The 144,179-nt window shown below is 42.0% G+C and overlaps 2 protein-coding genes and 1 long non-coding RNA gene across 9 annotated transcripts in view; 2 read left to right on the top strand and 1 right to left on the bottom strand.

Annotated features, from left to right (window-relative positions):
* The window catches only part of ZC3H12D (zinc finger CCCH-type containing 12D), a 13,424-nt gene extending 11,887 nt beyond the window's left edge, over positions 1-1,537 (top strand). The window contains exon 5 of the mRNA XM_055136744.1: positions 861-1,537. Coding sequence (XP_054992719.1) covers positions 861-1,537 — 677 coding nt within the window. The remainder of the gene's footprint in view (positions 1-860) is intronic.
* Positions 1,538-27,463: 25,926 nt separating this feature from the next.
* On the bottom strand, positions 27,464-109,714 carry TAB2 (TGF-beta activated kinase 1 (MAP3K7) binding protein 2). 7 transcript variants are annotated; one of them, XM_055135205.1, is made up of 10 exons: positions 109,358-109,714; positions 86,387-86,535; positions 75,556-75,608; positions 73,132-73,246; positions 67,952-68,142; positions 58,618-60,112; positions 35,916-36,076; positions 35,651-35,744; positions 34,451-34,531; positions 27,464-29,491 (listed from the first exon to the last, which is right to left on the bottom strand). In XM_055135205.1, the coding sequence occupies exons 5-10, from the start codon at positions 68,051-68,053 to the stop codon at positions 29,349-29,351; spliced, it is 2,076 nt and encodes a 691-aa protein (XP_054991180.1). In that variant the 5' UTR covers positions 68,054-68,142; positions 73,132-73,246; positions 75,556-75,608; positions 86,387-86,535; positions 109,358-109,714; the 3' UTR covers positions 27,464-29,348. The 7 variants fall into 7 exon arrangements, with proteins under 7 accessions (XP_054991180.1, XP_054991181.1, XP_054991179.1 ...); XM_055135206.1 differs by having other exon boundaries at positions 73,128-73,230; XM_055135204.1 differs by having other exon boundaries at positions 73,132-73,230.
* A 96-nt stretch (positions 109,715-109,810) lies between these two features.
* Positions 109,811-125,104, top strand: LOC129404226 (uncharacterized). The gene is made up of 4 exons (XR_008629774.1): positions 109,811-110,032; positions 114,110-114,226; positions 115,177-115,622; positions 124,423-125,104. It is a non-coding gene; the product is annotated as an uncharacterized LOC129404226 (long non-coding RNA).
* Positions 125,105-144,179: the final 19,075 nt, after the last annotated feature.

Raw genomic sequence — 144,179 nt, 5'->3', positions numbered from 1 at the left:
CTATCCATGACAGTGAAGGATTCTGAGCCCGAGAGAGCTCAGTACAGCGGAGGCGTCCCAGAGTTGATCCCTGGCATCACATACGGTCTGCTGAACTCTGCCAGGAGTGATCCCTGATTACAGAGCCAGGAGTTAATTCGGAGCTCCCCCCACCCCCCGCCCCGACACACATGCACACACACACACACACACACACACACACACACACACACACACACACACACACACACGCAGCAAGCAAAACAGAAGGGAAGCTTCTATCTCAGACCCTGTGAGAAAAGTGCTTTTGGTTTCTACTTTGACAACGTTTCATTTCCTTCAGGTCCAGTCTGGGCGGTTTTCCGGGTCTGGGGTGTTCGAGTAAAGCCTCAGCGGATATTCAGGGCCAGCTCCACTCTGGTGGTGGCCCCCGCCTCCTTTCCGAGGTGCCGGAGTTTGGCGAGGTTATCTGGTTACCTCCCTTAGCATAGCCTGTGAGGAGAGGGCTCAGGGATGTGGCCAGCGGTGGAAACTGAGGCAGCACTGGACGCGCGATAAGCGATAAGCGTCCGGAGCAGCGTGCTCCCGGTCCTCGCTGTAGCGTGGTGCTGTCCCTTAGTCCCTTGGAAAAGCAAGGCTGAAGACGCGGTGCCAGGGAGCCCCCGCCGGCACCCACCCGCTGTGGCCGGGCAACGCTGGACTCACTGCGAGCGCCCCGCACCAGGGCTGCTGCCCCGGGTCCATCCATCCCCCCTGCGCCCCAGGACACCCCACCACGCCTTGCCCAATCCTGATAGTTAGTCTGGGTGTGGGGGGGCGGGCGGGCAGAGACCGGTGGCCGCAGGCAGAGCGCTCACCCCGCGCCCTCTCCCCCGCCGCAGGTAAGAAATGCACCTACGGCATCAAGTGCAAGTTCTACCACCCCGAGAGGCCGCAGCGCGCGCAGCTGGCGGTGGCGGACGAGCTGCGCGCGCAAACGCGGGCCTGGCGGGGTGCGGGCGCCGAGGAGGCGCGGCCCAGGGGCGCCCCCAGCCTGCCCCCCGGCCTACCCCCCGGCCTGCCCCCACCCCGGGGTGCGCCCGACGTGGCGGCCCTCGAGAGCCGCCTCTCCCGAGCTCTGGCCTTCAGCGACGACCCGCCGCCCCGTCCAGGTCCCGGCTGCGGGCTCGACGCCCGGTGCCCCGACGGCGCGCTAGTTGCGCGCTCCACCGTCCCCCGCCTCTGCAGCAGCTCCCGCCCGTCCCTCCCGCTGCAGCCCGGGGCTGGGGGCAGCAAGGTCGACGCAGCCCCCCAGCGCAGGCCGCCGGCCCGTCCGTGGGCTCCGTCGGAGGGCGCAGATGGATTCCCGGACAAGGCGGCCTGGACCGAAGCGAGCTGCGGGGACGGTGCCCTCGAGGTGGACGCACGCGCCCAGGCGCGCGCTGCGCTCTGCAGAGTCTTCCCGCCGCAGCAGGTGGACCGAGCCATGGCTCTGTCCCCCGCCCTCAGCGACGTCCCCAGCCTTGTCGTCCTCATCCAGCGACTCCCAAGGGCTGGCCCGCCCGCGGGCGAGCCCTGAGCAGCCTGGTCTTCCGGGAACCAAGTGCCAACCTTGCCACCCGGCGCCCGTCGTGACGCCACTTTTCTTTGAGGACCATCAGGGAAGCCGGGTTCCTCACTCTCTGGGGTGTCCGTGGAGCACGTGCCGACTCTCACGACGCTCAGGAGACCCGCCCGCGCGGGATGAACGCGGCTGTTTCAAGACGGCGAGACGTTTCATGCAGGAACAACCCGGTACTGTCGTGGTCACCTGCACTTGGGGGCCACGCGGGAGCAGAACAGGAGCTCTCGGAGCACCCCCGCACAATCAGGCAAAGAACGAATCTCGCCCTACCTGCAGAATCCACTGCACCTTGGGGTCACCAATGTCCTGGGACCAGGGACCAGAGTTTGCCAAGTGGCCTGGAATTTCATTGCATCACATGGAGCTTTCACTAGGCGCTTGGAGGGCTTGTTGCCTGGCAACCTCAGGAAGGGAACCCCGGGTTTCAGCCTTCACCCGTGGGCTCTACTTACTGTTTTGAAAGTGTGTGGCTGTGCTGGCGGTGTGGCAGGTGGTGAACTGTCCCCAGGGACTGTGACCTTCACCTCCTCTCATCGTGTGCCACCCGCCGGTATCACAGCCCACACACCTAGACACGCAGCACACAAATGTGAAGCACAAATCACACCACGTACAAGTATTGCAACCACACACTGTGTATGCATCCTCGTGCAAGTATCACAACACCTCGTATACAGTTCATGCATATGTGCCTATCACACCGTGTACACTGTGCCTCTGCTGTGGAAGATGGTTGTCACTGGCTGCCACTACTCTCTCCGGCCACCTTCGGGGTGGGGGGACAGACACTGCCACAGAGCTGCCCGAGCATGGACCCTGCCACCCGTGTGAGTGGGGTGGGGGGGTCCCGGCCCCAACCTTTTTCACTCTGAGTCCAGCCCGTGAGTCTTGGCTGACATGTTCCTGAGGGGCTGCGGTGGTTCTGCCTTTGGGGAGAGTCCCACAGACTGGTCAGCACTGTGGGGGCTTCTTTTTCTTTTTAATTTTTTTCCTTTTTGGGTCACACCCGGCAATGCACAGGGGTTACTCCTGGTTCTGCACTCAGGAATTACTCCTGGCGGTACTCAGGGGACCATATGGGATGCTGGGAATCGAACCCGGGTGGGCCACGTGCAAGGCAAATGCCCTACCCGCTGTGCTATTGCTCCAGCCCCTATTTTTAATTTTTATATTAAGTGACCTTTAAGCTGTTCATGATTGGACTTCAGTGATACAATTTTCCAACACCCATCCCTCCACCTGTGTACATTTCCCACCACCAGTGACCCCCGTTTCCCTCAGCTACCCCCATGCCCCCAGGCTGCCTCTATAGCAGACACCTCTCTCTGTCTCTCTGTCTCTGTCTCTGTCTCTCCCTCTCTCCTTTTGGGCATTATGGTTTGCAACACAGATACTACGAGGTTATCATGTTTGTGCCTTTAGCTACTTTCAGCACATCCAGAGTGATCATTTCCAACTATCACTGCCATAATGGTCCCTTCTCTATCCCGACTGGCGTCTCCCTGAGCACTTGAGGCAGGCTTCCAACTGTGGACCAATCCTCTTGGCCCATATTTCTACTGTCCTTGGGTATTAGTCACATATTATTTTTTAAAGGTCTGTGGCGGCCTCTTCGTGTGTTAAGTGCTGCGTGTGTTATTAGCACAGCGGGGGGACGGCAAACCCTCTCCAGCCCTCCGAATCCTGCTCGTGCAGTCACTGGGGGCTCGGAGATGGGGGCTTCCTAGGGATCCCGGTTTCCCTTTGAACCAGATGGGTTTTTTCCTTTAGTTTTTTTTTTTTGGGGGGGGTCTCATCCTGGGCGTTTAGGACCTACTTTTGGCTACCTGGGTGGTGCTGGGGACGGCACTTGAACTTTATAGTTGCAAAACATGTGCCCAGTACTTTGAGTGACCCTTCCCTAGCCTTGGACCAGTTTCTTAGCAAGGCTTCGGCTCTCTCTCTCTCTCTCTCTCTCTCTCTCTCTCTCTCTCTCTCTCTCTCTCTCTCTCTTTCTCTCTCTCTCTGTCCCTCTCCTCTCTCCCTCCCTAACTGTTTTTTGTTTTGGGGGTCACACCTGACTGTGTCCAGTGCTTTCTGCTGGCTTTGTGCTCAGGGATCACTCTTTTTTTTTGGGGGGGTCACACCCAGCAATGCTCAGGGATTACTCCTGGCTCTGCACTCAGGAATTAACTCCTGGCGGTGCTCAGGGGACCATATGGGATGCTGGCAAACACCTTACCCGCTGTGCTATCGCTCCAACCACTCAATTATCTTTTCTAAAGAGCAAACGGACACCTCCCCCCCCCCACAATTGTACCTTATTATTTGGGGACCTCCGTTCTAAAGAATGCCATCACATTCTTATTCTAGGTAAATTGCTTCTTCCTGGTTTCTGTTTGTCTTTAACCAGACAAGCCTTATGTTAGAGCTGCTTTTGTCTGTCAAAGCCGTTGGTGTGGGTGAGCTGCGTGGCTTCCCAGGTATAAGTGTTTAATCCTTTTGAGGACCAGTTTGAGTTTCAGTAAGCTGTAAAGCTATTTTAATTGGTTCGCTGTGGTTAAAACAGGCACACACACGTTTGAGTGGAAAAACAGAGTTTCAAGCATAATGCCCTTTGGAATCTTTTCCAGAGTCGTGGTATGTCTTGGTGACATAAAACCTGGGCCAGTGAAGGAGGCCCCAGGTCCTCTTGCTGTGACCGCACGCCACAAATAAACTCTCCCCGCTCCCGTGTCCAGCTGCAGGTCATTTCCTTGCCAGCTCTCCCTTCGCATCAGGTTGATTCCCATTTTGTTTGTTGCGTTTTGATTTTTGCATTACAGCCTGCCGGAGAACTCAGAGGGGGTGATGAGGAGCCAGCTGTGCCTCACTGGTGTGGGGACAGCTCCTGGCCACTCAGGGAAAATATCCCTCTCCAGGGGACAAGCACAGGGGTGTTGTAGCAGGAAATTCACTGGGATCACAGAAATCCAGCTTCCTACAAGAGGATGCTTGGAGCCAGGTGTACAGTTTGTGGGGTCCTGTGTGCCATAAACACACAGTCCCCCCTGGTTCAAAAGGGACCAAGAAATTTAAAGTGGTGACAACAGAGCTTTCTGCCAAACGCAGGGTCCTCAGTGTGACCCCCCCCCTGCGTGACCGCGGGGGTCCACAAAGTCCCCTAACGTGACCCTTGCCTGCAGATGTCAGAGGTGGGGGTGGTGGAGTTCGGGAATCGGGGCCCTGGTTTGTCCTCTCAGCGGGCACGAGTCTCCTGCCAGCTCTCCCGCAGGACACTCCCCTTCCAGCGGGGCAAGACCCAGCCTGGAGATGCGGGGTCCGCTCTCCTGCAGGGCATGCAGAGGGTCACACTGGGACGTGAGCTCCCCGCTGAAGACCCCGGGCTGGCTGCGGGGCTCAGGGAGGGGGAGAAATAAAGGGGGCAGAGAAATACTCACGAGGGCGTTTAGTTTTGGAGCCGAGCTGGGGTCTCGCAGGGGAAGTAGCCGCTGTCCACCCTGTTTCGGCTCGGGCGGGAGAGCCCTGAGTCTGCGCATGCTCACAGTGCTCTGCAGGTAGCGGACAGTGCTGTGCTCAAAGGGCCATCGCCCACGTATGGATGACCCTGGCAGGGAGCGGGCGTGGGCACTGAAGGGCGAGCCTGACCATTCAGGGAGCCCTGTTGGGGACCAAGTGGCTCTTGAGAGTGTCATGGGGACCTGGTTCCCTTTGACTCCGGAACAGAGGTCCTGGGTGAGCTCTGGGTCTGGCCGTTCTTGGAAATCTGGGAACTTGGCCCCGTCCAGTCCGGGCAGCTGAAAATGAGGGACTGACCCAGTTGGCAAGTTTCCCTCTGTTGAGTCTGCCAAGTGGGGGCAACCACGTCACCTCTCTGTCCTCGGGAGGAGTGACAGGCCTCTACAGGGGCTGGGTGGGGGCCAGAGAGATAGGACAGAGGGCGTGGTGCTTGCCTGGCAGGCAGCAGACTCGGATTTGATCCCTGACACTTCCCTATGGTCTGATGAGTCACACGGGAGCAATCCCTGAGCACAGAGCCAGGAGGGAGTCCCGAGCATTGCTGGGTGTGGTCCCCAAAGCCAACTCAACCCCACCCAAGCCAAAAGGGGCGGGGCAAATGAGCAGAAAGGTAAGTGGGCACCATGCCCAGGAGACAACTGACTGCCACACACGGACACTGGTGACTGACTCCCAGTCTCACACTCTGTCTGACAATGATAGACACCACCGGTGACATTGATGGACGGCCAGTGATTGACATTAGTTGACCGTCAACAAAGGATCCCGGTGTCTGACTGGCAGTCAGTGACTATCAGTACTGACACGTGCTCACTGGGTGCTCACTGGGTTCGAAGTGGCTCAGCCTGAGGCTGTTGGGAGTGACCCCTCAGTAGCAAATGGACCCACTTGCCTGAAAGCTGCCTCTTTCAGAATGAAGCTGACTTGGACTGAGTGAAAGCCCTCAAAAGTCACCTCACCAAGACCCTTCTGAAAGAAGCAGATACAGTAGGATCCCCCCATCTCCCCTACACACACACACACACACACACACACACACACACACACACACACACGGGTGGGGACCGCTGGGTTGAGGATCTTCCCCTTGCAGCAGTGATTTTGCGTCCGACCCCTTTCTTGGACAGTTTCTAGTTCCCATTTTTTCAAAAAAACTTGTTTCACCCCAAAGCACCTTGTCAGCAGCCTCAGGGCTCCACATGTTATTTGATTTTAATTTATTTGCCCCCTAATCCTCCTGCATCTCTTATTCCACTCCCCAAGTCTCTCCCGCCTTCCGAGCCATCCTCCTCACGCTTCCCCAGGTCTACCAGATGTCTGTGAGCCGCCCTCCTGCGCATGCTGCTGCCTGCTGGGGCTGAATGGAGCTTCCCTGTAGCTCTCTTCACACTGTCTTCAGTCCCAGGGGGAAGCTGGACCTCCCCAACAAAACTGCACACATGTGGGGGACTGGGAGTCTGCCTGTAACCTTCTCTCTCCACCAGACGTGAGGCAGTTAGAAGCCTCACAAAATCTTCCCGCATCCCAGTCAGTGCTAAGATCATTTGCTCCCCGTGGCAAGCCTGAGACTTGGGATGAGGGGAGCTCTTTCCAGTTTTTCAGTGGGTCGAGGCAGCACAGAAAACGTTATCCAGTGCCCACTGGGTCTTATAGCTTCTGTTCAGTTATCACTTGCTGTGTCAAGGAGGCACATTTGGAAACAGGCACGATGGCAACTTGCCCATCTGGACGAAAGCAAAACATTCATTGACCGGAAATCTTGAGTGAAGGATTGAGTTAAATGAAATATGGCAAAGGCATTGAATGAAAAACGGTAGGCCACTATAATGATGTTGTAAGAGTATTAATATATAATTATTATAGTAATAATTATAGAATTAATATATGGCATGTTAGTAGTTATGTTAATATAGACGTTGTTAAGCATATTTGGGGCACTTATGTCTCTCTTGTTGAGGTGCTGAGGCAGAGTCTGAGGAATTATTATTGATTCCTAAGGGGCGGCCTCTAAAGCACCATCACAGCCAGGGTCAGAGGCCTCTGCGACCTGTGCAGACTGTAGGATGGAAGGCACCTCGGCCTCCTCCTGCCAGCCTGTCGGGAGAGGCTGTGTGGCTGCCATTACTGGGTTGAATTGACCTTGTAGTTCCTGTCAGAGGAATTCTGGAAGGAAATTTAGAGTGGGCCCCCCTCCCCCTTTTTTTCCTTTTAAAATTTAGTTCGTTAGTTTTGGGGCCACACCTGGCAGTGCTCAGGGGTTCCTCCTGGCTCTACACTCAGGAATCACTCCTGGCGGTGCTCGGGGATGCTGGGGATCGAACCTGGTGTGGCTGCATGCAAGGCAAGTGCCCTCCCTGTTGTACTGTCACTCCAGCCCTTGAGGGGGCCTCTTTTTTTTTTTAATAAAAATTTTATTTTATTAAATCACCATGTGGAAGATTACAATGCTTTCAGGCTTAGGTCTCAGTTATACAATGCTGAAACAACCATCCCTTCACCAGCACCCATATACCACCACCAAAAAAAAAAAAAAACCCACACACACCTCCCATCCCACCCCCCACCCGCCGCCTTGTAACTGATAAGTTTCATTTTACTTTCTGTTTACTTTGGTTAAATTCAATATTTCAACACAAACCTCACTATTGTTGTTAGGAGTACCCCACTAGATTCAGACCTACTGTGAAGACAAATGAGGTCGCGCGGCCGCACTAGCAGCCGCGCGGTTTTGAATTTCAGGACTTTAACAACTAAGTCCAGGGAGATTTCTTCCAGATATTGGATCATTGCAGACTTGAAAATCCAATCTGTGGTCGTCATAATATGGCGGACACTGCGCCCTTCATCCCCGGAGAGAAAGAGGTGAGAGAGAGAAATACCTTTCCCCTCCAGGGCGGGCACGGGGCCGAGGCTTAGTTCTCAGGCTGGAGACATTCTGCGAGGAGTTGCCCATGCCGAAAGAGGTTTTGCTGGGTCTGGATTCACACTCGTGCAGCTGCGGAGAGGCTGCACATGCGTGCGGCCCCCGGGATCACATCTCGGTGGTCGAGGGGCCTCTTTTTCTGAGACTTCTCCAGGGCTCAGGGGAAGCTCATGGCCCCAAAGCCACTTCCAGGAAGAGGTATAAGGAGATTTTTACCCTCTTCTTTTTGTTTTAACAGTCAATAATAAATTAGATGTTTATTACTGAAAATGCATTAAATCCTTTAGCAAGCTAGGAATAACCATACCTTTCTTTCTTTAAATGCTAATATAATTAGTATTTAATAAGACTTGTTCACTTCAGTGAAAAGAAGCAAAGTTAATAAACCTAAAAGTAGGTTAATCTTCTATCTCATTTAAATTAAAAAAAAATTTCAATTTTCTCCTCCTCCTCCTCCTCCTCCTCCTCCTCCTCCTCCTCCTCCTCCTCCTCCTCCTCCTCCTCCTCCCTCCTCCATCCTTCTCCTCCCTCCTCCTCTTCATGGTTGGGTCTCAGGCATACAGTTTCAACACCAACCCCTTTTGCCAGTGTCCACTAACCTCCACCAACATCCCCCACCCCCACCCCGTTTGCTTCCCACCCACCAGTCTTTCTCTAGGCATTATTATCGAAGGGCTTCAGGCCCTACGTGTGTGGAGAATTCTGGGAGAGCTTCTTCAGAAATGAAGGCATAGCTCCACGAACTCCTAAAAGGACAATTATAATTCTCTCAATTCATTAAGGTGTTCTCTTCAGACTCGTGGCTGCATGGGTCCCTCCACTGACCAGTAGGTGGCGCTGTTGCACGCAAAATGTATTGACTTGCGCTCCCCGCCTTCCCGTCGGCCTTCCTACAGCACCGGGGCTTTCCTGGGGCCTACCGGTGCTCAGCCTGAGGTCACTAACCCCTAACCAGAGCCAGTTGGAGTTGATTAGAAGACTGAAGGAAAGCTTAACGACACCAGCACTCTGGCAGTTATTTTGCAATAAAATGTCTACTAATGATTGGGGCGTGTGCCTTGCACCCAGGTTCGATTCCTAGCATCCCATATGGTCCCCCTAGCACCTCGGGGTTACTCCTGTCTCATGCACTCAGGAATTACTAAGTGACCCTCCCACCAAAAAAAAAAAAAGTCTTGGGGCTGGAGCAATAGCACAGCTGGTAGGGTATTTGCCTTGCACTTGGCCAACCCGGGTTCGATTCCCAGCATCCCATATGGTCCCCTGAGCACCGCCAGGAGTAATTCCTGAGTGTACAGCAGGAGTAACCTGTGTGCATCGCCAGGTGTGACCCCAAAAAGCAAAAAAAAAAAAGTCTAGTAATATGAGCTGCCAGAAACACACACGCATTTTTTGCCTTGTTTACTTTTCATTAAATAAAAAATCAAATCAATGTGAATGACAAAGTTATAAAGTTATTAATGATTGAGTTTGAGGTCAATAATCTCACCAGTGTCCATTTCCCTCCACCAATATCCCAGTTTCCCTCGCGCTCCCAGCCTGCCTCTGTGGCACTCACTTTTTTCCCTTGAAGGCTGTGTTTTATGGGACTGCTACCGAAAGGGTATTGTGCACATCATTTTACCTCCTTTCAGCACCCAGTCCTTGCCAGAGTGACCACTTCCCCTCCATCAGACAAAATATATCTTATTGTTGCCTTTTAAAATTTGTAATGATCTATCTTGAACATACGGAAAATTTTATGGAATAAGTGTAATAAAAGATCTCCACTGAAATGCAATATTTTGCCATGCTTGCTTATGTGATCTATCTGAAAAAAAAATGGAACATTTCAATTTTATGATTTTATCGTCCTCCCTTCTCTGCCCACTGTGTTGCATGTGGTGTTAAGAACCCTGTGCATATTCAGGTGCTTGTTGGGAATCGCTTCCTTTCCCTGTCCCATAAATGCTTTGTAGCATCCTTCTGGTCTTGTTTGCTTGGGTCATCCCTGGAGACGCTCTGGGACTAAGCCTGGTTTTGTGTTCAGGGATCACTCCTGGTGGTGCTTGGGACACCGGGGATCAAACCAGATTTGGCTGTGTCCAAGGCTGGTGCTTCAAACCCTGTACTGTGCTCCAGCCCCATAGCATCCATCCCTAAGCTTCGAAACGTCACATACATGTTCCTTGTTTTCTGTATATTATTTTACAAGCTGTCTTAAAAAACTTCAGTAGTTATTTTTTATTTTGCACATTTTTTAATGCTGATATATTAAAAGCTTAAAAACTTTATTTGAACTACTGTATTGTTGTACATAGTCAGTTGAATTTCTACAATAACCAGTTAAAAAATATTAGCTATTTCATGCCTGGGAAGTAAGCCTGGGGTGAAAACACCTACTTGCTTTGCATACAGCTGGCCCTGGCTTGCTCATGGCACGGCTCATGCCCCTCGAGCACTGCCAGGGGTGGTCTTTGACTGAGGAGTCAGGATGAGCCCTGAACAGAATAGAAAATATTATCAAATAATTAAATTATTTAATAATTTAAATAATAACCATAAAACATAAGCGCCATAAAACATGGCACTTCAAGGGGAAAAAGTGAGTGCCACAGAGGCAGGCTGGGAAATAATGATTTAATAAATTATTAAATAAAGATAAAAATATTAAAAATAAAATAAAAAACATTCAGAAATAAAGAAAGTATTAGCTTTTCCAGTCTCTTAAATTACAGATATGGGCAAAATAAATAATGCACTTTTGGGGGGGCCACAGCCAGCAATGCTTACGGGATACTTCTGGATTGTTGCTCCGACATCAGCCCTGGGGGTATTGAAGGTGGAAGGAGACATCAGGAAGTGTATGAAGCAAGGCCAGTGGACACCCACAGCACAGAGCCTGTACTTTGTCCTCCAGATAGAGAACTGCACTGTTTTTATTTATTTGAAGCTACACCCCTTGGTATGTACTCAGGGCTTACTCTTGGCCCTGTGCTCAGAGGTCACTCCTGCTAGGGTTCGAGGGAATATACAACAATCAGATCAAACCCTGGTCGGGTGCATGCAAACCTTTAACCTCTGCACTCTTTATCTGGACTGAGAATTGCTCTTCTTTGAAGAAACAGCTCCTGGTATGCTAAAGAGCACGATGAGATGACACCAGGAGGCCTCATGCGTACAGAACCATCTGCTCAGTGCTGGGCTTGGTCAGACCCATCAAGACAAGGAGGTAAGTGGGTAGAGCTGAGAGAATCAGGGGGCCAGGTCCTGACACCCACCCGCCCACTTACTTGGAAATGTGCATATGCATCCCTGGCTGTGAGGGTATGGGGGACCAAGGACCTGGATCACCAGGATAGGTTTGTGTGACATCATCAGAACACTGAAGACCAGACCCCAGACTGGGCCGATAACACTGGGGTGCCCCAGATGGAGAAGGTGAAGTTTTCCCGCCTCCTCCAGATGGAATCCCGGCGACACTGAGCTTCTACTAACATGGCTCCATTATGTGGGGACCAGGACTGTTTCTCCAAACCACATGGGGGCACTGGAACTGGGAAGTTCCATCCCAGCGTCCAGCCCGCCCCTGACCCTGGAAGGCACGCCCTCAACCCGCCCCCGGCGCCGTCTTGCTGCACTCAGCAGTGAAGAATCCTGGCCAGAAGGCACCACGCACCGAAGAATGCTCCGGACCCCAGGTCAGGCCAATAACACCGGGCTGCCAGGTGGAGAAGGTGCAGTCTCCCCGCCTCCTCCAATTGGAGGCCCCGCGACATTGAGCTTCTACTAACATGGCTCCGGTATGTGGGGACCAGGACTATTTCTCCAAACCGTGCGGCCACTTACGCGGCCATGCGACATTTTCAGATATACAAAAAAAAGTTCAGGAATGGCTCCTTTGCCCCTGAACGGCCATGATCCCAGAGGCACACAAACCAATCTCTGAACGCAGTGGCTGCTGGCAGAAATGCTCCTGGACTATGAACTAGGCTACGGCCCTGTGCAGCCCCGGGAGGGGAAGGTTTTTTTTTCGCTCTGCCTTTTCCCCTTTGCGGCAGCATGGCGACCACCACCTTTCAGAATCAATTGGACTGAGAAGTAGGAACTTGCAGTGATGAGGCGCACGGGAAATCTCACGATGTGGGGGTGCAGAACCGGCCCTGCTCCCCACCCAAATGGGACCCCGAGTGGCCACCCACAAACAGGTCCTCCGCTCCTGAATGGCCATGATCCCAAAGGCACGCAAACCAATCTCAGAACACAGCGGCTGCTGGCAGAAATACCTCTGGACTTAATTACTAAAATACCAGAATTCCAAAACCGTGCAGCTGCAACAGCAACATCACATGCTCTTCATTATCAGCAATAGAAAACAAAAGATCTAATGATGACTTTTTGGCAGGTCTGATTGTTGGGGGGAAATTCCAAATAATAACAGTGGGTTTTCTTTCGAAAATTGAATGTAATCAAAGTAAAGAGAGAGCAAAGTGAAAATCATCTGCCACACAGACAGGGTGTGGGGTGGGACGTGGGGGTGTATACTAGGGTTCTTGGTGGTGAAAAATGTGCACTGGTGAAGGGATGGGTGTTTGATCATTGTATGACTGAGACTTAAACCTGAAAGCTTTGTAACTGTCCTCATGGTGATTCAATTTATAAAAAGAACACTGAAGACCAGTGAAGGTGAGGGCAGAGGGTTCGAGGATGAGTCCTGAGTGATCCCAAAGTCAAGTGCAGGAATGTGGGATTGAGCCTACCCAGGAGGAAGGGGGAACCATGGAAGAGTTGCCCTGACCTTAGGAAGGGAGGCAGACCTGTGAAATTCAAGGATGGACTGGCTGCCATGGAAACCACCATACACGTGGTCAGCTGAGATGAGTTCCAGCATCCCTGCCAGTTGTGTCCAGCCTGGACACATTTGTCACATCCCTGCCTAGAGACCTTCCCCCTGCTCCAGATGAAGTTTCTTAGGTCTGTGCTGAAGGCTGAGTCTGCACAGTTTCTCCTCCTGCCTCTCCTTCCCAGTGCTCAGACCTGCCTGGGAGTTAGCAGGCTCCCCCCACCTTCCCACACCCTTCCCTTATTTCCTGCCTCTAATCTGGCATCCCAGTCTCCAGTCTGCCTCTAAGAGGGTGTGAGCCCAAGGACAGTAGACACAAGGGCCAGAAATATTGCTCCATAGTTGGAAGCCTGCCTCATGGGCTGGGGGAGAAGTAGGCTGGAATAAAGAAGGGATCAGTAAGTCAAAGATGGTTGGAGAGATTGTTTGGGATGGGAGATGTGTGCTGAAAGTAGATAAAGAACCAAATGTGGTAGCCTCTCAGTATCTGTATTTCAAACTATAATGCCCCAAAGTAGAGAGAGAGTATAGGGGAAATTGTCTGCCATAAAGGCAGGAGGAGGGTTGGGATTAGCGGGGGTATACTGGGGACACTAGTAGTGGAGAATGTGCACTGGTGGAGGGATGGGTGATCTACCATTGTATGACTGAAACTCAAATATGGAAGCTTTGTAGCTATCTCACAGTGGTTCAATAATATATATGCATATATATATATAATATAAATATAGGAGAAAAAAACAAGAGGGTGTGAGTTCATAGAAATGCTTCTTGAGACTGACTGTCATGCACATAATTTGCCTCCGGGCACCATCTTAGCACACCAACAGCCCTGGCCCAGACACATAGCAGCAAGTCTCGGAAGACACCACAGAGCCGGACATCTTTCTGGGCCCCATACTGAGCCAATATCACCGGGGCACCCTAGATGGAGCAGTAGGCAGTCTCCCGCCTACTCCAGATGGAATCCTAGTGACCAAGAGCTTCCACAAGCAAGGCTCAGGTATGTGGGTTCAGGACTAAGTCTCCAGGCTGCATGGTGGCAGAGGACCCGGGCTGTCCCTCTCCGGGTCCCCACCCACCCAGAAGACTGGCTGTCTGTCGTGCCCACAATTTGCTTCCGGACGTCATCTTAGTGCACCAACAGCCCTGGCCCAGAGATTCCCAGTTGAATCCCAAAATGGATTAGTGCCATACAGAGATGTCTCTGGAACCCAACCATTTACACTCTAGGATTCCAGAAGAGCTCTCATGATATTCAAAATGAGCAATGGAAAATAAATTATCTAACGTCTGCCCCTGGCAGGTAGACTTGAATAGTGGTGGGAAAATTTGAGCAAAACATAATGCCCAAGATTAGAGAGAGAGTATTGGGGAAATTGTCTGCCATAGAGGCAGGGTGAGGACTGGGATGTGTGTGTGTGTGGGGGGGTGGGGGAATACTTGGGACATTGGTGGTAGAAAATGTGCACTGCACTGGTGGAGGGATGGGTATTCGATCATTGTATGGCTGAATCTAAAACATGAGATTCATGAGATCTATCTCACAGTGATACAATAAAATAAAAAAAAATAATGTGGAGTTCATGCCCAATTCAATCAGCTTAGTCAATGGCTGAACAAATAGCAGTACTCCTACATTATTTAAAAAAAAAAAAGAAAGAAATGCTTCTTGGTCTGAAAAGCTCTCTTGTTAGTCTGGGAGGAGTATCAGAGTGTTTTAGAGTGCCTGCCTTGCAAGTATGTGGTTCTAAGTTCAAATCCCTGGGTTAGCACTTGTGCCAAGCACCATTTCAGCAGGGCTGGAGCGATCGTATAACAGGTAGGATGCTGACCTTGCATGCATCCAACCTGGGTTTGATGCCTGACACCCCATATGGTCTCTCAAGCCTGCCAGGAGTGATTTCTGAGTGCAGAGTCAGGAGTAACTCATGAACGCCACAGGGTATGGCCTAAAAGCTCAAAAACAAAGTAACAAACAAACAAACAAAAATCCCCCACGCTCTGCTCCTGTGGGGTTGCTCTCTGTGGATCCCTGGCACTGCAAACAATTTCCAACTGTGTCTCAGCCAGGTGTGCGTCAGAACTGTGAAAAAGGGCATGACACTTGGCAAGCCCCACAACTGGGAAGAAAAAAAAAAAGATGTACAAATGCCATGGCCATTAAGTGCAACCTTGGTGAACCCTACAGAAATCCAAATTGGACCCGTGTGCGGAAGAACGAGTGAGACTCAGATGCATACTGCAAGCATCCCAGGAGCGCAGATCTCAGCCAGTGCCCTGCCTTGTCTTGTGTGTGTGTGTGTGTGTGTGTGTGTGTGTGAGCGCAGATCTCAGCCAGTGCCCTGCCTTGTCTTGTGTGTGTGTGTGTGTGTGTGTGTGTGTGTGTGTGTGTGAGCGTCTCAAACCTCCCTGGTCCCCTCTCCTGCCCAACCACCACAGGCAGGTGGAGTACAACGCCCCCCCACTCCTCGACCACAGAAACATTAACAGCAACAAGAAAACTGAAAGCAAAGCCACCCAAGCAGCCGAACCTTCTACTATTGGACAACTTTCTCAAGGGGGTATGTCAACACAGCAGAATAAAAATCAGCTTTCAGAACCAAATCAGCTTTGCTCTGTGAAAAAGCAGCACACAGGCGCGCTTTGCTCCTCTTGTTACAGGCTCCTGAAGAATTCAGATGGGAGCCCAGCGTACAGCACCTGGCTGGCTGTCCCCCAGGTCCCGCATGCATGGCTCTTGCTGCTTGGGCGATGGTAACTACCGTGCAGGTTTGGTCTTCTCCACCCCCACCCAGTGCTTGGGGACTAGAAGTCTGAAAAATCTTACTCAAGTTGAAATATAGTTAGCTTGGAAGTTGTTCTTAAATATAGTTAACTTGGAAGTAAATGTTCATTGTTGGGAGCTGTTGTTTTTCCTGAAGCAGAACCGATGGGCTCACGTGACTTGTCAGACTCATCGAAGGTGCATTGAAAGGTGACAGACGGTGACCTGGTCGCATCACTTCCAAGTGGAGGAGGTGGCTTATTTGTCTGACTTCACCTCCCGTGGGGCGTGGCCTATGTACCTGACCCCACCTCCTGTGGGCATGGCTTATTTACCTGACTCCACCTCCTCCTGGGGTCCTGGTGAATTTCTTCTGAACCCTTTTCTGTTCTTTTCTTTTTCTTTAACTTTATTTAAATCCCATGATTTACAAAGTTTTTCCTGTCACGGTATCACTGTCATCCCGTTGCTTATCGATTTGCTTGAGTGGGCACCAGTAACATCTCCATTGGGAGACTTGTTGTTACTGTTTTTGGCATATCGAATGCACCACGGGTAGCTTCCCAGGCTCTGCCGTGTGGGTGGGATACTCTCGGTAGCTTGCTGGGCTCTCCGAGAGGGATGGAGGAATCGAACCCTTGTTGGCTGCATCCAAGACAAATGCCCTACCCGCTGTGCTATATATTGTAAGTATAGCCAGCATATTTTAAAAGATATCTTCAGTCTATTTATGTTTTGAGTTATTCTTCAGCTAAGCATATGTAATTGTTGTATGTACTAAATAAATTACCAAATCTAAGGGAAAAAACCTCAATGGGTTTATTTTTCTTTGGGGTCCAAGGAGAGCCTCCCTAGTAGTGCTCAGGGGGCCCAGGGCCCTGACCTGACAATACCAAGTCCAGTGGCGTAGCCCTGAGAGTTCAGCAGCCACTGCTACTTGGGCCTGGGGCGCTGGAGAGAAACGGGGGCCCTCCCCAGTGGTACTGGAGAGTGGCAAGGGGAAGAAAGCGTGGGCACGCAGTGCTGGGCACTCGACTCAGGGCTTAGCACCCCCTGCAGCCCTCTAAGTTGCCTGCCATGTCCCACAAAAGCATCTTTGTTTTGCTTTAGGAATACAGTCAGCAATGCTCAGGGGTCACTCATGTGGTACTGAGGACCAAATCTTAGGTCTACAGCACATACGGCAAGTGCCGTAGCTATACTATCTCTCCAACACCTTCACGAGCTATACTTTCTAGAGTGTAACAAAATTCTTATTCGGCACTGACTCAGAAATTTAATTTCTGTACTTGCGTTGAGTGGCAACATGCTTAAAAATGGTGCATTTTCAGATATATTACTAAGAGAAGCATTTTCTCACCCTGGATGCATTAAAGGAAAATCTAGACACATACCAAATTTCTAAATGTCACAAAAGGACTGATCAGAAACTTTATCTATAGTTAGTTTTACAAAATTAGCTTGCTTTCAAAAGGATAAGTTTTGAGAAAACAGGGTTCTAGCTACCTTTTTCCAGTCTTCTGATGGGATACAATCTTCATCTTCTTCAAATTGTTCTTCTATTTCTATTCCTCATACAGCTCTTTTGGGCCCTCAAAATTCTAACACCAATCCCACCACCAGTATGACCCTCTCTCCACTATTGTCCTCAGCAGGCTGGGGCCCACCTCCCCCCAAGTCTGCTACCTTGATCGGCACAAAATAAATTACTTTATATTCCTTGAAACGGTAAGTGGAATTACCAAAAAGTAGTTCCACAAAAGAAAGTTTGTGAAAATTGTTGTATCTCACGACAGTGTAATTCGTCATTGTCTGAGGGTTTACTGAGCTGTTCGTTGCTAGTTGAACCTTCTGAGTTATTGTTTTTGCTTGTGGAGCTTTGTTGGCTTCTAGACTTCTTGCCCATGTAATTTGCTGTGCTCCGACTGGGCTGTCACTGTTGTGGAATTTGGAGGTGTCACACAGGTGGCTGCATGCTCCAGGAGCTGCAGGATCGGTGTAGGTAGGAGTTGTGTTGGCTTGGTGTCTTTTCAGAGGTTAGTTGTGGAGCAGTGAAGTTAGGTTGTTTTCGTAGCAGTAGCTGAGGTGGGTGTGCAGTTACCCGGTTTCAGCAGGGCAGAGGCTCCTCCACCCTCTCCTGAGGGCGCCCCAGATTTTTCAGCCCGAAGATGGGTGAACCCCCGAGTTTCATGAGCTTTGCTTGCGTCTCTTCTCAGTTGTGAAGCTGTGAAGCTACACTGTTTACGTGGCAGTGGCTGTTGGGCCTGTGATTCTGAAGGCTGGCGCTGTCTCTAGGAATCAATCCAAACTTTCATTCTCTGCCCCAGAAGGTCCTTTTGAGTTGTCGGAGCATCAACCCTGTAAGAAAGTATATTCTGAAAGAAAAAAAGCTTTTAAATTCCCCCTTTTATGCTTTCAGCATAAAAATGTGGATTTTTTTTGGTCTTTTTGGGTCATACCTAACTATTCTCAGGGGTTACTCCTGCCTCGATACTCAGGAATTACTCCTGGTGGTGCTTGGAGGACCATATGGGATGCTGGGAATCGAACCTGGGTCAGCCACGTGCAAGGCAACCCCCGCCCCCAACCTGCTGTACTATAACTCCAAACCCCTAAAATGTGTTCTTGAGAGTCAGAGAGACAGCTCAGGGCTCAGAAGTGAGTGCTTTGCATGTGAAATTACTTGAGTTCCATCTCTGAGCACTGTTGGGTGCCACCCAGGAGCCCCCTGCCTGCCTGAACATCTGGTACCTCCCCGGTGAGGCGGTGGCCAGTGGGTCTCGGAGCTTTCCTCCGGCCCATCTGACTGAAAACAGGGCCATCGGACTGAGCTGAGAGGCCCCAGGAGGGAAACTAGTGCAGTGGTTCCCACTAGTGTGCAAGAGGCAAGGAGGCACCCTGTGTGCTGCCTTGTTAAAGGGGACTCTGATTTTCAAAAATTTTATTTTAGTAAAGTTGTTCACAATCACTTATTACATTCAATATTCCACCACCATGACACCTTCTCACCACCAAATTTCGAATTTTTCTACCCCGACCCCCAAAGCCTGCCTCCAAAGCAGGACCTAAATAATTTATTTTGCATTGCTTGTTATGAATAATCCATTAAAAATGATCCAAAAAATTTCCTTAGAGGAAAGTGTGTGAAGATTATTGTATCTCACCCTGGAGCCACGAAGTCCTTGCGTAAGAGATTACTAACATGTTGTTAAAGGTGGAGCCTTGAGTGCTAATATATACATATGCATTTTATTGAGATTGGCTGCCTTCTACTTTACACCCCATCAAATATGGTGTGCTACTCTCGATACATCAGTGGCGTTGCGACTTATAAGACATCTTATAAGATGTCTTGCGGCTGCATTTGTGGCTGGGCCAAAGGGGACTCAAAGAAAGACTGAGGCCAGAGATGTCAGTGGGCTGGGGCACATGCTCCCTGCTTCTATCTTGGCACTGCTTGAGCACTGCCAGGAGTGGTCCCCAAGGACCTCTGGATGTGTGTCCAACTCTAACAACAACAATAACAACAACAACAACAATAATAATCTGTGAGAAAGAAACAGAAAGTGACACTAGAGTTGGAGAATTGGGAACCATCGAATCTAAATAAACTTGCAGTGTCCCACATGTTCATAATAGGAGGAGCAGCCCCGTTTTATTGGGGAGGGAGTTGTCGACCAAGTTGTGTAGAGTTCCCTTCCCTTCCCACACCCAGCTAAGAGCAGTTCTGGGGTGCTGAGAAGCTATCATTTTTTTTTCCCTAGCAGCGTCCCCGACCGCCGAGGTTGTGTGCTGTTTCACAGACGCAGAGTGACAGGGAGCAGCGCTGAGTAATGTGACTCATGCTGGAAAAATTTTCTGAATCTGTGCAGGTGCCACAGAGAGAGCCACGGCGCCCGCTGTCCAAGCCCTTGGGCCTCAGGCAGTCAATGTGAGGTCATGTGAGCCTTAGGATGCCACCAGGCCTGGGTCACGGCTGTGTCCCCAGAACCCAGAAGAGTGCTTGGTGACTAAAAAAAAATCTTTTAAAAATAAATTACAAGACACAGCAGAGAGTCCTGGAAGACGCTACACTGACGGAGATCTCTCCGCACCCCATACTGAGCCAATTTCACCGGGGCACCCCAGATGGAGCCGGTGCAGTCTCCCCGCCTATCCAGATGGAATCCTGGCCACCAAGAACTTCCACAAGCAAGGCCCAGTTATGCAGGTGCCAGGACTAAGTCTCCAGGCCACACGGAGGCAGAGGAGTCGGGCGGTCCCTCCCTGGCTCCCAGCCTGCTTGGTAGCCTGGCTGTCACACCCACAATCTGCCTCCGGGCCCCATCTTAGCGCACCGATGGCCCTGGTCCACAGATTCCTAATTGAATCCCAAAATGGATCAGTGCCCTACAGAGATGTCTCTGGAACCCAACCGTTTACAATCTAGAACTCCAGAAGTGCCTCGACGCAAAAGCTCTCATGATATTCAAGATGAGCAATGGAAAATAAATCATCTTGAGTCTGTCCCTGGCAGGCAAGCTTGAATGGTGGTGGGAAACTCTGAGCAAAACACAATGCCCCAGGGTAGAGAGAGAGTATTGGGGAAATTGTCTGCCATAGAGGCAGGGTGAGGACTGGGATGGGGGCGGGGTGGGGGCGGTGGATACTGGGGACATTGGTGGTGGAAAATGTGCACTGGTGGAGGGATGGGTATTTGATCATTTTATGGCTGAATCCCAAACATGAAAGCTTTGTAACTGTATCTCATGGTGATTCAATTAAAAAATTAAATAAATTAGAAATAAAATTTCTGACAGCTTAACTGTAATATGTAGAACCTTCTGCTAGTTTCGACTTGTCACGTAATCCAAGAGGGAGGTAACAAGAGCGACACCATTTCTATGTGCGAATTACTAAGAAACTTATTTTAATGGCAAGCTTTCAACACCAGCCCTTCTGAAGGGAAGTAGCTACCTGAAGCAGAGAGTGCGAAAAGTCCAGCGGGCCAGAGGCCAGAGCCTGGCTGCCTGTCCCAAAGCTGGCGTCCCCTTTATAGCGCCATCTCCTGGTAGCTGCATGGAAGGGGAAGCCCAGAGTGACAGCGCACCTCTAGAATGAACTGTTCAGAACACCCAAAGCGGGGCACTGGTGTGCTGGGGCGCCTCCTGCAGGGCGCACTGATGTCTGTATCGAAGCACGCATCAAAGATGCACGAAGAAGAAAACCGTCTCACAGAGGCCCTCCGGGCTGGGGGTCAAACACATCACCATGATTCTCCAAGAGGATGGCACTGCCAGTCCTTGGCTTTGAGTTGACAACTTTCGACCTGATAATTACCAAAAGACCATCTAATTCAGAGGTTACCAAACCTGGCTTACTGACCCCTCATCAGGAAGAAAACAAAACAAAGCAAAATAAAGCCAATAACGAAAACACTCAGCACTCTCTTAGAAATCTACCTTCTTTAAGCAACAAAAAGTGCCCCCCTGGGGCTGGAGCAATAGCACACCAGGTAGGGCATTTGCCTTGCACATGGCCAACCCGGGTTCGATTCCCAACATCCTATATGGTCCCCCAAGCACTGCCAGGAGTAATTCCTGAGTGCAGAGCCAGGAGTAACCCCTGTGCATTGCCGGGTGTGACCCCTCCCCAAAAAATAAAGGGCCCCCTCATCACAATAGCACCGGGGGCTACTCCCAGGGGGCAGAGCAGTCCATTTGGGAGACCTAACCGGTAATTTGTTTTATTTCTACTTTCCCCCTTCACCTGCCTTGGAGGGCTTGGATGTTTCCCATAATAAGAGGAAAGTAGGCTGGACAGATAGTACAACAGAGAGGGCGCTTGCCTTGCATGTAGCTGAGTCACATTCCACCCCAAGCATCCCAGATGGCCCCTGGAGTCCCATCAGGAGGGATCCTGGAGTGCAGAGTCAGGACCAAGCCTTGAACACCGATTCTCCCTTCCCCATCCAAACAAAACAGAATGGGGTGGGGGGGGGTGTGAGATAGTTAAACATATTCAATATTTCCATTCCTCAAGTTTCTAAAACACATTTGCTATTTTAATTTATATCAAGAGCATTTTAATTTATATCAAGAGTCTCCTGCCCCACGCCTGGCTGTCTTCACTGGGCCCCTTGGAGGTGGGTGGGTTGAGTTTCCCTCCCCACCCCGAGCAGAGCCCCTGCAGCCAAAGACCTCAGGAACCCAGCCACAGCCATGCTCAAGGCCCCTCTCCACATGCTTGGACGAGACTCATGCATGAAGGAACCGGCAGAGGAACCCAGGTGTGTGGGACTCAGGACTGAGATCTCCAAGCCTGCTCAGATCGGGTCTGGGCCTCCTCCACCCAGATCTCCCATTTTCCAGTAGCTTGGCAGTCACACCCACAAACTGCCCCGGCGCCGTGTAATCCCATCAATGGCCAAGATCCAGAGACTATAAAACAAAGCTCCCGGAAGCATGTGGCCACGCGATCGTATTGTCTAGTTCTCCCTCTTGGAGAACTCAGCAAGCTACTGAGTATCCTGTTCTCATGGCAGAGCCTGGCAAGCTCTTCGTGATGTATTTGATATGCCAAAAACAGACCCAGAAAGCGCCTCCAATGTGGCACCATTGCGAAGGCTGAGTAAAGAGAGGCTAGGACGAATGGAGACGTTACAAGGCCCGCTTGAGCAAATGTATGAATAATGGGATGACAGTGATACAGTGATCAAGAGCATCTAAATTGCACCTTCCCTCCAGTGAGATGTATCCATTGCGTGCATCAGTATGAGTTTTGACAAGTGGGCCTGCCCAGGTAATGTGGCCACCATCACAGTACCCTCAATCTCCACTTCTTTTTTTTCTTTTTGGGTCACACCTGGTGATGCACAGGGGTTACTCCTGGCTTATGCACTCAGGAATTACCCCTGGCCGTGCTCAGGGGACCATATGGGATGCTGGGATTTGAACCCGGGTCAGCCGCGTGCAAGGCAAACGCCCTATCCGCTGTGCTATCTCTCCAGCCCCTCAGTCTCCACTTCTGCCACTGAACGTTCTATTGCCTTTCCACATTTCCATGGGTATGAAATCAGACCCAAGGAATGCCTAGGTCCAACTTCTTTCCCTCAGCACCAGGTACTTGAGGTTCATTGACAGCTTATCAGCCTTTGTTCCCTTGAAGTGCCAAGAGACATTACAATGTGTGGATCACAACCCACTTATCCCTTCACCTTGTGATGGACATGTGGCTTGTTTCAGTTTGGCCACTCTGAATCCAACTGCTATCAATATCCAAAGCCAGTTCTCCAGGAAACCTGCATTTTCATTTATCTGGAGAGAATTTCCTAGACTTTTTTCATGACTTTTGTTTTGGCTACATCTGGCAGTGTCAGGGCTAACTCCTGCCTCAGTGCTCAAGGGATCATTCGTGGTGGTGCTTGGGGGACCATCTGTGGTACTGGGGATCGAATCCAGGCTGGTGTGTGCAAAGCAAGCGTCTGCCCACTGTACTCTTGCTCTGGTCCTCAGGTTCCTTTTTTGTGGACCTAATCAAGAGCACTCTCTGCTGAGGACTGGAGAATGGCTCTGCTGGCATTGTCCATCTTCCCTTTCCATCTTAACAGGCGTGTCCAGCTCTGGCTCTCCTGGGTCTCCTCCAGAGCATGACTGTCTTCTTCTGGAACATGCTGATCACCTCCAGCCTCCCCTCGAAACGGAAGAGTATTATTATTATCATTATTTAAATTTCCATATAAGTTTATCTTTTATGGAGATCTAAGGGTATTATATAGCACCACCTCAGAGTTGACTCGCTGTTGAATTCTGGCCCAGGGTCTGGTTCCTGCATGACCTGGGTGAGTCAGAAACCCTCTGTGCCTCCATTTCTGGCCTGTAAAAATGGGGCTAGATCACTGACTCCTGGGGCTGACTATGGCGGATCATGTGACTTCATGCTGGGGAGACTCTGTGAAGCACCCACTCAGGAATCCCGTGCAGAACCTATTTCAGAAGCCTCACAGTGGCCATTGAGCTGCCCAGGAGATGCATCTTGGGAATTGATGCTGATTGGGAGGCTCTGCCTGTCTCTGGCCAGGTGGGTGTGGTCCAGGCCGAGTAGGTGAAAGCTCCGGGTATGGATGCCACAGGCCCTGTGCTTCACTGATCGTTTTTCTTTTCTATTTGGGGGCCACACCCAATTCTCAGGGGTCACTCCCAGTGGTGCTTGAGGAGCCCGCTGCAGTGCTGGACAATGAACCTGGGTTGAGAGCATCAAGGCAAGAGCCGCACCCTTTGCTCTATCTCTGGTTCCACTGATCAGTTTTCACAACAGGAGTAAAACATGCAGGCTGCGTTCTCGGGGACCCATATCCTGCCCTCTGACCCCTCGGACCCACAGGACTGATTCACAGTTGACTCTAAGGCTGTGAAGCAATCTCCCGTCTCTCCATGAGTCACATACAACCTACAGAGAAATCCTGACACCTCTCGAGTTTAGGCTGGACTGCTGAGGTGGAGAAAGGCAGGCCCGGATAATTGAAAAGACGCAGAACGCTGCTGCGAAAGCAGCATCAGCTCAGCAGCTATGGAGTCAACGCGTGGGTGGGCTGAAGACACGAGCTCGGAAGGACAGACCCGTGGGGCTTGGGAAGCTCCTCTGAACGCAAAGTCCTGAGCCTGAGAGCCAAGGTGGGAACTGCCACTGTGCCCCAACACCTAACCGGACCACAGACATGAGAGTGCCCAAGAAGAGGCATGGAGCCCCGTTGCTCAGTGGTTGGGGATGCTGAAGGTCATGCACGGGTCCTGTGGCCATTCTCCAACAGTGGGGCTCCGGGGGAGGAGCCTAGACCGTAGCCGGGAGAGAAAGACACCACGTCTAGAGGATAGGAATCAGCCATTGCATTCCTTGAGGATGAGAGTCAAGTTCCTTTCCTGTACGGGTGTGTAGAAAACTCAGATTTGTTACAGTGATCAAATGCTGTGACGTGGAGCAGAAAGCCTTATACAAGTTGGAAGATCCTCTAGGATTTCTGCCCTAAATCAAATGGAGAAGTCCGAGCACAGTGACTCAGGAAAAGACAAACAAAAACCCTACAAACAACAGTTGGGTTTTTTTTTTTGCTTTTTGGGTCACACCCGGCAATGCACAGGGGTTGCTCCTGGCACATGCACTCAGGAATTACTCCTGGCGGTGCTCGGGGGACCATATGGGATGCTGGGAATCGAACCCAGGTCAGCCACTTGCAAGGCAAACGCCCTACCCGCTGTGCTATTGCTCCAGCCCCAACAGTTGGGTTTTTAAATGAGGCCTGCTTATTCTTATACCTGTCTGTGAGTGTGTGCGCGCACTTCTCAGGCGATGTGGAGCCAGGGAGTTGAACTGTACACTGGGAATGACCATGCGCCACGGAGGTGGTGATAACGATAACAGATGGTGAAGACGGGTGCAGCTGGTCAGCTATGAAAACTGCCGCCGCCATTGAATAGCAGTCAGCTTGCCTTGGGATACCTCACGACCATAACCGAACTCGGCTCTTCTCTCCGGTATGAGATAACACACACGTTTCCCTACACACAGGCTTCACTGGTCTTGTCAGGCTCAGCAGAGCTTCCTGGCCTGGACAAGTGAATGAAGTGTTCTAAGAATGCTCGTATTGTATTGTTAAAAGAACCTGGGTGAGGTGTTTGTGAAATAATCCTATTAAAAACCAAAAGATGTCAAGCCAAGACACACAAGAAAATCCAGCCTAGCTTCAAGGCACCCATCCTGCGGCAGTTCCTGGTTCTCTCCCATCCAAGTACTCACGAGGCCCGACCCTGCTCAGCTTCCGAGAGGAGACGAGAACGGGCATGTTCAGGCTGGAACAGCTGTAAACAATTCCTGGTTCGCTCACTTAATTCATGGACACACTCCCACTCTCTGCTATTATTGCTTTCTTTGGTCCCTATCTCTTTGGGAAATGGGAGGAAAGGTTGTTACACATTTGCATTTTCTTCTTTCCTCTTGACTAGTTTTCTCAGGAAAATATCTTCCCATAGTCCCTATTTCAATTAGCTGAAAAATAAAATTAATTTCCACATGTAAGAACTAGAAGTCAAACACTATCCAAGAAAATGAACATTCTAAGCTTTGAGAACTGGAAATAGGACCAGAGCCATAGCACAGAGGTTGAGGCATTGGCTGTGCATGCAGCTGGCCCAAGTTTGACCTCCAGCTCCCAGTGTGGTCCCCAGTGCAGACAGGAGTTAAGACCTGGGGGCTGGAGCAATAGCACAGTGGAGAGGGTGTTTGCCTTGCACGCGGCCAACCCACGTTCGATCCCCGGCATCCCATATGGTCCCCTGAGCACCGCCAGGAGTAATTCCTGAGTGCAGAACCAGGAGTAACCCCTGATCATTGCTGGGTAAGACCCAAAAAGAAAAAAAAAAGACCATACTAGCTCTCTGACCCCCAAATTATAAAACACCGGGACATTTTTCCCTGAGTACTTTGTGTTTCTAGAGCGAGCAGATACCATTGGGCTACACTAGCACACGACAGGGACAAATGGGGATGTTCCTGGCGCATCAAAGAGCAATCAAAGATCAATAGGATGACAAGTGACAGGTGACTTTTTTTCTATAATGATAATGGACAGAGGGAAGTTTGCTGCTTGTTTCTCTGAATTCATCTAGGGATATCAAGGTTGATCAGAATTCGTCATTTCAACCCTGTAATTTTTTTTTCTGAGTACCTTTGGGTGTGGCCCCTCAAAAGGGATTAAACCAGGGGTCTCAATTTCAACTGCCCATTTCTTTCTTTTTTGGGGGCCCCCACAAGGTGATGCTTAGGGTTCCTCCCAACCCTGTCCTCAGGAGTTACTCCTGACAGTGCCCGGGGAACCATAAGGGATGCTGGGGATTGAAGCCAGGTTGGCCCGCACAGCAGAGCCTGGCAAGCTCCCCATGGCGTATTCGGTATGCCCAAAACAGTTAACAACAAGTTCTTTGTCCCCCTAATGTAGAATACTCATTCTTCTCTAATGCACATGTGACATTCTCCAAGACAGATCCTATGCTGGAACATACCTCCACAAAGACGATAGAAATTATATCAACTATTTTCTCAAATGTGAGGCACTGAAAACTGAAGTTAACCACAAACAGAAATGGAGAAATAACTCAAACACCGTTGTTTTTCAGGGTCAGAGAGGAAAATCAAAAGATTCCTGGAAATAAATGGGAATGAGGAAGCTGCTTACCAGAACACGTGGGATGCAGCAAAAGCTGTACTGAAAGGAAAATTCATAGCGATGCAAACATGCATGAGGAAGGAAGGGCCCTCAGATAACCTAGCAGCCCAACTTAAGACACTGGAAAATGACCAACAAAAGGAGCCCGAAGCAGGCAGAAGGAAGGAAATAACAGAACTCAAGAACAGAAATTAATGAACTGGAGTGGAAAAAAAACCAAAAAAACCCTGAAAGTTCAATGAAACCAAGAGCTGATTCTTTGAAAAACTAAACGGTATTGCTAAGCCACCAGCGAGCGGGAGCCCTCTCAGCAGACTCCAGCACGGCGCAGAGCAGAGGGCAGGCACTTGGCGACTACTCAGACTGATGAGCTAAGGAATCCGCACCTCAGACAATGGGGCAAAGGGGAAAAAACAAAACACAATAAAACATCAAAATAAATAAAAGGAGAAAGTATTTTTGAAAAACAGAAATCCTCATTTTCTGGCTTTCTATTTAAATGTAGCTTAGGGAAATTTATAAAAAAATAGTAGAAGAAAAGTAGTTGGATGTAACACTGTGAAAAAAATATAAAAGAACAAGTTTCCTCTGATCTCAATTATCTACTATATGAGCTATTAGGATATAAATAATCTCCTGTCCCACAAATTTTAAAATAAGTCACAAAATCCAAATTAGAATATAAGTTTTTTAATTTTTATAAATAACTTATCTGTTACAAAGATAGTTTACCCAGCTAAAATCACAAAACCATCAACTCAAGATATCCAAATTACGTTTTATTAATAAAACAAGTAAAAACTGATTTATCAATCTTCACATAGAACTGCAGATGAAGCTGAAAAACAAGGCCTATTTTTAAAACAAAATGCATCGAATGTAAGGGCTTTGGGTCTAATGTCTAACTAGGATTGTCATATTTCTTCTCATATACAAAATACAAAGCCAGAAGTCAAGGCTTTGATATTCATCTAAATCACCTGTAATAATCCCTGTTTATTTAAAAAATATCCATTTGCAAACATTTACAGTGGGTGACAGTCTACATTCTCTTCCATCTTTTGCTACATGTCAGCACTTCCCTTTGCCCCTTTCTAGGCACTGAGTTTCATAATTTTGTCTTTTAAAAATGCACAAGGTTATTATTTTTCTTGATTTCATTTAGTTATATACATTCCTGATCATCTGAATATTTAATTTTCTTATAAAAATATATCATCAAAATATAGAGATGCTTGAGGTTGCTTCAGTGTTCAAGTTTTCTTGCATTTCTTTTTCCCCCAGCTTTTCTTCAGTTGTCCTAAATATGACTAGCCTCGTTTTATAAACACAAATGATACTGCCACCAAGTCAGGTTTGAGACAGACAGATTGCCCCAACAGTGCAGCATTTAAACTGCTGTCCAAAAAAAGGGCTGCAGGTCCTGCTGCTGTTGCTGGTTTGGAAACTGCACCTTCCCCGCAGTAACCTTTGGTGACAGTTCTGTGGGACAGCAGGCAGACGAGGCAAGCCCGAGCTGCTCTGTCTGCGAGTCACAGCTACCTGATGCTTGAACCTCGCCTGTTGAAAACACTGTTTTCTGTCACCCACTGCTTAAGTCAGTATATAGTGTGACCTATAGACACAGGGCTGGAAATCTCTCTGCAATCTCATGAAGCATCTGTATGTCTTCACATAACCTTGGCACTCATGAGGGCAAAGTACAGAGTAAGTAGATGAAAGTTATTTGTGCATAGTTTCATTAATGCTTCTTTTTTTTTTTTTCATTTTAAGGCATTGCTTCTCGCAGATAAGGCTTAAAAAGGCACATGACCGTGCTTAAATCACTAAAAGGAAAAAGAAAATTAGTTAACAAAAAGACTATTACACTATACATATAGAAATATAAGAAAATAATAAAGAAGAGAAATCACTTAAGCAGACTTGAGAGATCTGTACAGGAGGAAAAGCGCTGGGCTGTTTCACTGCGTGTGTGTACAGACAATGGTGCTGCTCTCCTTGGCTTGAGACCCTAGATGCTGGCTTCACAGAATGGAGACATTTTCAGGGAAGACAAAGACAAGGTCAAGAGTACCACAGACGTGTGACGTTCTTCCCCTACCCATTGGCACTATGCGGCAGCAAACACTTTTTAAATAGTTAAACCTTGTTCCTTTTCTTCATGTTCGTAGTGTTTCACCGAAAGCTTAAAAAAAAAAAAAAGCCATCATTTTATTCCTTCCTCCTGTCAAAATTCAGTAGTGACACGAGGGGAAAAAGGTATTGGGAACACCTCAATAGATGAGTTATCCGCAACGGGTTACTGGTAACACTGTACACGGTCAGGCAGCGGGCAACCGCGTCTCTCAGCAGATTACCTTTCACATGATGAATTTCAACTGCCCAGGACATTAGACTGAGGTAATACTAGCTCTGCGGTTGAAACTTAGCATTAGTACACCACCATCTTGTCACGCCTTCAATCTGACAAAATCCTGTGTAGCAGTGAAACTTTCCCCTTGATGACAGACTAGATGTGGAACTTCAGATGGGCCTTCGAGAAGACAGAGGGCCTCTGGCTCAGAAATGCCTTGGCATCTCACACTGTTCACATCGGATTAAGGCTGGATGGTTCAAGAAAGTACAGGCAGTGCAGTTCCACTGAGCCCCCTCATCATCTTCCGTGTCCTGAGTCTTTGGTGTTTTGATGGCGGACCTTTGATCTGTAAGGAGGAAGCAGAAACATTTTTTGAAGAAAAATTACAGTCATAAATTGTTGTCAACTGGAATACTATTTGTGCCTAACAGCATGGGACATCTTGCCAATGATCACATGAAGCATCTAACTGAAACCAACACACATGCTTGGTCCCCATCAAACGATCAAGCTGGAACTTCTCAGAAACCTAAAGCAATGGGCCCGGAGCGTTAACTCCACGGACTAGAGTGCAGGTGTTCATGAGGAGGCCTGGATTCAAACCCTGGCACTACTCCTAAGCAGCTTCTGAGCCCTGCTGGGTGTGGCCCCAACCCTTCCCCCCACCCCCTCACCCCATCTCTTTAAATGGGAAAGAGCATAATTATCTACAAAAGCAGGAAAAAAGAGATCATCAATTCACAAGGTAACAAAAGCACCTAACTCTGGGACAAGGTATCCCACTACGATATACCACTGACTAATCTTACTACTATTTTAGAAGACAAATTAAAGAGGCTGGAGAGATAGCGCAGAGTGAGGGTAAGGTGCCTCCCTGGCATGCGGCCAACCTGGGTTTGATTCCTGGCATCCCATATGGTCCCTTGAGCACTGCCACGAGTAATTCCTCAGTGCAGAGCCAGGAAAAACTCAAAAATGACAAATTATCATATGTAATAAATAAAAACATAGGAAGCTAATTCTGTAAGCAAACTTAAAAATATTAAATGCTCTCTGGTACTCTGTACCTTTTTAGTAGCATTTTATTTCTTGATCTGTCTCAAAGAACAGCTTATCAGAAAATTTCCAATAGTTACTGGATGAAACTTTTAGCTATTGCTAACTGTTGACACATGCATGAGCAACTTGAGATTATCTACATAGCAATTTCCTTAAATTAAAAAAATAAGTATATAGTTAAGCCTTTATTTAAGTAAAAGAATAAAAATATTTAAGGTCTGGCAATCTTAGTATAGTACATTCACAATACTTTACATTAAGTATAATTAGAAAAAAAATCTGGCTTTTTGTTCGAGTGGGCACCAGTAACGTCTCTCATTGAGAGACTTATCGTTACTGTTTTTGGCATATCCAGTACGCACGGGGAGCCCTCTGCCGTGCGGACTCCATACTCTCGATAGCTTGCTGGGCTCTCTGAGAAGGGCGGAGGAATCAAACACAGATCGGCTGCATGAAAGGTGAAAGCCCAACCACTGTGCTATCGCTCCAGCCCTCCATACTTGGGAAACTTTTAATAGAATAGTTGTTTTAATCGTAAAATCCATCCTACTTATTAGAATTTTAGTCTTAATGTAGACAATAAAAAATATTCCCACTTTTGGTACATTTTCAGTAAAACACTATTCTTTAAATTAAATTTCAAAGCTGTTTTTTAGAAGGGGAAACCATTCCATTTATATTACTACTTCTATTTATTATTAAATGCCAGCATCTTCATTACTTTAGTAACATCTAAAGTAGTTAATAGGGAACTTACAATTTCTAGAAAAGAAAAATCTGCAATGTTTTTCTTATATCTGTACAATTTTATTTGGTACTCGGGGAGTCATATATATATATATATTTTTAATTTTTTGAATTTTATTGAATCACCATGAGATAGTTACAGGCTTTCATGTTTGGGTTACAATCTCACAATGATCAAATATCCATCCCTCCACCTGGGCACATTCCCCACCACCAATATCCCGGGTATACCCCCCTTTCCCACCCTCCCCCTGCCTCCATGGCAGACAATATTCCCCATACTCTCTCTCTACTTTTGGGCATTATAGCTTGCAACACAGACACTGAGAGGTCATCATGTTTGGTCCATTATCTACTTTCGGCATGCATCTCCCATCCCAACTGGTTCCTCCAGCCATCATTCTCTTAGTGATCCCTTCTCTATTCCATCTGCCTTCTCTCCTCCGCTCATGAAGCAGTCTTCCAGCTATGGGGCAATCCTCCTGGCCCTTGTATCTGCTGTCCTTGGGTGTCAGCCTCATGTAATGCTACCCTACACTCCACAAATGAGTGCAGTCCCTCTATGTCTGTCCTTCTTTTTCTGACTCATTTCACTTAGCATGATACTCTCCATGTTTATCCATTTATAAGCAAATTTCATGACTTCATCTCTCCTAACAGCTGCATAGTATTCCATTGTATAGATGTACCAAAGTTTCTTGTTTAACCAGTCATCTGTTTTAGGGCACTCGGGTTGTTTTCATATTTTGGCTATTGTGAACAAGGCTGCAATGAATATATAGGTACAAATGTCGTTTCTACTGTGCTCTTTTGCATCCTTGGGATATATTCCTAGAAGTGGTATTGCGGGGTCATATGGAAGCTCAATTTCTAGTTTTTGAAGGACTGTTCATTTTGTTTTCCTGAAAGGCTGGACCAGCCGGCATTCCCACCAACAGTGAAGGAGCGTCCCTCTTCCCCCACATCCATGCCAGCACTGGTTGCTTTGGTTCTTTTGAATGTGTGCCAGTCTCTGTGGTGTGAGATGATATCTCATTGCTGTTTTGATTTGCATCGGGGAGTCATATTTTTATTAGACCTGATTTCACCAGAATTGATGAAATAGGAAAGGAGACTGCAAAGTACAATTCGTGATTTCCATATTTAATTTTTAGCTGCAGTGTGGGGCTGGAACACGCGCCTTACATGCGGTAAGCCTGGGTTTTGATCCCTTGCATCGCTCGTGCGATGCCTAGAGAACCACTGGGGGTGGCCCCAGTTTAAAACCTGGACCGTGAGGCTGATGAAAGGGGCCTGGGGTGGTGCAGGGGTGAGGCTGTGAGTCTGGTCCCAGCACTGTCCCCAGGGCCGGAGCAGTGTGCAATGTCTGGGGCACTACAGCCAAGTGTGTGCACACACTGCAACCAAAACGTGTGATCCCCAGCAAGCACCCCGGCCAAGTGTGTGCAACCCCTAGCTTCTGAATATCAAAATAGGGGAGGAAAGGGGGAAAAAGAGATCTAAGTAAATCTCTGCAAACTGAAACTAATAGCTCCCCAGGTTTTAGCCTCAGCACAAACACGATCATTTCTCTGAAAGTCACTATGCAAGCTCTATCTTTTGTGAAAAGACTTTCACTATACTTTTGGTGTGAGGATTTAACCTCATAGACATAAATACTCATAGACATAAAGAATATTCTCCGTATCACTGAGTTACAATCCTTGACTCTAAAAAAAGTTTTAAACAATACATCAACACATTTACTTTCTGGTCATCCTGGAAAATTTTTTTTTTTTGGCTTTATGGGTCACACCTGGCAATACACAGGGGTTACTCCTGGTTCTGCACTCAGGAATTCCCCCTGGTGGTGCTCAGAGGACCATATGGGATACTGGGAATCGAACCCAGGTCGGCCACGTGCAAGGCAAACGCCCTACCCGCTGTACTATTGCTCCAGCCCCATCCTGGAAAATTTAAAACAAATATAAAAAGAGAAAACAGTAATCAAATTTCTCAAGTACTTATTCTGCTTCAACAATGATCACAGTCAACCTTATCAACATTCCACCTTCCGCCTACGCCTAAAGATGGGATTATGCTGCAACTGAACAGGAATCTTTCTATAAGAAAATTCTAGGTTTTGAAAGATAGTAAAAATGATTAGGGCAGTTTACTCAGTTGAAAATACTGCCGCTTCGCTCATTTTAATTACGCTTATGTTACACCCAAATAGCACGAGCATCTTAAACACTTGCTTACTTGTCAATTCCCCTACTCTCTTTCACTTCTCTGTAATAACAGTTCATTTTATTTCAGCAAAATGTTTAAAAGCACTTAAAATATACAGCTGTGCCTTATTAAATTATACTTGATGACAGAATAAAGAGTAGGAAAGAACAATATACTGAATCACTGTCACTGTCATCTCATTGTTCACCGATTTGCTTGAGTGGGCATCAGTAATGTCTCTACTGTGAGACTTGTTACTGTTTTTGGCATAAGGAAATGCCACAGGTAGCTTGCCAGGCTCTGCTGTGCGGGCAGGAGACTTTCGGTAGCTTGCTGGGCTCTCAGAGAGGGGTGGAGAAATTGAACCCAGGTTGGCCGCGCGCAAGGCAAAATATACTGAATAAAAACATAAAAATTCTTCAAACGTATCAAAGAATCAAAAGAGTAACATGTTCTTTCTTATTCCCGTTTCTGCATCTATGTTAATGACTAGAGTAAAAAAGTCACAAATATAGTTTCATCTCCAAGTTTGTCTACCATTTAGTCTGTGATAATCAATGATATAAATGATATGTACAATTTTCAAAAACCATTTAATTCTAATTCAAAGGTTTCGATGCTCTAAACAACACAACTGAATAGATACCCGTGAAAAATAAACTTCTCTACTATGTCTGTATTTCTGAACTGGTCTAAATTTTTAAACAAGATTTTAACTCTTTTTTCTTAAGCTTTTTTTTCCCTTTCTTCTTGAGTATATATTGAAACTTAATGATGAATATTTTCCTTTTAATTTTTGGGGCGGGGGTGGGTGGGAAGGGCGTATTGGCCACACTAGGCAGTGTTCAGGAGGCCAGATGTGGTGCTAAAGACCTGGATATTCAAACTATAGTCAGCTGCACGCAAGGCAAGCCCCTTACATCTGGAACTCTCCCCTGCCTCTATACTTATTTTTTTTGTTTTTTGAGCCACACCCAATGGTGCTCTGGGTTTACCCCTTGGTTCTGTGCTCAGGGATTACTGTAGGGTTGACTGTGCTCAAGGCAAGTTCCTTGTCTGTTGTACTACCTTTCTAGTCCTACTTTTAAAGAATTAAGAACATTACATTGTTTTGCATTCCTCTCAATCCCAAGCATGTAAGTGAAAATAGACAAAGTATCTTCTTAATGAATCAACCAAGAATGCCAAACTCTCCAGCATTTTTAGAGTGGAAGGTTTTGCTAAAAATAATATTTAAACTCTTGCTTTTCAAAATATAACAGTGTTCACACTTAATGGTTACACTAACCTTTGGGTTTTGGTGGCACAGGACCTACAAATCCAATATTGTCATAAAAGTTATGAATAGCGCTGGGATTAAAATGTGGTCCTGAAATATATAAAAAGTAAATATATCAATGTTTATAGCTCAAAAATATCCGTTTATTTTTTAAGAAAGCAAGTATTTTGTTTCTAAAAAACATTACAGTATACATAGGAAAAATGCTTTTATTTAATACCTCTAATCTTAAATTGTATGTAAGAAATTCCAAATAGCTAAGATTATACTCAGAACAAAGGTCTAAGCGGTAAATTGGGAAAGAAGTAAAATTAATGCTAGTAAGACAGTAACAGAATTAGAACTAGATCCTTGTGCCAGGAGACAAGTTAAAACAACTCAAAATTTAACAATTTAAAATATAATTGAAAAAACGATCAAAACTGCTCTTAAGTACTAAATAGCTTGGAACTAAGTATAGAAACTTTGCACCGTGTATATGATGATCCAGAGTTTAAACAAAACAAATTTCAAGGATTACAGTTTCTGGACCAGTACTAATTTTCTTTTTCTAAGATTAAATTAAATGATAACATTTTCTATGAGTATTTTAAGAGAAAAAGCTTGCTAAAATTTTAAAAGAAAGCAAATCATTTTTTTCTTTTAATGGATTTTGGCATACATTCCAAAGTGTGATTAAAGACTTTATTTGGTTTTTCCTTCCCTCTCCTGTCTTTTTTGTTTTAAGTGTTTCCACTATTTTCCTAATCCTGGAATCAGGTAATGATAAAATTCCCTTTTAGCCATCTATGGAAACTAAGTATTGTAAACTTTCATTGATTTTTTTTTTCACATAGTAGGCAATTATTTTTCATCACTAATGGTTTAAGTAAAAAAAAAATCAAATGTATACACTACCAATACTTAAAAATCAATATTAACAATACAACCAGACACACTGACTGTTTTCCCCAACACATAGCTATCTCAAAGTTATAACATGTATCAAACTACATTCTTCAACTAAATAATTTCTTAAAAAAACAAACAAACAAAAAACAAGGGACTGAGAAAAAGAAAACTCCAATTTTTTTTTGCATTATATCCAAACTCAAACAAACTCAAATCTGATACAGTAATATAAATGATTTAAAAGATTATTTGTAGTCATAGGAAAATAATTGGAAAACTAATAAAATAAATTTGAACTGAGTATGCACTAAACTTTACCTCGGGCTTGAAAAAGATCAATTTCTTTGGTTAAGCAGTCAATGTCAATCTGGAGTTGTCTATTGCAACTTCTTAACTGTTGCATTTCTTCAAGCTGAAAAATAATGACATGTGAGAAAAATCTACATTGAATTCTTATGCATTAGTTAGGAAGACAAAGCTAAGAATGTATAAAGAAAGAACACTTTTAAGTTTTATGTACATGAAAGTGGCATATTCTCATGTTCAAATAACAGAGGTTACAAGAATTACACACAAGACTTACTGAAGGTATTTGGGATATGGAATTTGATCTCTTTAGACGTCTTCGAGTTAGATTATTTTCCATTTCATTGACCTCAGATTTTAGTTTATCCAGCTTTTTCTTTTGAATCTCAAGTTCTCTTTGAAGTCGTTCCATTCTGGCCTTCTGGTGTACCAAGAGAGCTGCAATACATATCAGTAAACATGAGCACCCACCCACTTCAGTCAATTCACCTTTAAGCAGCCTTTCCAAAACAAAACAGGTTTTCTGTGACAAACAAGAGTTTTCCAAGAATTCCAAAGATAAATTGAAACAAAATACTGTGAGTTTAACTTTTTAAAATTACAAAGACTTTAAAAATTATTTTCATCACTTAAGTAGAAAAGTGTCTCTCAATTAATTTTCCTTAGGGTCTGGACAATCCACTTTAAGGCTGAAGTGAGTTGTGTGTGTGCGCATGTGTGAGATATGCTAAGTAGTGCTGGGGGGGGGGGGGTCCTGACAATTACCCACAGTGATGCTCAGCTAACTGGGGTGGTGGCTCAAAGACAGAGTCAGAAGATGCAGTGCTACTTGTGTCCTATGGTGGTGGGGCCAACCAGGGTGACCCAGATGTGGGGCAATACCTGGCAATGTTCAGGAAGCCATTATTTATGATGCCAAGGATTGCACCCGGATCAGGCATGTTAGGCATAGCATCCTAACAGCTGCTCTGTTTCTTGGTTCCTAACAACAGCATTAACAACTTCAATACAGTCCATTTAAAAAAAACCACCTTTTCATTTATTAATGTTTAAAAATTTTCATTGAATCACCATAAAATACACAGTTACACCCAAAAGGAGAGAGAACAAAAGGGAATGCCCTGCCTCAGAGGCTGGGTGGGGTGGTGGGGGATGGGGTGGGGGTGGTGGGAGGGATACTGGGAACATTGGTGGAAGAGAATGGGCACAGGCGGAGGGACGTAAATGATCACTGTATGAGTGAAATACAAACACTAAAGTTCATAAGTTTGTAACTGTACCTCATGGTGCACCAATAATAAAAAATTAATAAAAAAGATACATACAAAATTGACCTAGTTAATTAACATGCATACTACTATTTAGTTGATTTCTGAAAGGGACAAGTCCTTTTACTCCTGGAAGTCTCACAGGCTTAGACTGTACATAAGGAATTACAACATGAACAGTGTATAAGTACTATAGAAAGGAACGAGGGCAAGGCCATCTTGATACATATTGGAAATATAAAAGATTTATTTTCAGTCCACAGAATGTTAACATCAAACTGTTCAAAGTGAAAACGATGCTTTTTGTAAAATTATTTTACTGTTTTTCTGGGGGGGGGGGAGGTTGAACTTCCCACGTCAGTGTTTGGGGGGATGCGCTGGTCAGTGCTTAGGGTGCTGGGAACTGATCCAGGGCCTGTATCACGAAAAGAATACACTCCTGCCTTCTGACTCATGCTGCAGAAAGGACGACTGAATGACTGGAAACCGTGTGGGAAACAATACAGCTAAAAGATTGGTATATGTTCTAATGGTTCATTATTAGAAGGGTAAGTCAATTTTTAGGATACCGGAATAAATTTACTTCTCCACAAAAGCAGTTTGATATGTTATTGGGAGAAAGCAGGAAGATTTGGAACAGTACAATAAACATCCTCCAAATGGAAAAAAAAAAAAGGAACAGCATTAAGATCAACAAAACAGCTTCATTAACTACACTAAAATGTTTAATGAATCTAAAATAATACAGAGAAAAGGTCATACCATACTTAGCAATGAGCAGGGCATTCAAGTGCCTTAAAGTCCCAACAAAAATCGAACACAGTGTAATTCACAGATGCCTCTTTGCTTCCTTTCCTATTAGAAGAGATCCTTGGGTACACAAGCCATGCTGATTCTGATGCACACCAACATCCAGCTAGCCCTTTCCGATCTCTGAATTAGGTGAATGGAGGTGTTTGGGAGCTCAGGCAGTTTCCAGCTGAAAACTCGCTGCATCTTTCCATATCCCTATCTAACACTCTAAAAAAAAATTTTGGGGGGAGGGGGTTTCTGGGCCACACCCGACACTGCTCGGAGCTTACTCCTGATTCTGCACTCAGGGATCACTCCTGGTAGAGCTTGAAGGACCCCAAACCTGGGAGTCAAACCTGGGTCAGCCATGTGCAAAGTAAGCTCCCTACCCACCTACCTACCTTTTCACTGTGCTATCCTCTAGCTCATATTTGTTTAGTGCATCTTTGATTTTGCTTTTGGGCAACATGTGGCCGTGCTCAGAGCTTACTCCAAGTGCCCAAGCTGCTGTACTATCTCTGGTCCCTGTCAGTTTTTTTTTTTTTTTTTAAATGATCTGAATTGCACTTCTATGCTATTATAAAATATGAGTATTCTGCAGTGGAGTTTATTTGTTCTCCAAAAAGATGAAGACAATGGAGTTATTTAGTTTGTTTTTGGGCCACACCCAGTGCTGCTCAAAGTTTACTTCTGGTTCTAAGTTAAGGAATCAATCCTGGCGGTATTCAGGGGACCCTATCCAGTGCTGAGCTCTGGTCAGTGGAGTTCAGCTCAATGTCTTCCTCACTGTACTACTTTTCTGGTCCTTGAACTGTTCTTATATTTAAGTGGATATCCACCCGAGCCCGCTCCCCCCCAACCCCCGCCGCAACCTAAGAAAGAAATGATGGATGAAGGAAGAAGGAAGAAGTGAAGGGCAAGGCAAAAGAAAACTGGTAGTAATCTTCATGTTTAAACTTCAACCACCTACCATGACTCATTCATTTCAAACTTGTTCAAACCAATGATCAGTCTTATTTAAAAGCAGGATTGAAAAAAAAAAACACTGGAGATTTTCCCCTTTAGAATGGTTTACTCTAAATATACTAAAATATACTAACTTAGTGGTCCTAAAGACTAAATGATGCCTCATTTGAAATTAGGAAAATATAATTTGGTGACATTATTCAATATAACTTACAAAGAAAGGATATAAGAACAGATTTTCTAGGAAACCAGCATAGTCCACAGGTTGAGTGTGTCACAGTTGTCCTTTATACCCAAAGGACAGAGATAAAACCACTATGAAAATTAATATAGCAAGTACTTATCTCTATGTAATTTCAAAATCTAAGAACTATTAGTTATGTTAGCCCGAGGCTGGTGATTTCCTTGAGGTGCTCAGCAAAAGAAATGCACACTGCCATTACACTACCAGGAGCTACACTTTGTTTAATGTGGATTTTTTTTTTTTTTTTAAATTTCAGTGGTTTTGGGTTTTTTTGTCTTTGGGGTTACACCTGGAGTTGCTAAGAAATCACACCCAACAATGCGTGGAGGACCATATCTCCATCCCTTCTATCTTAAGGAGAACTTTTTGGTAACAGGAAAAGCTCAACAGAAAAAGTACGACCAAAAAAATAAAATGACCTATCCAGGAATCAAGAGCCTAAAAGGGGCCCCTCGAACTTAAAGGTTTTCTACCTAATAGCCTGGAAAAAACGGACAAATTCTGTTTAACATGAATAAAGTCAATACAAGAAACAGAAATATATTGAAATATGATATCAGAAATGAAAAGAAATTTAGAAAAGTAGCATAAGTAATATCTAAAAATGAAAAACAGCCACTGAGGGCATGGGGGGACGGAGGCTGGGGCTTAAAGTGTTAGCACCACATACGGTCCTCCAAGCATTGTTGGGTGTGATTTCTGAGCAACTCCAGGTGTGACCCCAAAGCTAAAAATCCAAAAACCACTGAAATAAAAAAAAAACCACATTAAACAGTATATTTGACAGCTTGTAAAGAAATAAACTCAATAAAATGAGTAACGTAAATTTAATTAAAATAAATCCTTTAACTCAAGGACATGGTAAAGAGAAGGGAATTTAGTAGAATTCAAGAGATACATGTGAAAAATTTTCCAAAATTGAGGATGAAAAACGGACTCAGAAATGAAAAAAATTTTATATATACTTTTTGGGGGTATGCACCCTGTGGTGCTAGGGTTTTGCACTCAGGGCCTCTCACCCCTCGCAGGGTTCAGGGAACCATATGGGGTGCTGGGAACTGATCCCAGGTCGGCTGCACGCAAGGCAAGTGCCCTGACTGCTGCACTATCTTCTGGCTCTATAAAATAAATACTATTTTACTAAATAATCAGTTTGTATGAAAAGACATTTTCAAAATAAGTTTAGTGGAATTTACCAATCACCGGTCACTGACACAGGAAATAATAGTTTTGTTTCTGGTAAGAGAGACTAGTAAGAAAGGAGTAAGTAAAATAACACAAGCAAAGCCCTCAGATTAGTAGTTAACTTTCCTAATAGGGATTTAGCAATGGACCTTGACTAGAATGTCAGTCCCTAGACTGGAACGTATGTTGAGATGCATTCACTGAAAAATAAATTAGAATATTCTCTCATGGTTTTTAATATGCTAGAGAGTTATTTGCTAACTTCCTTCCACTTAATTTTTAAAATTAAGAACTTCTCTCTTAGGTTGCAACAGTAGAAGATGGTCTTCAATCATCATCATCATCATCATCATCATCAAATTTCTTGAGTGGTCTCAGTAACATTTCCATTTGTCCAAGCCCTGAGATTTTAGAAGCCTCTCTCTACTCGTCCTTCCAACGATGCTGTAGAGGAGGCTCTTTCAGGGTCAGGGGAATGAGACCCAGCTTGTTACTGGTTTTGGCATATTAATACACCATGGGAACCTTGCTGAGGCCCTTCCATGTGGGCAGGAAACTCCTAGTAGTTTGCCAGGTTCTCCCAGTGGGAGAAGTAGGCTATAAGTCTCCAGGAGCTGGCTGTTAAGTCTCTGGATGTGGGCCGTTGACAGCTCAAGTGCAGTCCCTGGGTGTGACCGCCTAGCTACTGGGAGATGGGAAATCTGGGTGGAGGAGGCCCAGTCCCGATCCGAGCAGCCTTGGAGGTCTCAGCCCCGGGTCCCACACACCTGGGTTCCTCTGCCGGTTCCTTCATGCGTGAGGCTCATCTGAACGTGTGGAGAGGGGCCTTGAGCATGGCTGTGGCTAGGCTCTGGAGGTCTTCGGCCGCTGGGAGCTCTGCTCGGGGAGGGGAGGGAAGCTGGAGCCCATCCCCTCCGAGGAGGCCCCGGGGAAGACAGCCAGGCACTCGGGCAAGAGACTCTCTGTCTTGCCCTGGGTGATAGTACCTGGTGACAGGTCTTCAATAATATGCAAAAATAGATTAAAAAAGAATTTAGGAGAAATGCAAAAATGCAGCCACAGTTGCTGAATTGCTGTGAGAATGTTTTTGAAACTAAAGCAAAATATTGTGAATTCACTTAGACTTTGAGATATTTATTTCCAGTGAAAACAAAATCTGAGAGCAGAGTTATTATGTCTATGTTTCTCTATGTTTCTTAGAAATGACAAAACTAGTTAGTAGACTGGCTGAATTTTTGTGTATCTAGTTCACATTTTATTTGTGGTTTAGGATTTTGAGACATGAATGCAAGAAAGATGAATTACAAAGAAAATAAAGGTGTCAAAATAACCGTAAGAAATTCACTATGAAATTCAGCTGAATTTCTTCTCTCCAGCTGTGGGTTCTGTTTGCATCTTAATCTTCTCTGTACAAAACATTACACAATACTACCAATTAAGGCATCTTTTCAGATTCATTATAAAGATGGGTAATCTGAGGGTTTACGCCATCACTAAATGAAAAGGGGTGGGGTATCGATGGGGGGGGGGCTGTCACCTGAATGATAACAAGAAAAGTTTTAACAAAGGCCGCAATGGTGGAGTGAAGCCAGAGAATTTTACCTCTGTATGGGCAAAGGCTGTGAGTGAGAAAAAAAATCCCCTAGAATGGTTTTTTAATGTTTATTTCTTTGCTTTGGCATGTGAAGAAATTATTCTCTGTTTTGTTTCTGGGCCGTAACTGGTGGTGCTCAGGGCTTACATCTGGCTCTGTACTCAGGATCACTCCTGGCAGGTCTGGGGGGCCATAGGGTGTGCTGGGGACTGAATCCAGTTGGCTGCCTGCAAGGCGAGAACCTTGCCCACTGTGCCTTCACTCCGGACCCAAAGAAGAATCTATTATAAATTATACGAACCACAATAAATTAGGCTCATGCACAATCCAGCAGTATACGCTTACACAGGAAGAGGCATGATTCACTAGTCTTAAGTGGGAAAATCCCCTGCATGCTTATCATTTATTTACATTATAAATTAATGAGGACTTACAAAGCCAAAGCATAAAGAAGCAATTTAAATAAAGATAACTGGCTGAACACTGTGTATTACATTATCTTCTTCCTGAAGCCTCATAAAAATGACTGTTTTTTTGGGTTACGCCTGACTCTGTACTCAGGGATCACTCTTGAGGGACAATACGTGCTGTCTGGAGTCAGAGCCAGGTGGGCCCATGCAAGGCAAGCACCTTCCCCGCAGTACTATTGCTCTAGCTCCTAAGTGACAGTATTGAAATGGCTACAATCCAACAACAATGAAACAGGAAAAAGGCAATTAACAGACAAGAGATTTCAATACATTTCTGAAAGACAAAGTTAATAAAAAGGCACAAACCTATGAAGGAGGGCGAAGAAAACCTACCACTGCCACACAGACCAGAGGGCACTGCAAACAGAGGCAACTAATTTGCCCTGCAGAACCTAAGTGGCTTGAAAATAATGGTAACAGGAAGCAGAAGTAAAGAATGGGGCCATATGTGGCACTCTCAGGGTTCACTCCTGGTGGTGCTTAAGGCACCAAACGCAGTGTTGTAGTTGAAATGGGGTTGACTGCATGCAAGGCAAGTGCCTAATCCCCCTGCACTCTTTTTTTCAGCCCCGTAAGGCCCTTCCAAGCATGTATAGGGTCTAGAAAAATAGTGCAGGAAGGGGCTGGAGCGATAGCACAGCAGGTAGGGCACTTGCCTTGCACGCAGCCGACCCAGGTTTGGTTCCCGGCATCCTATATGGTCCCTGAGCACTGCCAGGAGTAATTCCTGAGTGCATGAGCCAGGAGTAACCAACCCCTGTGCATTGCTGGGTGTGACCCCCCCCAAAAAAAGAAAAAAAAAGTCCTGGGAGTCTCAAGTTAATACCTAACCACAAGGATGGTGGAGGCCAGGGTCGAGTCTGGTACTGGCTAGCTCCTTCACAAAGGAATCCGTCAAGGGAAAAATCACTTTCTCTCTTTCTGGGGAGGGGTTAGGGCCATACCTAGTGGTGTCTGGGGATACTCCCAACTCTTTTTAGGGTTCTGGGGGATCAAACTGGGGTTGGCTGCATTACACATATATGACTTAACCCGTATATGAACTCTCAGGCCTTCTAAGAGTTTGGGGAAGCCTTCAGACCAAACAGGACTCAAAAATCAAAGATTAACAAACACCTGAGGAACACCTGACAAGTGAAAGAGCTCACAGGTAAACAGAGAAAGACTAAACCCAGAGTTACTGGAAATAATTCAGGGGAATTTAAAATTCTAATTAACATCATTAAGAAACTCAGACAATAAGATGTCAACAAACAACCTGTGATTTTAAAGCAATCAGAGAAAGAATTACTTATAAAGAATGGCCTCTCTAGCTCCTGATCAGGCCGCTTAACGGCCATGATCCCAGAGACTCAGAAACAAATCTCGGAACCCAGTGGCTTTTGGCAGAAATGTGTCAGGTATGGACCCGCAGTGACGAGACACACAGGACCTCACAGGATGGGGGTGGAGCTGGCCCTTTCTTCCCCCGACCCACGGCCTCTCTGGCTCCTGATCAGGCTGTTTAATGGCTGTGATCCCAGAGACTCAGAAACGAATCTTAGAACCCAGCGGCTTTGGGCAGAAATCTCTGCAGATTTAATTAGTAAAATTTCAGAATTCCAAAATCATATGTTATTCATAATCGGTAATAGAAAGCAAATTGTCTAATGTTGCCTTTTCAGGAGATAAGTGTTGGGGTAAAATCTCAAATAATAATGGTGGGTCTGGTGTCCAAATATCAAATGTAATCAAAGTAGAGAGAGAGTAATGTGGAAACCATGTGCCACACAGGTATGGGGAGGGTGTGGGATGGGAGTATACTGTGGTTCTGGTGGTGGAAAATGTACACTGGTGAAGGGACGGGTGTTTCATCATTGTAGGACCGAGACTTAAACCCAAAGCTTTGTAACTGCTCTCATGGTGATTCATTAAATTTATTAAAAAAAAATTACTTATAAAAAAATATCACTGCTTGAAGGCTGGCTGGCCTTGTGAAGTTGTACTTCTACAACATTATCCAGGTGACCCTTCTCGATTCTAAAGTCTCAGAACTGCTACTAACCTGTCTTCCTCTAATTCAGAGAATAAAGGCCCATTTCCTCCGAAGTGTCACCTACGACTCGAAGAAGCCTTCAAAAGGGAGATGTGTGCTGAAAGTAGACTATGGACCAAGCACAATGGCTGTTTAGTACCTGTATTGCAAACCATAACACCCAAAAGGAGAGAAAGAGTAAAAGGGACTGTGCCTGCCACAGAGGCGGCTCGGAGGGCGTGGCGGGAGGGATACTGGGAACATTGGTGGTGGAGAATGGGCACTGATGGAGGGATGGGTACTCGATCCTTGTATGGTTGAAACATAATCATGAAAGTTTTTAATTCTGTTAAAAAAATCACTGCTGAATGAAAAAATTTATAATGAAGGAAATAATTTTTAAAATCTTTTATTATACATTTAAACTTGGTCTAGAATGAAGAGCTGAGTAAGAGAAATTACAAGGAGAAATACAGAAGCTGGGAATTTCTTCATTAAAAGGAACTTTCAGAACTTAAAGGAGAAACTAGGGTGTTTTTAGCCACACCTGGCTGTGCTCAAGGCTTACTCCTGACTGCACTGAGAGATCTCTCCTGGTGGGGCTCAGGGCTGCTGGGATTGAAGCCTGGTCAGCCCTATGCAAGGCAAATGCCCTTTTTGCTCTCTCTCTCTCTCTAGTCCTGAGAAATTAGTTCTTAAACTAAAGGTTCTGGGACTGGAGGGACAGTACAGCAAACTGGGGCACAGCCTAAGATCCCCGAGTGACCTGATCTCAGAATCAGGAGTAAGCCCTGAGCACTGCTCGATGGGGTTCCAAAACAAACAGCAAGAACAAAATGGAAGGCCCTACTGAATGTGAAGTTAAGTCCCAGAATTCTCTCTACATACAGAAGCATTGTATAGATTATAGATACAGAAAATGTAAACATGTATGTATACAAACAAGCAAGGAACTAACCCTTAATAAAGCACGGATTGTGTGGCAGCTTGTGACATTTGCATTGGAATAGTTTATTCAGTCAAAAAATACATTAAACTTTTATGGCTCTGGTATCTAAGGCCACCTGAATGGCAATGGAGTGTAAGTTAATTTTTGTACTACCTATTCAAAGAGCATTAAATAAATTTAATACCATGAATGACGTGTGAAAGAAAAAAAGGAGCTTACATATTTTTGAGAGCTTACATACTATTATTACTATATATTTATAAATAATTATAAAGAAGAAATTTTTTTTTGGTTAGGTGAGTCCAATTCACAGTTGAACATCTTAAATAATCATTTCAGAACTTTTCAAGCTCTCCACTAAACTTCAACATCTCTGAAGGCAATAATGAAAATTAATTTTGTACCACTTAGTATCTAATACTATGAAATTTCATGACTTTCAGTCATGAAAGTCACAGGCATTTGACACACATGCATTAAATGCAAAATGACATAAATTGGACTTTAAAAGGATATAGCAGAGCAAAACACGAATTTTAAAGTCCAAGAAACAGAAACACTGATGAAACAAAAACTTTATTTTTGAGCTGACTTTATTTTTGCCTTTTGAACTGGCAGTGCTCAGCAACTGCTCCTGTGTCTGTGTTCAGGGATCATTCTGGTTGGCACCTTGGGGCACAGTCCAGTGTGTGTGTGTGTGTCTCTCTCCCCCCAAGCCCCACCTTCAATTTACACTCAAGTCAGTTTGGAATGTCTAGGGTTTTCCCCCATGTTTGCCCTCTGCTTTGGCTTTTGTGCCTTCCCCAGTGGTGTACAGGGCTTGCTCCTGACTCTGCTAAGGAATCACTCCTGGTGGGGCTTGGGGAACTATGTGGTAGCAGGGATTGGACCCAGATCAGTCATCCACAAAGCAAGGGCCTGCACTCTCTGGCCTGGAAGGCAATTTACCAGGTTTGGAAATAAGGCAAGTCTTTAAGTTACTGTGACTGCACAGACCTCTTTAAAAAAAAATTTTTTTTAAATTTTATTGAATCATTATGTGGAAAATTACAATGCTTTCGGGTTTAAGTCTCAGTTATACAATGCTGAAACAACCATCCCTTCACCAGTGCCCATATTCCACCACCAAAAAAAAAAAAAACCCAAAACACCAAAAACCCAGTATACCTCCTATCCTGCCCCCCCCAACTGATAAATTTCACTTTACTTTCTCTTTACTTTGGTTACATTCAATATTTCAACAAAAACCTCACTATTATTGCTAGCAGTCAGATCTCTTTTTTTATACTCTACTTCTGTCACTGTCATCCCATTGCTCACTGATTTGCTCGAGCGGGCACCAGTAACGTCTCCTTTGTGAGACTTGTTACTGTTTTTGGCATATCAAGTATGCCACGGGTAGCTTGCTAGGCTCTGCCGTGCGGGCAAGACACTCTCGGTAGCTTGCCGGGCTCTCCGAGAGGGATGGAAAAATCGAACTCCGGTCGGCCAGTGTGCAAGGCAAATGCCCTACCTGCTGTGCTATACTCTACTGCTAGCAAGAAATAATGATGTGTTAATGACTTAAAATCTATCAATTGACACCTTTAGTTGTCTAATCTTATCTACCCTTATCCTCTAAACCACAGACCAAAGCCAAAAACCAACACTTTACCACCAAGAAAACAAAAACCCATTCGGTACTTTTAAAAAATTCTCTTTCAGGCAAATTAGTATTTTATGATCTTTTAGCAAAGTATGATAGTTTTTGTTGAAACTTATTTAGAAAGATGTGAGGAGAGAGAAAGGGAGAAGTGTGTGCCCAAGAGAGGATACAGGCTTCTCCAGAGTGGAACTAGTCAAGAAACAGAGACAAGAGCGAGATACGTGTTCAAGGGAGAACACGAGCGTGAAGAGCAAATTAATATTTTAATGGTAAAGGTAATGTATGCATGCAACTCCCTCTTGTGGTTGATAAAATAACTATTATGGAATCTAAGTAGGGAGCTTAAACTTTAAGAGGCATTCCAGAAATTTATTCTAGCAATTTCAGAACAGTCTGTTGGAATATAGCTCTAAATATTTTAGGCCTGACTTTGGTTTGTCCTTTCTCCCTTGCTATAAAGACTTTAGCTTTATCTGGTAATAATCTCAAAATTATTCTAGACTACATTGGTATGTCCTGCTCCCCTTTCTACTAGGAGCTTAGGTATATCAGTCACGCCCATAAAGGTGCTCCCGAGTCACTCCCATTCCATAATCACTTCTATGCTCTCTTCCCCAACTAGTTAATCAGCTTTTCCCCTAATCAGACTCTCTTAATTTGTAAGGTCAGACCTTGCTAGGACAGTGGACTTGTATTATAAGTTAATATTGCCTTGTTCCTCTCCTCATGTCTTTTGAATAGTTTACTTTAAAACAATGTCCTTTTTGTATGGACAAAGAAAGACTTTTTTTAATTTTAATTTTTTTATTAATGAATCACCGTGGGGGTACAGATACAGGTTTTCATATTCTTGTGCTTTGTTTCAGTCATATACCGCTTGAGTATCCATCCCTCTACCAGTGCCCATTCTCCACTGATGACCCATCATCCCTCCCACCCCATTCCCCTCCCCACCCCGCCTCTTTGGCAGAGCATTCCCCTCTGTTCCCTCTCTCCCTTTGGGCATTGTGGTTAGTAACAGAGGAAAGAAAGACAGTTGTTAATATGCTTTGGTAACATGGGATATAATTGGCTTCGAATATTATTCACTCCCGGGCATCCGCTTTCTCGACTTAAGCCTCAGCTGCCCTTAGTTCCTAGCACCCCCAAAAGCAGGGTCCCGATAAGGGACGGGACGGATCCAGGGCAAGCGGTGAGTTATGTGCTACCCTGGCATCGAGATGGGCCTGGCCAAAGTGCCTATATGTTAAGAGCTTGGTCATGGACATGTCATATCATGATCCAAAAGCAACGACGAGACTAGGACCTTGCTAGGGATAGGAAAGACTAATCTGGCCTGAGCACTGTAGTTTGAGATCGAGATGACCTCAGGAGAGCAATTCTATAAGCTTAATGCATCTCTTGCTCCATACAAAATGATTAATATTATGAATGCTTATATGTTAGTTGGACAAGGAGAGGAGAAACACACCCATGGGATTTTGCCCTTGGGTGGTTCGTCTTACTGAAAGAGAATTTGTCCTAGAAGAAGCATCCCCTGAGGGAAAGAACCTTACCCCTATTGATTGTGACCACACCTACATGTAAGCCCCAACCCCTCATTCTTGGGGATGGGCTGTAAGAGTGGGCTGGGGCGGGGCCTGTCCCAGAGCCAGATCTGGAGAAGCCAGATCGAGATCCAGATCCAGAGCGAGAAGGAGAATGAAGTAGCATGGGAGAGGAAGAAGCAGGAGGAGAATCAGAGGAGAATGGAGATGGGAATGGAATAAACTGCAATTGAGACCAACCAGCCTGGCTCTGTTCCTTCCTTTGCCTGCCTCGTCATCGCCATCAACCTCCCCGGGGTGGGGGAAGCGGCTAGAGACTACCAAATTCGGGCGGCGGGAGAGATAGAGCACCGCTGCCCTGTGCCCCAGGTGCGGTGTGCCCCTCTTTTTTTGTGTGTGTTTACACAACAGTCTTTACCCAATTATTGTCAGTTTTCAGTGAATAACAGAAAGCAATTAGCCAACTTTACATTAGAAAAACACATTTGAAGTTCCAGATGATGCAAGTCATACCGATTCTTCGTTTTCTACAATGTAAATAACATACAGCTTTTCCATGAGTTAAAAAAATGGAGTAGATGCATATTAAAATATTTTTGTTGTTGGAAAATATATCATGTATATATTTTTAATTCTTTTTATTTTAATGAATCACCATGAAATATCATGTTTTATTAATGGATACAGAAACTTAGGCTTAAATAGAGACATTTTGCCACTAAAATAGTTATTTCTAGTATCCTTTAAGATTTTTTGTATATCATGACTAAGTTATTTTTTTGAGCTCCCAAGGTGTTGGAGGCCAGTGACCCTTCAGGTCCGCCACATGAACGGAGGCATTATGGCTCTACCACTGAACCCACATCCTTGGTCCTCATGATGATTTCATAAGCCTGAATTACTATACCTAAGAAGGTAAAATGTCAGCGTCTAAAACAAGGTTTTTCTGTTTACCGTTCACAATCAGTGTCTTACAAACCTTGTGTGATTAAAGTCACCTATTTGGTGATCAAGACACAAAAGATTTACATGCCAATTACTACTATTATTCTGGCTTGGGGACAACACCTGGCGGTGCTCCGGGATTTCTCCTGGTGGGCTCAGGGAGGTCACGTGTGGTGCTGGGAATTGAACCCGGGTCAGCCGTGTGCAAGACAAGTGCCTTCCCCACTATACTAATGCTTCAGCCCTATCATGATGATGTTTAAAGACAGTTTAAAATCAGGTATTCCAACAGTGTTGTAACTGACCCGTTAATATGGGCAACAGATATAATAGATATGTGAGAGGTCTCTGCTGGTAACACTTCACTGACATTCACTTATATCTACGATCCTGTACTTAATCTTGTGTTATTAATAAAGGCATTGTCTAAAATTTTTTGCTTAAGAGAAAAAGAAAACTGGTTGAGGGACACTGAAAGAGACTCAAATAACATTGGATAAAATATTATAGGTACCGGGGATGTTTACAGCTTAGAACAAGTTATGCTTTAAAAGGGGGCATGTCAGCTACTTGAAGAGATGCCACGAGAGAACTGTTCAGTATAAAGAAATCACTAAGGAAGTGTTACTTTTTTCCCTAAATCTTGAAATGAAGAACTTTCTAAGTATGACAAAACACAGAAAGGTGTGTGGGCTGGAGGAAAGACTGGTGAGTTTAAATATAAGAAAGTTAAAAAATTTGTACACAAAACAAAATTTACCGACCAAATTCAAGTTAGAAAAACCAGATGGGGATCTTACAAAAATAAGTCCAGTGGTCAAAGAACTCCACCACCTGAGTATATGCTCTGCATGTAAGAGGCCGGGGTTTCAGATACATTACCATCAGGGCTGGCACAAACAAACAAACAAACAAACAAACAAACACCAAACCAAACAAACCCCACCAAAAGCTTCGCTCACAAAATGAGAAACACAAATAGCTTACCTTTATCTACCAAACTGACAAAGATGTACCCCCCATACCCCAATCAACCCCCCATGCCCCAATCATCTACATATGGGTGGGGGGAAAAAAGGAAAAAAAAAGAGCATTTATAAAATATTGCTTACATTGTTACCCATCTGTAAACGTGGGGGTCCAAACTGGTAGAATCTGCTTAAGAATCTCAAAACTGAAACTGATAATGTATGTTGTGTCAGGTAATTCCTCCCTTAAAATATTTCTGACTCTTTGCCTTTCAGGTATATGGTAGAATTGTACCTTTCCATTTCTTGATTGAGGTGTGACTCTGTGACCTAGTTTAGCTAATAAGCAACATGCATCAAGGTAAAAGCTTAAGAGTTGGTGCTGGTTGGTATACTTCCACTGAGTTGCTGGGATAATCATGGATACACAAAAATGAGGTCTTTCATCTGGGTCTATGAATGACAATATAGAACCGAGCCTACCACCTTATCTGTTATGGCAAAGTAGTATGAACTAGATATTAAAAACATTATTTGATGGGGCTGGAGTGATAGCACAGCGGGTAGGGCGTTTGTCTTGCACGCGGCCGACCCGGGTTCGATTCCCAGCATCCCATATGGTCCCCTGAGAACCGCCAGGGGTAATTCCTGAGTGCAGAGCCAGGAATAACCCTCGTGCATCGCTGGGTGTGACCCCAAAAGCAAAACAAACAAACAAACAAACAAACAAACAAACAAAAACCCCCCAAAACCCAGAAAACATTATTTGTTTGCCTGTTTACTAGGCTACTAAGGGCTGGGGGAATGTTGGAGTGCGGAGTCAGTGTGTAATATTTTTGTTCTGTGGTGCTGGGGATGGAAGTCAGGACCTAATGACTTAAGCAAGACATGAGCTCTACCTAGCCCCTAGAACTTTGTTGTTTTGTAGATAACTAGTCTAGCATAGTCAAAGCTAGATGATACATCTACCAATAGTAATACATGTTCTCTGGAATAGCAATCTCTTAGTAATCTAGCAGCCCACATATTTGCACACAAACACACAATGTACTTATTAAAGGTCAGCAACTCCTTTAAGAAAGGACTGGTCATATTGTAATCCATACAGCCATTGGAAAAAAAACAAAACAAAACAACCACCCAGATCTGTACTTGCTGACAGTGAATACCTTCAAAGGAAAAAAGACAAAAACAATGATAAAGTCAAAAAGCACAGCACTACGTTCCATTTGTATTAAAAAAGAAGTATATATCTGAAATTGTGCTTGATACACAATTTCATTTGCTAGAAAGAATCTAATAAAATGAACTCTGGACTCTTGTCTAACAAAGCTACTTGTCTGGTTGGTGACTTTTTTATTACATACTTTTTCAAATCATTTTCTTGTGTGTGTTGGGGATTAACTCTATAAAAGAGTAATCTTTCTCTAAGGAGAAGAGAAACAGAAACTAGCCCAGCAAAATTTAAAAAATATGTTTCAAAGGACACTATCAAAAAGTGAAAAAACTCAGAATGGGAGAAAAAATAAAGTGTCACCTAAGGGATTTAAATCCAAAATATACAAGGAATTCCTATAACACAGTAATAAAAGACAAAAGAATCCTATTCTTAAAAGAAGTAAAAATAAGTAAAAGGGGATGAGGGATGGCTGCTACCCATCCCCGTATCACTGCAACGGCAATAAAACTAAATAGTCAAAAGACACACATAGGCATTTCTCCAAAGAAAATATGCAAATGGAAAACAATCAAGTGAAATGATCCTTGATATCATTAGTCATCAGAGGAATGCAAATAAAATCACAATGCAATATTTCAGAGCCATCAGGATGATGAGAATCAGTCTGTCTGGGGCCTTTTGGGAATGGGAAGCAGATTTCTCCTCCCTTCAGAGTCCCGGCAGCGAACCTGCAAGTCACCTGCCACCTTGGCAGGTCCACACCCACAACTCAGACCCTCAGAGGGTCTGAGTTTTGAGTCAGACCCCCAGACCCCACTGTGCACTGCATGTTCCAGGCCCACGTCCACACCCTGCGTCCATAACTGCTGGCACTCGCTTGTACCCTGAACTGCCTTGTACCCTGAACTGCATAAGCGGCCATGTGACAGCTCTAATCGTTGCACATCAAACTGTAAATACTTTTATCTCCTGTCACTGGGTAAGGACTAGCAGGGAAGCAAAGCCCAATCTCTGACTCACAGTGAGTCTCTCAGAGCAAGGTAATCAATGGGGAAGCTGTGAGAGCCCACAAAGCCCAGTGAAGATAATATAGCACGAAAGGCTCGGTCACACTACCGAGCAACTCAGCACCTTGCAGAGAAACACGGTCTTCAGAGAACCATGCTGAGGATGTTTAACTCAAAGAAAGGAAGGTACAGCCAGTCCGGCAACGCACAAGCGTGAGAGCAGAAACAAAAATACAATCAGCCATGTGCAAGACAAGCATCTTATCTGCTGTACTCTCACTCTGGCCCCACAATTAGCATTTTTATTACATCTCATTACAGAAAAGCATTATAATATGGTGGGAAATACTGATGAAAAAAATTAACAAGAACAGAGAAAACATAAAGTCCAAGAAGTTATTTTTATTTTTATTTTTTTTGCTTTTTGGGTCACACCCGGCAATGCTCAGGGGTTAACTCCTGGCTCTGCACTCAGAAATTACTCCTGGCAGTGCTCAGGGGACCATATGGGATGCTGGGATTCAAACCCAGGTTGGCCACGTGCAAGGCAAACGCCCTACTCACTGTGCTATCGCTCCAGCCCCTGCTGTTTTATTTTAGACTCACAGACCTATTGCCTTCTTAAATACTAATGCCTAACAATAGATGTGATCATAAATACAACTGGAAAAATAAGTACTGAACTATTAAAAATGTCTGTCTACATAGAAAGATTGCACTCATATGTGGAATATAATGTAACTGAGAAGTACAAGTTGGCAACGATGCAACTTCTGGCAGATATCTCTCTGGACTTAGTTACTAAAATACTAAATTACAGAAACCCAAAACTGAGAGGCTGCTAAGTGTGGTCACTCGACCTCATACCTCTTCATCCTCAGTAATGGAAAACAAATTATCTAATGCTTCCTTTTCAGCAGGTCTGACTTTAGGGGAGAGACTCTCCAAACAATAATAGTGAATTTTGTTGAAATACTGTATGCAATCAAAGTGAAAGTAAAGTGAAATTTATTAGTTATACAGGCGGAGGGGGCTAAGGATGGGGGGCTAGGGGCGTGGGGGGGCGGGGTGGAGCTATACTGGGATTCTTGGTGGTGGAATATGAGCACTGGTGAAGGGATGGGTATTCGAGCATTGTATAACTGAGATTTAAACCTGAAAACTTTGTAACTTTCCACATGGTGACTCAATAAAAAATTAAAAAAAAAAAAAAAAGGAAAGGGGAAGTATAACATGAATAAAAGTGTTGTAGTAGTTGGTCTCTCATTCTGGGCAACTCAGAGAAGGGAACACCAAGTAAAATGTGGTCGGAGGTCATGTGGGGAAAGGGTGGTGCGGGCCGAATATAGACTAGAGACTGAACACAATGGCCACTCAACACCTTTATTGCAAACCACAACACCTAATCAGAGAGAGAGAACAAAAGGGAATACCCTGCCATAGTGGCAGTTTGGGTGGGGGGAGACGGGACTGGGGAGGGTGGGAGGGATGTTGGGTTTACTGGTGGTGGAGAATGGGCATTGGTGAAGGGATGGGTTATCAAACTTTGTATGGGGGAAACATGAGCACAAAAATGTATAAATCTGTAACTGTACCCTCACGTTGACTCACTAATTAAAAATAAACTATTAAAAAATAAAAATAAAAATGTCTGTCTTTAATTTATGCTTAAAAACAGAGCAATTAAACAGCTACATCAATACCATATATGGACTTTTGCAGAGATAATAAAGAGAACTCAACTTTTATATTAGTTGGCAATTAAGTTTGGTGAATGCTTCTGGTTACTGTAACAAAATACCTGCCCCCTCAATCAGGAAAATTGGTTTGAAATGACAAGTGTTTCATTCTCCTTATTAATTCTCCTACACAAGTGGCCAATATTAAAAAAAATAGACTTCTATGAATGAGAGAAGACATGAGAAATTCTCAAGAGTATAGTGAACAATATAGTGTTGTTACTTTTCATACGTTTGGTTTATTTGACCAGTAACCTTATACCTTATGCAGATAAAATAAGAATCCTTCATGGCTGCATTCTTTAAATAGACATTTCCCCCTAACCTATTCCCCGCCCCCCTCTACCCACGTAACACCTACACCCACACCCACACCCACAATCTGATACCCTTTTTGTCTCTGATGCCTGTAATTCATTTTGCTTGATCACTCCTAGCATGTGCCTTGACTGCTGTTTAATTTCTGTTGCCCAATGCCTGTAATTCTTTAAGGATTCAATATTTCTTTTAGAGATGAGGGTAGACTGGTGCTAAGATGAGTAGGGTCCTGGTAGATGCTCATTCATTTACCACTTTTTATCTTTTTGCTTTTTGGGGCCCACGCCTTATGGTGCTGGGTGGATGGTGGTAGGGATCATGCAGTGCTGGGGACTGAGTCTCACTCAATGGCATGCAAGGCAAACACCTGAATGCCTGTATTTTCCCTCTGCCCAATTTACCTCTTTCATTCTTCTCATTATTCTATGACAGAAAACATACAAAACATACCTAACATACCTTTTATAAGTAGATTCCCATTTTAAAAAACTTTTAAGTTAAATATTAAATAAAATCTAAATAAAAAATAACACATTTTTGCCACCAAATGTATGTATTTAATATTTGCAAGAAATATTTTCCTATGATTCTAATATCTGGCTCAATTCTCCTTCTCTATTGTTTTTAGTTTCCCCAGTGGTGTAATTTTACACTAGGAGGCAGATAGTTATTTTCTCTCTCTCTCTTTTTTCACTTATACTACACAAATTAAGAGATCAGAAAAAGGTTCTTGCTTTAAGATCAGTATTAGTGAGGCCACTTTATTCAGTACTAAAATGGGTGTTGTGTATAAAGCACCACACACATATTAGTTAGCATAATGAAACGTGTTTTTCAGAAAGGAAACAATTTCATTTGACTAAAACAAGTCAAGGAAACACCAGACAGCCTGGATTCAGAGAGAGAGCACTTATATGTGTGAGGCCTTAGATTTAATCCCTCGCACTGCCATGGACAATGCTGAACAGGGGCCAGAGTGACACAGTGGGTAGGGTACGTGCCTCACATGTGCCCAACCTAAGTTCAATCCTGGCACTCCATACGGTCTCCTGAGCACTGCCGAGTTTGATCCTGGGCATCTGATATGGTCTACTGAGCACCACCAGGAGTGATTCCTGAAAGCAGAGCCACGAGTAACTCGAGCATTACCAGGTGTGACACCCCAACCTCCCCCCGTCAAAAAAATAGAAACAAAACCACTAAATGACAAAAAACAAAACAGAACCAAACAACAAACCACCAAACAAACAAAACCCCTAAAAATCCAGGAACACTGTATCAAAATTTTGAATAACACCTAAACCTGGGTCAACACCAGTTCAATTTCACAATAAAGGGAAGAAAAGAACATGAAATGTTGCAGAATAGTACTCTCCGCAATCTAAGTGTGCAACACAGTAATACAGACGAGGGTACTAGCACTGTATATTACAAAATTCCCATGTACATATGTTTAGAGACCATGTCATGGTTGCCATAAAGCCTGAAAACTGTCAGGGGAGAGAGGTCATCTGAGTGGAAACTGGAAAACTGCTTTTTGGTAAGAATGTTCACTTAATTTATGGCATTTAACAAAAACACACCTTTAGGGTGTCTTTAAGAAAGTGTTTCCTACACCTTCCACTTTTTGTTTCAAATTATTTCTTATAGCTATATTTTTTTATTTCTTTCGTTTTGTGATCTCTAAGCTATAAAACTTCTCACTAGGCACATATGATTTCCACGGTGGAGTATTAGGGCACATTTTACAGTGCTAGAAGATAAAGTTGAAACACTTTCCCAGAAGGCTCAAGTCTCCAAAGAAATGAGTGTCATGGTTAGAATGTGGGCTCCTGGGGCCAAGTGAAGAGCTAGTACAGCTGGCCCAGGTTCCGACCCTGGCACTACACGTGGTCCCCTGAGCACCCACAGGAGTGATCCCTGAACACAGCCAGTAGGAAGTCCTGAACACAGCTGGGTGTGGCGCCAAACCAAGAGCATAAAAAGGAAAAAGGAACGTGGGTTTTGTTGTTAGAACTGACCTACCATCTGTACGTGGGCAGTGGAATTAACCTACTCGCTCCTAGTACCGAATGATACAGTGCACACTTTATCACTGGTCATGAGAAATAAACTGGCAGTTAGAATTTTGCCCAGCACATAGTATACCTTCTGCAGTCATAAGTTATTATTTATTTAACATTAGATCATGCATTCTTCCCCTAATGAATGCAAATGGGAAGGAGAGAAAAAAATGCTAGTGGAAGGGCAAGAGCAAGGGCCTTGGGTCAGACAAAGGACAGTGTGATTGAAGACGTGTTTGGGGTGGGGAGTTATACCACAATTAGTGGTACTCAGAAGCTACTCACTCTGTGCTCAGTGAACCTGGGGGTGCCCAGGGGGACCAACCAGAGTCAGCCGAAGCACCTGACAGCAAGGCCTTCCTTAACCTCCTGTGTTATTTCTCTGGCCCTGAAAAAGTGATTTTTTTAAGCCAAGACTCAAGGAATACCAAGATGTTAGTGGAGTGGAACAGAGTAAATGAGGCTATGATGGAGAGATGGGAGGGGCAGCAGCTCATGGAAAGCACGGCAGCTTCCCCTTGAATCAAGGAGACGTTCACCATATGTAGAGGAGTGACAGGACCTTGGGCAATGCTGGCAGTGCCTGGGGACCCGGGGCCTCACACATGCGAGGCAAGTGCTCTCTCACAGACCTACCTTGGCCCAGTCTTATGTTTTTGTAACTATCTTTCTGGCGGCTGAGTAAAAAGACTATTAGGAGGTAAATGTGAACGTGACAGAATAGAGCAATATTCCACTGAGAATTGGTAACTCAGACCATAGAGATGACAATGGGGATAGTAAGAAGAGATATTCTTGATAACATTTAAAAGTTAGCATTGATAATATTCAGTCAAATTAGACAACAGCATATAAAAGGAAGCAATCAAAGGCATTCATGAAATTTCTTGTCTTATCATTGAAAAAGGAACTCACTGGGTCACAAATAGTACAGTGGGAAGGGTGCTTGCTTTGCACCCAGCAGACCCAGGTTTGATCCTCAGCACCCCATATGGTCCTGAGTCCACCAGGAGTGATCCCTGAGTACAGAGCTAGGAATAAGCCCTGAGCATCACCAGATACGGCTCAAACTGCTCCCCCAATACAATAACATCAACAACAATTATCCCAAAACAAAATAACAAAAGAAAAAAGTTATCATTAACTGAGATGGGAAGGAAGATTGATCTGAGGAACAGTAAGTTGGGGGGAACTTTCTAAAGCTGTTTCAGACACAATTAACCTGATGTACCAATTAAACACTAACCTGTGGTGATGCTGAAACAAGCAAAAACCCAGAGGAGGACTGGTTTTTACCCTTCAGAGGCTACTAGAGCAAGTCTGGGCTGAGCCCTGGACACTTTTTAATCTAACTGACCTAATCAGTTTTATTTATTCTTACTAAATGTTTATTTTTAATAAATCTTTATCAGCAAAAATTTAATGTTAAAGATTTTTTTAAAAAATTTGTGGGTGTGAGGGGCTGGAGTGATAGCACAGCGGGTAGGGCGTTTGCCTTGCACGCGGCCGACCCGGGTTCAAATCCCAGCATCCCATATGGTCCCCTGAGCACCGCCAGGGGTGATTCCTGAGTGCATGAGCCAGGAGTGACCCCTGTGCATCGCCGGGTGTGACCCAAAAAGGAAAAAAAAAAAAAAAAAAATTTGTGGGTGTGGGCTACACCCAGCTGTGCTCAGGGGTTGCATCTAGCATGCTCAGGGGATATTTATATGTGGGATCAAATCTGGGTTGGCAAGAGCCTTACCTGCCATACTATTTCTCCAGCCTCTATTTGCAAAAATTTTACAGGGAAATTCAGTATCACCACAGATTAAAATGACTGGGAAATGTTATGAAATTAGGAAAACAAATTAGCAAACAAACCACAGCTGATTATTCTAAAAATCTGGTGACTCATTCAAACTCCAATTTATGTAAAAAAAAAAAAATTCAGAACTTACATGAATCATCAGAGCTTAAGAAAGCGTTACTCATGGCAACATTTGAAAGGTGAGCTAGTTACGGCCAATACCCTCTTTTGGAGTGAAATCGAATACATGCCCATGTACCAAACACAGAAAATGACTGCACATTCACTGCTATTACCTTGTGTGTAGGCAGCATCGTCAGATCCCATACTCAACTTCCGTCCTTCACTTATTCTATCCACGTGTGCTAAAGCAGGGTCCGTGAGGTGCTGAATGTTCTCTGTTTCTACATAATGGTCAGGATGGTTTAGAATATTTGTAAGTTCAAAGGTAGGGGATACCACCCCTGGTGAGACTGCAGGAGGTTTATTGGGAGAAACTGTAATTTTGAAAGTATATTTTGTATTGGGTTGAGTAACCACGACTCGAGGAGAAGTTGCAGAGTTATTGCCGATGGCTCGACTTTTGGGAGGGTGGTGATGAATGAAGGCAGGACCCATGCTCACTTGCCCAGACATGTTCCTGGAGGCAGCAGATGCACCAGAGTTTGTGGAAATGAAGAGGGTGGGCTGGTTCCTCATGATCTGCTCATCTCCCGTGGCATTAGCGGAAATATAGACTTTAGGTTGACTACGGGACATCACCTCATCAGTATTTGGGGGACTGGCAGCTATGTAAACAGTGGGCTGGTTTCTATTTAAGGTCTGGCTATTGACTGAAGAGGAGGTGCTGGGGGTCCGAGTTCCAGAAGAACGCAATTTTGAAGAACTGTTTCTTTGTGGGGGTTCAAGTTTGATTTCGATCTGGTTTTTCCGAGGTCCTGTTGAAATATTCTGAATGTTATATTGGCTATGGGCAGAAGACTGTGAGCTACCAGATGAATGAACTGTTGGTGGCTGTGGAGTAGTAGGCGAACTGATAGGCATGTAGACATGGGAGGTCTGGTGGCCTTGCTGATTTGGCTGCTGGGTTGAGGTATGTGACAGAGGATTAGATGTAGGATAAGTAGTCCAGGGACCAGGCTGTGAAGGTTGATAGACTTGTTGAGGGTTCATGGGATTAAACTGAGAAACCCAGCCAGAATGTTGCTGTGTCTGTCGAGTTGTACCACTAGGAGTTGTAATGTAAGGCCTAATATAGATAGAATTTCCCTGTGGACTATTAAGTACAGGTGGAGGTACACCATGTATGTGCAAAGATGTAGGAGTATTACGACCAGTCTGGATATTTGGGGCTAGGGTTACCATAATGGGATTAAATCTGGGAGTCTGAGAAAGGTTAGATGTTCCTTTGCTGCCTAAGTGAAATCCAAGATGTGGTGTTGAATTTGAAGCACCAGATGTACTGGATATTCCAAAAACATTAAAGCCTTGAGGAACTTGAGCTGGTGCTGTCTGTGGTTCCTGCTGGAACAGTTCATTACTGGACTGACCACCTTGAAGCTGTCCATCACTAATACTGTGCATCAGAGTCCTACTTCCATTCATTCTATTTCCTTCTCTTCCATGGTGGTAAACATTCTGCGACTGTAAGTCCAAGTTGAGAGAAGTCATGTGATTGCGTAGACCAGAAATTCCAGAATCATCCGAAAAATTCAAGTCTCCTTCACCGTAAAGATACCTTGTACTCTCTTGAGAGAGAACTGCACAGCAGGCATCCAGGTTATTATTATTCTATACAAAATAAAGATAGATTGATGTCAGTAGTCAGAAGATAATTCTCAATCACTTCCAATTAGTGATTAGCACATGATTAAAAAAACAAGATATAGTTGAAACTTTTTGAGAGCTATTTTTGTGCAAATGGTTCGATTAAAAAACCTTATGACTAATGTAAAAAATCCATTCTCTAAAACTAGTTATATCTAAAAGTGATCCAAAGACATTGTCCTGTAAACAATGATTACATTTTGAGACTAATTTTGAAAAGACAACTTTAAAAAGTGCGTACCTATTAAGTACAGTTGCAACTGGTATATGCTTACCTACACGGTACATTTATGTTTGTTTGGGGTTCACATCCAGCAGTGCTTAGGGCTTACTTACTCCTGGCTCTGGGCTTAGGGATGTTTCCTGATGGGGGTTGGGGGATGGTATGAGGTCTGGGCCATGTGTAAGGCAAGCACCATACCACTATACTATCACTCTGGCCTCTGTAGTACGTTATTTTTGAGCAGCGGAACCCATAGGAATTTAGTGTTAATTCTGACACGGTAAAACTATTTAGCACATCCAAGTGTTAGGCAACTTTTCAAAACCAAAGACCTTAAAAAATTATATTTGAGGTATAACAAAAGTTTGTTATTCTTGTTGCTTGCTTTTGGGTCATATCATAGGGAGTACTCAGTTTACTCCTGGCACTCTATCTGCTGTAATCTCTCTAGCCCTAAAAAGTTTGAAAATTCTTCTATCTATTCTTATCGCTATCTTTGAAGGTCCTATCTCTGCTTTTATATAAGATGTTTGATTTCTGCATGCTCAGGGGTTGCTCCTGACACTGCACCCAGACTGGCCCTGTACAAGGCAAGCTGTACTAGTGCCCCAGCCCCGTCTTTATGTAAAGTTTTTATATCAAGGCTAATCAAGTTTCCCCATCAAACTTTTTATATCAAGTTCTGTATCTTTGCTTTTGGGTAATGCCATATGTAACAATCACTGAAAAATGAAAATGACAAAAGCAACCTAAACCAACCAGATTGCTTGAACCTGACCAATTAACCACTACTCATAAATCACTAATTAAAAAAATGTACTGAGCCCTTACATATGCACAACACCGAGACTAGAACTCACCTATATATAAACCCAAACTATTCTTAAAGAAGACTGCAACTCAATTAGAATTTTTGAAAAGGTAGTTTGAATAAAGCACATGAGCATTTGTCAAATAATAAGTAGATGTCAAATATTAAGTAGTAGTGAAATCCAACAGGTTACTGTAGAACTGTGTTCATGAAGGCGATAAAATCTGAAGGATTCTCTAGAATATACATATAGGACAACTTGGTTTAAGGAAAAATTCCTGGTTAGGGAAATAGCATAAATAAAGCAAACACAATGTGATATTAACAATATGATCTAAACATGGTGTCCGAGGCAGACAAGACTAGAAATATTCTGTATTGAAAATGTTGTGAACTTATTTGAAAAACATATTAAATCTATTGATATTTTATATAAAAGTCAGCAAGGGCTTTCTGACAAGAAGAAAACTTAGAATATAAGAAATAACTATGAAAGTGGAAACAAATTATGAAAGGCTACATACCATTACTTGACACAGTTTGGCTATAAATCAGAAAGAAAAGTCTTACACATAAAAAGAGTAAGTTAAAGTGCTTATACACAGTTTGATGAACTGAATCTTATTCAAAGAATACAAAACTGAAAAGATGATCTTTTTTTTGTATGTGTGGGTAGTGGTGGGGTGGTGGGGTGGGAACAGAGCACACCAGGCAATGCTCAGCTCAGGAGTTACTCCCGGTTCTGCACCTCTGCACTCAGGAACTACTCCTACTAGGGGACCATACGGGATGCTGGAGATCAATCTTGGGTTGGTCATGTGCAAGGCAAGCACACTACCCATTGTACTATCTCTCCGGGATCAGAAAAGGCAATCTTGAAGTATTGTTAAGAAATGACAATGGATACAGTCCGAATAGGTAATATAAAAAAGGTTTGCAAGTTGGATTTGTTTGACCATTCTTTCCTCCTCTGTAAAGTTCAAACCTCGCATATTATAAAAAGCCTATACACAATGGAATGAATGTTGTTTCCAAATAAAACTTTAAATTCATCATAATCTTTATCAACTAATTGCTCTGTATTATGGTAATACGACTTTATCTTTCATCAAACCTAGCTGGGTACTTCTTTGCTTTGAGCCAACTTGACAGCTATTCCTAGTAAATTACTCCTCTACATTTTTTAAAGGTCTTATCTTCCTATCTCCTTGGCCAAACTAAATTATATATTCCTTATCAAACTTAATTTTGTACTTTCCCCTTTTCAAGCTGGTACACATACTTATAAACTCTTTTTCTTGGGCTCCCAAACATTCCTTCAACCCTTCATAATCTCTGTTTAACATCAACCAATATGCCGAGAGATTACTCTCTCAAGACATCACTTTTTATCAGTGATAAAACATAATCTGAGAGACACTCTAATACTACAAATAGGAGTTTTAAAAGATACCTTTTTTTGAAATTAGAAATTCTTTTTCACTGATGTGTCACTCATTTACAGGACTATAGAATCAGACCTCTGTACCTGTTGTGTATGGCAGTCATTACTCCCACCACCAAAAAGACCCTTCTGATAATTTCTTACCAACTCTGCCCCTTCTCTTGTAACTTGCCTAGTTTTCAGTGAGTCTAGAAGTTAGTTTTGTTGTTTCTTGCTAGTTTACTTGAGTAATTTTTTAAGTATCAATGAATTGATCCAATCAATACTCGTCCTTTACTTCATATTTATTTCATTTAGCAAAGAAGTTCAAATTCCATTCATTTTATCCTTAAAGACATGACTCCACCTTTTTCAACGTCTAAGCCAATATTTTCCACTGAGTATACCAGTGTGTTTTGGCTATTATGAAAATTGCTATGTACACAGGGGTGCAAATATCCTTCTGAGTTCCTATTTTCTTAGCTTCTGAATAAATGCCTACAAGTGGTATTTCTGGGACAGAGAGAATTTCCATTTTTATTTTCTAAAGTAATTTCATACCACTTTCCATAGAGGTTGTACCGATTTACATTCCCATAAGCAGTGTAACAAAATTCTTTTTTCTCTACACCCTCTAATTTTCAATCCTTTTAATACTGGAAACACTCATTTCCAATGCTTTTGATATAGGTGAAATTTACCGATGTGAGGTAGTGTCTCACTGTGGCTTTCATTTGCAGAGAGTTATTCCTCAGGAAAGTGTTCAGAGCACCTTTGTGTCTACTCCCAGAAATACTTAGCATTACCTCTTTCAAAAGACACTATAGCCATGTATCATTTTCTAGTAGAATATTTCATTTGGATTGGCAATATAGGGGATAGTGACACCCTGCAGTGTCACTATCCCCTATATTGCATTGAGCTAGTAGATATACTTATAGATGTAGGCACTAAAATGATTATCTGTTAAGGTATTTGTAGAATCATTTCTTATTGCATTACACAAGGAGACACAAGAGTGTCTGCCTATCTCTGTGTGATCTAAGAGCAGGTGGACTATGATGCTGTCAATTTGATTCAACTAGTGATTTTCCTCCAGACACCAAGAATTACTGCATAGAGAATTTTGTTAAAGATTGTAATATGGTGGCATTGATACCCCGATTATAAGATTAACTGCTTATATATAATAAATGCAAAAATCAGATGAGCCGGTAATGTAATGCGATTCAGATACGACTGTTGGACTAGAGCTATTACAGACTGGATTCCACAGGACATCAGAAGACCTCGTGGCTGCCCTCCAACTAGATGGTCAGATTTCTTCGTCAAATCTCTGAATGAACGATTTGAGGCTCTTTCTATTCCTGGAGCAAGCAGGTATCATTGGGCTACACTAGCTCGAGACAGGGACAAATGGAGATGTTACTGGCGCCCGCTTGAGCAAATCAAAGATCAATGGGACTACAAGTGATACATAATAAAGATTAATCTTCTTAGGTATTATGTACTTTCTTCAAAATACCTGTTCTTTTATAACTATTCAGTTACTTTGCACAAAAGTGGCAGGTTAAATCCTGTCTTATAGCTGGTTTTTATAATTATCAAATGGTGTTGATTTTAATATGTTTCAACTGAGAGTAGTCATCATATCTTACCTTTAGGGCCATATGGTTCTAATGATGTTAATGTTTATGCTTTTGGTATAAAAACTGCTACACCACCATCACCAAAGTGCCCAAGCCCCTCTGCATGGTTTTCATGTCACTTCCTGTTGGTGCTTCCTTAAAGCATTTTAAATTTTGTGTGCTGGGATTTAAATCCAGAACCTCACACATGCAAGGCAAACATTCTACCTCTGGTTCTACAAATCATCTTTAGTCTTCACTTTCTCAGATCTTGAATTAGATATTTCTCTAAGAAGCCCTGGTTCCTTTTCCAGGAAACTGTATTAGTCTCCTGTAAGTATATCAAAAGAGGCAGAATGAGTTTTTGCAAAGTTGAGAATTACTCATTTTAAGCTTCAATCTCTCTAAAACTGAAAAGACTCTGAATCTTATTTTCAGTTCCTCTTTCAACTTTCCTCAAACTTCCTATAGAAACAGATTTAAAAAAAACAAAAAAACAAAAGCATTCTCAGATAGTATAATCATCTTTCTCAAACTCTGATTTATTTACTCTTTCAAGTGACTCTTTACTAATAGAAAGAATACTATTAGTATTAATAATCACTCTCTTAAGTAACTCCCAGTCCGTGCACACACATTCAATATAGACTGGGAGGTTTCTTAACAGAAATATGGAAAAGGACTGAGTAGGTCATCTGAGAAGGTCTCAACTAAGGACAGAATACACAAATACTGAATAAATAGTATTTGAGATTTAAAACAGTGAAAAGTTTGGTTAAAAATGGCTAGTAAACACTTTCAAACTGCTCTGAGATTTAATTACAAAGAGAAATAAATCTTAAGGGTATAACTAAATTTTTTGATACATGAAGAATTCACAAGCTCAAGGAAAATATGTGAGTCATTTCAAATGAGGTATCTGAATAGTAAATAAAATCAAGAAGAGACCAGATGACAGATACTGCCGTTATTTTTCTAAGAAGTGAGAATACTTTTCTAGAAGCATTTACAAGAACATGTAAATGAAGAGGCAGTGTGATGTGACCTTTAACTGTCAATTTCATAATTTATGTACCACATTTTTTCTTTTAGCTAAGTTTTGAAATAGTATATACTTCTATTGAAAAAGGATAAAGGAGTTAGTTCTCAAAAAAGAAAGGGAGAGCTACCCCAAAAGAGGCTTCACCAAGAGATATTGAATTAACAGTAAGAGTTTCATTTACTTTTTATTTTTTTGCTTTTTGGGTCACACCCAGCGATGCTCAGGGGTCACTCCTGGCTTTGCACTCAGAAATTAGCCCTGGCCGTGCTCAGGGGACCATATGGGATGCTGGGAATCGAACCCCGATCAGCCGTGTGCAAAGCAAACACCCTAACCGTTGTGCTATCACTCCAGCCCCAAGAACTGCCTTAGCTCTTTTTTTTTTTTTGCTTTTTGGGTCACACCCGGCGATGCTCAGGGATTATTCCTGGCTCTGCACTCAGGAATCACTCCTGGCAGTGCTCAGGGGACCATATGGGATGCCGGGGATCGAACCCAGGTCGGCCTCATGCAAGGCAAATGCCTTCCCCGATGTGCTATCGCTCCGGCCAAGTTTCATTTACTTTTACACTTTAAAAATGTAAAACCCACTAAGAACTGGGTATGTGACTCAGTGCTAACATACATGACTTGCATCTTGCATGCAGGAGACCTGGATTCAATCCCCAGTACACACATGCACCTGTGCGTGTATGTGGCCATGTACACACACATACACATATACACACACACACGCACATGCACATACGCACGCACGCGTGCGCATCATGCAAATTTGTGAAGAACTTAATTGTATCCTTAAAGGAGGTATCCCTATTCCCTTCTTGCTTGTATTTCCATAATCTCAAAATCTATGTATAATACATAACATGCTTAAGATTGCAATTCTGTATCTGTATACATGTTGAAATGATTACATTAAATGCTGTAATCACCTATCACCCTATGTAGTTATAAAATATTTTTTCCTTGTGAGACTCTTAAGATCTGTATTTTCAGTGACTTCCAAGTATAAAGTGTTAAGTATAGTAACCTCATTGTATGTTACAGATATGATTTACTTATTTTAAAGCTGCAAGCTTGTACTTTTTAATTGCTTTCTCTCATTTCACCTACTTCCCTATTCTTTCCCACTTTTTGTCATATCAGCTGAAAAGCATATTACTTAGATGCCTACTTTAATTACCAACCCAGTTTACAGAGAGTGGTCTCTTTAGGAGTAATATGCAAGCAAAACAGTTTTTTAACTGTCACTAGGTACTGGGAAGCATGCTGTAGAAGATTGCTTTTTGTAAAACCAGAATGACATAGTCAAGGCACTATTACTTTAATACCAAAAGAAAATAACCAAAATAACAAAAACAACCAAAAGAAACTGAATATAATTTATTTTTTGATGGTTTTTGCAACAGCAAAATTATGCTTTATGATGATGATGATGATGATGATAATGATGATGATGATGTCCGCCCCCTCCCCTCCCAGTAGTGTCTGGGGGCTCAGGGACCACTTCCTCTGATACTTGGTAATGGGGGCCTGATTTAGTGCTGTTAACATGGTGGTAAGTATTGTGCAGGCTCAATGGCCTGGAGGGACCTGTTTGGGGAGCTTGATGGGGTGGGAAATGGCATATGCAATGCTGGGGAACAAACTCAGGCCTTTTGCATGCCAGGCATGAGCTGGAAATTTCTGAGCAATCTCTCTGTCAAAAGCTGTAATTTTATTTTTCTCCAATATTTAATGAAGCATACCTGACAAAAATTGTACACACCATTACAAAACTCAACTTTTAAAAATGTATACAATGTGGTGATCACCCCCTAGTAAGTATTTTTTTTTTCCCTGTGGGTAAGAATACTTTGTATCTTCTACTCTAACAAATTTCCAGCATACAATACAGTGTTACTAAGTCAAAACGTATGCCCTTAAAAACTATATTGCAGAAAGAGCCAGGCATGTTTTGGTCACCGTGGGATGACTACAGCAGCATGGGGTGTGAGGAGGAAGAACTGGGTAAAAGATAGCAGGCTGCAGGGAAAGGCCACAAGCCAAATCATACTTGGATGTCCTGGTCAACATATACGAGCTGTATTCTGAAGGGCACTGGGCATAGCCAGGTTTGAAGCAAGCAAATACATGACAAACTGCATTGAGAAAACCCACTCATCAAGAGTAGACATATCTGAACCCAAACGTCCTTTTCTGTCTTTTAATAAGGCCTACAGTTTTTTGATGAAGATTTCTAGGTTGAAGTGGCATAAATATTACTAAATACAAAAGCATAGCACTGGCCACTATACTTTGGTTACCCACTTAAGACCAGAACCCAAGTTTCCTGATTTCTTATTTAACGATTTTCTACTTTTATATGAAGAACTGAAATTCTGAAACGTTCTTCTGGCAAAATATGAAGAAGTAAAGCAAGGTATAAGTATGGACCATATATCCATGTTTTATACTGATAATAAAAAAAAAATCATCCTAGTACATAACGGGTTACAAAGAACCTAGCTAATCTGTCAAAGGTTACAAGACTCTCAGATACCAGAGATTATCTCTTTTCATCACAGCACATTAATGCCAACAAGATAATTTGAAAGGGTTTTCTTCCAAAGTTTGAAAAAACCACCACCCAGGTTTATATTAATAACTTCAGAAATCACATTGAACACTGACCTGTAACATGCACCTGGATACAACAACTTCAGGTACTTCAGGAAATTTTTGTCGCAGGTCATGTAAAACCTGAAAATCAATTTGGTGGCTTCCTTGGGCCATTCGTATATTGCCTGATCAAGACTATTTATGCAGTAGGCAATTCTAGGCCTTAGTGGAAATAGTACTCATCTCTTCTGTCCAAGCATTTTCTGTGAAAGAAAGAAAAAAAAATTTAATGAGAACTGATTACAGAATGAGTATTTTTTTTTGGATTTGAAATTTTGATACAAATGGGTAAGTGCTTTAATACCTAACAATATAAACTGAAAATATTTAGTCCAGTAATGCTTTCATATAGGAAATTCCTTTTTCTCCTTTGTATCTTCCAATAGGTAAATGTTTAGACTAATTTCTACATATGCTTTATAAAATGAGTTCTAGGAGAAAAGAGGACAAATATTGGAGATTACAAACGATAGTTAAAAATAAGGTATGCTACATTACTGATCACTATGAGAAAGTCACCCTGACTGAAGCTCATTTTTCTACTTCTTTCCTCTTTTGGGTTACAACTCCTAGAAAGGGGCCAGAGAGGCAGTATAATTTGAGAGGCACTTGTCTTGCATGCCGCTGGCTCGCTCAAACCCCAGGCGCTGGATGGATATGCAAACCCTGGCCCCTCCCTCCAAACACACCCACACCACCAGGCACAGACAGAGCCAGGAGTTAGCCCTGAGCACCTCCACATACACCTGGCAAATAAAACTCCTTGAAAGTGTTGCTGTTTTTACGGTCTTATTGTCTCACTCCTTAATCTCTTACAACTATCCCCATCAGATTTTCTGCACTGAAATTACATTTGGTTTTTGTTTGTTTGTTTGTTTGTTTGTTTGTTTGTTTGGTTTTGTTTTTGGATCATACCTAGCTATGCTCAGGGATCACTCCTAGCCAGGCTTGGGGGATCATACGGGGTGCTGAGGCTTGAACTGGGTTGGCTGTGCTCAAGGTAAGCGCCCTAGCTGCTGTACTCTCTCTGGCCCCTGAAGGAACGTTTTCCATGCCTCAAAGCTATCAAAAATTTTCATGTCATTGAAATATTCATCCCTTCTCAGACTTCATCTGACGAGCTGAGTCTGTGTGTATGAGTTAGTCAGCCTCCCTCATTCTTCCACAGGTTGGTGCTGTCCCAGACCTTGGAGCACCGGGCACTGGTGCTTCACACTTGGCCGTGGCTTGACTAACACAATTTGCTGGGGTCAACATGGTAAGCAATTTTTTCACCTGGCTTCTGAAGACAACACTCCTCTGGTTTCCCCCCACCCACTGGCACCCCGTTAGTTTTGCCAGATCCTCTTCCTTGCATGGATTCTGAGCCACTGGTGGGCTATGGAGTTTGGGTCTCGAGTGGAGTCCTTTTCAATATCGCACATTCCTCTTCAAACACACTTAGGACACAGAGGCTTTTGGAAATCTGTATCTTGAATCTCATTCTCTCCCAAGTTCCAGACTAATCAACAGGTGCTTGTTATCTCCCCCTGGTTACCTAAAAATTGTCCAAAACGGAACTCTTTATTTCCCCCCAACAGTTTTGCAGTCTTTTTTCCATCTCAGAAAATGATGTCCTTGTTCACCCAGGTGATCCTCTCTCACATCCAAATCATCATGTCTTACTGATTTTATTTATAAAAATACCCTGAGTCTGACCACTTCCCCTCACGTTCCTGCTCTCCCCCACGTCAGCAGCACACCCCACCAGACTGCCCCAGTGGCTCCTCACTGGCCCACTCACTGCTCCCAGGATATCTGACTCCTAAGAGGAAAGTGACCTTCGTGAAAAATAAATCACAACAAGGAGCCCCCTACTCAAAATTCTACATAACAAGGCCCCTGGATGACTACCACTCTTTGAATTTTATACTCAAACTGATCTATTTGGTTTCCTCAGTTCTGGTGATTTCACAGAAAAGCCAATCACATTTCTCCTTAGGATTCTGGACTTGCTGCTCCTGAAATGCTTGTTCCTGTAGAGTATTTTGCATTACACTCCCTCTTAAGATCACTGACCAAATGTCACTTAGACACAGCTTCCCAGACCAATCTCATTTATTTTATGATGCCAAACATCTGTCTATCCCCAACCCAATACAGTACTTTCTTTCTTCACAGCCTTTATTAGTAGCATTTATCAATGCCTAAGATACAATTTTGTGTCTATCTCAAAGTACACTGCTGTATCATCAGATTGAGGTCAAAGATGAGATGAAATGCAGATGCACTGTATAGTTTCTTCATATTAAGCTGTTTCCAGCATACATTTCAAAGTGTGTAAATTGTGGAAAAAATCAATTTATATTCAAGTGAGCAAGCAAATTCTCAGTCTAATACAGGACTACCTTTTATTACTTAATAGACAAATTATAACGACAACTTTTAGCTTATTGCATCACTAAAACACACAGAAGTCTCTGGATCTCTGAAGAACTCTTATCACACTATTAGTTTTCTAATAAAAACTACCAAAAATGGGAACACTGTTCAACTCTCCAACTGTATTCAGGAGCTCCACTTCTAGTCATGGCAAAATAGTTTCTAGTGAATTCAACTCTCACAAATAACTAGAAGCATTCGACAAAATACAAATGACAATTACTTACTGGCAGAAACTGTAATGAAGAGTGTATATTGAGGGCCGGAATAAAAAGGTATTTATAACATGAACAGAGAAGCAAACAACATGGGATAAATTACTGTTTTTTAAAAAGACTCTTAGCAAGAAGGGTCCCTGCATGTTTTTTGAGCTAAAATCCCTCCAGAAAACCAGCAGTCTTACTTGTTTATACAACCAAGAGACAGACTTCAGCACAACCACAACAGCTGAAAACCTGGTGACTAAGTCCCGAGAGAAAAGATGCCCCAATATTTGCATAAATTTTGCACATATCTCTGATTCCCAAACTACAGTCACAAGTCACTTTACAATGGAGACACCGTCTAAGAAATGTGCTATTAGGTGGTCTTGTTGTCACTGTGCAAATGTCATGGACTATACGTAAACAAACCTAGATGGTAGAGCACTTAAAGGTGTCATATATAATGTCCAGCACACAATCCAAAATGATCTCAAATAAGAGGAAAAAAACCAAGCCACACTTAATATAGAAGACAACAAAGACAGCCCAAGTTGCAGATGATGGCAAGTTAGAATTAACACATAAGGATTTATTTTTGCTTTTTGGTCATACCAGGAAGTGAGCTGCTCAGGAGATTGAATTTGGACCTGCCAGGTGTCCTACATCACCCTACACAAAATGAGCAGATATTTCTGGATGAAGGAAAGAGGAAGGAGGTCAAGAAGAATGAAGGGAAGAAAAGATATAGGAAGGAAGCAAGCAAGCAAGTTGGAGGAGAGACACATGCAAGTTAAAGATCTGAGCAATAGGGCTGAAGAGAGTTTAGGAAGGCACTTGTCTTGCATGCAGCAGACCTTGGTTTGATCCTGGCACCAAGTAAGGCGCCCTGAGCACCAGGAATAGCCCCTAAGCACTGCTGTGACTCCCAAACCACTCCTTCCATCCACACCAAAAACGTGAAAAATAAAGTGTTTGAAATAAAAAGTTTACTGGATGGACTCAGTTATGAGTTGGGAATGACCAAGCGTCAGTAAACTTGAAAAAAAATAGAATAAATGAGTCCAACCAAAAGATGATGGGGGGGGAAATGTCTGGAGCAGGGAGAAGAGAGACAAAATATTCAGGGCCCTGTAGCAAAGGATTAAAATGTATAACATGTCTGGAATTAGAAATTCAGAAGGAAAAGGAATGAGTAGAAAATGGTACTGGAAAAATCACAAAGAAAAATTAAAGTTTAAAAATTACTAAGACGTATCACATATAGGAAAATAACTTGAATAAAAGTGATTTCTCATTAGAAAAATGCAGGCCAGAAGATAAATGACATACATATAAGCAATCAGTGGAACGAATAAGTAACCAACTCACATTTTGTATCCAGCAAGAGTAAATGTTAAAGATAAAGCAAAGGAACTATTTTTTAAAATACAGCCTTTGTGGATTAAAGTTTTACATTAAAAACATAGCTGAAACAACCAGGAATTGACTTAACTTCAAAAGAAAGCAAGAAATACCTCGTAACTTAGTCTCTAAGATAATTTTTAATAATACGGGTAAGTACATTTTTTTATGGTAAGAGGCAAAATAACTTGAGAAAGTAATAATCAAGCCATACTTCATAGAAATATATTTCTAGCACTAGGTGAACAGTTTTGCTCCTTAACTGTCATCAGTTGAAATGATCTGTGCATATTCATTTCTTAAGGTTTTTAAAACAGTAGACTGTGTATATTTTACAGATATATATATTTGGACATGTCACAATAAAAATTGTGACAATTCAGAGTACTAAGTATCCGTTAAAGGCTAACTCAAACTTTAGGCTTTATGCTAGATACCAAGTCTTTCATGCTCACCATCTTTTGTCATGCTGTATTTTTCCAGGATTCTAGGATTTTAACACCGCTGTTTAAATGCACTAACTAGTTTCTCCAAACTAAACAACAACAACAACAACAACAAACAACAACAAAGCAACTACATTTATAGGTCTGATCAAAATCTGGGCATTTATGGCTAAACCAGTTAAGAGTACGTAAAACTGATCACCATCTACCATGCACACTTTTTTTTTTTTTTGGCTTTAGGTCACACCTGGCAACACTCAGGGGTTCCTCCTGGCGGTGCTCAGGGGACCATAAGGGATGCTGAGAATTGAACCCAGGTTGGCCGAGTGCAAGCCCTACCCCTCTGTACTATTGCTCCAGCCCCCCCCCACACACACACTTTTAAGGAGTACTAACTAGCAGGTAGAGCGCTGGAGCTACAGTGTCACAGACAATGCCCTTCCTGTGCAGGTCACAGAAATTCCCGGATTAGAGGCGCTCAAGGCAGACCAGAATTTAGAGAACTATTCTAATGTCGCCACTAGTTTATCTTGTCTTCCTTTTTCTGCTACCAAATCTACTGCTGGCCATTTTCCTAACTTTCATCACAATCACCACCCCCCATCTTCTAAATTCATCATATCATTCAAAAACAGAGACTGGAAGGAAGCAAAGTACTTAAGAAAAATTGCCGATAGCAAAAGGTAAGAAAAAACAGGGCCCAAATCATGTATTGACTTACAGGCCATTAGAATTTGGAGGTCTTTATCTTCAGAGCAACAGAAGCCACTCGAGTATTTAAGCTCAGGGCAGGGAAGGTGACATAATCAGGTAATCATGCCTGTATAAAACAATGGCTAGAGTATGAAGAAGAAGGCAAAAGAATACATGAAAAACTCAGTTAGAAACTACTAATGCAGTCTAGCCAGGAAATGGTAATACTTTATCCTGTAATTGTAGAGATAGAAATGAAGAAAGAATTAAGGTGTATTTAGGAAGTAAAAATTAGCGATCTGGAGATGGATTAGAAATAGGTTGAAGAAAGTGGTGTTAAAGTTAATTTCTTATCTGCTCAGCTGGACAATAATCCCATCTACAGACTCAGAACAATGGATAAGATCCAAGGGTACAAAGGGGTAGATTATTGGTTTAACGTCACAAGTCTAGTTTAACTTTAAAACATCAAATGAACTATCATAGACGGAATAAGAATATGTGTCTGGAGCTTTCAGGAGTGCTCTGAGTGCAGCAGATAAGGATTTCTGATGCTTAGTCTAGTCAAAATTTCAGTGTAGGTGACAGCTGCACTATAAGAACAATTAAATATATCTTATATGTAGTCATTATTATTATTATTATTATTTTTTGTTTTTTTTGGGGGGTCACACCCGGCGATGCACAGGGGTTACTCCTGGCTCATGCACTCAGGAATTACTCCTGGCGGGGCTTGGGGAACCATATGGGATGCTGGGAATCGAACCCGGGTCGGCCGCGTGCAAGGCAAATGTCCTACCCGCTGTGCTATTGCTCCAGCCCCTATGTAGTCATTATTAACTCTTGTTTCTAAAGGATCTAAAAGTAAGCAATGTGTTTGCATGTATTCAGAAAATATTCTAACTTTTAAATAGTACTTAAATAATATACCCTATAATAAAAACAAAATTTAAAGAAGAAAACAAATGCATAGCGTAAAAAGACATATAGTACTACAAAGTTTATCAGGAAAACCAGCAATTTCCTGGCTTCATGGCTCTCCCTTCACAATGGGAGTTTACAGAAATAACACAGTGAACATTAAGCTTCCTCCAAATACTACACAAAATGATTTGAGGGTTATTTTTTCAATTTTATAGACTATGGATTTTCTACAGATATCTATACAAAATGAAGATTGATCTTAGTAATTCAGGTCTTATTTTTTACATACACATGAATATATACATACTGCGTTCCTCCACTCGAATGCCTTTGCGCCCAATTATGTACCTCACAATTCTTTATTAAATATCCTATGTACTACCCTTTCTCCCCACTGAGGAATGAATTATATATCCAAGTCTCATCCCATACCAGTGTTTCTGTGAAGTGTATTTGTCTCTTTTTTTATCCTTAATTTTTTAAAAATCGAGGTGTAATTGACAAAATGGGTTCTTTTTTTTTTTTTTTTTTGCTTTTTGGGTCACACCCAGCGATGCTCAGGGGTTACTCCTGGCTTTGCACTCAGGAATTACTCCTGGGGGTGCTTGGGGGACCATATGGGATGCCGGGGATCGAACCCGGGTGGGCCGCGTGCAAGGCAAACGCCCTACCCACTGTGCTATCGCTCCGGCCCCCCAAAATGGGTTCTTAATGAAAAAACTGAACAGTGATCAGATGACCATAACCCATCTTATCAAATCCAATAAAATGATACAGCTTTACAATTCAAAGCATGGGAAGATGGACTGGCTTGGGAGAAAGGAGGGGAACAAAGAACACCATTGCTCTCCATTGAGGCAACAGATTCAGATGAAAAGAGACACCGTGAGAAATAGACGGTGGGGCGGGAGGCAGCATAGCATGTAAGGAGCTGCCTGGCAAACAGCCAAGCAGGTTGATGCCCAGCACTGCATACAGTTGCCCAAGCACTGCCAGGAGTAATTCCTGAGAGCAGAGCCAGAGTAAGTCCCCAGCAGTCACTTGTGGCCCTGAACACCCCCCTCCAACAAAACCCCCCCAAACCCACAAAATAAATGATGGAACAAAGTTAAATTCCTAAACTTTTAAAATTAAAGGAAAAAAAAAACTGGTAGTACATCTTACACAAATATCTGACTTACATTTACATAACCTATAAATATGACAGAGTACTTGACCTTACAACTAACATTTTATAAAAAACAAGTAATCAATGAGTAGCCTTTTTTTTTTGAGACTGCCTAAAACTTTGTGAAGAAACTTTCCTATGTAGAATTTAAAGAAAGAGTCAGTTATAAATTTTTTTGGTGGAAAGAACATGTTATTAAGTAAAAGCAGATTAACACTAAATATCTTAATTCTGTAGTAGAGGGCACTGTCTCAAATGAGATATAATAAATGAGATGAGATATACTGTATTATTAAGTGTAACAGTATTTGATATAGGAGTGTATGAGTAAGTACACACTTACAATATAATGTTACTTACTTGCAGTGTCTTCTTGGGTTAATCATTTAACTTCTGTGTGCCCGTTTTCTCATCTACAAAATGGTAATGATAGAGTACTACCTCAGATGGCTACATTTAAATAATAAGATAATAGCATATAAGAGCACACAAGCACAACTTAGGCAAAAATAAATGTTATCCATTAATACTATAATTTCTCCTTTGATAAGGAACAAAGAACTTTTAAGTATTAGTGATAAAACAGTGTATGTTAACTGCATTGCACTGTATAATGGCCTGTAGCAAAAAATACAAACACTGGTAGTAAAAATTATTTGTTTGAAATATAATTTTCACAAAATACAAAAGAGTAAAATCTTAGCAAAGATGGCTGCATGCCACCCTGAATACAGAAATCCTGAAGGCACTGACTGAGGCCTTCCTTTTCTGTGTGTGTATAGGAGACAATTAACTGTGCAACTGGAGACTGACAAAACTGCCTCCCAGACCAAATAATATTTGGGTCAACTACACAAGCTGTGTAAACTGTGCTAGAGGTGTTCAAAGGGCTCTCTGAACTGAAGGAGGCTGCAAAGTACAGGTGCTTATTAAGTAAGAAGTTCAAGTTTAAAGCAGTCAAATAGCAGGCTGAGTCTAAAGATCCTGCAACCACCTGTCTGGCTATAAGACCAGAGGAACAGGAACAACGGAGCAGGAGGGAGTCACCATCACCTGCTCATCAAGTGAGAAAGGACAGTGAAGGCTGCAAGTAAACAATGGCCTTCATTATTGAAGACTCTGAGATATACTAACATAAAAGTTTTAATGTTATTGTCAAATGACCACCCTACCCAAAGTATTACATAGATTTGATACAATACCCATTAAAATGCTAATGATGCCTTGGAACAAAATCTACTGAAATTTGTATGGAACCATAAAACTCCCCAAGCAAAAGAAGATGGGAGGTATTGCATTTCCCAATTCTGAATTACACTACAAAGCTATAATAATCAAATCTGCATGGGGCTGGAATAAAGACAGATCTGTAAGCTGAAGGAACTGAACTGAGAGCCCTCAGTGAAGCCCCTGAATTTATGGGCAGCTAGTTTGTGACAAAAGAGCTAAATATATGAAGTGGAGCAAATAAAATCTCTTCAACAAATGGTGCTGGGAAAACTGGATAGTCATATGTTAAAAAAAAAAAAAAGGATTTAGAACCATACCTTACACTATTCACTCACGAAAGTAAACTCTAAGTGGTTTAGTGACCATAAGACTGGAACAGAATCCATAAAATCCTGGAAACTGACTACAGAGGTGTCTTCAATTGAGATGATCAGGAGGCAAAGACAACAAAATAAACAAATGGGATCACATAAAATGAAAAGGCTTCTGTGTAAAAAAAAAAATCTGTAATAAAAAGATCCCAATCGAATGGGAGAAAATATTTGCACACAATACAGCAGATAAAGGGCTGATATCTAAGATCTATAAAGCACTCACAAAACTCAACAACAAAATTCAACAATTCCATTCAAAAATGGGGGGAGGAGATGAACACTTCCAAAGAACACATACAGATAGCCAATATGAATATAAAAAAGTGCTCATCCTCATTTATGATTATGGAAATGCAAATCAAAACAAGTATGAGATATTATTTCATGCCGGTAAGAACAGAACGTATAAAAAAGTCTGGCAACAGCTGGGGTTGTGGTTAAAAAGGAACACTCATCCACTTTTGGTCATGGAAATTATTTGGTTCAGCCTCTACGGCAAGCAATATGGAGATCCCTGAAAACAAAGATCAAACAAACAAACAAACAAACAAACAGGAACAGAACTCCCATATAACCCAGCTGGACTTATATCCCCCAAATACAAAAACCATGAATTTGATAGGATATATGTAAATTTGTGCTCACTGCAGCACTGAGGACTATATGCCAAGTATGGAAACAATTCAGAAGTCCAACTACAGATGAATGGATCAAGCAGTTGCTGTGTATATACATAAGAGAATACTATGCAGCTCTAAGAGTAAAATCATGCCACTTGCTGAGACATGGGTGGAATTAGATGATATGCTAAGTAAAGTCAGTCAGAAGGAAAGGGACACAGAATGATGCCTCTCATGTACGTGGGGCTGAAATATACACTGCAGGTAACAACAAAGTGTTGAAGGCAACACAAGAGAACTGATCCACACAATGGATGAAAGGAAAGGGTGTTGGGATTCTTGTGTACGGAAGTGGTATACTGATGATGGTGTGGGGTTGGAGTTATGTACAAGGGATGCTGTAGTCAACAGTAAATTACAGAACCTAAATAAAAAAGTGAAAAAACATTAAACTAGACCTATTTTATATCTGCTAGTTCCCAGATGCCTGAATTTTACCAGAACAAATTTAAATTGCTTGAGCAAAGAAAAACATAGTTCAGGCTGAATGTCAAAGAGAAACAGGATGAACTATACAAAACTAAAGTTCACTTTTCAAGAGCATTAAGCTTCACCTTTAGTATATGGACAAAAAGATAAAGTTTTAACATTTTAACACATAACCTGCTATACTCAAATTTGGTTTCCACTAAAGTAGGTATTTTTTTCAGCCTTCTGTGAAACAATGGAATCTTAAGATGAACATATGTAGCTTGCATGTGGAGGGCATGGAATAGAACGCATGCACACACAAACAAGCAAACATACACACACACAATGAATAGGACCCTAAGAAATTATCTTGTAAAAATATAAAATTGAGGAGATATAAATTACAGAAATAGGGAATAATGAGAGCTTTAAATGACTTTTCCTGTCATTTTACCTTGAGAAATTATTACGGAAACCATAGCAGAAACAAATGTAAATATGAACACACCTCAAACATCTACCTCAGCTCAGGGCTGCTACATCGTCTGTCACTCCTGCATACACTAATGCACTAATGTGGTATTAATTTGCCTTCTGAAAAATGGCTTCACGAAAAACAAAACCTGCCAGATGTAAGCTTATTTTCCTAGCCAAACTTCAGAATTGTTTCTTTCAAGGCAGAATATTTACATGAAATTGTGTAAGTTATATATTTAACCTTTTGAAAAATGACTATAAGGGCATTTTAGTCTCTCATTACTAAAAAATAAATAGTCCAGGACTGGAGAAATAGTACAGTGGTTAAGGTGCATGCTTGCCTTGCACACTGCCAACCTGCATTCAATCCCCAGCACCCCATATGGTCCCATGGGCACGGCCAGGAGTGATTCCTGAGTACAGACAAGAGTAAATTCTGAGGAGTGCTGACTCTGGACCCCCAAACAAACAGAAAAAAGAATTCCAGGGTCTAGAGATATAGTACAAAGGAGTACAATGGGTTAAGGCACTTGCTTTGCATGAGGCACACCGCAGAAAAACCCTGGCATTGCCCCTGAGGTCCAAGCAGGAAGTAGCCCTACACTGTCCTATGTGGCCCAACCCTTTCCCCAACCTCACAAATAAATTTAAGTGCTGAATTTCAAATTCTACTTTTTCTTTTTTTCATAACCTGTGGCTTTTGTGTGTACATGACATTTTATGCATGCATAAATAGCTTGGTATTTTTAGAAATAAATATATTGTAATTTTTTGAAGTAAAAACATTTTGTTTGGAGGTCTTCAGGACGGAGAAGGAGGGAAAGTGGGAGAGAGTAATGCGCTCAAGAGTGAGCCTGGGCTTCTCCAAAGGCAGAGAGAGCCCTACACATACCCCAGCATTGTAATGAAAGCATGAGAGTACCCATCTCAAAAGGGGAGATGTGCCCATATATTATAATTTAACGTAATTGTCTCTCACCCCAGTGACTATTAATAATAATTTCTCTAGGAATGCCTAAGAGGAAAGCAGAATACTTCATTATCTCATAGGCTGTAAAAGGACAACAGTTTATCTCCTATTATAATTTGTCTTTTTGATGGGTTGGCCGACTCTATCAGACTGTACAGTGAATTATTCTTAGAAATATCTGTAACATAATAAGTAGTTAGATAGCTGAAGGATGCTATAATCTCAAATACTAAAATTATAGCACATTTTGAAATCCTTTGGCCTCAGTTCTAAATTTCAAAACTAAATTTCAGAATTAAACTAAAACTAAATTGTATCACCCGTCTAATCAGATATGCTACTTTAATTTTTTTATGTCATTGATATGTCATACAAGTAACTCATTATATGAGTTAGATAATAGTTGGTACACTCCCTATTTGGTAAACATTAAGGACAATTAAAATTATTCTCAATAGCAAATTATTGAAATTGGATTTCTTAGAGCATTATGTTAGAATTCACAAAAGCAGAGTCTCCCAATTATTTGGTCTATCACTCTTTAGGGAAAAAAAAGTTATTAACCTCCCAGCCACTGTTCTTCAAGTGAACAGAAAGTGTCAACCCCCTCCAACTGCCCTCCCAACCTTATTTGCGTCTCAGGCAACAACTGCATCCAGGATAGTTTCAGTGGCCCACTTTGGGAAAAAAATATGCAACTTTGGGAAATACTTTGGGAAATATTTTGGGAATCAATGGGGGAAGGCAAGTTCCTGCTCAAAAATAATATCAAAACCTTCTCTCTCTCTTTTTTTCCCCTCTTTTTGGGTCACACCCAGCGATGCTCAGGGGTTACTCCTGGCTCTGCACTCAGAATTACTCCTGGTGGTGCTTGGGGGGACCATATGGGATGCCGAGGATTGAACCCAGGTCAGCCATGTGCAAGGCACAGGCCCTACCCATTGTACTATCGCTGCGGCCCCTCAAATTATTTTCTTATAGCTAAAATGCAAAAGTTCGAGCTACGTAAACAGAAAATTCAAATACTACCATTTAACATATAAAGGCTCATCAAAAAAATCATCTTTCAGCATGAACTTAAGCATGTAACAGCTATAACATAGAATCATTTTACAAAGATAATCATTATTTGCATAAATAATCAAAACATCTATGATACTTAAGTTTGTTTTCATGTTCATAGTGTTACTTGAGTTTAAAAGAAGCAAATAACTTATTAAAAAATAAATTTCTCACCTTTATCATCTATAAAAATCTTTTAAACAATATTGGAAGTAACATAATGATCAAACTATTGCCTCTTTAAAAGAAAACTTCCTAATTTTCTCATCAAATGCGCTGTCTCAAGCCCATGAATGCTGATCATTTCTGGGCTGACCAGTTATAACTTTGTTTAAAAGAATGTGCAAGTCAGCCACACTTGGCAATTCATGTACTGTGGTTTTGTGGCGAGTGCTACCATTTTTTAAGGATCAAGAAAAGTGCAATAAATCTAAGACAGGATTGTTAAAATTCATCAAAACATATTATATAACTACCTAGTATGTATTTTTTGATTCATATCACATTATTATTTTCCAATGCATTTGGGCTTTAAGATGATGAAGTTACCTTTTAGTGTCCTCTGTACTTAACTTTTGGATAATCTACCCTATGAAAAGAATAAATAAAATCTTTAAAAGAAAACAAGAACTACATACTATAAACTCCCATAAATATGGATAAAAGGGGGGGAGAAAGGAGAAAATAAAATAAAAACTCTTCAAGAATTAGATTTTATCTCATATTGAACATAAAACTTTGTAATGAATCAATGAGTTAATATGAAAGTGATAATTTGGTTAAAATAATATTCTACATTTTCACATAGCATCTCATTGATTCCCACTCAGTTTCAATGCCTATTTGACCTCATGTTTTTTCTGCTAATCTCCTATAACTGTCTATATTCTTTCTAATGTCACGCTCCTCAGTTAATTTTTCCCTAGTTTACTGCTGTGCAGCTGTTAGGGGTGGGACTGCATTGGAAGTGTGACAGTTAAGTGCATAAATTAGTATAAATAGTTGCTATTAGTATCTTTGAAACCTTTAATATAAAATACTTAAACTGGCAATTTTAGAACTAGGTATGTATGCTCCATTGGAAATTTGACAACTGTAGTGAATCACGAGTTAACTGAGCCTGCTAATGAAAAAATATATAATCTCCATGCAAAGAAAAAAAATAAACCAAAGATTCCACTGTGGTAATAGTATTCAGAATCCTAAATAAAGTGAAAGGACTCAAAAGGAGCAAATTTAAAACTGGTAACACAGTATTAATTCACTCAACTCTATAAATACAACACAGTGCAGTACAGTAAAATACAGTATAATACTTTTCCTCTACAGGCCAGTGTTCCTGGACCTGCAGATGTGCAAAGGGAAATACATAAACCAAAGATTTCTACTGCTTCTGCAGAGGCCTCAGGCTGCTCCTGCTCAGGGAACGATGCCATCTCAGGGCCTGAACTTGAGTTGCTGAACAGAAAAAGAATCAGGTGCTCCTGATTCTCAACTATCCCCTCGTTCCAGAGGAATATTTTTAATTGTATAATATAACTGAAGACCAGAGACGTCCTCCTGTAATACTCATTCATAAACCTAGCTTTCCTAATGAAACAAGAAATGTGAACTATAAAAATAAATGAAAGTAGCTCCTACTTAACATTCTGGTTTATGAAACGACATTTAAAATGTTATTACTTTAATACATTTTCACATATAACATACATAGTACTTACTCAACAAATATTTGCTAAGTGCTTACTACTTAGTCTTTATTATAACTGGTGCTATTAACATTTTGGGTGCTAAACAGTTCTTACTAAAAATATAGTTAAAACAAAATTTGTCTACATTTAAGAAATTTTTATTTTGGTAAGAGAAGACAAACCTGCAAATAAATGTAATGACTGTTATTACAAATATCAATATAAAGTGCTTAGAGGAACCAAAGGGGGAGGGGAAACCACTCAAGACTGGGGAAGGTATATTGGTAACACCTAAGCAGGGCTTTGGAATAGAATATCCTTACATAATTTCTATACTAGTTAAAACTTTATTTATAAAGAATGCCTTGCTAATGTATCTGTAATACTGTATCATTTTAGGTCCTAATACAGGAGCTTTAGTTTTCTAAAGCTCTTTAAGTTTTCTGCAGCAAAAAGCAATAAAAAAAAAAAATCTTTTTTTAAAGGTGAGACTGGTGAGCCGTGTGTCACGAGTCTGAATGTACCTAGTGAGACCGAAAAATAACATTCAGAGACTGGAAATGGTGGTTAGTCCCATTATTAGCTGAGTTTGTGAAAGCACTTAGCAGCTAACTTTTTTCAGGTCCTTATACTGCGACCCTGACATATGATGTGAAAATGAGGATATGATACTAGCTCGAATACACCTCCAGCTGTGTGCCAATACTTTCACATAGTTGTATGACAACAATAAGCTGAGACAACAAGAATGACGCTATGAAATCTTGCCAACAAATTCTATCATGAGAGGGAGAGTAAGTGAAAACCTAACGGGCTGGGTAGATAATATAGTAGGTATTTGACTATTGATAAATCTGGTAATTTTTATGTAAAAACCAAATAAGCCAGAATTACAGAAAATGGTTCAGTGACATTCCATCAGGTCCCAGAGGTGGGCATGAATTCACCCAGCAAAATCACTGTATGCCAACGGAAGTAAGGAAGCTGCAAAGACAGTGAAACAAAAGAGGTGTGGACAAGGTAAGGTGCTTGCCTTGCTTGCTGGCCACCCTGGTCCATCGCCCTCTACACACGGCCTCCTGAGCACCGAGTCAGAAACAGCTAGAGAGTAACGCTTGCCATGCCCCAAACTTCACCCTCTGCCTCTGCCCCAATCCTCTCTCCCCACACACCACAAAGGCAAGATGAGTGTAGAACTCACAACAGAGAAAACACCAGAATAACTTCACACAGGACGTAAAGCTTGAGATGAAGCCACTTAGTTGCAGCACATCACTGACTCAGATCACTTTGGGAAAGGTCATGAAAGTACGTAAAAAATACGATGAATTATGGCTATATGTAGCAGGGAGGGAAGGAAGGTTTAAAAGATGAAAATCTTTCAGCTAAAATGTCTATTTTTCAGACTCTGTGAAAGGATGAAAGAAAAATTCTACTGGTTCTCTGGAACTTTTTGATAGCTATGGTTCCCTTTTCTGGCTGGCCTTCATTTCTGGGACCCATTCCACACACACACTGCCCACTATGTGGCAAGCTATGAACTCTAAATATGCAAAAGATGAATAAAATATAGCTCATGGTTTTGAGAAGTTGCATAACTTAATAGAAGTCAGATTTATACTGGATTTCTTATGATACATCATCTGTTACTTCACTGTGAAGGATCCCACATGTGAAGCAGGGCAGACAACTATTATAGCTGAGAAGAATCATGCAGAGACATCTATAGTTCCAACCAAGCCAGCAGCTAATCAATATTCTAAGTCAGTAGTTCTCAACTGCAGAATCAGTTGAGAGGTGGGCTCATTACTCTAATCAAATATAATGTTTTATTTATCTCTCTAAATAAATGAAAGTACCTAGAGAAAACCATGTTTTTTAAAAAAGAGTATAAACAGTATACATTTCTAAATACAATCTGAATATCCACTGAGACCCCAAAGCTAACTCAGCAGCCTTCAAACTGAGCAAGCAGTACTCACGGTGGCCTTAAAGGGGGTGGGAGGTACATTTAACAGGTTGAGTGCATGCTTGGTCTTAGGATGCCTGGTACACAAGGTCCCCTGAGCACCACTGGGAGCACTCCGGGGTGTGCTCACCCACCCTAGCCCAGAAACAAACAAGACAGAAGAAGGAGGTAGGCAGGGTGTAATAAAAAAGAAGTTTATAAACACAATGCCCTTACAGAAAGTTATCATACATTCAAGTGGTCAAGATAAACTTTCTTTGAGCTTATATACTATAATCACTTTGGTCCAGCATTTAGTATCGGTCAGGTATTATAGTAAATGTCTACTAATGTATTATTTCAATTAGTTCTCATAACATTCCTAGAGTAAGGATTAAATAATAAAACTGCAGGTGAAACATGAAATTCTTGACAAAACACCTGATACATACTGTAACTGAGTTCATTATTAGTACCTCCAACTTCAAGTCAACCCTAACTCTATTGCCTTTAAAAGACACAGTGATTGAAGTGCACCCATGCTAAAAACTCTTCAGTGAGCCTCACTATCTGATGATTAACTCCAAACCCTTTACCTGACCTTTGAAAGGATGTATGATATACCTCTATCTTTGAAGTACCAAATTTATTTGGCTACTGGTCCCTTTTCAGAAGAAAACAAAAGCCAGCACTGATATTAAGAACACACAGAAAATGACCCCCGATTGGGGGGCTACTACTGCTCCCCACTACTGTTCCAGCACCTGGAGGAGGGGCACAGATGATCAACCACTTTTGGAAACAACGCTCTCTCTCTCCATATATATCCCTCTGGACGCTGCTATTCTTTCAGGCACAATGGGCTGTTCACAACTTCTAGAACATACTTTATTCTTTTAAATCCAAAACTTACGAACACTTCTGGTTCTGAAGCTTTAATGTTCAAGGGTTACTCCTGGCTCTCCACTCAGGAACTACTGCTGAAAGGGCATGGGAACATATGGGATGCCAGGAACAAACACAGGTCGGCCACATGCAAGGTAAACACCCTACTAGCTATACTGCTGTCCAGCCCGTTTTTGAAGAATTCTATCTTCAAGAATTCTTCAAGGCTTGGAAGAAACTCTTACATTCCCCACAAAGCTGATTCTCTATGGTACTCTCAAATATGGCTTGCCTCTGTATTACGATATCTTGTGTTTCTTGTCTGCAAATTATTGAAGGCATGATTTATACATTTCTACATCTCTGTGCACAGCATAGTGGTTTATACACATTTTGCATTTTAATAAAGTAAAAAAATCCATTACTAATACCTCAATGGCAATTAATTGACTTAAAGTCAACGTGGGGGGAAAAAAATCCAGATGTGATTCTTTACTTTCACTTTCAATTCACTTGAACAGTGGTACTGGTCTTCTAAATGTGCTAATAGCTCCCTTTTTAGTACTTACAATTTTTCTAATGCCACATAGTGTAGCATATGGTATATATTCAGTGCCTTAATGTTCCTTAATGTGGACTAGATTGGCTTATATTAAATTCATATGCATTAATTTCGGAGGGTTAAAATGTAAGGTGGAATATTAGACTTAATCCTTCTTTGAAAGACACCTATAGTTATCTACCCATTTTTTAAGTTAACTTTTGTGAATTCATTAATTCTAAATCGATACAAACTGGTAAAAGTAACATCCTTAAAAGCTTTAAAATCTTACTAATTGTCCCCAGACCTGTAACACATAATTTTATTTTTTGGGGGTTAAAATCTAAGGTAGGAAACCTTGATTTTCAGTTTATATATATAAAAAAAATTCTTATTTACAACTTTGTTGTCTGGTTCCTTACAAGCTATTAAGTAAAAAATAATTAAGAAATATTAGTCATATTTATACTTTAATAACATTTGTATCTTAAAGCATAATATTATTTATATGAACATGTATTTGGTTCTATGAAGAAATCTTATAGCTTCCGATTACAGAAAAATATATTATGTGAAGACATGCAGAGCATAGAATAAATAGTTCAAGATCTTAGAATGTAGAATTAACTTCATTTAATTTCCTATACTACCTTTACTTATCAGACTTAACAGTCTTTCAAATGTAACTGTCAAATTATTTTTGCATTAGTTTGCCACAATTAGCAAACAAGTTAAATGAGAAATGTTCAGGCAAAAAAGGTATGTTAAAGTCAGTACTAGGCGCATGTTACCTAGATGTTAGGGATGTTACTGTAATTTAAAGCAAGATGACCAAAGTTTGGAAAGTTTCAGTTACTTAAGATTTCATAGTAAGGCAAGTTACAGAGGCTAAGCTTGACTAGTGCCATGGACTTGAGCATACCTGGAAATAGAAAATTTCAAATTGTGGCTGTTCTTGATTGGCCCAGTGCCATTTTTGCAGCTTACAAATTTTTAATTAAGTAACTGCAGTGAGCTCATCTCTACTGGATACTTCTTTTCCAGGGCAGGTCCAGGAACTGGGTCTGGAGCCTTGAAAGCAGAAGAGAAACTAGAGTAAACTAGAGGTAGGCAGAACAAGAAACTTGACCAGAAAACATTATGAGATCTAACAGCAGTAAGGTAGTCCCCAAAGTCACTTATATAAAATATTATGAAGTAGAAAAAAAGGTCTCAAGTTACCAGAGGATACTCCTTACATTAAGACAGTGTCTTAATCTACCCAACACTACTGAATTTCCAATTCAGAATCCTTGATAAATTCTCCAGTGGCTTTTACAACAAACTGGCCAACATCGGACCAGAGAGTATAACAGGAAGAGAAGAAAACAACAATGAATCAGTTTCTATAGGTAAAACTGAATAGTAAAGTCCCTATTTACGGTAATTTTGCCTTTTTTTCTTTTGCTATCTTACTTCCAAATGATGTTAAACTGCTCCCGTAATTTCCTACAATTTTGACAACTTTCTTAAGAAATGCTTTAAATTCGTCTGAGCATTGAATTGAATTTTAAGTTCCAATTTTAAAAAAATACTTGGTAATTCTTAAAGAGGGAGGCAAAGAACAGCTCCGAAGATGTGGTTCTTAACCACACTGGAAATTCTTTTTTCCATTACCAAAATAGATTCAAATCATTCTTAAAATTTTGTTAGGTTCATATTAAAAACAAAACAAACTTGCAACTACAAAGATTACAAAATGGCAGGACATTAAACTTGGTACAGACTGCTGTGCTAATTAGATTACCAAGGCCTGGACACCCTTACTAGCTTTTCTAAGAAATGAATCCCACAGCAGTCAAAACGTAATGGGATGTAAAACATAGTGATGACAGGACTCAAGGACTACAGCTGTCTGAATTTTTAGTAACAAAGCTAAACAGAATAAATGTAGTCACGAAAAATGTGAATTTTCTATCTTCTGTGAAAGCATATTATAAGGAAAGAAATCCTGGAGATACATCTCTATTCCAGTTTGGCTTCAGTTATGACCTTGGTCTATCTCTTTTATTGAATGGAACTGGACTGCCGTGAAAACAGAAACTATATAAAATACTCAACTGCACTGCACACAGCAGTTAAGTCTGTACATTTTTCTGATTAAAAAAAGAATGAAACATATTTGCCCTAAACACATGGGTATACTCAAACTTCATCTCTATAAATGTTAAGGAGCTGTATAAAACTTTAGGTTTATATAATCAGCATCATTACATCTTAAGAGATATAACTGATGCATCAATATTGATTTCAGAAGTTACAAAGCAAAGAAGTTACATAGCTCAATTCTGAGAAATAAATACGTACATAATAATTTGTATTAAGAATATAATAAAAATTAGAGAGCAATTCTCCCTCCAAGTATTTTTTCAACACACATTTTACTAAAAGGTTATGTTTGTAATACAGAACTTTAAAAAAAAAAAAAAGGAATCCATGCACCAGAGAGCTTACGGCGAAGAAGAATAGTAATTTTCTTCTGTCAGAAAAGGGGGTCTGAATAATTATCAAACAGGGTTCAAAGATCAGATCACCAAGTAACAGAGTGACTATCACAAGCCTGAAGAAATTAGGGGGAGTGGGAAAAAAATGAAAAAAAGGGGAGGGGTTTACACAGCTTTTTGTCTTATTTTTGGGGGGTCTTTCAAGCAATGTTCAGAGGCCCTGGGGGTCACAAATAGAGATACTCAATTAACTGGATTCAAGGGTCAAATGCTCCATCAGAGTCACCAGGGCGGTACTCGGGGACCCAGGGTTCTATCGCGTGGTGGTGAGAATGGGGCACAGAGTGGCACTCAGGCACACGCTCCAGTCCTTTGAACTATTTCCCCAGCTCCTCAAAATAGCTTTAAACACAACATGGAAAGGCCTTATTCAAATCAGACTGCAATTTACAATTAAAGATTGCATATTCCCCAAAAATGGTTGGGGGGGAAGAGGGGAATGAGAATTGCATTCATTAATCAACATGGGTAAGATTTCCGTTTAAAGACCATCAAGAACAACATTAAATAAACCATTAGTTTTTTTCTAAATTGCTTTGGGTACCACACATGTAGCACTCAGGGGAACCTAGGGTTTAAACCTAGGGCCCAGCTCTCATACTGGAATCTCATTACTCAGAGAAATATTTCACTTGATTCTTTGGCTTGTCCAGGCATACAGGCATCTACAAGTAATAAATTTGTCCCCTGACTTTTAATAATTATACTTCCAAATGGTCTAATATTGGACAGCATTTCTGAGACAAAGTAACAGTAATACAGGCCAGACCTTGTTTGATTCATGGCTTTTAAAAAGGAATTTAAGGCCCTGGGGATGTGAATCAGTGGTAGAGTGCCTGTCTTATACATATGAGGCCTCAAGTCTGATCCTGGCTCTGCCCACAAGATCCTTGGTGCTACAACTAACCAAGTGTGCAAGCACAACAACCAAGTGTGCAAGCTCCAGTCATGACATCAACAGCAAAGAAACAAACAAAAAATTAGCATTTACTAAATACTAAAAATAGGAATTCTCTTAGCCTGCAACTTCTAGAAATAAATTTGTGGCTTCTGGTCTGAGATAATATTTAAGATATCTATGGTCCGAATATCTAAGCCATTCCTGTTTCACTAAGAATTCTGTTTTGTTCTGGGGGCACAGCAGCAGAGTTCAGGGCTTGCTTCTGGCTCTGTGCTCAGGGGTCACCCCTGGGGACTATATGTGGTGCTGGGGATCCAACTGGGGCTGGTGCATACAAGGCAAGAGCCTTAACCCTGTACTATTTCTCCACCCCCCCTTCATTTTTTCTTCCACTTGTAAGAAATGTTATGCAGAGGACAGCATCAATGTTTGTGCTCATTTATCTAATTATTGGTGGTGGGGGAATCATAACATGGCAATAAAGTCCCCACCCCCAAATTTCCTCAATACTGCCATGCCAACAGAGTTCATAGATTTAAAGTAAACCGGGACTCAAAATCATGTCATTATTTATTCCAATGTTTCCTACTGAAGTTAACTTCATGATCCAGTCATGCTGTGTTAACACTCGATACAAATCTAGTGGGACAATATTGAAGTAGTAGTTGATATAAATCCAAATATACATAATAGCAGAGCTAATGAAAATATCTGTGGTTTTTTTGTCTACTAGTAAAAGAGTAACCAGAACTTCTAATATTACTGGGCTTTACTGCTTAACACTATAGACATTCAGAAGTTGCTATTAGTGAAAATATAAGGGTGTGCTCATTTTTTTTCCCATCTAGAAACTAGAGTAAAACTGTATAAACCCATATACTTTTTATTTCTACCAGTGTCCACACTAATCTCTTAGTAGTTTCAGAAACCCAGTCAGGTTTGTGTGAAAATGCTCACCCACTTACTTTCCCGATTATGCCACTGTCCTTGCTGTATCTGCCATTTCGCCACATGGATGCTTATCAAAATCTTAAGTTCCTTTCCAAAACAAGTTTCACCTCTCTTTTTTCTTTAGTGGGGGAGAGGCACACCTGGTGTAACTCACGGCTTACTCCTGCGGGGTGGGAGCTGGGGGGGAGATAAGACCATATGGGGTGCTGGGGATCAGACCCAGGTCAGCTGCTTACAAGGCAAATGCCTTAGCGCTGTACTATTGCTCTGGCTAGAACTCCTTTGGGTTCATGCATGAACCCTGAGAAATGGGCAATTTTGCTTATAAAATACTAACAGAACACATTCAATAAAGAAACTAGTTTCAACAGATCAACTGTTAGAACCATTGGTTTAGAAAGTTTATCAGAAAATGCATAGAGAGAAGGCTAGATTCCACTAAAAAACTACAATACATTACAAGTTAAGTTCGCTTGGAACCTAGAAGTGTATAGCCTAGGCAATACTGCATTACATTCCAAGTCATATATCACGAAAGGAGTGCTACAGTAGACATGAAACAATTAGTGCCAAAAAACATTTCCAAAGCACCAACAATACACACCAGACCCTATACACACCAGCAATACACAATGCTCAAATCACCAGTGCAGTGGAAAAAAAAAAAACAAAAAAAAATCTCACACAGGAATGTACTGTCAGAATCTGAACTAGAGCCTAGGGTGCTTGACTCTCATTTTGAAGCCATGAAACAAAAAAACTCTACCTATGTTAAATGAAGAGCTGGGTGGAGAATATGCCCTATTTCAGAATTAGAAAATCACAGAAAATGTTAAAAATACATATAAGTCAATTAAAAATATGTATATAAATGTTATATGTAATAGGAATATCTGTAAAATCCTACAAATAGATCTGGGGTATAAGTTTCAATTATCTATGTAGATTATTAACTGATGATACCAGATGAATGAAATATTACTCTACTCATTAATATTTTATTTTTAATTGAATCACCATAAGATAGTTATTTTACTTACACATTTCACAAAACTTTGCTTCTCTTCAGTGAGCTCAGCCTGGCAGCCTCATTTAAAAAATATATATATAAACACTTAAGATTCAGTAACAGAACATCTGCCTTGCAGGGTTTGATTTCTGGCACTGCCTCACATACTGAGTGTGATCCCTGGTGCCACGACAAAGTGTGTGAACCCCTAGTGAACACTACATCCTGGATTGTGTGGTGACTCTAGGTCAGTAAAAATATACAAAAGCTTGTACTAAAAAGTTACATGGAGCTCTAAACTTTATCAGTATCCTGGAAATAGGATATGGTGACATATTATTCTAAGAAATTTTTTTTCATTGAAAAAATGGGTTCAAAAGAGGAGAATGGAACATAGGTAGGAAAATAAGAAACTTCTTTTTAAACATTTGAATCTCAAAAAACACAAACCATTTGAATTTCTACTATTGATTATGACTAGAAGGATATTACTTTTCCTAAAAGGAAACTCAAAATTCAAACTACAAAGGAACTCAGGGAGTGACTGTGAGAGAGAGAGAATGGGGACTGGCTAAGTAGAACAAGTAAACTAAGAGCCTGACACTGCCACGCTAGCACCTTAAAGTTTTCTTGTCCTAAAATTCAACTCACTGCCTTCACTCATACTGTATCTCTCTGTTAATTATTAATAATAGAGCATGATTTTAAAGCCAGAAATCTTGAGATCTTCAATTCTACTTTTCCTTGCCACATATAATCAGCAAAGTTCCACCGATTACTCCCACAAATGTTTCTTGCATTCACTCCCTTCTCTATTTCTACCCAACAATGCCCTTACTGAAGTATCTGATGGGGGGGGGGGAGAGAATTACAGGAATATAACAATCTTTTTTTTTTTTTTTTAATCTAAGCCTCAACTTGATCTACTAAGCCTGTTCGAGATATACTTCACAAATCAGTTCCTAAAACAGTTTTTTTGTTATATTTACATACCTCCCCAAAGAAAGGTACAAGACTTTGGAGAGTATGAAGTTTTGGAAGAGGGTGGTGAGACTGGCCTGTGAAATAATGAGAGGCAAGGCAAGGTGGGAGAGTTGGAGACCCAGAACTCAGAAAATAAAAGTCAGAAAAGTGAGAAAGTATAGGAAAGAATGGCCTCATGAAAGACAAATGAAAAGAGATACAACTATCATAAAATTGGAGTTGTAATAATTTTAAAGAAAAAGCCTTTTCTTTGCTTATCTAACACTTATTAAATAATTCTATGTGCCAGCTAGCCCCTATGTGCCAAACGACACATTCACGCATTTAAATCTCCCAATAATGTGAGAAAATAACCTCTATATTAAGATTCAGTTTACACAACAGAAGAGATGGTGGCATTAAAAAAATCCTAGTGTATCTTAATATGAAATAAACACCTGGATAGAAGTTAGATTTGTCTGTCTACTAATTCTGAAGGCGTCTTACCTTCTCTCTTTACCAATTTATTTCTGGGTCTAAGTCAGAAATTTAAGTCTCTTCTTCTGAACTATTTTGCAAAACTAGTTTTAACTTGGGGCTGGAGCGACAGTACATTGGGTAGGGCATTTGCCTTGCACCAGGAGACCAGAGTTTGATCCCTGGCATTCCATATGGTCCCCTGGGCACTGCCAACAGTAATTTCTGAGTGCAGAGCCAGGAGTAACTCCTGAGAATCAGTGGTGTGACCCAAGAAACAAAAATAAATCCCTTTAAAAAACCAACAACAAAGGCTGGGTATAACTTTTATTGTGTCAAATTATCCATGATATTTTCTTACTGATAATATATAGATCTCAAGCACTTTGTTTTTATTTCCCCATTGCATGATTTGTATCACATTTGTTAAAATATTGGGATTTTTTTTTGGGGGGGAAGAGGAATACTCAATGATGCTCAGCCCTTATTCCTGGCTCTGCTCTCAGGATTTACTTCCAGCTGTGTTCAGGGGACCATATGGGGTACTGGGGATTGAACTCGGGTTGGCCACATTCAAGGCAAGTGCCTTACCTGCTGTACTCTCTCTCTGGGCCCAAAATAGTTTACTTTTTTGTTTCTTCCATAAAATGTATGTTTTGCATTATTGATGCAGCAGCACCTTGGCACTTAAAACCCTGTAAATATTTACAAATGAATGAGTGGACATACACTACTAAAGTTTAAAGCTAGTCAACATCTTTTTTTGAAAGTAAAGGAGTTTGGGGGATGGGCCGAGTCCCTGCCCTGCCCAAGGCTGAACCCACACCCCACAGCTGCCGCCAACAAACTCCTCTGCTCAGTTCCACAGATCCTGGAGCTTCAAGAGCCTGCAACACCTCCCAATTCCACAGGACTGGCATCCCAGCAGGAGCACACCAGGTTGGAAGGGAAAGAACACAGAAGGAAACTAAGCTCAACAAGCCAACACACAGAAAGCTCTTCTAGCAACCAACAGCTTAGTAAACCCTACATAACGACTGAATGATCCCTTGTGTGGTTTGACAAATTTTTTTTAAAATTTCACTAGTCATTTAGTTGTAACAAACAATATAAAATTATTATTTTGTGCTTGCTAAGGGGACAGGCTTGGGAGGTGGTCAGGAAAATAGGGACAACAGTAGAGGGCAGTGGTGGTAGAATTGGTGTTGGAACATTGAAAGCCCGTAACAAAAGCATCTTGAACAATTTTGTAAATCAGAGTTTAAAATAAAGTTAAAAAAAAAAGGAAGAAAGTAAATGAGGGGTTTTTTTTTGTAAATGAGTTTTTGAGGTACATGAAGGCAATGGTCAAAGGTCTATTCTAAGTAATCCCTTGAGCTTCAAATTCTACTCCCACAGAACACCAATGCAGAGAGAGCAACATTACTAACCCCAGGTCTGTGAAGCACTCATTTTGTGCATTTTTCCCCCGTAATAGGAATAAACCTATGTAAAAATCACCTGAACTTTAACTCAGACCTAGCATTATGAAGAGTAAGCTTGACTGCAGCCAATAATGTAATGAACTCCACACCACTATGGACTGCACAGTGGCAGGCAATTCCCTGACAGTCAGAGAAATGTCACCTCTCTATTTGCTCCTACCTAGTCCTGCTGCCCTTTTCCAAGACGGATAGGCCAAGTTTCTCTTCAGTTATTACTATTCTTGAAAAATTATTTTCATGTCCCTTTTCTCCTTTGAGCCTTACAATACAAAAGTACTCAGTGGCGTAAGAATTTCGATTTCCCCTCAAATTGACCTACGAGTCTAATATAGTTCCTAAAAAAGCACAGTAGAATTCCAGTAAATTCCAGTTCTTACATGGAAAGGAATTAGATTAAAAAGAGGAGAAAACGGAGAATGAAACTGTAAGAACGTCACTATCTGATATTAAGATTTACTTAAAATTTTAAGATTTTTTTTTCAAGCTACAATAAGGAAAAGACAATATGGTACTAGGGGGGATAGACACAAAGATCTAATAGAACAGAGAATATAAAAATAGATGCTGGGGTAGGCTGAAGGATAGTTCAGTGAGTAGGGTGCCTGCTTTGCACACAGACTACTGGGGTTCAACTGCTGGCACAATATGTGGTACCCCAGCACACTCAGAAATTATACCTGAGTACAGAGCCAAGACTAAGCCCTGAGCACCTGCAGATGTGCTGAAACAAACAAAAACAACAGACACCGAGGCCAGGGAGACAGTACAGCAGATTAAGTCTTTTTTTTAAAAAAACCTATTATTCTTTTATTCAATTACAGTTAGACACACAGTTACAAAGCTGTTCATGATTGGGCTTCAGTCATATAACGTTCTTGTCTTATCTAAAGTTCTTGTCTTGCATGTACTGGACCATGGTTTAATCCTTAGCACCACATATGTTCCCCAGGAGCTCCAGGAGTGATCACTGAGTACAGTGCCGGGAGTCAGTCCTGAGCACTGCTGGGTGTGGCCCCAAAACCATACATACATATACATGAATGAACTGGACCCTCACAAGGCAGTCACCTGATCTGTAGCAAAGGTGCAAAGGCAATTAAATGAAAAGATAATTTCTCAACATATGACACTGGAACTGGGCATCCAAAGTTTAAAATAAAATGAACTTCAAGCTAAACTTTAAGCCATATTTAAAAATTAAATCAAACATTATAATCAACATATATGCAACATATAAATTAAAAGTTAGAACAGGAGAAAAATCTTTGGGATCTAAGGCTGCTTAAGCAAAGAGGTCTCGGACCTGACCAACAAAGAAACAATAAAGAGGAAAAAAGATGGATAAAGTGGACTTCTTCATAATTCAACTTTTTGTTCTGCAAAACCCATTAAGAAGTTGAAGAGATAAGCTGCAGACCAGGAGAAAATACTCACAAATCATATTCTTGATTTGTAATTTAATTACATAAAAACTCACTCAACTAAAAAAAAAGAACAATCTTAATATGGACAAGACTTGAGCAGACACTTCATTACTTCAGATATACAAAGAGCAAAGCAGCTCTTGAAAACAGTATCATTAAGCCATCAAGAAAATGAAACTTAATACTCTGAAGACATGTCACTATACACCTATTAGAATGGGTAAAGTAAAAGTATTGACAATACCAAGTGTTGACTAGTACACAGAGAAACTTCAGGTACTGTTGATGAAAACACAAAAATGGTGCAACCACTCTGGAAATATAGAAGATTCTTATAAAGCTAAATCTATATTTAACTAGCAATTAACTTAGTAATTGCACTCTAGAGGTTTATTCTAGAGATGCAAATATAAATTCATATATAAATCTATACAAAACTTTTTAGAGCTCCAAACTGGAAATCCAAAGTATGATATATCCAAACTATGATACATCCATACAATGGCATGTATGGTATATACCCCTTGGCACTAAAAGGAAATGAACTACTTTTACAACAACTTGCATGGATCTCAAGGACAAAGGGCTAAGTGGAAAAGCTACTATATCAAAAGACAACACCATGCCTGACACAAATTATATTAACTCCACGTAGCACTGCAGACCCATTGTTCATCGATTTGCTTGAGCAGGCACCAGTTACGTCTCCATTGTGAGACTTGATATGAACTCTATGAAGGGACAAAATTGTACTGGGACCCTATCAATGGTAACAGTAATGGGGGAACGGGGAAAGATACGACTAGAGAAGGGTGACACAAAAGAATTTCTATGTGGTCTTATCTCCTGATTGTGGGCTCTAAGAATCTATATGTTAAAAAATTACAGCATACCTAGTATGAATACCAAAAAATAAAATCCTGAACAAAATCTAAATCTGTCCACTACAACATAAAGATACTACCCAAAAAGATTCTGTCAGCCCTGGTCCCTCACAGCAAGCACGCACCCCATCTACGAGTTTTTGCCTTTGCCACTGTTTCTATTTGGAATGCTCTTGTTCCCTTAATCACTTCATTCAGGTACCTATAAATCATCTACTCAGAAGTCTTCTGTGCACCAGCCCCCCAACAAAGTGATGCTTTCTTCCTCTCTCTATAGAAGAAACTCATTAACTCACCTTCTCATCTGGTGCTATCATATTAACCCGCAATGTCTTTGAAATTTTTATTTTAGAGATGTGGTTTAATGACTGGATAAACAAACTATGGGACATATACACAATGGAATACTTCTCAATAGTTTTAAGATCAATCCTTCTTCCCAAATCTAATTCTTTTCTACACATTCTCTAAAATAGAGCCACAGATTTTCTAGAATGTTAGTGTTCACCATCCATTGTATTTAGGATGAAGTAAAAACTACAGAGCATATAAGTATCTTCATGTTCTACCTTGTAATTTTCTACCTCACTTCCCACTAACCCACCTCAGCTGCCTCCTGCACTGTGAGCTAAATCCATTCCTTACCCACGCTGTTCATGTCATGACCTCTCTTTGCCCGATGAGTGATGAGTTTTTCTCTTCTAGATCTATCAGACATGGCACCTCTTCTGTAACAACATCCCTTTCATATTCCTTCATTCCCCACGGAATCAGAAACTTTCTACTGCAGATTCCAAAGGTGCTTTAAGTCTGCCAGTCCATCTGTTACAGTCTGGCACTTATTATGCCTAACCTCTCCCGAGTAGTAATCTTTATCTTTCTCATCTTTCCAACCCCTTCACCTACCCAAGTACCTGGCATTTAACAGGAGTGCAAAACTAACTCAGATCTACCAAAAAAGCAAATTAGATCTACTTACAAAAAATGCAGAGGAAAGACAACAGAAGAATGACTCACGCAAAGTGTCTTGGGTTAACTAGTATTCAGCACAGGTGTATCATGGACGGCAAATGTCACAAACTCTAGGGAATTTCTGTCTCCTCTTCTGATCACATGGTTATCTCATAAAGGCTTAAGTACTAGTGGCTTGAGTTGAGAAAACTGCCAGCTCAATTTTCCCATGATCTTCCCCCACCAAAAGCACTTCTTGTTCCACTAGCCGAACTACAGTAAAGACTATCTGTAGTATCCTGTAAGTTCACATCACTGTTCAGGCGGGGAAAATATCCAAAAGAGAATGAAGATGTCTCATCAGGCCAACTGATCACCTTAACTAAGTTTTTTTTTTTTTTCAAAAAAAGGAAAAAAATAACAAAATAAATAAAACCAGGGTCAACATGTGTTTAGATATTTTTAAAAAGAATTAGAATTTAGTCTTGGAAATTCTGACTTCCGTGCTTAATTTTTCATTTCCTAAAAAAATCGCTATAAAGTGGCAAACTACTTAGTGAAGCAGGATTCAGGTACAAGCTAGTTACAAGGTAAATACCAAACTACTTTTAATGCAACTATAATTCCCCTATTCCCAGCCATTTCATCTGACAATGAACCCTCAGATATCCTTGAGTACTACTTCTCTTCAATTCTACCTAAACATTCATCAGTTATAGCTAAACATTCAGTTGAGGCCTATGTTCAACTGCTTAAGTTCCAAAGAACTGACTTTCATGTTAATTAGGTTACCAATAGCCCTTTAAAAATTAGGCAGGGAGGCTGGAACAGCAGTACAGTAGTAGGTAGGGCATTTGCCTTGCACACAGCCAACCCAGAATCGATCAATAGTATCTCCTGTGGAGTAATTCTTAAGTATAGAGCCAGGACTAACCCCTGAGCATTGCTGGGTGTGACCCAAAAACAAAATTAATGAAGCAAACCACAATTTTGGCAATGTATTAAAATGTCACATACACATTTTACTAAATCCTGTCCCCTCTCCACCCCACAGTTTATGTGCTGCACGCATCCAGCTGTGCTTGGGGATCACTCATGTTGGTGCTCAGGGGACCTAAATTGTACCAGGGATTAAACCAGGGTAGGCCAGGTGCAAGGTAAGCACCATAACCCCTGCATGTTCTCTCTAAAGAATTCCTTATTTTTCAAGTTATGTACATTGAGTAATATTTAATTGCATCAGTTTTACATGTTCAAAGAATATCAGGGCTATGCACAGTACAAGATTATCCAGACAGAGGCCAGAACTATAGTAATATCAGGTAGGGCATTCGCCTTGCAGGAGGCTGACCTGGGTTCAATTCCCAACACTCCATATGGTCCCCTGAACACATCAGGAGTGATCTCTTAGCACACAGCCAGGAATACACCCTGAGCACCACAAGGTATGGCCTAAAAACAAACAACAAAAAAACCCAACCAACTACCATATAAACAAACAAACGATTATCCAGACAAATTCTCTTAAATTAAGAATGAGCAAAATAAAAACAACTATCAGATGTGGGATATGTGAAGCAAGTTGATTAAGTTACTAGTATGGATTTTTTAGAAACTATTGTGAAAACTATTGTGGGTTGATAAAAACTGCTGTTTTGCAATGCTTTTCTAGTTTTTGTAGAGTACTTTTTCAGAAGTTTCTTAGGGTAGACCCAATAAAACTCTCCTCTCACCTTTGCTCTTTCTTCAAGTGTTCTTACTACTTAAACTAAGCAATTCTTTCATCATACTGCCAATCTGCTTGTTTTGGCACCACTTACAATTATTATTTTGTTCACACCCTTATCCCTTTGGCAGCATTTAGTCAAGTACCTTAAAAAAACTGTCAACATCAAGAGCATCACTTATCAAGAACTATATGCTTATTCACAGCAACAAATCTCATTTGTTTTCATTAAACAAAGGACTTTAGAAAATAATCTGAGGGGGGCAGGAGGGGGAGGAGGTTGGTTAAAAAAGAAAAAAATTAACTTCCAAAGGTGTGATAAAATCAAGTTTAACATAGGAAATTCTGATGTAAAAGAACTAAATAAAATATTCATCATGTCACAGATATGAATGACGCACTAATTACGGAGTCAGGCCTGCTTTCCTTCTAACATGCAAGTTTTCTTGATCATGCTATCTTCTCTTTAACTATTTTCTAGGGAGAACTTAAAACCACTAAAAACCCATCATCTCTGATCTGGAGAAAAAGCTTACCTGGCTGAGTGCATGCTGTGCATGCAGTATTCAATCCTGGGTACCACATGATTCTCTGAGCATGCTGGGAGCAACTCTCCAGCACTCTGCCAGTAGCCCAGAAGCACTGACCGGTGTGGCCCACCACCAACCAGTCAAGAAAACTCAAAAATCAGGGAGAGAATGGTAGTATAGCACTTAGGGCGAGTGCCCTGCAAGTGGCTGACTTGGTTTAATCCTATATGGTACCCTGAGCTAGCCAGGAATGATCCTGGAATGCAAAGCAAGGAGTAAGCCCTGAGCATCACTGGGTGTGGCCCCAAAAGCAAAACAAAACAAAAAGCAAATAGAAAGAAAACCCAGAATAGCCCAGAAAATGTCAAATATGAAAGCTATCTTAATCTTGTATTATATTATAAACTGGAGAATTGATTTTTTTTTTTTTTGCTTTTTGGGTCACCTGGCGATGCACAGGGGTTACTCCTGGCTCTGCACTCAGGAATTACTCCTGGCGGTGCTCAGGGGACCATATGGGATGCTGGGAATCGAACCCGGCTCGGCCTCATGCAAGGCAAACGCCCTACCCGCTGTGCTATCACTCCAGCCCCAAGAATTGATTTTTAAATTCAACTAAACTACTTATTGATTCACTTATTGCCTATATTTTCTTATATATGAAAGTAAAAAAAACCAATAACTTCCAACCTAAATCTTACTTGCATTACTTGACCCATCTGAAAACATCTAAAAATGTTAGCTTTTCAAAAGATATTTGATGAGAACAAAAATCAAATTTTTGTATATATTCATATAAAAATAATCCTTTACATTATATGCTGATTTGCTAACAGCAAAACAAGTTATAGAAACAAGACCAAAGGGCCAGAGGGGTAGTATTGTAGGTAAGGCGCTCACCTTGGATGGGTTGGACCTGGTTCAACCACCAGCCTCAAAATGGTCCTCGGAGCACTGCTGGGAATGATCCCTGAGCATAGAGCCAGGAGTAAGCCCAGAACACAGCTTGGTGTGGCCCCCAAACCAAATAAATTATTATTTTGCTTCAAGCAGTAAAAAATCTAATAATTAACAGTTGGATCTCCAACATTGCTTGTTCTTTGAGTTTTACAAACTGCATAAAAACTGCATACGTGCGGCTGGAGGGTACATCGGAGAGGGTGCTTGCCCTGCACACAGCTGACGCGGGTTCAATTCCCGACATTCCATATGGTCTCAAGCACAGAACCAGGAGTAACTCTGGAGACCACTGGGTGTGGCCCCAAAACTAAAAACCAAAACAACAACAACAAAAAAACCCCAAATCAAACCAAAAAACCCTAAGGGCACCATGTACTAGAGTATTTTCTCTAGGATTAGATTTCATATACAAACTCGAACTATTTAAGCACATTTATTATTTAACAACCAATTAAGTAATTATTACATTAAGCTACATTTCTAATGTAACTAAAGCAAACATTTGCCTTGTTCTACTGGAGAGCTTAATCTTCGAAACATTAAAAACTTCACTAAAACCCCTAAAAAGTAAGCTAATCTAGAAGTTGGGGGGGGGGCAGGCGTGGAGTGCTAGAATACATGCCTTGTGGCTGCAAGGCACTAAGTTCTATCCCTGGCAACATATGCCCCTCACCATGACCCCAAGCACCAACAGATGTACTGGTCAAGCACATAACTCTCTCAGCTCTGTTCTGAAGATAGTGACCTGCCCAAAGAGGAGTGACACCCCCATCTACGGCTGAGCACAGAGGAAATCTCCCTACCCCAAGAAAGTTAAAGGAAAGAAACGCTGTCTTTTAAAGCCCAGGATACAGGCAGAGAGACAATAGGCTTAAGTGTATGCTTTGCAGGCAGGAAACCCAGATTTGATTCCCATTTGATTCCCAGCTCTGCAGTCTCCAATGCACAGTTGGGAGCAGATAGAGCACATCTGGGTGTTGCGAAATAAGCAAGCAACAGTGTTTTACAGGACATGTCTTACATCCTCACTATTACTGATGACTACCCGATTCCAGGTAGTTATTGTGCTGTGCTACATTAAAAAACACAAAACAGAAAACCTAGCTAAAAACACTATACAAGGTGGATATTCATTCTTACACATATGTACATTTTAAAAGAGAGGCTGAAGGAGCTGGAGCAAGCAGGGAGCTCTCTTTGCACATGGCCGATCTGGGTTTGATCCCCAGCATCCCATATGGTTCCCCATGCACCACCAGGAGTGATCTCTTAGTGCGGAGGCCACAACCCAAAAACAAAGTGGGGGCGGGGGACGGCTAGAGAGAGAGAGCAGGAGGTAGGGCACTTGTCTTCTGATTTAAATCCTAAAGGGGGTGTTTGTCTCTTTCTCATGAAACTAAGAGAAATAAGAGATCAACTCAAAATCAAAAATACTATCTTCTTCCAGTTGCTAACTGAAATAAAGGAGGTAAATGCACTTCTACCACTAACTTCCTCCATCCATATCATAATTAATCTTTTTGCTGGTTTCTGATTAAAATTTGTTTGATCTCAGAATCTCTGGGAATTAAGTTGCTGATTTTACATTTCATTTGTGTTGGCAAGCATTTTCTCTCATTGATAAGAAACAAGAGAATTGTTTCATGGAATTGCCAATAGCTCTATACTGATGAAAGAAACAGAAATCTTTGGCTTAGCTGGCTGGCAAACTGACAGGAAACATTGTGATGTGCTTGATTTTGCTAGTGCTAAAAAGACTAACATTAAGATAATAAAGGTCACGGGCCGAGTGCGTGCTGGACAAGCAGGAGGCTGGGGTTTGATTCCCAGATGCATGGTCCCCCAACCACCACTGGGAATAAACTCTGAACACAGAGCCAGGAGCAGGCCCCAACCAATGCCAGGGCTTCAGATAATAAAGGTCAAAAGAAATTTTACTTAATTTAAATGTTAGAGTAAAAGGACATTATCTAATAATTCAGATTAAATATAGTCAATAAACTAGGGAATGAGTAGAATTTACTAATAATTACTTTTACATTTTGGTGCATGGGGAGAGCAATGTTTTTGAGTCCTCCTCTCAGAAACTGTCCTCTGCTCTGGGCCAGCCAAACCTGCCCCCTCCATCCCCCAATTTCCAAGTCTATGATGGCAGCACTAATCTCCACAATACAGTAAGGAATGCGGCATTGCTTGGAATTACTGTTTTGGCAAGGTTAGGTGGGGACTAGCTGCAGGCATGACATACTTTCTTCAAATGCTTTAACTTTTTTGAATAAAATTTTATTAACAATAACTAGCACTCACACATTTCTACCAAAAACTCTGAAGAATTCTACATTTATTTTTGCTTTTCACCTCTGTCCTCTTTTGTAAGGCCTTTCTAGCCTTTATTACTTGGCATCTGTGACTTGTATTTGAATTTTGTTTTGAGATAAGAATGCCATTTTATTTAACAAGGTGCTAAAATTAAAGTCCATGAAAGGCATAAGAGTTCTGATAATGCTCTCTTCTAGTCCACCTGGTTGCGGATAAGCCAGCCTCAAAGCAATGCAACTCACACCCTGTGCTGGTATGCCTTTCCAGTCACGCTGGTACTTTTAACTACAAGCAAGCAAGCAAAACAGAGTATTAAATATTTAATTGTAGGTATTTCTAAATCTTTTCAAAATATTTTCTATTATACCAAATTTGAATACAAAGCAATCTGTTCTTACATATCTGAGTGAAATTTTTCTAAAAGCCAAGAAATACTTTATGTACATGACTGTTCAGAACTTGAGGTAAGTCTTGAGTTTGAAAATTATGTTAGGCAGGTCATTAGCTTGTCATACAACAGGAAAAAAGTTGACTTTGCAAAAGACAAACATCAAAATCAGTGGGGTAAATATTTTTTCTTTCCTGTGAAATGACCAATATAGCCCAGATCATTAGGATGTAAGAAAGCGGCAGTACCATTTTATTCATAAAGCCAGTACAAATCGAGTTTCATTGGAAAGGTGTTACAAGAAATAAAATAATCTTTTAACAGTTACACACAATCATGATATCCAATAACCTTTTCTATCCTACTTTTTATAAAGTGCTCATTTTTCACTGTAATGCCAATAACTTTAAAGAAAAAAACCTAGATTAACGAATACTAATTTAGCTGCAAATAATTTACTTCCTTTTAATTTCCAGAATTTTTCCAAATTTTGGCTAATTTTAAAAACGGCATTCAGAAAATTTTGTATGACACCTTATGTTCACTGCAGTTATTTATCAGACTCAGAAGATTCCTACCACCAAAAAGAATTATTATACAAAGATAAAACTCACTCAGATCCACTCAACATTGACAGTGGTGAAGTCCCTAACTACATGCCAGACCCTGAAGAAGACACTTCTCCCTAAGCAGCCACTACTGAGATGAAAATAAGACCGTTTGTCCTTAAACAGTGCAGGTTAGTGATCTCCCAATCTAAACATTAAAAACAAGTCCTGGATTTCTACTTTCCTCAGAAAATTCATTCATAATCTTCATGCTTTCCTTTGATCTCTGTAAAGCTTTTATTACTACTTTGTATATTATCTGAATTACTCTGTTCACTTAATACAGAAGTAGCAAATGAAGAGGAAAGTACAAAACATTTATTGAATAGTTACAATATGGCAAGCACTGTACTAAATGTTTTACAAGTACTTCAATGAATTGGAATCCTCTAAGGTATTTGTATCTAATTGTTAAAATGTGGAGACCAGGGGTCAGAGATTACAGTGGGTAAGGAACTTGCTTTCTGCACAGCCAACCTGGGTTTGTTCCCTGGCACTCCATGTGGTCCCCTGAGCAACACCAGGAGTGATCCCAGGAGTAAGCCCTGGGAGCAGCTGGGTATGGGCCCCCAAACAAAAACAAACGAACAAAAACTAAGATCGGCTCTTCAAACTACATGATAAGGTATGTCACAAATTTCCTTAGCCAGAAAAAGGGGAATGAAGGTTTACCCACACACCACAACGAACAGGTAACAAGCACACCCTCCCCCAAAGTACTTGTGATTATAAATTACAGTTGCAGTTTCCCCCCAACCCCCTAGTGTGGAGTGTGGGATGGTGGTGAGTGGGCAATGACACAAAGCACTTGGAGGCTACTCTGCCTTTGTGCTCCTGGGTCATTTCCGGCAGAGCTCAGAGGACCCTATGAAGTGCTAGGATTGAACCAAGTCATCCACATGCAAGGCAAGTGCCTTGCCCCCTGTACAATCTCTCTTGCCCTTACAATTAGGTTTTAATTAACCTTATGCTATCATACAAGACTGTTCATATGAATGTCCACATAACACTAGGTGATCCTCCAAGGGAAGGATCACCAACTCATCTATGTTTGTCTTATAAAACTCCAGACAGCACTAAAAACAACAACAATAAAGGCCATTTATTGACCCCCTCCTATTTTCCAGAAAATTTATGGACAAGGTATATTTTGTCATCAAAATGACCTTATAGGTAGTATACTCATTCGGAAAACAAGTTCAGAGATGCTAAGGAATCGTTACTGGCAGATCTATAATTTCACACAGTTCACAAATGACCAAGTCAGGATTCACACCAGGATAGCAAGACTCCAAATTTTCTACCGAGCCACAAAGGAGTTTTTAGAAACATTACCTAGAGAAATCACTAATAACCGAAACTCTATGACCCTGAAGTAGCAAAAACATTATGGTATTCCTAAGTTATGAATTACATTCTTATTCAAAGAAAACTATTATGTATAGGATAGCTTTGAGTTTTGAAATTAAGGATAGGCTCCATTATTCATTTTTCAAGAGGCAAATAAGCAATGATCTTTCCTCTCTACTTTTCTGTCTTATTTTGCTCTGCGGTACCTTTTTCTATCAGACACACTATATTTTACTCACTCATTATGGATTCCACCAGTAAAGCACAAAATGTATGAAAATAACAACTTACATTATTCACTGCTGTACCACAGGCATCATGAAAGTAGGTGTCACATAGTTAAGTGTTCAATAAATATTTGTGGACTAAATGAAAGCTTGATGCCAAGTAGGCATTCAACAAATACTAATTTCTTTCCTCTTCTCTTACTATACAGGAACATTAAAAAGGCCAACATAAATATACTAAAGGTCAAAAGAAAGTCATCACCCCTTTGATATACCAAAATTTGAACTGAAATAGATTAGGCATGCAATAGAAATTCTCATTAAGTTTTTACATTAAATATTGAGGCCGATTTAAAAAATTCATTGAGTAAGGCCATATTTATCAAGCATCCTCAGGAAATAGGATCTACATAGACAAAATTTTGTATGAATATACTTTTAAGTATCTGCATTTGAATTAATTTTCACAGAAGTCTTTCTTTAGCAATTCTACTTTGAGGTAATCCTGACGAATTTCCTTTTTGAACATTTACTGTCAGTTAACATTTTTTACTGTGTTTCTAACAGTATCTTTTTCTGAGGATCAAGAAATTTAAAACTAAGCACATTCTATAAAATGAGTCAATAAAAATTCAAGTTTCAGTGAAACGCGTAACAAATGTTAGAAGCAGCAAGTGCTACTTTTACTTAGTATTACTCATGCAGTTCTGGGAGATGGAACATTTAAAAAATGAAAAAAAAAAAGACAGTCATTCTTATCTCTGTCAAGATCACATTCAAATTTGGTGGTTACTTGGAGAGAATGTAAAAAGTACAGTTCTGGTTACCTCTGAGTGTACTCATTTTTCTGAGTTGACATTAAGCAACTGTCCTTACTTCTACAGGATTAGGAATTTTTAAAAAATGTTAAAATACAGCTCCTTTGGAAATATGAATGAGATAAATCCATACATATATACACACACACTTAAATTTCAATGTCCCCAAATCCTTACTACAATACAGTTCAGCTCCATCATTTTCCTATGCTTTTCCAAATCCTTACTACACTCCAGTTCGGCTTCATCATTTTCCAACTACCACCATCCACATGTTAGTTAGTACACCTACCTAACTGTTTAAAGCTGCTCCTCAAATCAGGATCTTATCCTGTCTTATGGTTTTGCCCCCATCTTTGCATTTGCTTGTTACCACCTCATAATCTTTTCATTTTAGAGCATCCCAATCTTAAGTTGATCAAACAAAACTCACAAACCTGTAACAAAGAAGAGTGCTAATACTGTTCTCCTGAAAGCCTGTCCAGGTAAAAATACCCACATAGAGATAGAATGATATTGAAGCCTTTCTGAAATTAAATTGAAACTTAATTTATGAACTTCACATATAAAAAAATTATCAGGAAACTCTTCTTAAAATATCCATAACAAGGCAAATTTTAGAGTATGTTGGTAATCATTAAAAATAAGCTTTTAATGTTGATCAATTATTTTTGTTGAACAAAAAAAGCTGCTTTGAAAATTCAGGCATTCCCTAGGACACTGGGGTGGAGCGAAAGGGCATAAAATTCATGGCGTTTCATGTAAATGTTGTCTGCATTACTCAAAACATAGTATCGTCATAAATGCATGGGTACATTATTTCACTTAAACAGTCTTATTTTAGAAAAGAGTTCTCCTTACAAAGTAGAACAAACTGGGGTTGGAGCCATAGCACAGCGGGTAGGGCGTTTGCCTTGCACTTGGAGAACCTGGGTTCGATTCCCAGCATCCCATATGGTCCCCTGAGCACTGCCAAGGGTAATTGAGTGCAGAGCCACGAATAACCCCTGTGCATCACTGGGTGTGACCCAAAAAGCAAAAAAAAAAAGTAGAACAAACTTTATTTCTGTCGACTAATTAAGCTATTCTGAAGGCAGGTGCTACAAAAGGCAAGAAGTGGTGGTTAACTCCTGATAATGGGTATTGGGGCAGTGTCTATTTAATCCTGATGCTTACATGCCTCCATATTTCATTTGACATAATTACATGCAAGTCTCAAAAACAGTATCCTCAGTTGAAGCAGAAGATTCCTTTCTATTAAAGAAGCAAACATTTAAACAGGATCGTTATCAGTTATTTTTTTAAGATATCGGTATCAGATGAGACTGTAATCATTTATCCATTTAATGAGTTGCAAAAGTACAGGTTTTATTATGTGACAGTTCACTAGAGTTTGAAAGGCTGCATTTCATCAGTGTCCTCTAAGAATACTTTAAAACTCAGAAAAAGTTACTCCAGTAATCCAAGGAAAAAAATGAAATAATGAAGTATAGTCAGAGGATGATTTACTCATCTAATTAACACATTAAAATTTCAGTTAGACCCTTTAGAGAAATCTTAAGCCTCTTCTAAACTAATTAGATTTAGAAAGGGAAGGAGAGAAGAGAACCCAAACAAGTTCTGAATCACTGGAATGTTTGTTCTATTTCCAGTTTACACACCGATCGTACCATCATTCAAAATATTCAATTCATGCACCTTTTTTTAAAAAAAGTCATTGATTGGATCCTTCAAGAACTAGGCTGGCCCTAACTTAAGCTCATTTTTCTGACAATTCAGTGTATTCTAACTTAAGTGCAGTGGTTCCCAAATCTAAAGTTTCAAACTGTCAAAGAGTTCAAAATCAGTCACGATTTCACTGCTACTACTGAGAAAAAAAATTGAGAGCTGTCAATAATCTGCTACTAGGACGAGTGTGGTAAGCAGCAGTAGTAGTAGTCGAAAAACTGAAAGCAAAAATTCTATTCCAAGTCCACCAAAATTCCCTGCCAATTCTGAAATTGCACAATGAGCAACATATTCTGTCGAGTGCGCTGGGGCACGGACGCCCTTCTTTTATTTAAAACGGGCACCAGCCTGGCACTTCCTAAACGTATAGCTGAACCCGACAAGATGGATGCAAAACGTCAACCGCCTCCCCGGGGCCTCGCGGGCGACCTGAACGTGGGCAAACAAACACAAACACAAACACAAACACGAAAACCCCAAACACATGCCCTGTGCCTAAAAAAAGCCCTGAAAACAGCCTCGCCCGGGGTGGAGGAGCCCTACACTTCCCCTTGAGAAGCGGCTCGAGAGGAGCCACCCCCGCAGAGCCCGCAGAACCTGCCGCTCTCCTGGAAGCCCCTCTTATCAGAAACATTTGGAGAATTTCTCCACCGCAACGACGCGGGCTGGGAAGGATGGAAACGGAACCCCGGGAAATAGACTATATAAGGCATGACCCGCGGCCAAACCCACCAACCCCAAACCCCGGGGGCCCCGGGACACCTCGGCGAGCACCTTCCGGCCCCGCAGCCGGCCGCAGCATCAGCAGCGGGGCCGAGACTCATCCACCTGTCACCTGCTCGCCGCCACCCACCCCGGGACCCTCGCGGCCTGCCGGGCGCCCCCCCCCCCCCCCCCCCGCGATCTCGGAGCCGCGGGCGGAGCAGACTGGCAGGCAGAAGGAGCCCTGGGGAGGGGAGGAAAATCTCAGGGCGGCGGTGGGGGTGGGGGTGGGGTGGGGTGGGGGGACAACGCGCCGGGCAGAGATTCCCAGCCACAAATGCTCCCATTTCCAGAGAGGCTGCAGAAAAACCCGCACGGCCAAGGGAATGAGGTGGTGCCCGCCGTCCCTCCCCCTCCCACTCCGCCCTCCACCCCTCGCGCCCCGAAATCATCCCTCATACACACACACACACACACACACACACACACACACACACACACACACACACCGATCAAGATCCCCCACCCCTCCCCAAAGGAGTTTTCCGTCCTCCACCCCCAATCTCACGGGCGCCCGAGGGGCGGGCCGGGGGGTGGGGGGGGCACCGGCTGCAGGCAAGGGCCCTCCCCCACCCGGGGCTCGCCGGCCGCTCCCCCTCCCCCTACACACACACGCACACGCACACGCACACTCTCTCCCCGGAGCCCAGGCCCGGCCCGAGGCTCCCCGCCCCCACCCGGGCCGCAGGACTTGGGGGGCCTCCCTCTCCGCCGGGCCCCGGGGGGAAGGAGGCGGAGGGAGGAAGAGCGGAGGGGAAGGCGCGGGCGCCCCGCGAGGGCCCGGGCGAGCCGGCCGAGCCCCTTCCCGACTGGGGGAGCGGGGGAGGGGGCGGGCGTGGGGGTGGGGGCGGGGGGCGCCCGGCGCGGCCCCGGCGGCGCTGTCCGCTTACCCTTCGCCGCCGCTTCCCCCTCCTCCTCCTCGGCCGCCGCCGCCGCCGCCTCTCCCACTAGGGCAGCCGTCTCCGCCGCCGCCGCCTCCGCCACCACCACGGCCGCCGCCAGCGCCGCCGCCGCCTCCGATTCCGCCCGGCAGGGGGGACACCTCAGCCCTCCCTCCCCTCCCCGCTCAGCCCCAGCAATCGGCCGCCGCCGCCGCCGCCGCCAACTCCCTCCGGCCGCCGCCGCCGCCGCCGCTCGTGGCTGAGGGGGAGGGGAGGGGGGTCGGGCTGGGTCGCCCCGCCGGCGGCTGCAGCAGGCTCAAAAACGCGGGCTGGGTGGCGTCGCCGCGGCCCGCGCCTCGGCTCCGGCTCGCTCGGCCTCCCCACCTCCCTCTGCCCCCACCCCCCGCGCGCTCGCCTGCCCTCCCCCCACCCCCCCAGCTCTCGCTCGCTCTCGCCGCGGCTCCGCCAGCCCAGCGCAAATCAAAATACTGTCACCAATATGGCGGCGCCGCCGCCGGCAAACACCGCGAGATCTGCGGCCGCTGGCTGAGGCGGCGGCTGTGACGAGGCCTCGGCGGCGAGTCCGGAGCGGGGGAGCGGGCGGCGGCGGCGGCGGCGGCGGCGCGGGGGATGCTCGGCCCCCGCCCCGGGCACGCGCCGCCTCCACACGCCTCTCTGGCCAGGGTGCGGGGTGGCCGCGGCCGGGCGGCGCGGACTGGCGCGCCCCGCCGTCGGGGCCGCGCGCGCGCGCAGAGACTGAGAGCGAGCGAGGGGGCGCGGGCGCAGACGGCCCCCCGAGAGCCGCGCCGGGAGGAGGAGGAGGAGGAGGAGGAGGAGGCGGCGGCGGGCGGGGGGGCTGTGCGTGAGGAGAAAGTGCCGGGTTGTCCCCGCTCTCGCTCGTGGGGGCGGCGCGGGGGCACGGAGCGGGGGCTCCGGGGGCGTGGGCGGGCGCGGGGGGGAGGCCGGGGGCGGGCCCGGGCGGCCGCGCGGGGCAGCAGGTGGGTCGGCGGCCGGGCCACACCCCCTCGGAGCCGGGCGGCCGCGGCGCCGGGGACCGCGGCGGGAGCCCCGGGTCACCGCGGGCGTGTGCCGGGGACGTCCCGGGCGCCTCGGGGTTCGCCGCCCGGGGACGCGGGCGCCCCGCGTCCGGCTCTTCAAAGCGTTTTCTCGCGCGTTTCGCGGGGCTGCGAGAAAGCTCTTGACTGAAAGCGCCTGACTGAAAGGGTTGTATTGTTCGGGTTTTGTTTTAATATTGCACGTTCCTAGAAGTCCTGGCAGCCGAGCCAAAGGCGCTTTTTTGTTTTTTTAACGGAGGGTGGGGTTGAAGAGAAACTTAACATTTGTATTTTTTTTGAAGATAGAAGAGATAAAGATGTTTATTTACTCTCCCCCCCCCCGTGGGGTGGGGGGGGCGTGCCAAACGCGGGGACGTTTTTCAAGGTCTAAAATATTTATTTAAACATGCTATAGCTTTCCCGATGTCCAAAAACACGGCGGCATTTTTCTGTCCCTGTCCAAAATGTTCATATCCCTGCCAGATTCTTCCTTGAAGCTCCTCTGACCGACTCTCCCTCCTCCCACACACGCACACACAACCCCGCTTCGAATTCTGCAGGATCATTTTTATTCTTCTATTTCCAGTGTGAGCGCTATAGCAGCAGTGAAAGTCTGCCTGTCTCTGCCCCTCTCTCTTTTTTTTTTCTACTGGATTCTTGTATTCTTGAGACTTTCAAACGTTGGACCCTGTCAAAAGCTAGAGTTACTAATCAGAATTAAAGTCTTTTCTGTCCACGGTCCGTTATCATTTAGAACAGTAAAAGTAAATTAGGATATGAGAATTGGAAATACTGTAGCTTTATTCAGGGGTAGGTAACAAATCCTTGAACCTTAGCCCCTTTCAGTAGCCTTCTACGTGATTATTCCCATTCCTAATGTTTAAGTGGTTGGTGATAGGAGGTTAGAAGAATTTCATCCGTAAGTGAAATTCACGTATCACTTAACAGCACCAATTTGAAATGGTAGGATCTCATATCCTAGACATCTAATAAAGGGAGATGTACATAAAAATATATAATGCTTTATATGCTTATGAATATGACAGTTATGAATAAGTCAAGAACCAGGCGGTAGCAGAGAAAATAAGTATAAAAACAATGCTTACACTAACATCAGATCTAATTATAAAGAGGCATCAACCAATTTGAGGAAAAATCTATAAAACACCTGACCTATATTTTTAAAACATTGTCAGTGTCATCAAGGTAAAACAAAATAGCTGACTACAAAGATGCAATGTAAGGGGCCCATGCAGCGGGAAGGGCATTTGCCTTGCACGTGGCTGACCTGGGTTCGATCCATGGTATCCCATGTGGTCTGCCAGCATGGCCAGGAGTAATTCCTTAATGCAGTGCAAAAAGCCAAAAAAAGGAAAAAAGAAAAGATGTAAGATCCTGAACTGGAAAAGAATGCTATAAAATATATGTGTATTGGGATTTTGATGGAATGGAATATGAATTGTAGACTAGATATAAGTATCTTAAATTTCCTGAATTTCTTATGCACAAGAATATTCCTGTTTATATAGAAAACAGTGAAATATCAAGGGGTGAATGAACATTATATATACAATTTCCAATTTATATTGGAAATTCCCAGTGGCTCAGGAAAAAAATTATAAAAATGCGTACATAGACATCTTACATATACAGAGCTTGATAAACAGAAATGATTTGGTCTAGGTTACTGAAAAATCAATTTTATTTCTATCAAAGCTGTGATGAAAAAAGAGTTTACCTGGCAATTTCATTTATTCTTACTGTTTTATTCGTGTATTATTGCTATTTTATTTTGGGGGGTCACACCCAGCAATGCTCTGGGGTTATTCCTGGCTCAGCACTCAGGAATTACTCCTGGCAATGCTCTGGGGACCATATGAGATGCTAGGCATCGAACCCAGCTCAGCCACACACAAGGCAAGAGCCCTACCTGCTATACTATCATTCGGTCCCCTATCTAACAATTTTAAGTAGGTCATAAAATCTGGCTTCTAAAATACAAGAAGAGATTATTAGAAGAATAATTTATAGAACTAAAGAGTGAATTAATCCTTACTTATAACATTTTATTGCAGTAATAAGGATTTATCACTATACATATCAGGTAGCATAGCACATATAATTTGGTCTTCTGTGTGTTACATTATACCACTCTAAAAAACAGCTCTGTCCACCACAACTGACTACCCATTTCCCGCCTCTCTGGTAACCATTTTAATCTCTTAATCTAAGTTTGTTTTTATTTTGTTTCTTTTTTGAAAAAATGCTGCATATATACCTTTGTTTTTAATGTTGGATATATATCTTTCTATTAATATTTAGTCTTTTTCTTTTTTGGAGTATGGAACAATGCCTGTATTTAATGATTCTCATGCTTGAAGATGGTGATTTTTTTTTGTTTGTTTGGGGTGGGGGCACATTCCACAGTGCTTGGGGCTTACTCCTGGATTTGCACTCAGGTATCACTTCTGGCTGATCTTCAGGGACCATATAAGTTATACATGGTTCACCCGGGTTCAGTCACTGGCACTACATACAGTTCCCCGAACTTGTGTCACCCTTCATTCCCCCAGGTCTGCCAAGTAGTGAATCTTGAACGCAGAGCCAGGAATAAGCCTTAAACTGCACCAGATTTCCTCCCTCCCCCCCCACCAAAGAAACAGTGTCACTATCACTGTCACTGTCATCCTGTTGTTCATCGATTTGCTCGAGCGGGCACCAGTAATGTCTCCATTGTGAGCCTTCTTGTTACTGTTTTTGGCATATCGAATACCTGGGTTCGATTACTCTGTCCCTCTTGGAGAGCCCAGCAAACTACCGAGTATCCCGCCTGCACGGCAGAGAAAGAGTGTATAAGAATAAATAAAATACTTCAAAGGAATATAATAGAGCATCTAGAAATAGCACTTGGTTTATGACAAAGGTGGTCTGCAAGGAAAGGATAAGATTTTCAATAGGGTAAGATGGCTACTCATGGGGGAAAAATGACACTTAACACCATATACAAAGATTAATTTAAGACACATCATAGACCTTAGTGAGAAGGTAAAAGCCAAACCAACTAATCAAGAACTTGGATAGAGAAGAATATATAAAACTTCTACAGAGTAGTAAGAAAAACCAAACCCCGTAATTTTTTTAAGAAAAAGTTCTAAAGTCCTTTGCAAAGATGATTTCCAAATGGACAATAAGGTCATGGAAAGGTGTTTAACATAATTTCTCATCAGAGAGTTGCAAATTGCAAACTCAAGGTTGTATGAACAAAACAAAACAAAAATCTCTGATGGTGTAACAAAAAACTCTGATGGTGTCAAGTATTGGCAAAGAAAGAAGGTCACACAGCTTGAACTCCCATACACTGCAGATGGGAGTGCAAACAGGTTAATTGTGTTAATAAACTCTGCCAGTATGCACTAAAGTAGAATGTATTCATACTTGATAACTCAACTTTGTTGACTTATTTTATATGTCATTTTGGGAGGACCAAACTTTATCCTTAGTATTCTGTGAGGGTGTTTTTTGTTGGACACTGACATTTAAATTGGTGAACTTTGAGTAAAGAAGATTTCCCTCATCATATGGATAGGCTTCATCTAATTACTAAAAAGGCTGCAATAAGATAGAAGAGCAACTTTGTCCCAAGTAGGAGAGTCTAGGAGATAGTTTTTTGACTTGAACTGGAACATGGCTCTTCCTGTTTCTCCAGACTAATGGACTTTGAACTAGAACATCAGATCTTGATTCTTCAGCGTAATGACTTTTGAATGGAACATTGACTCTGCCTCAGTCTAGACTGACAGCTCACCCTATAGATTTTGGACTTGTAAGCATCTCTAATCACTTATGCTAATTACTTCCTTGTAGTCTCTCTCTCTCCATATATATAAACACATAAAGTATTACATATATATGCTATTCATATGTTTCTTGGGAGAATCCTGGCTAATATATAATTATACCCGGAGAAAATGTGCATGTTAATTAAAAATGTATACATAATATAGTATCTTCATTATAGCCCAAGTAGTGTTCAAGGAGCCCGGGGCCACTCCTACAGGTGCACTTGGCTGACCCAGGTTCACTCCCCAGCATCCCATATGATTCCCAAGCTCTGCCAGTAATTCCTGAGTGCAAAGCCAGGAGTTGTCTCTGAGCATTACCTGGTGTGGCTGAACGCCCCCTCCAAATCATGAATGCTAGCACTATCATAACCATATTATCTAATCTACAATAAAAATTTTAAAATATATGACTGCTGGTGGAGCAATGGGTGTTGGACCACTGTATGACTGAAACCTAATCATGAACAGCTTTGTAAAGGATCTATCTCACAGTGAGTTAATTAAAAAAAATTTTTTTTAATTTAAATTTTTAAAAAGAAAAGAAAAGAAAATGTGATCGAAACTTTATATTCAAGAAATTTGAGATAATAATTTTTTAGAAAGTAGAAAGTGGTAGGAATACATTAGAATTATTTGTAGGGTCAATGTTTGGTACATGTAATGCTCATTTATTAATATTAAATTCTTGACATTATTCATTTTATAGGTTTCGTTTGTTATTGATATGTATCTGTAGATGTAAATTCTAGACCTTATACTATTTGCCTATTTGTCCTGTTGACATAATAGTTTAAAATTATAGCATGTATAAATATATGTGATGTATAAGTTTATATTATGTAAAATGCAGTCATATTTTAACAGTCTTACAGTCTTTATATATTTAGCATAGATTTTGCCTAATAAAATATTCTGGACATGTCTCTTTCAGTGTGCACATCCATGAAAAAAGGGAGAGAGAGAGAGAGAAAGAGAGTAATAAAAGAAAGAAAAGAAACTTGGGCTCAATGGATTGAGTATATGCTTACCACCAGATGTTCTCCCAAAAACCAAAGAAGGAAAAAGGAAGAAAGAAAAAAAGAGGAAGAAGTTTAAGGGCCAGGTATGTGGCTCAATGGTTGAGTGCCTGCCTGGCATTGTTTCTTGGAGCCTATAAAGCATCCTCAAGATATTATTTCTAAAGTCCATAGAGGTCATTATCTGCTTAGTACTGTTGAGTCTTCCAGGCTCAAAATAGCTCAGTGAGGTTCAACACTGCTTTCCCATTGTGCCTACTGCAGGCTGGCTGTGAGTCTTTCTTTTTTTTTGGCTGTGAGTCTTTCTGATTCACCACCTGTGGCCCCTCCCTCTCTGGAGAGAGTTGACTGAAGGATTCAGGTGAGTGTTGCTTTCTTCCTTCCTTGTTGGAACTGTCACTGTCACTGTCATCCCGTTGCTCATCGATTTGCTCGAGCAGGCACCAGTAACGTCTCCACTGTGAGACTTCTTGTTACTGTTTTTGCCATATCGAATATGCCACAGGTAGCTTGCCAGGCTCTGCCGTTGGAACTATCCCAGACAATTTTGCTGATACTAACTAGTTATTTGGAGTTTCTTATGAAGGTTCCAAGAAGACTTTCAATGACATTGTCCTTATCTATGGTTGTTATTTAGCGTTTTATGATTTCTTACGACCATGACTATACCTTTGTGAGTTTTTGTGGGAATAAGTGGTCAGAGCTAGGATTAAATTCATTTTAGAATGGTGTGGTTGGAGCACTGTGGAGTCTGTGAATTAACTGGACTCCAAGGCAGTCTGGAGTCTTCGAATTGACTGCAGAGTCCAACTTGTCTTGTCCTGTGATGTATGAAAGAGGGAAGTACAGAGCTTCATACTTCTAGGAAACCTGAAAGATGATCCTGTTCTTGGGGCCGAGCTCAGGGCTGAAAGGGCCTTAAATGATGGCAACTGGCCTGGGTGGGACTTTTTTGTGATTTTGTTTTTGTCTGGGGTCCACATCTGGCTGTGCTTAATGATGACTCCTGGCTCTGATCTCAGGGGTCACTCCTGGCAGGGTCAGGGACCAAACAGGGTGCCGGTGATGAAACCCTGGTCTGCTGCATGCAAGGCAAGTGTCCTACCCACTCTACTATTTCTCTGGCTCTCAGGCAGGGTTTTTCTGAACTAGACAAAGGGTGATGCTGGTGTAAGTCTCTGGGCGCTGTTCATCAGCTTTTTCTTTGAAAGGGCATGCCCTTGGAGTCCATGTGAAGATGGGATGGGAAGAGGGGAGCACAGGTAATTGGGACCCACCTTGACGAAGGGTGGCACCCTCCATAGACATTTTTTGGAGTTTCTGCCCTCACTTCAGCACTACACCACAGATTCTGCTGCCATCAACAAGGTAGTTTTAGTCCTATGTAGGCTATTAGCTTTTTTTTCCTAAATAAAAGGGTTATTAAAAAAACACAAATATAAAAATTCACAGATGAAAAAGGGACACAAGTAGGTTCTCTTAAAAAGTTTTCTTAAAAATAAAAATAGTGGGGCTGGAGCAATAGCACAGCGGGTAGGGCATTTGCCTTGCACGTGACTGACCCGGGTTCGATTCCCAGCATCTCATATGGTCCCCCAAGCATCACCAGGAGTAATTCCTGGGTGCAGAGCCAGGAGTAACCCCTGTGCATCGCCGGGTGTGACCCAAAAATAAAATACAAAAATAAATAAATTAAATAAAAATAGTTCTCTTAAAACAGGGGCTGGAGAGATAGTACACTAGATAAACTCCGGTTCCATCTCCAGCACTGCAGATGGTCACCAGGAGTGATCTCTGAGCACAGATCCAGGAGAAAGCCCTGAGCACTTCGGGGTGTGGTTCCACCCCCACTCCCTACCCTCAAAAAAAAAAAAACCAAAAGAACACCCTAATACATCTTCATAGGTAAAGTTAAATTATGATATATTGACAGAATAATGCAAAATTTAAAAAGGATAATGTAGGTCATTTATATTGACATGTAGATGCCACAATATTATATCAAGAAGATAGATACATTGCGTGACAGAATGTAAAAACTATTTTGATTTACATTTGTGATTTTATGGAAGAGTTTGGAAAACTCTAAAATAAAACATTGGGGCAAGATTGGAAAGTAGAGTTTTATTTTTTCTATTTTATTTTTTTTGCTGAGTTTTTAGCAATAAATACTTTCCATGTACATCAATAAACAAAAGCATTCAATATAAAAATAAAATTAAAATTACGTTTTGAAGTACTTTTAAAAAATCCTTTAAGAATGACTTTTGTTGGGGGCTGGAGCAATAGCACAGCGGGTAGGGTGTTTGCCTTGGACACAGCCGACATGGGTTCGATTCCCAGCATCCCATATGGTCCCCCGAGCATCACCAGGAGTAATTCCTGGGTGCAGAGCCAGGAGTAACCCCTGTGCATCGCCGGGTGTGACCCAAAAATAAAATACAAAAATAAATAAATTAAATAAAAATAGTTCTCTTAAAACAGGGGCTGGAGAGATAGTACACTAGATAAACTCCGGTTCCATCTCCAGCACTGCAGATGGTCACCAGGAGTGATCTCTGAGCACAGATCCAGGAGAAAGCCCTGAGCACTTCGGGGTGTGGTTCCACCCCCACTCCCTACCCTCAAAAAAAAAAAAACCAAAAGAACACCCTAATACATCTTCATAGGTAAAGTTAAATTATGATATATTGACAGAATAATGCAAAATTTAAAAAGGATAATGTAGGTCATTTATATTGACATGTAGATGCCACAATATTATATCAAGAAGATAGATACATTGCGTGACAGAATGTAAAAACTATTTTGATTTACATTTGTGATTTTATGGAAGAGTTTGGAAAACTCTAAAATAAAACATTGGGGCAAGATTGGAAAGTAGAGTTTTATTTTTTCTATTTTATTTTTTTTGCTGAGTTTTTAGCAATAAATACTTTCCATGTACATCAATAAACAAAAGCATTCAATATAAAAATAAAATTAAAATTACGTTTTGAAGTACTTTTAAAAAATCCTTTAAGAATGACTTTTGTTGGGGGCTGGAGCAATAGCACAGCGGGTAGGGTGTTTGCCTTGGACACAGCCGACATGGGTTCGATTCCCAGCATCCCATATGGTCCCCCGAGCACCGCTAGGAGTAATTCCTGAGTGCATGAACCAGGAGTAACCCTTATGCAATGCTGGGAGTGACCCAAAAAGCAAAAAAAAAAAAAAAAAAAAAAAGACTGTTTAATCATGACTGTGATAGTTGAAATGTTTGTTAGTGCTCTTAGGTTTTGTATAGTGGGTATTTTTACTGTCTGAAGTCAGGAGGGAAACCTTTTGTAAATAATAAAACATTTCAAGAATTTGGAATGAAATGACAATCACAGATTACTGACCTCTTTTCCATGATGGCTAAAAGAATGAAGAAATAGAAACCTTGACAGGACAGCAGACAAGAATTCTGGGGTCACTGGTTTGTGCAAGCAGGTTCTTTGGGGTGGGATGGAAGAGAGCTGGGGAGTTTGCTAGGGGCTTTGCTACCCACATTACTCTGCCCAATCCTGTAAATTTCCATATAAACAAGGCTTTAAAAATGCAGGAGAGCCACTCCCCTAACCCTGTCACTCTCCCTCCTTTTTGTTGAACTTTATCTTATTTGCACTGTGAGCAGGACACTGAGTCCTCCGCTCTGCAGCCTTCTGTTGAGTTTGAAAATCTCCTGATCAACCCAGTCTTTTGTGGAACTCAGGGGCAAAAGAATGCTGATTCTGTTTCCAACAGAAGTGCGCCATGATTCCCATCTCCATCCACTTCCGAGCAGAGCAGAACTATGTCTCAGTTCAAATCTTGGGGTGGAAGGAGGGACGTCTTGGAGGATAGGGTGAGGAGTACAAGGGGTGTGAGTTCATTGTCTCAAGCAACAAAATAGACACATTTAAAGACTTTCAGATAAAAAAAGGGTCTTGTCCTCAAGAGAGTTGGAAAATACTAATTGTGGGTAATAAATGCATGACTTTTTTTTTAGTGCCATCTTATGTGTCTTACTTCTCCTTGTCCTGGTGAATGCAGGACAAGGAAAAACCAAGTAAGTTTTCAATATGTTTTATAGGCCCCAGTGTTTGTAGATCTCAATGTAGATCTCCTTTCCCCTTCCTTTTACTCTTCTTAGAACAAAATTCCTATAGGATTAAAAGCGAAATGAATGCTAACGTTGGCTCTCTGGTGCTTGCAGGCAATGAGATGAGAGGCATCACATAATCTTCATGTTCCTAGATGTAATTATCGGTTTTCTTGCTAGAACAATTCACAGACTTTTCTAAACATCTCTCTCCCTTTTTTTTTTCAAAATAAATGTTAAAATGCTTGCTGCTGTAAAATGGAAAACCTTGTGAATTCAGAAGAACTTTATAATAATAAGTCTATGTTTCAGAATTGCAGGAAAAAATGACATGGTAAGGAAACACGCGTAGACTCCAGTTTCAGCTATTATAGCATTTCTTTAAATAAATGTAAAAGAATGTTACCTCAGATTTTTGAACTGCTTTGCCTTTGTGACATTCACATTGAACATTGTAGTGGAGAGCTGTTTGTTCTATTGTTTTTTCCTCCCAGCTACTTTTCTTTCCAAATGATAATGTCAGATTTTCAATTTCTAACAGATCTTCTATAACCGCAAAGAACAAGCAGTGCACTTGCGATAAGGAAATAATTTGGAGGTGCTTTTATATGCTTAATGGTTCCTGAGTCTGAACATCCGGAAGGATTGGGACAGAAGCTCCTAGAAAAAGGAAGTGAATTCAAAGTGACAAACTATTGCAGTATTTGAATTTTAAGCTTGTGGGGAGCCAAGTAACATTATGGCTTCATGTGGCTGGATTGGATATTAGATTATTTTAATAAGGCACAGTTCCTCTCCCTTGGTCATATGTCTCCCTTGCTTGTCTCAATGTTTCTTTCCTTGCCTATTTCCACTCTGGAGAAGATTATGTTCTTCCTTAAACACATTTCTCCCTTTCCCTCTCCTCATATCTGTTTTAATAACACATGCTCCCATCTCAACTCTGCCTCACTTACGTGGATAATCAACACTGCAGATAGGTATTTGAAAAGGAACATAGATATCCTATTCATGACAAAATAAATTTTAACAATTTTTCAAGTGATGTATCTGTGAGTGTAAGGTGTAGAGCTGATCTGATTGGTCACTTTGTTTAACCAATCTGTTTGATTGGTCTTCCAATTCCTTGTTTATATCGGGTGAAACCAATCAGATGACAGAAACTACTAAGGGGCACATAAAGTATATAAGCACAGGTCATGAGTGCTGGGGAAGTCACTATGGGAAATGGCTGCTGGAGGGAAGCGGTTCCTGGACACAAAGGTTACTGTGGGAGTCTTGCAGGCTGTAAATGAAGAGCTCGAACACCAAAGACAGCCAACGGGAGTCAGAAGCTAATCTTTTCCACCGTTCCCTCTATAGGAATTTCACATGTGGGAAGACTACAGTACTAGACTACTTTTAAACAAATGTCTAGTTATTTAGGCCGAATGGTAGAGAACCTCTGATGGTTTTCATAGATAAATCAGGTAGTGTTATGTGTGCATCTCTAACTTGAGCTGCTTTGTGAATTGAAGGTAAAGTAGCTTTTACTACAGTTCCTGTCTCTTCTATCGGTACCTGTGCAAATGTGACTGTCCTGTAATATGTGTTTTTCTGGTGAGTCTGGACAAAAAATCAATCTGGAACTCCAGAAAGAGCTGATGTGACTTAAAAAACTCTTTCCATAATTTTCATTATATTTTAGATAGTATAGTTACAATAGTGTTCACATTTATTGTATTGTTGTACAAAGCGACTATATCACTCTCACCACCAAAGCGCCTAAGACCTTCTACCATTGTATATATGTCACCTCTAGTCCAACTCTTTGTTCCTCCCCACCTCTTTCTCACCAGGACCAAGTATTTGCCATCATATGATAGTCTCTGTTCCCCTGTTTTGTCTTTAAATTCCACAAATGAGATCATCCGTTATTGTCTTTCCCTCTGACTTATTTTATGTAACATGATATTCTCCAGTCCCATTCACATTGCACTAAACAGCAAAATTTCATCTTATAACCCAGTAATATTCCATTGTGTATCTATACTACAACTTCTTTGTCCTTTTGCATATAATTGGACACTTGGATTGAAATACATTTTGAAGGGCTGGAGCGATATTACAATGGGGAAGGTGCTTGGTCTGGGTTTGATTTCTGGCACCCCATCCAGTCTCCTGAGACTGTCAGGAGAGCTCCCTGGACATACAGCCAGGAGTAAACCCTGAGAACATCTGGAATCTCCCTCACCCCGCCCCCCATATTTTAAATATTGAATCTGAATCTCAGACTTATGTTATTGGAACCAATCTGGAAGTTGGTTGTCCAGCAAACTTCCTGTCCCATCAGTGGAAAGGCAGATGTGACAAATGTGATAATCATGAAGTGCTTTTTTTTTTTTATGAGATTTCCTATAAACAGAGAAGATGAGGAAATTATACAAGACTTTTTTTTGTTTTTTGTTTTTTTTTTTTTGCTTTTTGGGTCACATCTGGTGATGCACAGGGTTTACTCCTGGCTCTGCACTCAGGAATCACCCCTGGCGGTGCTCAGGGAACCATATGGGATGCTGGGAATCGAACCTCGGTTGGCTGCGTGCAAGGCAAAAGCCCTATCCACTGTGCTGTCATTCAAGCCTCTATACAAGATATTTATGAAGCCCAGAGTACAGTAACTTTAGGTAAAGCTCTTGATTCAGGTTCTGGAGCTGGACATAGGAGATGTTTGATGGATGGAAAAATGGGTTTGGAAAGTTCGATGAACAAAGTTTCTTTCTCTGGGACACAGGAGAGGACATAAACAAAATTATTCTCAAATGTTAAGTATTTTAAAACTGTAATCAAGATTACTGATATGGTTTCAAAATAATTCCATAGTTAAAAAGTTCAGGGTGGCGAGAGAGCTGAGAATGTGCTTTACATCCAGGAACCCTGGGTTCAATACTAAATACTATGTGGTTCTGAAAGACCACTGAGCACAGTCCCCCTGAACTATTGTACAAAGTTACAGTAATCAAACCAGTATAGTATTGGTTTGGAGAGAGAGACAGAGAGAGGGAGAGAGAGAGGGAGAGAGACTCAATGAAACAGAAAAGCTTGCACATAAGGTCACTAATTTAGAAGGTGGGAATATCCTTTGCAGTTCTATAATCTAGAATCCAGAGGAATCTAAGTATCTCACCTTTGTTTCTTTGCATTCTTTTGTCCTGTTACTCTGTATACCACAGATATGTGAGATAGTTTGGTATTTTTTTCTTCTGATTTGTTTCACTCAACATGAGATCTTTCAGTTCTATCGCAGTTGCAGCAAATTGCATGATTTCATCATTCTTGCAGCTGCATAGTATTCCATTGTGTATATATACCATATCTTCATTGTCCAATCATCCATCTTTGGACAGCTAGATTGACTCTATATCATAGCTATTTGGCTAAGTGTGACAGTGAGAATACTATTATATTCACCATTTGAAAAGACATTAAGGCCCTGTCATGTATGCCGGCTTATGTCAGACTGAATATACCTGGAACATCTGTTCTTTCATTCATTAAATCCAACATTCCAGTGGAAAATGTTATTGGAATGTGAAAAGATTCAAACAGCAAGCCAGAACAACTGCAAGTGAGACTGGTTTTATTTTGAAACCAGAAAACCCATGCAAATAAACAATAGCAACACACATAAGAAGTGAATTAATGACAGCTCACTGGAGATGACTCAAAAAAGAAGCACTTCAATTTGGGTTTGCAGCCTTCCTTCTGGAATGGGAAGTAATGCGGTATACCAGTCATCCTGAGAGCATAGATTTATATAATTTTTTTATATTATATTACTATGAGAAGATTATCAGCGAGTTTTGTAAATAAAACAATACTATTTACAACTCACCACATATTTCTCCTCTGCTCAGCTCCTCTGTCACCAATTTGAAACTCAGAGAAAGACAGTTCAATGCATTATCATTATTCAGCTCTTTACTGGAGGCAGCAGTGAGGAAGCCTGGCCTGAGAAGTCAATTTCTGGAGTTCACATGGTTGTTTTCCTTGGGAAGCACAACTCACTTGGAAACTCTGAATTTGCCAGCATTTTAATCAGGGAAGCTAAGGAAGATATGTGCTTGAAAAAATTAATTTGTCTGGTTAAGAAGTTTAAACTTAATTCTCATATATTGAGTAACAATGAAAACTTTTGTAATTAGTTTGGGCTATATATTTTTATTAAGGACAAATGAGAAATTTAATTAAGACTAAGAATGTTAAGGAAATAGGTCATATGATTAGCTTTGAACAGATTTTAACTTTTGAATGAGCTCATGGTTGCCTAATTAAGGTACATTAATTTGTAGAAACCTCAGAAGTTCTTTTGTTCCAAATAGGAAATATGCTGGATTTCCTAATATATAAACTTTTGTGCTTCTTAATTTACCTATTGGAACACTGTCAGTCATAGTTTAGTGTTTCTTTCAAAAATAAATTTAATGATTGGTTCTTTCGCTATTAAAATAATCTTTTTATTTTATGCTCTTTCATAAGTAAGCCAAAATTCCAGAAATGCTACCTGGCATAATCTCTTTGTTTAAACTTGCTACTTTATAGCCAAGCCTGTATTTCCTAATCACTTTAATTGCCTCAATCATTCATTCTAATAGTGTGTGTGTGTGTGTGTGTGTGTGTGTGTGTGTATTTTGTCTTGACCTTCCTAGTTCCTATGTACTACTGATTATGAAACAATTTTCTGATGTCAATACAGTTAGGGTTTAACCTGTAGGCTAAGGCATAGGGAAAAGAAGTTAATCAGTCTCAATTGTCAATCATTCACTTGCCCTTGTGTCTGCTTCTCTCCTCTGCCCTTTGACTTTTAAAATTCAATTGCTAATCACTTCCTCCTGGAAAGCTGCTAAGATACACATCTATGTTTATTTTATCATCTTAATTACTCTTAAGTTTAAGGACTAGTCATTGGTGACCTACTTCATAACTTGGTTCTATTGATTTATTTCTTATGCTCTTTCTTCATGGTTAAACTGTAAACTCTTGATGACAATTTTTCTTTTTCTTTTCTGTCCATTTATAGTAACAGGGACAACCAGATGAACACCTAGTCACCTTGAATGTTCAAGAAATATTCCTACTGGGGGTATGGTGCTGCCAGCATGTCAACCTGTACCTGCAGTGTGAGTGCATCAACAGCCTGATGGTGCCTTCAGACTTCCTGATACCCCAAAATTGCCTCTGTGCCTTTGGCCAGACCCAACAACTTGGGGCCAAGTGTACCAATAATCTAAACAGCCAAGAGTTTGGTATGTGGGAGCCATGCCCACAAACCACCTCCAGCTCAGCTATACAAACTCATTTATTGGCCTTATTTCAAAGACCCATAAATCTCAAAGGAGAGCAAAAGCCTCAGCTAATTTTCAACCCATGGATGGCTGAACAGACCCGGGTAAATCGGAGGGGGGCCGGTTAGACTGGTGCCCACCCAAGCAGAGCCCCCGGAAGCTGCTTGCTTCCACAACCTAAAATCACCGTCATACCCCTGGCCTGACTCCACCGTCTCAGGGCAGACCTCACCAAGATATAATCTGCTGAAAATATGGTTATGCAGGTTTTGTGACTGAAATCTTCAAGCTTTCTTGGGGTTGGGATGGGCTACTTGCCCCCATCTCTCCATACTTCTGGAAGCCTTGGCAGTCACATCCATACCTCAAAGCTGCCACCCAATTAAAAAGCTACTCCAGCATTACTGTCCTGATAAAAATACTGAATGCCCCCTTAGAGGAGGCTGGGAATAGGGTGATGGGGTGGTGAGGGATGGTGGGAGGGAAATGGGGACATTTGTGTTGAGAAATGTACACTGGTGGAGAGATGGGTGCTAGATCATTGTATGACTGAAACCCAATTATGTACAGGTTTGTAATGGTCTATCTCATAGATATTCAATTTAAAAAATTTTAAAGTATTGAAATTAAAAGTATTTGTCATTATTAAATTAAAAGTTTTTAAGTTAAATTATACCCGTGGCATACTTGATATGCCCAAAACAGTAGCAATGATGGTCCTCATTCCCCTGATCCTGAAAGAGCCCCCCAGATGTCATCGGGCTATGCTAGCACGTGACAGGGATGAATGAAGACGTTACTGGTGCCTGCTCAAGCAAATTGATGAACAACGGGATGACAGTGATACAGTGATCTAGTGATAAAATTAAAAATATATATACATCCCTAATGATGACATTCAGCCACCACAAAATTCTCTAGTGGTGTTTTACAAGTTGAAACTCAACTTGATGCTGACTTCTAATACATTGAGAGTGGACAGTCTCTGAACTCCGCAGTCTTCTCAGGCCCCAATGTTGCTGACTGCTATCGTCATGACTAAAGAGCAGTTCATGTCTCTGTGGTGTCCTGAGTGGAACAGGAACCCAGGAACTTTGTTGGTTTTAACAAAATAACCTCAGAGAAACTTTTGCTTTTGCTATGAAAGTTGGATATATCAAACAAACAAACAAAAAAAGAGTGTGTGTGTGTATGTATGTGTGTGTGTATGTGTGTGTGCAAAGAATCAAAGGCTATTTTAAATCATTCCTTGCTTCAACAAGCCTTTCTTTTTATACTTTCTGAGTTTCATAGACTCACCTAGGCTTTTGGAATAGATAAGGAAAAAGAACAGACAAGTATCTCTGTGTATTTTGTGAGATATAATCCAGTAAATGACTGCATTTTCCATTCATTCTAAGGAAGAGCAATGAACTGGAAAGAATGGAAAATAAATAGATCTATTGGGGAGTGACAATTGCTCATTGACACAAGAGCCAGGAGGGAGGAGAGAGAAGAGGAGGAGGGCTGGCTGAGCCCCATAGGCAAAAGCAGAGACTGAATTATACCTGCCATTCGACCAGGGCTGGAGGAACTTTTATATACTTTTTGCTTGTGTTCCAAATTATAATTTATTATTGTAAGTTTAGGCAATAGGTTACAATAGTACAAGTTTATGGTATGTACAAAATTATTGTCTATCCTCCATCTCCCCACCAAAGTGCCCATGACCCTCTAGCCTTGTCCCTATGCCACTTCTAATTTGACCCTCTCTCCCCTTACCCAGATCTCCTTTATTTGTTTACTGATAATGATGCTTTTGGTGTATATAATTACCTCCCTTAGCCACCACCCACGTGCTCCAGCCTCTTCACCTATGTTCCCATGTTACTCCCTTTCGACCTCATCCTCTCCCTACCTCCCACATCTTGATATTCTCAGGTTTGTAATCCAGAAGTAAGTTTTTGTGCCCATGTATTTGATTAGTTTTTCTACATACCACAGATGAGTGAGATAACTTAAAAAAGTATTTTTCAGGTTACACAGTTTGCAAAGGAACTGAGATCAAGAAATGGAGTATAGAGAAGAGATCACTAAGAAAATGATGGCTGGAGGAATCAGTCGCGATGGGAGATGCGTGCTGAAAGTAGATAATGAACCAAACATGATGGCCTCTCAGTGTCTGTGTTGCAAGCCATAATGCCCAAAAGTAGAGAGAGAGTATGGGGAATATTGTCTGCCATGGAGGCAGGGGAAGGGCAGGAAAGGGGGCGTATACTGGGGATATTGGTGGTGGGGAATGTGCACTGGTGGAGGGATGGGTGTTTGATCATTGTGTGATTGTAACCCAAACATGAAAGCTTGTAACTATCTCACAGTGATTTAATAAAATTAAAAAAAAAAGAAATGGAGTAAAGTCTGACTTTTCAGCCTCTTCAACAAATGGTGCCATGTGAAAAATTTAAGCTGGATCTATACCTCACACTTTACACAAAAGTCAATTCAAAGTGGATCAAAGTTGAGATCCGACTGAAATACATACAGTACATTGAGAAAAATGAAGGCAGAATACCTCAAGATCTGGACCTCAAATGTGTCTTCAATGATACCATGTCATTGTCAAAGACAACAGAATAAAATAAATAATGGACTGCATCAAATTAAAAAGTTTCTGTGTGACAAAGGAAACACAATCTAAAACTAAAAGCTAGTTAACTAAATGGGAGAAAATATTTGCATTCAACTCATCAGATAAAGGGTTGGTATTCAGGACATATAAAGTAATAAGAAAAACCAACAACAACAAATTCAAAACCCCATTTAAAAATGAGTAGAGGAAAGGAAGAAGCACTTCTCTAAGGAGGACCAATAGATGGCCAATAAGTACATGAAAAAAATGCTTAATGTCACTTATTATTAGGGAAATCAAAATCAAGACGACAACAAAATATCTCACACTACTGAGAATGGCACATAACAGAGATACTGGGAACGATCTGTGTTGGTGGGATTGTGATGAAAAAGGAACTCTTATCCACTCCTGGTGGGATTGTTGTATGGTCCAACCTTTATGGAAAATATCACTGTATCACTGTTATCCCATTGATCATCGATTTGCTTGAGTAGGCGCCAGTAATGTCTCCGTTCATCCTAGCCCTGAGATTTTAGCAGCCTCTCTTTACCCGTTCTTCCCAGCGGTGCCACATTGGAGGCTCTTTCAGGGTAAGGGGAATGAGACCCATCATTGTTACTGTATTTGGCATATCGAATACGCCATGGAGAGCTTGCCAGGCTCTGCCGTGCATCAAGGATTCTCTCAGTACCTTGCCAGGTTCTCTCAGAGGGAGAACTAGGCTATAAGAACTAGGCTTCCGCAGATGGAGGAGGTACAGCCAGCACACCTTCTCCAGATGGAGCCCCGGTGAAACTGAGATTCTACTAACAGGGCTCCAGGATGCGGGACAGGACATCTCCAAACCACGGCGGGGCACTGGAGTAGAGCGGCGCCAGCCCAGTCTCCAATTTGCCCCGGCCGCTGGAAGTCATGCCCTCAACCCGCCCTCGGCGCCATCTTGCCACAATCAACAGAGAAGAATCCGGGCATTCCAGTAAGCACCGCAAGCTGGAGATTGCTCCAGGCCAACAACACTGGGGAGCCAGATGGAGGAGGTACAGCTAGCATGCCTTCTCCAGATGGAGCCCCGGAGACACTGAGCTTCTACTAACATGGCTCCGGGATGCGGGACAGGACATCTCCAAACCTTTCCTGAAAAATGAAAACATACAATTTAATGATGCCATCCAACATGTCTGACTGTTGGATGAAAACCTCCAAATAATGATAGTGAGATTCCTGTTGAGAATTGAATGTAATCAAAGTAAGGAAAGAGTAAAGTGGAAATTGTCTGCCACACAGGCAGAGGGGGAGTGGGAGTGGGGGTATGCGAGGGTTTTTGGTGATGGATCAAATATGAAAACTTTGTAACTGTATCTCACAGTAATTCAATAAAAAATAAAATTAAAAAAAAAGAACTAGGCTTCCGGGAGCTTATGGAAAGTAGTATGGAGATTTCTCAGTAAACTAAGAATTGAGTTGCCTTATGACCCAGAAATTCCAGTTCTGGGTATCTATCCTAGGATACAAAAAAATCCATTCAAAAGAAAGTGTGCACGCCATTATTTATTGCATAACTTAGTACAAACCTAGGTTTGCAATGATAGATAAATAGATCATGAAGATGTGGTATATACACAATGGAATACTATGCAGCTGTAAGGAATGATGAAATCATGCAATTCACTGCAACATGGATGGAACTGGAAGATACTATGTTAAATGAAGTAAACCAGAAAAAGGACAAGCATAGGATGATCTCACTTAATATGTGGTATATAAAATAACCTGATGAGGGAATGCCATGTTTTAAAGGGGAGATGAGTAGTTCACCCTTGACCCCAGAGTATAAAGAGAATGATCAAGAATAAAAGAAATCAAGGGGGAAGCAACAAGGGGCAGGGGCCAAGGGGATTTGTGTATATTGGTAGTGTACATGGTAGTGTATCTAAATATTCGGACCACAGTAGTAACAACACTGAACACAAGAGATCCAAACATTGGCAATCAAACTTAAAAATGTGCCTGTTAAGGTGGCAAGTTGGGTAGGTGGGAGGGAACTTGGTACCCTGATGATAGAATTGGTGCTGGAACACTGGGTATCATGGGAATTTAATAACATAAATAAAATATTGTACTACACTGTAGCACTGTCATCCCATTGTTCATCGATTTGCTCGAGTGAACACCAGTAACGTCTACATTATGAGACTTGTTGTTACTGTTTTTGGCATATTGAATATGCCACGGGTAGCTTGCCAGGCTCTGCCATGCGGGTGGGATACTCTCAGTAGCTTGCTAGGCTCTCTGAGAGGGATGGAGGAATTGAACCCGGGTTGGTCGCATGCAAGGCAAATGCCCTACCCGCTGTGCTATTGCTCCAGCCTAAAATAAAATATTAAAAAATTATTTTTGAGGAAATGCAGTTTAAGGTAGTGTTTGTGCTTAAAGATATATGAAGTTATTGCACCACACTCACGGCCCAAACACCACCCCTGTTCCTTTCATCATAACATATGCCCCCATTTCGTATCTTTAGTTTTGCTTGCTTGTTTATATTTGGACCACGCTTGGCAGTGCTCAGTACTTCTTGCTCTGTGCTTAGGGATCACTTCTGTTGATTTTGGGGAGCCATGTGTGGTGCCAGGTATTGAATTCAGGTCTGCTATGTGCAGGGCAAGTGCCGCACCCACTCTACCATCTCTCCAGTCTGGTATCCTCCGTTCTGATATCAGAGTCTAAGGACTTGGTTGCATTGGTTACAGTTTGTGAAACTTTACAAACTGGCCCCCACTTAGAGACTGTGCTTTTCCAAGGCTCCTAAGGTGATCTACAAGGGCCAGTACAAAGCTTTTGTTTTGATAGATATATGTTTTTGAGGGGGCATGGTGCAGAGGATTGCCTCCTAAGCAGATTTCAGGATCCCGGGGGCCACTCCTGGTGCTACTCACCCAATGGGCCAATGGTTCAGTTCTTAGAATGGAGGATGTGATGCCCTTTGGGCCCTGCAAAGCCAGGGAATGCTGGGGCCACTCTGGTGATGCTGGGGGACCCCCCGATGGTGGTGGGGAGGTCATACAGTATAGTGATAGAACTGGGCGGGGCTCATGGTGGGTTATGCCCTAAACACTGTCCCATCTCCTGCTTTTACTCTCATTTTGAATTTTTTTGCAGTTTTATTGATAGAATTGACAATGATTCATTTCTGGTTCACATTGTAATGATCTAATGTACATGCACACTGTGGAATGGTTCTTACGATAGGTTTAGAGAGACTTGATCACCTCATAACTGCAGATGTTTGCTTGTGGTGAGTATCTGGGAGATTTATTCTGTTAGCACTGTTCAAATATCCAACACAGTACTGCTCGCTTAGTCACCTTTCAATATGTCTTAAAGGGCCAGGACTTAACTTCTATCCAGAAGTTTGGACCTTTTTTTGATCTCCATCTATTTCAACATGTCAAGGGACACTTAGTTTCTTTCCATCTTTGGTTTTTCATGTTGATCAAAGTGGGGGCCAATGGATGATTTTGAACAGAGGAAGGCAGCATTTCTCTCTTTAAAAGCATCTCTTTGCATGGCTTCATAAATAGTTTAGAATTCTTTTAGCAGCATCTTTTTTTTATTTTTAATTTTTATTTTATTTTATTTTTTTTGTCAAACAAAGGTATAGGACTTTTATTTTTTTAATTTTTTAATTTGTTTTATTTTTAATTAGTGAATCACCATGAAGGTACAGTTACAGATTTATACATTTTTGTGCTCATGTTTCCCCCATACAAAGTTTGAGAACCCATCCCTTCACCAGTGCCCATTCTCCACCACAAATAAACCCAGCGTCCCTCTCACCCTCCCCAGTCCCGTCTCCCCCCACCCAAACTGCCACTATGGCAGGGTATTCCCTTTTGTTCTCTCTCTCTGATTAGGTGTTGTGGTTTGCAATAAAGGTGTTGAGCGGCCATTGTGTTCAGTCTCTAGTCTACATTCGGCACGCGTCACCCCTCCCCCGCATGACCTCCTACCACATTTTACTTGGTGTTCCCTTCTCTGAGTTACCCAGAATGAGAGACCAGCCTCCAAGCAATGGAGACAACCTCCTAGTACTTGTTTCTACTCTTCTTGGGTGTTAGTCTCCTAGTCTATTATTCTATATTCCACAGATGAGTGCAATCTTTCTATGTCTGTCTCTCTCTTTCTGACTCATTTCACTTAGCATGATACTTTCCATGCTGATCCACTTATATGCAAACTTCATGACCTCATTTTTTCTAACAGCTGCATAGTATTCCATTGTATAGATGTACCAAAGTTTCGTCAACCAGTCATCTGTTCTAGGGCACTCAGGTTTTTTCCAGATTCTGGCTATTGTAAACAGTGCTGCAATGAACATATAAGTGCAGATGTCATTTCGACTATACTTTTTTGCTCCTCTGGGATATATTCCCAGCAGTGGTATTGCTGGGTCAAATGGGAGCTCAACCTCTAGTTTTTTGAGAATCGTCCATATTGTTTTCCAAAAGGGCTGAACCAGTCGGCATTCCCACCAGCAGTGTAGAAGGGTCCCTTTCTCCCCACATCCTCTCCAGCAGTGGTTGCTTTTGTTCTTTTGGATGTGTGCTAGTCTCTGTGGTGTGAGGTGGTATCTCGTGGTTGTTTTGATCTGCATCTCTCTGATGATTAGTGATGTAGAGCACTTTTTCATGTGCCTTTTGGCCATTCGTATCTCTTCCTTGGGAAAGTTTCTGTTCATTTCTTCACCCCATTTTTTGATGGGGTTGGATGTTTTCTTCTTGTAGAGTTCAACCAGTGCTTTATATACCATTGATATCAACTCCTTATCTGATGGGTATTGTGTAAATATCCTTTCTCATTCTGTAGATAGTCTTTGTATTTTGGTCACTGTATCTTTTGCGGTGCAGAAGCTTTCTAGTTTAATGTAGTCCCATTTGTTGATCTGTTTCCTCTTGGTTGGCCAGTTGCATGTAGCAGTATCTTCTATGTGTAATATTAACATTAAATCTTCTGAGATTTGCCAAAAAAAAAAAAAGAGCATCTCTTTGTTTCCTGTGTAGAGGTGCAAGGGAAAAATCATTGATTGAAGAAAAGGTAATTGTGTTCATTCTTACAATGAACTCACCTGAGTTGGAAATACCAAGGTCAAAACTTAGTCATCAGACATAAACTAGATTCCACTAAGAATTACTACTTAGAATTAAGAAAAAAATATTGCCAGTTCCTTCATGCAAAATACAATGGCTTCGTTCTCAAAATATCTTCAAAATCAAGCCATTTGCTTTGCTTCCTCTGCAAAAGTTTGCAAAAGATTTGGCCAAAGAGAAGAAGGCCTTATTCTTCATGTCTGGGCAGGACTATGTCCGTTCCTTCCTTCCTCCCTCCTTCCTTCCTCCCTCCTTCCTCCCTTCCTCCCTTCCTCCCTTCCTTCCTTCCTTCCTTCCTTCCTTCCTTCCTTCCTTCCTTCCTTCCTTCCTTCCTTCCTTCCTTCCTTCCTTCCTTCCTTCCTTCCTTCCTTCCTTCCTTCCTTCCTTCCTTCCTTCCTTCCTTCCTTCCTTCCTTCCTTCCTTCCTTGATATATATGTGTTTTTGAGGGAGCATGGTGCAGAGGATTGGCTCCTAAGCAGATTTCAGGATCCCGGGGGCCACTCCTGGTGCTACTCACCCAATGGGCCAATGGTTCAGTTCTTGGAATGGAGGATGTGATGCCCTTTGGGCCCTCCCTCCCTCCCTCCCTCCCTCCCTCCCTCCCTCCCTCCCTCCCTCCCTCCCTCCCTCCCTCCCTCTCTTCCTCCCTCCCTCTCTCCCTTCCTTCCTTCCTTCCTTCCTTCCTTCCTTCCTTCCTTCCTTCCTTCCTTCCTTCCTTCCTTCCTTCCTTCCTTCCTTCCTTCCTTCCTTCCTTCCTTCCTTCCTTCCTTCCCTCCCTCTCCCTTTATTCTGCCACAGATCAATGTCAGGACCTCACACATGTACAATATGGGATCTACCACTGAGTTTCAGCCCCAGGTCTGAATTTAATAGTTTTTTAACGACAGTACCAACTACTGCAAATATATCGTCTAGTGAGCAATTATTCTGTGGAGCTTTGCTAAATTGAGATTAATTTGCAATTAAAAGAGTTGGTTAGAAATAATATGCCCAATGCACAGTTCTTGGGACTTTTATTTACTAATCCACTTTAGAAAGTGTTTGACGCTAGCCTGCCTTTTCCTGACTTGCTCTCTACAGGGAAAAGCGTTATGTGGCCATGCTATTGAGCACAATGTGTTTAACAGATAGCAAAAAAATAAAACCAGGCACAATACCACCTTGAAAAGAAATTCAGTCAGAGAGAGAGTGGTCCTGGGCTTTGTGCGCTGGTTAGAAAGTGAACCTATACATTAACATTTAGCATCAAATGCATGCCTCTACAACAAATTTAGAAAAGTTATTTCATTTTCCATTAGAAAGAGTAAAAATTTCCTACTGTTCTTTAAAATAAAAAAAATTCAAACAAACCCAGAAAACAAAGTTTGCATGTTACACTCCCTCATTAGTGCAGAGGAAAACCTAGTTTCTATCTATTTTTCTATCTATTTAATATTTCTGGAAGCTGTCCCAGTTTGAGCATAAAATGGGTTTTTCCAGTTTTATTGACTTGTAATTAATACACACTTCTTTGTATTTGTCTTTATAAAATCAGGTCCAACTTGATTCATTATGTGTAGAAACACAAACACATAATGAATAGAAAAGAAAGAATAATCTAAAATTCCTTCATCTAGGGATACTTCTGGTTAACATTTTATGTGTTATTATTAGAGCTTTTAAAATATGTTATTTTATGGCATGTGGTTGTTGCTGAGCAATATATACATTTCTTAAAACTTGCCTTGTTTCGGGGCTGGAGCAATAGCACAGCGGGTAGGCCGTTTGCCTTGCATGCCGCCGACCCGGGTTCGAATCCCAGCATCCCATATGGTCCCCCGAGCACCGCCAGGAGTAGTTCCTGAGTGCATGAGCCAGGAGTAACCCCTGTGCATCGCCAGGTGTGACCCAAAAACCAAAAAAAAAAACTTGCCTTGTTTCCTTCACATTATATCTTAAATGTCTTCCTATGCTATTAAAAATTCTTCATTTTTAAAAGACTGCCAAATATGTGGTATATGTAGGTATCATGGTTTATTATACTTTAATATGACAATCAACTGTCAATTTTTTTGCTAGAATAGAGAATTCATTGATAAATATTTTCATGCATATGACTTTTTAATATTTATTCATTTTTATAAAGTTGTTCATGATGATTTATTACAGCCAATATTCCCATACCAGTTCCAGCTACCATTGCACCTTCCCACCACCATTATTTCCAAGCATATAATTTTTGTCAGTTTATTTCTGCAAAACTGGTTTCTGAAAGAGAAATTAATGGAAATTTTAGGGAGTGTGATATATGCAAGCAAAGTTTAATCTTCCAGAAAGATGAAGATGAAATCAGTTTTTCCCTAATGGGACTTTCTTTGCTTTTAATCTTCTTACCCGCCTAACACCTCCCCGCTCCCCACCACCTTTTCTTTTATTAATGAGACTGTAAAGAGTGATGTGCTTTCTGGCATTTTTTTAGAGGGGAAAAAGAATATTACTTTTTTTTGGTCATACCCGGCAATGCACAGGGGTTACTCCTGGCTCTGCACTCAGGAATTACGCCTGGCGGTGCTCAGGGATGCTGGGAATCCAACCTGGGTTGGCCGAGTGCAAGGCAAACGCCCTACCTGCTGTGCTATTGCTCCAGCCCCAAAGATTACTTTTATTGGGATTTTAAAGTGCTTTTCATACCTTGTCTTGAAATAAGAGTATCATCAAATATTATCAATAACCTAGTAAAACTGAATATAGGTATAATAAAACTAATGTCTTGGTATACAAAAATAGTTCTTAATAGATGTGAACCAGCTGAAATTAAGAATTATTTTTATTTTTTCATGGTCTGTACATGAGATCTAATGATAACAGTTAGAATTTTTCCAAACTCTAAACTTTTAGACCACAGTATTAGGGAAATTAATAGTAGTGGGTAATTAAATTTGAGAAGCTAGTAAGACTGGAGAGCTAGTACAAGTACAGGGGTTTAAGCCACTTGCCTTGCATTTGCACATCCTGGTTCAAATCCCTGACTCCACTTGTAGTGTCCTGAACACAGTCATGGGTCACTTTTAAGCACAGAACCAGGAATAGTCCCTAAGTACAATTGGTATACCCTAAACAAATAAAAAATAAATAAGCAAAAAATTGTTGGGAAACTTTATTTGGACTACTTGATTTTTAAAACATCCTTTCATTTAATGTATATCTCATTTAAAAATAAAATGAGTCAACTATTTCAAGTACATTGATGGTTACTTTACCATCCTCCCTGAGAGCAAAACTAAAACTTGTTTGTTATAAATGGTACCCTGCAGTTTCAGAAAACTGGTTCTCAAAGTGACATTTCCTGGCCAGTCACAGGGTCAATATTGGGAGTTTGCTAGAAATGTGGTTTTTCAGCTATCAAGACCTGATGAATTGAACACTCAATGGTTGGGGCCCATTAATCTGTTCTAATAAACTTTTTTTTTGCCTTTTTTGGGTCACACCCTGCGATACACAGGGGTTACTCCTGGCTTTGCACTCAGAAATCACTCCTGGAGGTGCTCAGGGGACCATATGGGATGCTGGGAATCGAACCCAGGTTGGCCGCATGCAAGGCAAATGCCCTACCCACTGTGCTATCGCTCAATCTAATAAACTCTTGAAACAAAATCTATCATTATCATTCACTGTCCAGTTTGAGAACTGCTGAGCAGTGAATTCCGTGGTAGAGCGCAGGCCTGGAAGGTGTAGATTCTGGATTTGATCCTCTCACTTTCTTCCACTCTCCACCAGCACCACTGGGGGTGATCCTGAATTTTATCGGGGACTGGCACTTATTAAAATACCACTGTATCACTGTCACTGTCATCACTGTCATCCCATTGTTCATCAATTTACTCCAGCGGGTGCCAGTAACGTCTCCATTCGTCCCAGCCCTGAGATTTTAGCAGCCTCTCCTTACTCGTTTTTCCAACGATTGGAGGCTCTTCTCAAGGTCAGGGGAATGAGACCTGTTATTGCTACTGTATTTGGCATATTGAATACACCAAGGGGAGCTTGCCAGGCTCTTCCATGCAGGCGGGATACTCTCAGTAGCTTGCCAGGCTCTCTGAGAGGCATATATGTATGTATATTTCCCTTTATGATGTTGTGTCGAGTGACAGCAAAGCGGCCAGGCAGTCCAGGAATGTGTTCACTCATGCATGAGGCTCGTCCCGAGCCTGTGGAAAGCGGCCTGGAGTGAGGCAGTGATGGGGTAATGGAGTTCGGCTGCCGGAGCTGGGTCCCTTGGGGCGGGGAGAGCTCTTACCCGCTCCCCTCTGGGGCACCCCTGGTGTGGCATGGTTATGGGAGCCTCATTTTATGCTCCCTTCCAGAGCATATTTCTAAAAAAAATTTTATTTATTTATTTATTTGGGGAATGGGGGGACTGGCGCGATAGCAGAGCAATAGGGCATTTGCCTTGCACGCCGGGTTCGATTCCTCCGCCCCTCTTGGAGAGCCGGGCAAGCTACTGAGAGTATTTCACCTGCACAGCAGAGCCTGGCAAGCTACCCTTGGCATGTTCAATATGCCAAAAACAGTAACAAGAAGTCTCACAATGGAGATGTTACTGGTGCCCAGTTGAGCAAATTGATGAGCAACGGGATGTTTTAGGACTTCTCCCCTATTACTCAGAAGGAAGGGTTCTTTGTTGCTCCTGTACTTCATGAATTTAACAGGGATTCTAAGTGTAAAGGCAGAAGAAGTTCAGGAAGGAAGTTGGTGGTTCTGTTTCAAATAGCCTGTGACTCCCCCTAGAATGTGGGAGTTATGGTTCTGGAAGAGGATCCTAGGAAATATCCAGGATCTCATCACAAGGCTGAAAGACTAAGGAATTACTTTCAGCTTCTCCTGATTTCTCTCCCAGGGCTGCTGGACTTCCAGTCTAAGCATCACAGTGCTGTGGGTGATGGCTATTTGCAGAAAACCTGTCCTGCATCCCGATCGAGAGCTCACTGAGCATTCCGTATTCAGCTTCCCAACAGGAGGGGGTGCTTCCTTAAAAAACAAGTAAGACTTAGGTAGAATAACCTGCTCAACCTCATGGAGACCTGAAAACCAGAGACAAGTCAAACCAGAACTGCCTGATTGCCAAGTCGGCTGTGCCCTTCACTTCTGACACATGGCTCTGGAGAGAAAGCTCTAGAGCTGTGCCCTAGATTCTAGAACAGCGCATTCCTCAACCTTTCAGCTAGCTGCACGCTCTCAGGTTCGCATGCTCCTCTCTCTCTCTCTCTCTCTCTCTCTCTCTCTCTCTCTCTCTGTATTTTACAACACCCCTCCCCCCACCCTGTTGGTATAGGGAATAACACCCAGGGATAGTGAGCATTTGGTGACCTCTTTCAGGATTTTGCATCTAAAAGAAAGCTTGAGGCCACAGTTCTTTAATGCTAACCACTTGAGATAAACTAACAGTACAGCAGCTAGATGAATGGTTAACATATTTGGGAGTGGGTTAAGGGGAACTTTCCAGCAACTTTTCAAATCATGCCCTTCAAGCAATTGTTTACACTGCCTAGAACAGATTGTTTATATGCCTCATGGTGTGCGTGTTATGTGTCTACATGTTCATGTATGCGCGGAAAGGGATCAAATTAACCCAGAGTAAAAATTTGATGTAATTTTTTTTGTTTGTTACCATTTCCAGTGCTGTTCATTCCTGCGCAGGTCTCTTATTTCCATTTGGTATCACTTAGGAGAGTTGTAATTGGGACTAAGTGTGTTGCAAATCATGACTTTAAAACGATCTTTAGACTGTTTGCAAGTAGGAACTATAGCAAATGCTAAAATAATTAGTACCATGACTTTCATTATGATGTTTCTATTAATGATGCATCTAAAGCAGATTGAAAAGGCTAAAACATGGCTACTATATGGTAAAATAAGAATTCTGCGATCAAAATTCTGACTTTCTCCTTATAAGGGAGAGTGTTAAAGGTAATATGGTTGGGGCTGGAGAGAAGGAATAGTGGGTAGGAAGCTTGTCTAGCATCCCGTAGGGTCCTCTGAGGACACTAGAAGTGAGTCCTTGAGCAGAGAGCCAGGAATAAGTCCTGAGCACTATTAAATGTGCTCCTTCCCCCTCCCCAAGGAAAATAAAGAAAAAAAACCCAACCTCAAATCCAAAATCATATGGTTTTTGAAATAAGTATTCCAAAATAACTAGCAGCAAAAGCTTAAAAAGGCAGGCATTTAATCAATATTTCCAACCCCATCTCCTATTTGTCCCTTCTCTTTACTTGCAGTTCATTCCCATTAGGTAGTCATTTTTTTTTTTTTATGTTTTATTCATCTTCTAAGGACTTTTAAAAAGTGCATTTACAACCTGAAAGCTTTGTAACTTTCCACATGGTGATTTGATAAAAGAATAATTTTTTTTAAAGTGCATTTACATGTTCATTCCTGCCTCCTTTTTATGTAAAGGAGATAGCTATATTTAAAAAATTAATACAGTCTAAAGATTTCATATACTGATATAGAAAGGGCTTGCTTTTTTTTTTTTTTTTTTTGCTTTTTTTGGGTCACATCCAGTGATGCACAGGGGTCACTCCTGGCTCATGCACTCAGGAATCCCCCCTGGCGGTGCTCAGGGGATCATATGGGATGCTGGGATTCGAACCCGGGTCGGCCGCATGCAAGGCAAATGCCCTACCCGCTGTGCTATCGCTCCAGCCCTGGGCTTGCTTATTCTTGAAAATAATAGCTATCCAGGGGGCTGGAATTATAGTACGGCAGGTAGGGTGTTTGCCTTGCACACGGCCGATAAGATTCGATTCCCAGCATCCCATATGGTCCCCCAAACACCGCCAGGAGTGATTCCTGATGCAGATGTAACCCCTGTGCATCGCCAGGTGTGAACCCCCCCAAAAAAGAATAGCTATTCATGCTATTTTCTATTGCAGGGATATATCATTTTATTTGCCCAGTCCTATAATATATAGAGCTTTCAAATCTTATGCTATTTCATATAATGTGGCATTATATAAACTTGAACTTATTTAATTTGTATGTGTGTAAATATTTCTGTGGGATAAACTCATAGAAATTGGGTTATTGGATCAAGGCGCAATTATTGTCATTTCAATCTTGCCAAATGCCCCACCACTGAGCTTTTACCAATTTACATTTCCATGACCTTTGTATGAAGGTGCTTATCTTTACACAGCGTTGTCAACAGTCTGTTTTTAGGAAATAAGCCATTTTACAATGCATAAGTTGATAAATAATTTTTTTTCTTTTTTTTCTTTTTTGGTCACACCCGGCAATGCACAGGGGTCATTCCTGGCTCATGCACTCAGGAATTACCCCTGCCGGTGCTCAGGGGAACATATGGGATGCTGGGATTCGAACCTGGGTCGGCTGCGTGCAAGGCAAACGCCCTACCTGCTGTGCTATCACTCCAGCCCCAAGTTGATAAATAATTTTTAGGGGGGTTCTCAATTGGAGCTTAGAAGGCCTCAGGGTTGGGGCCCCCCGAGGGCCTTCAGCCAACAAGCTGTTTATTCAGTGCAAGAGCCCAGAATGCAAAGCTCTCTGTGCCCTGCAGTACTGGAGTTTACTCAGGCCACCCTGGAGGAGCTTGGAGACCTTCCAGAATTCGCCTGAAGATACTCAGGGGACAGTGTCATGATGGCGATCACACCAGGTCAGCCACATGCAAACACCCAGACCCCTGGACTATCTTTCTGACCCTAAACTGATACACATTATTAGTACTCTTTTTAGAGATAATCATTTAGCCCCTTATGTCATTTTTTTTTTTCAGACTTAACGTAAATCTAAGCACTCTTTGCTTATTTTTATGTATTTTTAAGCCTCATTTCTTAGGAAAGTCTTAAATTTTCATACAAATTATGAAGGATTAGAGTTCTGATCTATCAGATACCCCATCTTCCTATTTTAACATATTACATCAATATGGCATATTTACCACAATGAATGAACCAACGTTGACATTATTTTTATTAGCCCACATTCATATGTTTTTTTATTCAGATTTCTTTGGTTTTACCTGACTTCCTTTTCTTGGCCCTTGTCCACCCAGGACTCCATATTGCATTCAGCTGTTCTATTTCCCTGGGTTCCTCATGACTGTGAGACATTCTAGATTCTTTGCTTTTGATGACCTTGAAAGGCTTAAAGAGTGCTGGTCTGTTGCTTTGTAGAATATTTTTTCTGTTTGGATTTGTCAGATATTTTTCTCATGATTAGCCTGGATTTATGGTTTGGGAGAGGACGGTCAAAGAAGCATTGTGACAGTCTCATCACACCACATCCCACGGGTGCTGGTGGGGTCAGTCTCACATAGGTTGAGAGGACCTTAGACATTCTAGCTGCATATTGTACCACTTAAACCATTGCCCTCGCCATAAAACTGGAATTTTAATCTATTTCTATACTGTCTTTAGTCAAGTACAGTCATATACAAGCAGAGAGATTTCTTCAAACACTGGTGGACAAGTAAATCTTAAAAGGCCTCATAGCCGGTATCAATTATTCTCATTGCTGATACTGGACTTGAACGTTTTATTTTTCTTTTTGGGTCCCTCTCTGAGATGCTCAGGGGTTACCCCTTGACTCTGCACTCAGGAATTACTCCTGGCAGTACTCAGGGGACCATATGGGATGACAGGGATCGAACCCGGGTTGGCTGCATGCAAGGCAAATGCCTTACCCTCGATATTATTACTCCAACCCCTGAACTTGAACATTTTTTGAAGAGCCCCATGGAGCAGGTGCCTTCTCTGGAAAGGGACTCTGCCTTAGTGGGAGGAGGGTGCCGGGGGCAGCCCCACTCAGTGAGATGGGAATTATGCTCCTCCTCTTTGAGAAGAGCAGAATAGGACCTAATTATCTAAAATTGTGCCTCATGGGAGCTGTCTCATCTCCTCTGCTTATTAATCCAATCGCTTATTTATATCAGCATGAACTCATGCACATTAGTTTTATTCATTAGTTTAATACTATTTTGTTGGATAACATTGGTTTGTCCTAGTTCCTCCTGCAGGGGGCTTAGGTTTATTGAGTTATTCCCACCACAGTGCTCTCAAGGCACACACAACTCCTTCAGGCACTCCTAATCCTATATTGCTTTTCTCTTTGTTTTATGTCCTTTATATGTTTTAGCAGTGTCCTTCTTATATAGACATTGGAAGACATTTGATGCTATCTTTTGTAACATGGGAGCTAATTGACTCTGAATAATATTTACTCCTGAGCATCTATCATATTTACTTGACCTAAGCCTCAGTTGCCCTTACTTCCTACCACCCTCCCCCCTCAAAAGGAGGATCTTGGGGAGGGGCTTGATGGATCCAGGGCAAGCTGTAAACTACCCTGGCATAGGAAAGGGACAGGCTAATCTGGCTGTGGGAGCAGTTTTCAGCTACCGAACGCACCCATGTTTCGAACTCGCACTATCTTATTGTTTTTGCTGCTTTGGTTGTTCCAGTTGACCATTGCTGCTGTTCCCACTGGCTCCTGTGTCCCTTGAACATGCTCTCATCATTGTATGTGTGCCTCAAGAACTTCTTCCTTTCTAATCCTGCACAATGCTCTAGACTCAACTTGTTTATTTCTGCACTGATTACCGTATAACCTCTAAAAGACTCTGGCTCATTTATTTGTGTTCATTTATTTGTAACATTTTATGGAATTAGAAATTAATTGGTCTAGACTTTTTGGAGAACAATATCAACACTAAGAAAACTCAAAAACTAAGAAAAGGGCTCCCATATGATTCAGCAATTCTCCTCCCGGTTATATACCCCAGAGGTGCAAAAACACAAAGCAGGAAAGTCTGTTGTACTCTTATATTCACTGCAGCACTAATCACAATAGTCAAAATCTGGAAACACCTAAGAACAGATGATTGTCTTTTGTTTTTGTTTTTTGTTTGCTGGGGGGCCACACCTGGTGATACCCAGGGGTTACTCCTGGCTCTGCACTCAGGAGTCAAGTACAGATGATTTGATAAAGAAGCAATGATACGTATACACAATGGAGTATTACTCGGCCATAAGAAAAGATGAAGTCATGCAATTGCTGCTATGTGGATGGATCTGGAGAATATCATGCCAAGTGAAGTTATTTAGAGGGAAAGAGGATACAATGATGTCTCTCACAGGGGGTATAAAGAAACAGAATAACAGACACCCAACGTAAAAGAAACAGCGTGAGATCTTGTCCTTAGCTCTGGGGGAAAGGGGCGAATATCAGGGAAGGGAACATTGTTTCAGTGGTGGAGGAAAGTGGTCACTCTGGAGAAGTGCTGAAAGGTGGCAAATTATTACGCAAGATACCCTATCAGCAATAATATACTGTAAACCACAGTGTCTTAAGAAAAAAGTGTCTGTCATGGAAGGGATTGGCAAGGAAACTAGGGACACTGATGAGGGGAAGTGGACCTTGTTGAAGGAATTAGTGTTGAAAAATCGTATGCTTGAAACTCAATCGTGAATAACTTTATAATTCACAGTGATTCAAATTTTAAAATGTAGGTTAAAAAATTAAAATATAAGTGCTTGCATAAGTGTTTATGTCTTTTAGATCCTCTCAGTGACAGTAAAGAAATACATGAAGTTCTTGGATCCCAAGGGTTCCTGGCTTGTGCCCATCTGGAGGGAAAGTGTGTATGGGTGACCATCTGGGTACACATATGATGGCTAGGCGTGATGCCTCCTGGATCTTTCATAAGCATCACTGGTTCGCATTTTTTCTGGAACTCACTATCTTCCCTTTTCCCAAGAATTCTGCAACATCTACTTCTCTTCCTTCCTTCCTTCCTTCCTTCCTTCCTTCCTTCCTTCCTTCCTTCCTTCCTTCCTTCCTTCCTTCCTTCCTTCCTTCCTTCCTTCCTTCCTTCCTTCCTTCCTTCCTTCCTTCCTTCCTTCCTTCCATCCTCTCTCTCTCTTTCCCCTTTCTAGGGGAAGTACTTGGTTGTGCTGAAGAGCTATTCCTAGCTCTGTGCTCAAGGGGTCACTTCTGGTGGTGCTGGGGGACTGTTTTTGGTTTCTGAGGATCAAACTGGGTCACTAGCAAACAAGGCAAGCACCGTGCTCTCTATGCTCTCTCTCTGGCCTTTCGATTATTTCTTTACCACTTCTCAAAGGCTTGTTTCTTCCAGGATAAGGAACACAATCTCACTAAAGGACAAAGGCTGAAGAAAGACAAAGTCTGTTTCAGGCAATTTTTCCTTTTGTTGTTATAGTTTCTTAGAGATTCCATTTTCAGAGAACACAAGAAATGTCTGGTGATGTGCTTGAAAGGAGAGAAGGAGAAAAATATAAGGAAAAATGAATATTTTGATGCATTTTCTTCCTTAAGGAAATAACTGAAGATTTGAAAAGCCAAGATTGCTAACTTGCTAGACCTACAGAAAAAGGAAACACTTTTTACTCCTGCAATTTGATTTGTGAGAGCAAGTGCTTTTGTCATACCTCTAGTCACCATTTTTTCCACGATTCATTTTGAACTGAGGCCCTTTTTATTTTCACCAAAAGGACTGGTCAATGGAAATACACTTTTTTCTTTTTTTGCTTTTTGGGTCACACTCGGCGATGCTCAGGGGTTATTCATGGCTTTGCACTCAGGAATTACTCCTGGCAGTGCTCGGGGGGACCATATGGAATGCTGGGAATCTAACCTGGGTCAGCCATGTGCAAAGCAAACGCCCTATCCACTCTGCTAGTGCTCCAGCCCGGAAATATACTTTTAGGACTTAAAATTGAT

The sequence above is a fragment of the Sorex araneus genome, chromosome 4 (genome assembly GCF_027595985.1).
Source record: "Sorex araneus isolate mSorAra2 chromosome 4, mSorAra2.pri, whole genome shotgun sequence".
NCBI lineage: Eukaryota > Metazoa > Chordata > Mammalia > Eulipotyphla > Soricidae > Sorex > Sorex araneus.
The sequence above is the reverse complement of the archived record's forward strand: the minus strand, read 5'-3'. Positions and strand labels throughout refer to the sequence as shown.

Bases quoted from the DNA above. Each gene is read 5' to 3' on its own strand.
- TAB2 (XM_055135205.1), bottom strand. From the start codon at position 68,053: ATGGCCCAAGGAAGCCACCAAATTGATTTTCAGGTTTTACATGACCTG. The intron at 60,113-67,951 runs GTCAGTGTTCAA...TATTTTGTATAG, and splicing joins TATCCAGGTGCATGTTACAG to AATAATAATAACCTGGATGC. The intron at 34,532-35,650 runs GTAAAGTTTAGT...TATATATTTCAG, and splicing joins TGATCTTTTTCAAGCCCGAG to GACCACATTTTAATCCCAGC.